This window comes from Malus domestica, chromosome 10, assembly GCF_042453785.1.
Source record: "Malus domestica chromosome 10, GDT2T_hap1".
NCBI classification, from domain to species: Eukaryota; Viridiplantae; Streptophyta; class Magnoliopsida; order Rosales; family Rosaceae; genus Malus; species Malus domestica.
Window position 1 is genome coordinate 37,529,890 of NC_091670.1, and position 136,218 is coordinate 37,666,107.

At 37.8% G+C, this 136,218-nt stretch overlaps 20 protein-coding genes and 1 non-coding gene across 26 annotated transcripts in view; 12 read left to right on the forward strand and 9 right to left on the reverse strand.

Annotated features, from left to right (window-relative positions):
* Positions 1–10,499: 10,499 nt before the first annotated feature.
* LOC103422341 (prefoldin subunit 6-like) lies at positions 10,500–13,120 on the reverse strand. The gene is made up of 5 exons (XM_008385263.4): positions 12,953–13,120; positions 12,792–12,862; positions 12,454–12,578; positions 11,315–11,375; positions 10,500–10,668 (listed from the first exon to the last, which is right to left on the reverse strand). The coding sequence occupies exons 1-5, from the start codon at positions 13,029–13,031 to the stop codon at positions 10,612–10,614; spliced, it is 393 nt and encodes a 130-aa protein (XP_008383485.2). The 5' UTR covers positions 13,032–13,120; the 3' UTR covers positions 10,500–10,611.
* Positions 13,121–14,853: 1,733 nt separating this feature from the next.
* LOC103412401 (protein BIIDXI-like) lies at positions 14,854–19,887 on the forward strand. Its single transcript, XM_029110249.2, has 3 exons — positions 14,854–15,235; positions 18,117–18,614; positions 19,131–19,887. The coding sequence occupies exons 1-3, from the start codon at positions 15,148–15,150 to the stop codon at positions 19,727–19,729; spliced, it is 1,185 nt and encodes a 394-aa protein (XP_028966082.2). The 5' UTR covers positions 14,854–15,147; the 3' UTR covers positions 19,730–19,887.
* Positions 19,888–21,419: 1,532 nt separating this feature from the next.
* LOC103412383 (la-related protein 6A-like) lies at positions 21,420–25,670 on the forward strand. Its single transcript, XM_008350952.4, has 11 exons — positions 21,420–21,813; positions 22,460–22,541; positions 23,778–23,872; positions 23,964–24,035; positions 24,133–24,209; positions 24,298–24,382; positions 24,623–24,670; positions 24,791–24,856; positions 24,945–25,088; positions 25,199–25,292; positions 25,374–25,670. Exons 1-11 carry the CDS (start codon positions 21,532–21,534, stop codon positions 25,499–25,501), a joined length of 1,173 nt encoding a protein of 390 aa, XP_008349174.3. The 5' UTR covers positions 21,420–21,531; the 3' UTR covers positions 25,502–25,670.
* Positions 25,671–25,976: 306 nt separating this feature from the next.
* Positions 25,977–29,474, forward strand: LOC103446193 (phospho-N-acetylmuramoyl-pentapeptide-transferase homolog). Its single transcript, XM_008385264.4, has 8 exons — positions 25,977–26,399; positions 26,542–26,607; positions 26,793–27,010; positions 27,275–27,725; positions 27,848–27,912; positions 28,403–28,593; positions 28,736–28,944; positions 29,092–29,474. The coding sequence occupies exons 1-8, from the start codon at positions 26,238–26,240 to the stop codon at positions 29,272–29,274; spliced, it is 1,545 nt and encodes a 514-aa protein (XP_008383486.3). The 5' UTR covers positions 25,977–26,237; the 3' UTR covers positions 29,275–29,474.
* A 637-nt stretch (positions 29,475–30,111) lies between these two features.
* On the forward strand, positions 30,112–32,645 carry LOC103422344 (small ribosomal subunit protein uS11x). The gene is made up of 6 exons (XM_008360393.4): positions 30,112–30,548; positions 31,281–31,400; positions 31,493–31,538; positions 31,797–31,882; positions 32,074–32,203; positions 32,340–32,645. The coding sequence occupies exons 1-6, from the start codon at positions 30,546–30,548 to the stop codon at positions 32,405–32,407; spliced, it is 453 nt and encodes a 150-aa protein (XP_008358615.1). The 5' UTR covers positions 30,112–30,545; the 3' UTR covers positions 32,408–32,645.
* Positions 32,646–33,483: 838 nt separating this feature from the next.
* Positions 33,484–36,651, forward strand: LOC103422345 (large ribosomal subunit protein eL20z-like). Its single transcript, XM_008360394.4, has 4 exons — positions 33,484–34,116; positions 34,215–34,290; positions 34,964–35,078; positions 36,319–36,651. The coding sequence occupies exons 1-4, from the start codon at positions 33,840–33,842 to the stop codon at positions 36,388–36,390; spliced, it is 540 nt and encodes a 179-aa protein (XP_008358616.2). The 5' UTR covers positions 33,484–33,839; the 3' UTR covers positions 36,391–36,651.
* A 600-nt stretch (positions 36,652–37,251) lies between these two features.
* Positions 37,252–39,054, forward strand: LOC103446196 (large ribosomal subunit protein eL20y). The gene is made up of 4 exons (XM_008385267.4): positions 37,252–37,410; positions 37,510–37,625; positions 37,729–37,792; positions 38,497–39,054. The coding sequence occupies exons 1-4, from the start codon at positions 37,396–37,398 to the stop codon at positions 38,836–38,838; spliced, it is 537 nt and encodes a 178-aa protein (XP_008383489.1). The 5' UTR covers positions 37,252–37,395; the 3' UTR covers positions 38,839–39,054.
* A 2,367-nt stretch (positions 39,055–41,421) lies between these two features.
* Positions 41,422–43,692, forward strand: LOC103446197 (cytochrome b561 domain-containing protein At4g18260). Its single transcript, XM_008385268.4, has 4 exons — positions 41,422–41,823; positions 41,919–42,083; positions 42,645–42,793; positions 43,054–43,692. Exons 1-4 carry the CDS (start codon positions 41,680–41,682, stop codon positions 43,409–43,411), a joined length of 816 nt encoding a protein of 271 aa, XP_008383490.1. The 5' UTR covers positions 41,422–41,679; the 3' UTR covers positions 43,412–43,692.
* Positions 43,693–54,049: 10,357 nt separating this feature from the next.
* On the forward strand, positions 54,050–56,997 carry LOC103446198 (urease accessory protein G). The gene is made up of 6 exons (XM_008385269.4): positions 54,050–54,423; positions 54,913–54,973; positions 55,180–55,381; positions 55,654–55,775; positions 55,911–56,015; positions 56,615–56,997. The coding sequence occupies exons 1-6, from the start codon at positions 54,155–54,157 to the stop codon at positions 56,696–56,698; spliced, it is 843 nt and encodes a 280-aa protein (XP_008383491.3). The 5' UTR covers positions 54,050–54,154; the 3' UTR covers positions 56,699–56,997.
* Positions 56,998–57,361: 364 nt separating this feature from the next.
* Positions 57,362–59,947, forward strand: LOC103446201 (uncharacterized protein At4g18257-like). Its single transcript, XM_008385274.4, has 3 exons — positions 57,362–58,145; positions 58,498–58,818; positions 59,567–59,947. The coding sequence occupies exons 1-3, from the start codon at positions 57,865–57,867 to the stop codon at positions 59,727–59,729; spliced, it is 765 nt and encodes a 254-aa protein (XP_008383496.3). The 5' UTR covers positions 57,362–57,864; the 3' UTR covers positions 59,730–59,947.
* A 299-nt stretch (positions 59,948–60,246) lies between these two features.
* TRNAR-ACG (transfer RNA arginine (anticodon ACG)) lies at positions 60,247–60,319 on the reverse strand. The gene has a single exon. It is a non-coding gene; the product is annotated as a tRNA-Arg (tRNA).
* A 1,142-nt stretch (positions 60,320–61,461) lies between these two features.
* LOC103446200 (uncharacterized protein At2g34460, chloroplastic) lies at positions 61,462–64,573 on the reverse strand. Of its 2 annotated transcripts, XM_008385273.4 has the most exons (6): positions 64,414–64,573; positions 63,155–63,514; positions 62,874–63,086; positions 62,637–62,756; positions 61,835–62,107; positions 61,462–61,723 (listed from the first exon to the last, which is right to left on the reverse strand). In XM_008385273.4, exons 2-6 carry the CDS (start codon positions 63,503–63,505, stop codon positions 61,559–61,561), a joined length of 1,122 nt encoding a protein of 373 aa, XP_008383495.3. In that variant the 5' UTR covers positions 63,506–63,514; positions 64,414–64,573; the 3' UTR covers positions 61,462–61,558. The 2 variants fall into 2 exon arrangements, with proteins under 2 accessions (XP_008383495.3, XP_017190813.3); XM_017335324.3 differs by lacking the exon at positions 64,414–64,573 and having other exon boundaries at positions 63,183–63,419.
* Positions 63,412–74,633, reverse strand: LOC103412403 (DNA replication licensing factor MCM3-like). Of its 3 annotated transcripts, XR_011572022.1 has the most exons (19): positions 74,440–74,633; positions 74,254–74,351; positions 73,924–74,132; positions 73,514–73,644; positions 73,195–73,433; positions 72,859–73,095; positions 72,549–72,703; positions 72,254–72,462; positions 66,564–66,726; positions 66,281–66,483; positions 65,998–66,057; positions 65,823–65,912; positions 65,511–65,659; positions 65,340–65,399; positions 65,100–65,168; positions 64,844–64,985; positions 64,588–64,684; positions 64,414–64,461; positions 63,412–63,514 (listed from the first exon to the last, which is right to left on the reverse strand). XR_011572022.1 is itself a non-coding variant. In XM_029110255.2 (18 exons), exons 1-17 carry the CDS (start codon positions 74,503–74,505, stop codon positions 64,625–64,627), a joined length of 2,340 nt encoding a protein of 779 aa, XP_028966088.2. In that variant the 5' UTR covers positions 74,506–74,633; the 3' UTR covers positions 64,297–64,461; positions 64,588–64,624. The 3 variants fall into 3 exon arrangements, 2 of the variants coding, with proteins under 2 accessions (XP_028966087.2, XP_028966088.2); XM_029110255.2 differs by lacking the exon at positions 63,412–63,514 and having other exon boundaries at positions 64,297–64,461; XM_029110254.2 differs by lacking the exon at positions 63,412–63,514 and having other exon boundaries at positions 64,063–64,684.
* Positions 74,634–75,683: 1,050 nt separating this feature from the next.
* On the reverse strand, positions 75,684–78,598 carry LOC103412384 (3-oxoacyl-[acyl-carrier-protein] synthase I, chloroplastic-like). Its single transcript, XM_008350953.4, has 7 exons — positions 77,998–78,598; positions 77,111–77,542; positions 76,742–76,915; positions 76,542–76,655; positions 76,350–76,451; positions 76,162–76,228; positions 75,684–76,063 (listed from the first exon to the last, which is right to left on the reverse strand). The coding sequence occupies exons 1-7, from the start codon at positions 78,457–78,459 to the stop codon at positions 75,996–75,998; spliced, it is 1,419 nt and encodes a 472-aa protein (XP_008349175.3). The 5' UTR covers positions 78,460–78,598; the 3' UTR covers positions 75,684–75,995.
* A 716-nt stretch (positions 78,599–79,314) lies between these two features.
* Positions 79,315–82,170, forward strand: LOC103412385 (high mobility group B protein 14). 2 transcript variants are annotated; one of them, XM_008350954.4, is made up of 6 exons: positions 79,315–79,678; positions 80,271–80,465; positions 80,821–80,878; positions 80,984–81,028; positions 81,684–81,764; positions 81,875–82,170. In XM_008350954.4, exons 1-6 carry the CDS (start codon positions 79,443–79,445, stop codon positions 81,929–81,931), a joined length of 672 nt encoding a protein of 223 aa, XP_008349176.1. In that variant the 5' UTR covers positions 79,315–79,442; the 3' UTR covers positions 81,932–82,170. The 2 variants fall into 2 exon arrangements, with proteins under 2 accessions (XP_008349176.1, XP_008349177.1); XM_008350955.4 differs by having other exon boundaries at positions 79,391–79,678; positions 80,283–80,465.
* An 8,276-nt stretch (positions 82,171–90,446) lies between these two features.
* On the reverse strand, positions 90,447–91,004 carry LOC103446253 (agamous-like MADS-box protein AGL29). Its single transcript, XM_008385342.4, has one exon. The coding sequence runs from the start codon at positions 90,988–90,990 to the stop codon at positions 90,463–90,465; it is 528 nt and encodes a 175-aa protein (XP_008383564.3). The 5' UTR covers positions 90,991–91,004; the 3' UTR covers positions 90,447–90,462.
* Positions 91,005–93,125: 2,121 nt separating this feature from the next.
* On the reverse strand, positions 93,126–93,722 carry LOC103446252 (agamous-like MADS-box protein AGL62). The gene has a single exon (XM_008385341.3). It carries the CDS (start codon positions 93,720–93,722, stop codon positions 93,126–93,128), a length of 597 nt encoding a protein of 198 aa, XP_008383563.3.
* An 11,701-nt stretch (positions 93,723–105,423) lies between these two features.
* Positions 105,424–111,682, forward strand: LOC114827761 (tobamovirus multiplication protein 1-like). Of its 2 annotated transcripts, XM_029110257.2 has the most exons (13): positions 105,424–105,996; positions 107,170–107,220; positions 107,917–107,950; positions 108,315–108,401; positions 108,488–108,539; positions 109,248–109,422; positions 109,561–109,656; positions 110,001–110,061; positions 110,241–110,305; positions 110,487–110,561; positions 110,637–110,712; positions 110,834–111,000; positions 111,346–111,682. In XM_029110257.2, exons 1-13 carry the CDS (start codon positions 105,892–105,894, stop codon positions 111,373–111,375), a joined length of 1,074 nt encoding a protein of 357 aa, XP_028966090.2. In that variant the 5' UTR covers positions 105,424–105,891; the 3' UTR covers positions 111,376–111,682. The 2 variants fall into 2 exon arrangements, with proteins under 2 accessions (XP_028966090.2, XP_028966091.2); XM_029110258.2 differs by lacking the exon at positions 110,487–110,561 and having other exon boundaries at positions 105,476–105,996.
* A 12,077-nt stretch (positions 111,683–123,759) lies between these two features.
* On the forward strand, positions 123,760–127,131 carry LOC103446254 (beta-xylosidase/alpha-L-arabinofuranosidase 1-like). Its single transcript, XM_008385343.4, has 7 exons — positions 123,760–124,286; positions 124,429–124,734; positions 124,883–125,052; positions 125,139–125,239; positions 125,360–125,701; positions 125,794–126,207; positions 126,348–127,131. Exons 1-7 carry the CDS (start codon positions 123,828–123,830, stop codon positions 126,956–126,958), a joined length of 2,403 nt encoding a protein of 800 aa, XP_008383565.3. The 5' UTR covers positions 123,760–123,827; the 3' UTR covers positions 126,959–127,131.
* A 3,768-nt stretch (positions 127,132–130,899) lies between these two features.
* Positions 130,900–133,937, reverse strand: LOC103446205 (transcription factor bHLH144-like). The gene is made up of 4 exons (XM_070806517.1): positions 133,731–133,937; positions 133,153–133,307; positions 132,590–132,762; positions 130,900–131,884 (listed from the first exon to the last, which is right to left on the reverse strand). The coding sequence occupies exons 3-4, from the start codon at positions 132,695–132,697 to the stop codon at positions 131,159–131,161; spliced, it is 834 nt and encodes a 277-aa protein (XP_070662618.1). The 5' UTR covers positions 132,698–132,762; positions 133,153–133,307; positions 133,731–133,937; the 3' UTR covers positions 130,900–131,158.
* Positions 133,938–135,884: 1,947 nt separating this feature from the next.
* Positions 135,885–136,218, reverse strand: part of LOC103446204 (PLASMODESMATA CALLOSE-BINDING PROTEIN 2-like) — a 3,280-nt gene continuing 2,946 nt past the window's right edge. The window contains exon 8 of the mRNA XM_008385279.4: positions 135,885–136,126. Within this exon, the coding sequence (XP_008383501.3) occupies positions 136,101–136,126 (26 nt within the window). The 3' untranslated portion in view covers positions 135,885–136,100. The remainder of the gene's footprint in view (positions 136,127–136,218) is intronic.

A 136,218-nucleotide genomic window follows, 5' to 3' on the forward strand; every position in this document is an offset into this window, starting at 1 on the left:
CAACATATTTTTCAATCAAAATTATTCCACGCAATTTACTTGGCTGCAATTATTAATAAACTGCTACTGCTAATATGCTTAATTAGCCTTATCTTTTCTCCAAAAAGCTTAGTTACAGAATCGATCTACAAAAAGAAAGTCCGCACATATAGTAAAATAACAGTCTGGAGCAATAACAATCAGTATACATGGGTTATTTTTCTTTAAAATGGGGATTTAACTGTTTTAGGTGTATGTAGGATTTCGGTCTTTTGCAAAGAGTATGTGCGAAGAACCCTAATTTTTTGGATCAAAATAACTATAGAATTGAATATGCAAGATGGGGATGTTTCTCATTTTCAATGAGTTTTGTCATCAGCTTTAGCAGATAAGTAAGCAATAATTAGACGAATACAAAACGAGTATAATCCGTGTCATTGGTTTAGTGATGATGTGATTAATAATTTAATAGGCATGAAAGCCCACCTGGTGTGTTTGCAGTACTAAGCCAACCTTGTAGTTGAAAGGCCAACATCAACATTAAGGCACGTGCACCACGTGCGTGCTTGGGTATGATTAGGCAGAAACCCTAACACTCTTCCATTGTTAGTGACTATGTCGAGCAATTTACTTATATATGCAATTATAGGACTCTCTCTCCTGATTGGACATCCTTATTTCTTGGGAAGGCCTCCATGAAAAGGACTATGTGTGTTTGTATGTGTGTGTGTGTGTGTGTGTGTATGCTTCTTTCCTCATTGAACCTCCTTAATTATTAGGTGGACTGTGCCAAAAATTTCAAAACACCATGTGAGGTATGATGGAGTTAAGGAAGACAATCCTTAACACCCAAATATCATTATATGTTAGATTAAGCTCTAGGGTTAGCTCAAATGAGGGTCGTCAGAAGAAAATAAGTTAGGATCTGGCTAGATTAAGGGTTCATTTTTCTTTCATTGTTGAAGATTTCCACCATATATGAATATGAGTGGTTGTATATGCATGTGAAATGAAAGCTAAAAAGTGTCATGTGACCATATCACATAACAAGTTTGAACATTTTTTTGTACCACTCATGCGCTTCATGGACCATGAAGCACAAATCATAGCGTTGGAAAAAAACTGGAGGAAATAAATAAAAAGAAAGCAAAAGGAGAGAAAGAAGTTGGTTCTTCCCGTGATGGTTAGGAGGCCACGGGCAATGGCCAAAATGGTGGGCAAATTCAGGTGGTCCAATGCATATGTAAAAAGGATGGGTCATCATAAGATTGCTAATACTTCTCCATCATGTGGTCCTTGAAAAAGTAGTGTTATGGGACTTTCCAGCATTATACCCGATTAAGCGCCTAATATACAAACTAATGGTGTTGAATGTTGATTATGATGTTTACACATACATATATGTTGTTTTGCAAGAGTATTGTCTTACAATCTACACATTTTATGTCTTAAGATTTCAGAGAGATACGTGGGCACAATAGTTAAATTCCACATCAATTATTTAAGTAGCACGTGAATACCACGTATTGAAAAACTAAATAGACCCAGTAATTAGAGTTCATGTAAACAACTTGTTCTAACACCATTCCTGTTCATATTTTAGGAAGGGACCATCAGCCCACTACTATTCACATCAATATTTCATGTTCATATTGTAGAAAGTGACCATCAGTCCACTTACTGTTCACTATTTCATGTTCATATTAATCATTCAACTAGTTAACTAAAATCTTAAACCCTAAACCGTAAACTCCAGATTATTTTAATTTTATGATCTCCCCGGCCTTGAAGTTGCTGTGTTTGGATCGTCCAAATCATTAATTAGGAGCTAGCCGCCATCATCATCTACAATAATAGAGAATCTAAGTCTTCAATTTCTGCAGATTGTGGATATGATGATTGCAGTCTTGGAAATGGTCATGCATGTTGACTAGAACACCAATGTTGATTGAATCAAATACCTAAATGTTTGGAACTTATGAAAGATTCTTTGAAAGGAATATTTGCTGGTTTAGTTTGCATGCATAGAGTTGAAATCGTAAAGTTGTCCAGATTAAATTAATTAATTAGGTTAAGATGCCTACGGAATGGATCAAGTTCCTTTCCTAATTAGGCACTTTAAACAAAAGATCATTCAGATAAAAAAATAAAAAAAATAAAAACAAAAACAAAAGATCATAGCTAGCTTTTTGCCTTAGTTTAGAGAATAAAAGAGAGATCCTAAAACCTAACTTGCTTAATTCGTAGAGCACACGAGTTTCCAAATGTGGGTCAAATATCATGCACTCCCTATTAGAAGTTGATAATACCTCTCCCATCCCCAATTTAGTAATTTTTTGGTGTACCAAACCTTAGTCATTAGACTCATTATAGTATCCACCTTCCCCAACGAGACCAAAGGTCAAACCATATTTCTCCTCTTTCAACCTAATTAACTCGTGATCTTTCCATCTTAATATTATATATATATATATATAGACACACACACACACACACACACACACACACACACACACACACACACACACACATATATATATATATATATGTATGTCCTCCATTATTATTTTTTAAGCTCATATACAGAGATGAATTCAACTACAAATTTAAAAGAGTTTATAAATTCATATGTATTCAATTAAGATTTTAAATGAATTCATGGAAGGTCATGGTATTCAATCAAGATTTTAAAAATTAATATTTTAAAAGAGCCTATAAAACTTTATGGAAATCTGAGTGTATTCATTCCGAGTTTTAAAGTAATTCATAAAACTTCATATGTATTCAATTACGATTGGATTTTGAAGTATTTAAAATTTGAAGGATTTTAATGGATTTAGAAAGATTTAATAGTGTTTTTTAGGCTTTAAGAAATCAAGCCCCAACCCTTACGATTTCTAATGATTTCACCCAAAATTTATATGAAGTGTATGGAACTCCATTAAACTCCATAAATTTACGAATCTTCCACAATCTCATTTGAATACAAATTATTCAACCCCCTAAAAGTATGACTTTCATTTTTTTAATTCCAAACATGTGTTTTTTTTATAGGTCTCTTGATATTAAGGACTATTAATTCAATTTCAAACAGTTAACAACATTTAATTCTGCACTTGAAATTATGTGTTAAATTCCACTCTTTCCCTTATTCGCTTGTCAACTTCATTGAATTCACCGCATTGATCACATTAGCTTTATCGTGCAGTCACCTAACTTGGTGATGGGATAAAGTTGTACATAGATGATTGCTATATCCCAAAAGATTAGTTGCAACATTATATATATGTAGGTGATTCATTATGTATGTAGGTGTAAGATTAAGCCAAACAATGAGCATAAGAATACGAACATTCACATACATTTGTATAATCATGTTTATGTTTGCGCATGCGCACATACACACCATATTTATAATATTGTATGAATGTATGCATGCATGCATAAGTTAAGAGTTGTAGAGTTTGTTGGCAGCTACTTGCATCTTGTAGATGTAGTGAAAATGATATAGAAATGTTCCTCACCACTTAAAGTGATTGACCAGCGTATCCCATTAACTAGTTTATTATCAGGACGTACGCTATCGGGGACCAAACAGAAGCAAACTGATCACACTGCCGTGAAGCAGCAGAGCAGAGCAGAGCATGCATGATGGATGATGCTTCAACTTCTAAAAGTTTATGCAAACTCATCGATCACGGACAGTTCTTTTAAATGTGGCTTCTTTGTTACTCAACTAGATTGATCTCCTCTGTGAGAACCTATCATTTCATGGTCCACATTTTGGTTATTAATGGTTGAGATTTCGTACTTATCTACTTATCCCTTTACTATAGGAGTAGGATATGTATCATCAGTGTATATAAATGGACTAGTTACAGTGGATTATATATATATATATATATTCGATTCCCAGAACCCTAATGGAATATGGAATAGTGCCAAATGTACATGATTAGGAAGCTCAACAGATGTTTAGAAGGGAAGAGAATGGCATGTTTGAGGTTGATATGTGTATTAAAAGGGAATGTTTTTGGTAGCATGGACAGATTGGAATGGCAATTTTGAGTTTGAGCTGTTGAAATTGGGTTTTTTTTTACTTTGGAAACCATGCATGTATATATATATGCATGCTTTTGTTAACAAATGAATTGAAGTTGACATATTATATACAGAATAGATGCTTTGGCGCAGTTGTTGTATAGTTGAGTAAGCCAGTTTGCCAGCATGTGTGTGTACACAAAACAAACAAACAAAAACAAAGCAATCAACTATTTGGCATCTCAATTTCTTCACTAAATTGCTATCTTTGATTAAGATGGATTGGGGAAAGCTGAGTGGTCTCACTCACCGAGCAAAAGCAATTTATCATTGGATGTGGTACTTTTAATTAATCACATCATTTCAATTTATTATATATGCACCTTTAAGGTAATGCATGGGTGGGACCTATTTATTCTTGATAGACTAATAGGATTTGGATTTCATGCAGATCCTCTTTGTGAGGATCTTAGGAATTTTCATATCTTGTTCGTTCTTCATATATCATATGATCATAAATTAGGCTGATTTTTTATTTAAAATTAAACACAAATAGTACATAATGATTTATGACCACACGATGTAATCATGTTGAATTTTTTTTTTAAATTAAACATAAATAGTGCCTAATGATTTTTTACCGCACGATGTATGATAAACGGATAGAATGTGAGGATCTCTAAAATTCTCACAAGGATCTCACAAATAAAATCCGGAGAGGATCCTCATCCTACTGATTATTCTTTTTGTAATAGTCAGTATCATAATGAAGCTTAACAATTGGCATCTTCTGTGCAGTACTACTAAATGGCCACGGGTTTAACCATTTGGTATGTATACTCAGTTTTCTATAAGTGGCGCTGCTGCTATAAGACTATATATTATATTACCATGCATTTGTTTCTGTGTTCGTTTGCAGAGAATAATGCATGCAAGCGTTGCTAATTTGTTAAAATTACACTAGAGAACTGGCTTGAAACTGATCATATATACACACACACACACATTAAGGCACTACTTCTTGATCATAATTACATAAAATTAATTAATTAACCAAAAAACTTAATCAGTGAGTTGAGTTTGAGTTCATGCTCATGTGTGGGCTGAGAGAGAGAGAGAGAGAGAGAGAGAGAGAGAGAGAGAGAGATAGAGCGCACTATTCCCCTATATATACACACACACACACATATGTATCATGGACCAAATTAAGAGGGGATAACACAATAGATGACCGTTACAATAGATGACCGTTTGTATAAAAAAATAAGAACGACCATTTGGGCTAGTAGAATCGAGTCTCTAATTAGTTGAATTATGCCCTAAATTCAAATCTCATGTGACAGTTGTTAATGGAAAAAAAAATATAAAGGGGGACAAATACTAGATTGAAAATGTTAGAGAGACAATATTTTTAGACCACATGATGTGGTCTAAAAAATATGGTTATTGGTTGGCCCCTCTAGCATCACCAATAGTAGATATATATACACACAAAGATAACTCATTACATTTCTTGGTCATATAAAGGGACGAATTGGGTAATGCAAAGAAGACTAAATGTGTAGATTAAATTTTGTAAACTAAAAGATTTGGAAGTTGATGATTAAATTATTACTGAAATTTTGATTAACGTGTTTTTTTTTATTATTCACTCATCAGTTAGTTTGCAAATTTAATAAATAAATTTAGTCTTTTTAACATTGCTCGGTATGAATTTATTCAAAGAATAAATCATAAACCTTTTGTATGTTTCCATTAATGTCAAGTAACAGCAATTATCCGGACTTGCTAATTTTGACGATGCACAGAAAAGAATAATACGGAATTGCTTATGCACCTGCTCCAGATACATACATATATGCTGTAAATATGTGTGTGTGTAAGTAATAAGTATATGTGCACTAATCCATCGAATTGGTTGAGAGCAAACTAGCACCTTTGTTAGTGCCTGAAGGATTAATCCAATATCTGTCATATCTGTCATATTCCTTTGATGATGCGTATGATTAGACGTATATATTAATCCCTTGTTACATTTGATTATACATATATAACAATCATCAGTCATTTTACTAACGAAAACCCTAGATAGCTGTTGACTAAAACAACCCAAAAGCGTTTCGAAAAGGAAAAACCACCCTAAAGAATGCATTCCTAACCCTAAACCTTATTTACCAAACAAAGAGAAAAATCCTAAACCCTAGTTGGAAGGTGGCTACATCCACATGTGCTTCATCATCGTGTCTATGCGTCATGCATCCACATGTGCTTCATTGCTATAGTGGGTTTCCATCGTGTCTATGCGTCATGAAAAAAACGCAGTCACTTGTCACTTATACGAAGCATGCGTGCCGTACCTGATGGAGGTCGAGCATGCTCGAGTCGATGCAAATCCTTTTTCTTTTTTTTTTCTTTTCTTTTTTTCTGTCAGAAATTAACAATAATGCCAAACCTTCCAAAAAACTCATGGAGAATAACAATATCGATGACGTACGTGAAGATAATGGAAATAATCACGTGCAATGTATTTTATGTTTCCTGCATATTCTTCGACGTAAAATGCCAAGGAAATCAAAATTTTAAACTATATTTTGTATATGACATGATGTTCCAACCATCAATCGTCAAATCATGTAGTTTACAAAAAATGATTTAAATTTTGGATAATACTAGGAAGATTAAATTTGTAGAAAAAAATTTTAGAAACTAAATTACATGAAAGTTGATGACTTATTTACTACTTAAGCGTTGATTATGCGCTCATTTTTATTGGTGACACATCATTTAGTTTGTAAATTTAGTCTCCAAATTTAATCTTCAGCATTACCCTTAAAATTTTGATCTCTCTAGAATCATCATTCTTCAACACTACTACTCACTATATTTAATGTCACTAAGTCGCATGCATCTTTTCGCACTCTGCTAACTTGCAAACGAACAAATAAAATGGATATTAAACCCAAAGCTATGATATCACGTTGAATATATACCGATTTAAAACATTGAATTGCCAGGAAATATGTTTACAATGTATATTAAGTGATTTACAGATGTTTCTCGACGAGCATCGATAACAAAAAAGACTGAAATGCTTGAGGCTTGAGCACCGATCTTGAAAATTAATGTTGCAAAGATTTGCAGAGTGTGGATGCAAATTTCTTCCTCCTCGATCTTGGACGATTTTGCACCTACAAAACAATTAACATCTTAGGTTAAGGCCAAGAGCCTCACGCGCCCACGATGAATGGGGGGGGGCTTTGGCCGAAGAACCTCCGATGCCAAAGTTAGAATTTAGAGAGAAATAGTGTTTAGAGAATTTTGGGATTTTTGCCAAAGTGTTGGAATCTCCTTTTTGGTGAGAATGAGAGTATATTTATAGAAATAGAAGGTGGCTAGGGTTTTTTGGGTTTAATTTAGGTTTAAGATGATTTTGGGAGTTATGTGATTAATTGACTAATTAATTTGGCAAAATAAAATTATTACCAAATGAATTAGCTAATTAATGGGATGAAATGGGCAAATATCAAGAGATAAACAAAACATGGCCAATTCCTTTTCTAATAATAGGTGGCCGGCCCTTCACTTGTTTTTGGGGTTGAATGGATGTTTTAATTGACAATTAAGGAATTGATTAGGAATTAATCCCTTAATTAGTCAATTATTATGATTTTAAAGGAAGATTTTAGGAAATATGAAAAAATATATTATTTAGCTAATTGATTAGCTAAATGGAATAAATTAGGTTTTGGGAATTACCTTAAATGAGGATGGATGAGATAATTTGGAATTGGTTACCTTTTTGGAGCATTTTTTACTTGGTTAAGGATGATGGCCAGCTACTTGAGCGTAGGAATCCCGTTATACCTCAAGGGTATTTTTGTCCTCTTTTACCCCAAAAACCACGTGTCGCCTTGTGATTATTTTTGGCTCCACACAGAGCACATCCAAAGTGAATGTGTGCGCGTGAGAGAGAGAATTTTTGTACTCTATATTTTAAGGTAACCCTATTCACATAAAAAACGTGAGGGTTCACTATTTGATTGGGAAGTGTGGATCCAATATCTGAAGAAATCATATCTTTTGCTTTCTTATTATCTTCCGTATGTCTTGATTTTTTTTCAACCTCTCCAATAGGGATGTACAAATTTCAATGTTGGGTATGATCAACTGTCATCATACTAATTTGTTTGGGTTCTGGACTATGTGCATGAATGAACATGGAGGTTGGGGGAGGTCCAGACGTACCCTTTAGATTGCCATTAAACTTGAGCATGATAGAAGATGGCCAATTCTGTTATCTTGAATGTGATCATTGTGGCATGGAAACTATGTACATTGCCTCCATTCTTGCTTGTTTTTCTATTTGGTTATTGAAACTTCTAAAAAGTCATAATACACTCTTGCATTATCCGAGTCTACCATCTAATGACTTGTTTTCTAATTAACCTTCACGCACAGCTAGCGCCGACACATTTTTCAAAGATCTAGAAATGCTATACACAATTCAAGGTATAAATTCTGAAATTGCGCATCGGTTAATAAAACTTGAATAAAAGAATTTAAAACAAGAGATTAGTGCAGAATGACTTTTGAGGTGAAGAAGTCCGTCGTCATTAAAAAAAAAAAAGTGGTTCTCAGAAACTTATTTCAACAAGTCCCCCATGGCATTTCCTTTTTCCTCTTTGCTCTTAAGTAACTAATCCTTCGCCTTTGCAACTAGGTTTGAGATGATTTCTTAAAAAAGAAACCCCCTTCAATGCACTCTTTCTCAACATGCTTTATGACAAGACTCCAATCCCATGAAAATGTTAAAAAGCTAGAACCCATGATTAATTTGGGAGTATGATTCTCCCCTCCAGTCCTCTCTTCTCTCACTATCCTTTTTTTTTTCTTCTCTCTTTTGATAAAGAAGTCAACATTAGATGTTAACGTGACTTAATTGTAACCGTTTAAGTGCAAGGTTTTTCTTTTTCTCTTTATAAAGAAGTCAACACTAAATACTGACGTAACTTAATCGTGATCCTTCAAATAGAAGATAACTGAAAATTGGAGAATCCTATTCCAAGTACTAGATCGATAGATTTATTTTTTGGTCGAAGATAGATAGATAGTGTCTCTTGTCCTCTAGAATTAGATATGGCTAGTCTTGTCTTCTTGAATCAATTAAGATAACAGAAGTGACTGGCCCTAGTCTTAATTTCATTTGATTGAGACTTCTTCTGCGGGATAAATTACATCAATCAGAGGCAATCAGCTGCTCCTCCGCTAGTGCTACTGTGATGTGACGAAACCCTATTTCAAAGCAAGATTTTCCACCCCAAGAATCTCTCCATAAGCTAAATTGATGACGATATATATGAAATAATTGACGTCTAATTTACAAACAAGTGTAAACGCCGTTTGATAATAATTTTATTTTTAATTTTCAGTTTTTATTTTATTTTTCGTACTTTTTGGAAAACTGAAAATTAAAAATAATTACCCAACAAATTTTCAATTAACAAATTCTTATTTCAACGTGTAGTTCCGATCCACGGTATACCAAAACCCTAAACGCTAAACCAAGATCCTAGCGATGACCTCATCTTGTTAGGCTTGTTTTATGAAGGCACTAATCGTATTACGATGATGCAGCAGCAGAAATCATTTTGGATATAACTGAAACAGAACGTTTATAAGCGGACCTCATCCTTAAATTGCACAGTTGTAAAAGTGATCTTGTTGCTGCAGTTTGTATTACTGCAAGTAACGGCCATTATGGTTAGTATAAATAAAGTCACAAAGCCGAGGCAACATTAATCAAGCTACAACGGTTGGGCCCCTTTTCTCCATCTCTCTCTGCCGTCCCTCTCTCTCCTATCTCTCAAATATTATTTACAACGACACTTCTCAATCAGAAATTGTTGTATTTTTCATTCCTTCGTACGTTTATGGTCATACCGAAGGAAAAACTAAATCCCCAGTGTACATCTGGCGGATGGACTTAAGGAGCAAGGTGGTTAGCTGACCTCGTAATAATAATCATTTTAGGCCATATAATAATAAAAAAAAAACACCAACAGCCAAAAAAGTAATAATAATCATGTGTATTTGCTAATTACATTGTTTTAGTTTTACCGGTTGATACTGCTTCAGTGAAGAAAGCCATTTCCACTATGAATATTGTGAAGGGTCCATTGCATAACCGAATGAGAGATCAATAATTGAGTAATAACATAGTGATTTATATTGAGAGCAATGTTTTTCTTCTGTTGATAATGAAGCTATGATGGAGCGTTTTCAAAATATGAAAACGCGTCCTTGACCATTGTAAACTGTATTGTCATTTGTTCTATAAGTTATGAATAATTGAACTATGGTTTAATTTTTAAGATTACTATGTGTCTAAGAAATGTTTGTGGACTTTTACATGTGACCCCTGGATCCGCCACTGCATCCATACATGTGTATGACACAGGAAAGCCAATTGAGAACAAACAAGAGCGAAAAAGCGTTTATGATTGGCACTGTATCTTTGAACAAACAGGAACGAAACATCAACAGAAACTCATAGAATACATCTGACGAACGAAACCCAACTACGACAATAGATTATGCCTTTCCTTTTCCAGCCTGGAGTGCTTGAGCCCTCTGCTGTAATTTAAAAATCTGCAAGATAGAAGGTATTATGGAAGCAAGTAATGTTGAATTACGGATAGGATATAGTGATACGATACGACATGTATACTATGAAGCACGGATAGGATACAGTGATACGATACAACATAGTGATACAAAATAAAAATATATGCTTTAAAAAACATATTTAACACAGAAATATATAAATTCAAGTTCATTTGATTTGTTGGGCAGGAAAAGTTGGAAATCCAGTCCTCTTTACATACAAAGAAGAAGCGTGAGAGTTATATTCATTGTTCAATTGGCACTCTTTGTATTCATCAAATTTTAACGAAGGCTTTGTTTCCTATTAATTTTCTCATCTTAATTTATCATGTGAAGGTGTAAAGGGATTCTAAAAGCCGGATACTTGTATTCCAAATGTGGGATACGCCTATCCATTAAGTCAAAGCCATATCAGTTGACCATGATAGGTATCCGAGAGTATCCGACAAGTATCGGATACGCGATAAGCGACCAAACTAAAGTATTTGTGCTTCATAGGCGTATAGCTCTAATAAATTCCTCAAATGCTATAGATATATTATCACGACTGAATCGAAGCCAGAGACCATATGAACAACTCCGGCACTATAAAAGAGCAGTTAAGGTGCCGAGAAAAAGGAAAAATACGAACCGTTTCCTTCTTGCTATTTTGCTTCTCTTCCAAATCTTGAAGAGTAGCATCCAGCCGTTTCCTGTTGCGCAGAATAAATATAGTTATGCCCGAAGTTAAACAAGAGTCCGATCAGTATAAAAACAATGGTAGGAAGAAAAGGGAGAAACTAGACATAATTTTCATATAAGCACCCAAATGTAAAAGTTGGGAAACCATCTATCCAACCCACACATATATCGCTACAAGGTCAATCCCAAACCGGAAAATGTAGTGGACAACTGGTGTAAGATTCATTTAATAGCTCCCACAAAAAAGGTTTCTCATGATAAGCCTAGGCACATAATGCACAGCATCAGATAACATTATTCATTCCTCTCCCCTTTTTTGGGTTCCCAAAAACTCACGTTCCTTCAGTTACAACTTAGGCGTAGAGTTACTCGTATGAAGGCAATGAGCATGAAGACATTGAACAACATTCTCATTATATAATGCACGTCCTTCCCAAGAATTTGGATATCACTTGTCCCAATGGACACAGACTTCATTTTGTGAAAACTAGGCATCCTGTTTTATAGTGAGCCTTTCAGCATCCAGGAAACCGATTTTTTTTTATTGAACCCCAGGTCCTTCCCCATCTAGTGGGGAGAAAATTACCCTTATAGAAATTTGTTTGTTGATGGTTTGGAATTTAGACTAACAATCATAAACCACATATAACCAAACATGGGAAACTCAGAAACATATTCATTTTCCAAAAAGAAAAGGCTTAGGTTAGGTTCATTAGCTTCCATTTCAAAATACCGCTTTCCAGCATTGCGATCAACGATCAAGACCTATCATTCAAAATATAATAGTTGGAATTTTAAATCTAATACCAAAACAGAACCAATTGATTTGACCAAATTCTAACATTCAACCCAAACTCTCCCCCTTTATCATAAAATTCTGAAATCGTTCACAAAACCTATGTTAAATCACATTTTGTGCATTTGATCTTACAAGTTTTCTCGAAATGATTGATTTTGGGGATTATCTAAGAAACCTTACACGAACTTTAAAATCCGAAATGATATCCTAAACTGTGAAAAAAATTGCGATGATAGAACACAAACCATAATACAAATACATAAATAAATGAAACAGATCGAGAAGCATACAGTTCCGCTGAGATGTATTCGATTCTCTTTCGCACATTGGCCCTAGCCTCTGCCAAATCCTGCTTCACAAGAACCGGACCTATCAACTTGAAAACATTGGCGTCTTCGCTGAGGAGATCCAATTCCTACAAACACAAGCAATCACATTACCATCACAACAAAAACTCAATCGTTAACCGATAACCGCGAGCTCAGGAAAACCACAACAAAGCCAATTTGCTTCCAACTAGGCAAAAGTTTACATTTTTCAGATATTGGTAGTCAACAGCGTTAGCTGAACTCGTTTTCCCGGTAACCAAACAGAAAATAGAGAAAACGCAATCGAGAAAGAAGAAGACCTTGAGGACGAGCTCGTTCTCGCCGAGCTGTATAGTGTACTTCTTCCTCACTTGGTGGTTCTTTGAAATATCTGAAGGAGCAAAAATGCCACGCTAGGGTTTTACAGGTTCAAGTGAACTGTATATACATATACATAGATATATATAAGTATACGACTTGCCTTTTTGGATTTTGCTGAGATCGTTAGCTTTGGCCTCCAATTCGCGCTGAAGCTCCCGAATAGCTGACGACGACGCCATTGATTTTGCTGCTATGGCTTTCTTCTTTTTCTTCTTCTTCAGCGCATGAGGTTTTGTCTCTCGCTTTTCCTTCCGGTTTTTTGGTTTTAGATCCGGTTTAGTGTGATATGGGCCTGTGAATTATATTGGGCCATATTTCAATATTTTTTGTAACAAACTTTGGGCCTTTTGGGTCAATAAATGAACTTTGAGCTTGGGCTATTTACCATTGCCGGATACAATAGGCCCAATTGGGAGCATGGTAGCTGAACCAGATAGGCTAGGCTTTTTTTTTTTTTTTTTTTTTGAGTATTTCGATATTTTTACACTAGAGAGAAGGAGTTCGGTTAATCAAAGGAAAACTAATGAAAATGGCTTGAAAACTTTGAGTTTTAATGATAAGGACAAAATAAAGGGTAAAGTGAATAGTATCAGGATTGACTTTTTAGTGTAAAAATGTGGTTTTTCATTAAAGTGAACAGTACTTGGTGCTTTTCGTTAAAGTTCATTTTAATCAATATATTTTAGAATTTAAGATAAAACTCTCTTTATCCCCGATGGTCATAGATAATAGGATTAAAGTCAATGTTAGTGTACCTTAGGAAGAAAATGAGAAACAAACTCCAAATTTGCAATAGTAAAACAAGAAATAAAACTTTGTACGATTTGTGTGTACATAGTACATACTGAATAGTTCATATCAGTTTTTAATTTTGCGTTGGGAGGACAAACAAATAAATAAAATCACGAGTGCTTTGAGCACTGTCAAAACATGAAACGGCGCAAGTTCTCGGGGGCCCGCCGCAAAGACCACGATTCTCAAAACACGGCATTATGTTTTAAAAGTTGATGTTTTAGTTTTATTTTTTAAGAAACGATATCTAAAGAGTTGTGATATCCACACATCCCATTTTACTTCTCACATATTTTTTTAATTTTTAACCATCGAATCGGATGAATTGAAGAAGATCAACGGACATAAATTATTAAGGGGTGTGTGAGAAGTAAAATGTGGTGTGTGGACAGCACACCCCTATCTAAATTAATAGAAAGAGAATGTGCTTAGCCTCAGAATGAGATAGTAATAATGTGATTCAAATTCATATTTGGCGATAATTGAAACTAAGATCTCTCTCCATAAAAAAGAATCTAAGATCTCTTACTTACGGGCAACCGTCCAGGATCCAAAAAAAATTGGGGACACCAAAATTATTAAGGTGGTATATTTATATATGTTTTTATACAAGTATAAATTTATAAAATTTGGTTTAGTGACAAAGAAATTTAACTAAAATTGGTGGCTTATCTACTTGTAAGCCCGAAGTTTTTTTGTTTCCTTATCTCGATAAAAAATAAATTAGTTATTATGTGTTTCTAAATTATTGAGTTTGAAGTGTTTTTCTAAGTATAATTTTATCGATGTCTTATGTGTGAAAACAAATAATTTTTTTTTATCTGAAGTGAGGGCACATTTTTTGGCATCGCCTTAGGCCTCAAAAATCTTTGGACCGGCCCTGTTTACAAATAAAGAGAAATATGTGACAAAAGTTGATGTTATTTGCACCATTTTGAACTCATTTGAAAGTGCTTCCTACTTTAAATGTTTTTATGGGATCCACTTGAATTTTTATTAAGAATTGATTTTAAATTTTTTTTATTTATTAAAAGCGTTTTTAGTCATTTTAATAACATTTCTAAACGAGCACTTTATCGTTTGACACTCTTCTTTATTTTTTATCATCAAATTAAATGAATTGAACAAAATTAATAAATAAAAAATAAAAGGATTCGGTGTGTGTGAATAGTAGTATCTTATAAAAAATTGAAAAACAAATTCAATTGTGGGAACAGCAGGAAGACTTTAGTTTTTGTATTTTCTTTTTATTTTCCCGAAAATTCTGAAACAAAAGAAAGTCGAGGACTGCTGCCGCTTTTGTCAAATAAATGATATTAAAGTGCAAAACTTTGATTAAAAAAAGTAAATCCTACTTACGAACTAAAGAATAAAGACGACTGAAGTCGAATCTTTTGGATAAAAGGACGCTCTCTGAGTCTCTCCCTCCTCACTGCTTACTATAAACTCACTCAGCAACGCGTTGCAGAAGACAGAGAGAGAGAGAGAGTCCAGAGAGAAAAGATGGGTCGGAGCTCCACACTACCCAAATGGGTCTTACCGACTCTGCTTCTTCTCGGTCATTTGGCAGCTCAAATCTCGGCGGAAGACGGTACGTGTTCTGGTTTCTCTCTGTTTCTCGTTTCCTCTCTTAATTTTTCGAAGCATTTTGCAGTTTTCGTTTTTTTTTCCGACTCCTGAGATGTAATGACGGACTGTTTAGTATTATTTAGGCTATAAAATTTCATGGGTTTGTCATGAATCATTGAGTTGCATTTAGTTTAGTTAATGTCGGACTGTTTAGTTTGGTTAATCACCGCTCTTGATTAGAACTTTGAGATGCTGTTTCACTTTTCCGGTTATCTCAGAGCAAATCGAACTCCGGTACTAATCCGAGCTCATTTTTCACTGCTCTGGCTCACCAAAATCACTTTAATTTTCACAAAGTATGACCAATTAGTGTAACTCCCCCGATGCTTCCCGCCAGGAGAAGTAGAGTGAACTCCGGTCACGAAGGTTTTCACCCCCAAAGGTTCTTAGCTTAACTTTTTTCTCAGTTTCTGCTTTTTGCCTGTATTTTCTTTGATGCTTTTCCAAAGTTCAAATCTCCGTTGGCTTATTAGTCTAAATGGTCCGGAGTAGAACTCCTCACTTTTAGTTATGTCAATGAAAATCGATAAAATAGTCTTTGATTTTGTTCACGTAAATTATTTTGATATTTTCGTAAAGTAAATTATTATTGACACTCTAAAAATTTCAATTAGCAGCATTTCAAACTTTCTATAATTAGAAAGCTTGTTAAAAGTGTAGAATTAGATTTTTGGAGTCCTATTAACAATTCAGCTATATCAATATTCTTATTTAAGTGTGACATGAACAATCATATGATAATTTTTATTTAGAAAAATTAATAAAAGTAACTTGAAAACATTAAGTTTTAATGATAAAGATAAAATAAAGGGTAAAATAAATAGTATCAAGATTGGTTTTTTAATATAAAAATGTGATTTTTCTTTAAAATGAATAATATCGTTAACTTTTCGTTAAAATTCTTTATTTTTTAGTAATATTTTTGTCCAACTAACTTCTTAACTTAACAAAGATGTTAACATATTTTCACAAAACGATCAGAATGATTATAAATTAAATGATCACTTCTATTAGTTTTTTAAAGATTTAAAGAAAAAAAATTATGTTAATTTTAAAAACCATTTTAATCAAAAAGCTAATCTCTATTTAAATGTGGTAATGTAGTGTTATTTTTTTATTATATATTTTTGGGTACAGATTGCATTTGGTAATTTACAAGGAAGACAGCTATATTTTGCATCAAAACTTTAGGCCTTGTGAAGATTGGTTAAATTAGTAAAATTACTAGGAGGCTAGTTACGTTTGCTCTACAGCTGGCTACGTTTTTACCCATTTGTCCGTCACGGAGTAGTTGAAAATGTCTAAATTAACCTTAGTAAACCCGGATCCGCGCCCAATTTCTGGCGCATTTTTCCCGTATTTATACAAGGGGACAAAGTGCCTTTCCGTAAAGGTAACTGGCGCTATAAACGAAGTATAGCTGTCCCTTCAGATCACCATCCCAAATCGCCACCACCCCACATGGTGTTTGGTGTCAGTAAAAAGAAGGCCCTTTTGTAGGGTCCACGCGCTCAACCCAAAGTTTTTTCCTTTTTCCCACATTTTTTTTTAAAATATGCTATCGACGTATTTTTATTTTTCATTCTTATTGTTAATTTTTATTATTTGATTTTTTTTAGTTCATCTGATCTGATGGATAAAAGTTTAAAAGTGTTTAAAAAGTAAAAAATAGTGTGCATAGATAGTATACTTTTTTTTAGGAATTTTAACGAAAAGTTCCTGATACTGTGAACTTTAATGAAAAGCTATATTTTTACATTAAAAGTTAATTCTGGTACTATTTATTTTACTCTTTATTTAGTTCTTATCGTTTAAATTCAAAATTTTTAACCTATTTTCATTGGTTTTGTTTTGTTTTGTTTTTTTTTCTTAACCTACGTTTATCCTCATTTATAAAGAAAATTATGTTATTGTGGGCTTCCCCACGTTTGAGGCCCATGTATGGATAAAGCAATCCAGAGTAGTCGCTCAATTGAATTGGGAAATTGTAGCAACACAAAAATTGAAGACAGAAAAGCCTTCAAAAAAACATCAATTTATTTCCGAAAACAATTTAAAGGTTATTGGAATTGAAAACTACACCTTGAGACCGACATATTTTCTCTAAGTTGTGAAATTATTATTTTCTTTTAGTTTTGTCTTGGAGATGGCAGGTTCCTTGCTGTCATGTCACGATAGTACAAAATCTCACTGTTTTTTTGTTGTATTTTGGTTTCACATTTGAGAGTCAGGATTTCGTCGGATCTTCTTTGTAAGAGATTCGTGAATAGTATTGATTTATCGTATATCATGCGATCATAAATTATTTTAAATATTTTTATTTAAAAATAAATATAAAAATTAATTTTGGGGCAAAGACATACTTGGCTTCTTTATTTAACCCAAGATTAGTGTGATCAACACTTTCTTGTAGTGGTTTGAGGTTTAGGGTTTAGGATTTAGGGAAGGAAAATCAATCGATTTAAGGGTCGGATTTCTTATATGGAAAGCACTTTTGTGTGCCTTCTTTAGAAAACCTTATCATTAGAAAACTTTATCACTTGAAGTGCTTCATAAACCAGAAAGCACCCAAAAATGGCATTAAAAATCGAGATTTGCTTTGCTTGTAGTTATTTCTATCAACGTTACTTATGTTGCCTAAATTTGTAGGACATGTCACATGCCTACACTTGGGACGTTACCTGGAGTTGAATCTCAAACTATAAAAATGTTAGCGTCAGTTGTTTGCGTAGTTATGCATAATTCACATTGGCAATCAATTAGCCTCAGTGAGCATATCCATGCATAATTCACATGGTTGATGAATATAGCCTACATTTCTAAATCAACGTCGTTTATTGCAGGGCCAGTGCCAAACGGAGATTTTGAACTGACCCCATTAGGCGGCTTTTCAAACGAGGGCATAGTAGACGGACCCGCCGGCATCCCCAACTGGAAAGCAAACGGCACCGTTGAGCTGGTGGAGTCCGGGCAGAAACAGGGTGGGATGATCCTCATCGTACCGCAAGGTAGACACGCGGTGAGGCTCGGAAACGACGCCGAAATAAGCCAGCAGGTGAAGGTGGAGAAGGGGTCGATATACTCGGTGACTTTCAGCGCGGCTCGCACGTGCGCACAGCTGGAGTCGCTGAACGTGTCCGTGCCACCTGCATCGCAGACGATAGACCTGCAGACCTTGTACAACGTGCAGGGGTGGGACCCCTACGCATGGGCCTTCGCGGCGGAGGAGGACAATGCGATGTTGGTCTTCAGGAATCCCGGCATGGAGGATGACCCCACCTGTGGGCCCATCATTGATGACGTTGCTATCAAGAAGCTCTTTACCCCTGATAGACCCAAAGGTATGAATCTTCCCTCCAAAACCGCTTTATTCTTCAACCCTATTGGCCCACATCATAGGATCCGCTTTGTGGGGGCCTGTTTGATGACTTTCAAAGCTCACGATCCAAAGTTTGACCTAGGTGACAAATCCAAATTTTTTTTTTTTTTTTTTTTTGTAAATTAAGTGAGGGTGGGTTGAACTTAAATAATAGATGCAGCGAGATGATACTGTGACGGTATCTTATATTAATTATGAATTGTCTTGAAATATAACTTTAATTGATTTCTTACTCTGTTGTAGTACGTATTTTTTATTTTTTCTTGTTCATCGCATGATTTGTCACGCGACGAGAAAATAACAGGTAAACAAATTTGATCATGTATGATTGATGGGCCCGAGGTTTGTGTTTGAATAGGGGATTGGGTTAGCGGATGATCATTTGAATGCGTCGTTTAGATTGACAGTCAGAACAATAAATTGCAGTGTGATTCCATCTTACTAAATTAGTGGTCACTATTTGCCATATTTTGTGCAGACAATGCAGTGATCAATGGTGATTTTGAGGAAGGACCATGGATGTTCCCAAACATCTCACTCGGAGTCCTGCTCCCCACCAACCTCGACGAAGAAACTTCGTCCCTACCTGGTTGGATCGTCGAGTCCAACCGGGCTGTTAGGTACATAGACTCGTACCATTACGCAGTGCCACAAGGAAAACGAGCAATTGAATTGCTGTCTGGAAAAGAGGGCATCATTTCCCAAATGGTTGAAACTGCACCAAACAAGCCCTACACCTTGACCTTCTCATTAGGCCATGCTAATGACAAATGCAAGCAGCCTCTTGCCGTCATGGCATTCGCCGGCGACCAAGCGCAAAATGTCCATTACGCCCCTAATTCCAACAGTACATTCCAAGCCGCCGGCGTGAATTTCACGGCCAAGGCTGAGAGGACAAGGATTGCTTTCTACAGTGTGTACTACAATACCAGGACTGATGACATGAGCTCACTTTGTGGGCCTGTGGTGGATGATGTTCGGGTTTGGTTTTCTGGGTCATGGAGAAATGGGTTTGGCGGGTCGGGCCGGCTGGCGGTTGGGCTTGCTTTCTGGTTGTTTGTGTGGGTTTTGGTTTAGTTAGGGTTAGGGTTTGGCAAGATAAGTTTTATCATATGTAACGTTTTGGTTTTAGTACGTCTACCGTGGGAGGGATTTTTGCAAACAATAGTCCCACGTACTAAGTTTACTCTATAGTTTTGTTATTATGAATGTGAAATGTATCTTCCATTATCCAATTTCCGTAATTTCGACCGCATAAGCTTATAGTTTCAGTGGTAGAACACTAGCACTGCTTCGTCTCCGGTCCCTATCGAAACATAAGTTACGAATTCATTCAGTGAATGCAATCAAGTTTAATATAAGAGTGTGCGTAATATTGGGCATAACCTCCAGTTCGTATGAACCATAAGTTACGAATTCATTGAGGTACTGTTTGGTACGTGGGACGGGACGGAACGGAGTGGGACGAGACATTTCGTCTCACATTTGGTGCGCCTAAAACGGATGGAAAGCGTTGTTTCAAGGGACGAATTTTTTGTGAATTTTCGTTCCACCTCATCCTCTGGAACAACTCGTTCCAACAAAATTATAACCTCTCCGTCTCCTTATTCTTCCTCCTTGTTTCCATCCGAAGACATCTTTACTCCCTCTCCGTTCCGTCTCGTCCCGTCTGCATACCAAACGATACCTGATTGAATGCAATCAAGTTCAAAGTACGCATGCGTACTATTGGGTCGATATCTTGTCTCCAAAGTTGACGACGCTTTGCCACTTTTTGTAATCGCACTTCACGGAGGTTACTTTGAATATATGAGATGTGATATGTATCTTAAGTTTTACCTTTATTCTTGAAGATGAGGTATAATGTTGTGGAATACAAGTTTTTAAGGTTCCTTGAGAAGCTCATGGTTGGTTTCTTCAAAATCAAATCGTATGTGATCACGTAGTTTCAAAATGAGTCGAAGATTTTAATTTTCTCACATTGTTGTTTAAGATTTTTAAATTATATCAATTTGTACCTTTTGTCTAGTATGTTATTTGAATTTTTATTTGGCATATTTGTTGATTTGTCCTCTAAACTTTTATAGAGCTGCCAATTCCCTTCATGAACTTTAATTTTAACTGATTACCCCTTGAACTTTTATAATTAGCTATTTCCACCTTGAACTTTAATTTTAGCTGATTACCCCCTTGAATTTTTATAATTAGCCAATTTCCACTTTGAACTTTAATTTTAGCCGATTACCCCCTTGAACTTTTATAAATAGCCAAGTTCCCTCCTGCGTTAGATTTTAAAAGTTTACATTCAATTTTCCATCCATCTTGATCACGGAAACAACACATGAGAACTATATGAGAGCAAAAATGATGAAAAATTGGATGAATGAAAAATCGAATGAAAGTTTTTAAAATTTAATGCCAATGGGGGAATTGGCTATTTATAAAAGTTCAGATGAGTAATTAACTAAAATAAAAGTTCAAGAGGAAATTGACTAATTTAAAAAGTTTAAGGGGGTAATCAGCTAAAATTAAAATTTAGGAGGAATTGGCATACAAGTTCAAGGGGCAAATAAAAAAATACCTCTTTTTATTTAATTAAGGACATATTGAACATGAAACTTGTAGAACTACAAGTACTATTTTTGCCCATTGACCCAAACAAACCATAAGAACAAATGAAAACAAAGGAGGGGATGAAATGACGTTAATGCCCCCGTCACAAGTCATGCGTAGTACTTACGGTGGGTCTATATAAATGTGGAATGGAGAAGAAACTGGAATTTGGAGAAGAAAGAGCGGGGGCCTTCCGTCACATTTGAAACTTTTGAGAGGTTCGCCCCCTCCTCTCTCTCCTCCCCTCCTCCTTCTGCTTTCCCTAAATGGAAGGCGAAGAGGGTCCCACCGTGACCACCGCCGCAACCGCAACCGCCGCGACCGCCACCGACGCAACCGCTACCGCCACCACCACCATCCCCACTGTCACCACATGCGGCACCGATTCCCCCCCACCATCCCCGCCGCACGATTCTGATGTCTCACCCGTTGGATCTCCCGATCGCGCCTCCTCTGAGATTCAACCACAGCCGTCTGATGATGACCCTGATCAATCGTCTGGGGCTGGCGTTCTCTCTGAGGATCTCAAACAGAAGATTATTAAACAGGCAAAAACCCCTCTCTCTCTCTCTCTCTCTCTGTGTATATATATATATGTATATGTATATATCTCTCTATCTCTTTTTTTGGCATGTGGAAAAGTGAACCCTAGGAGCTTATATCTGTTTGATTTTTAAAAGGAATATGATTTGTAGCTGATAATTAGATATTGCATAGACCTTGCAATATGTGTTGTATTGATTATGAACCCTAGAATCGCATATATCATCCCGATTGTTTGAGTAGCTTTACGATTTTTGATATTATGCTCTTAATTCGTACTTGTTGCGGCATAAATTTCAGTAACAACTAAAAAATTGGTAAAATAAATGCAATAAAATTGTTCATAGATTCGATGATTTGATTTCCGTTTTTGGGATATATTATGCATAGGATAAGTTAATTTGAATTGAGTGCGTATTTGGAACCACATTTTGAAGCCACATTAGTGTAGACCATAATGTACTAATTTCTGTGCCCACTTTGCTGACCGTAACCAAATTTTAGTTTCACTGAAGTCGAAATTTTGACTCACATCGAGATTTAATCAAATAGCGAAAATGAAATGTAGATATTTCACGTAGTAACTGTTTTGCCATACTAATTCTAAGTTCTCATGTAAGGATCGTTTGTCAATTCTTTGTGGATTTGCAGGTGGAGTATTATTTCAGCGATGAAAACTTGCCCACTGACAAGTATATGTCGAGTATGATTAAAAAGAACAAAGAAGGTTATGGTGAGTGTTTAGTGTTATTTTTTTATTCAACTTAGTTTTAGGAGTTGAATGCGTTTTTCTACCGAACTGAAACTTGCATATCTTTTCATCTGATTTGATTCACATTAGCCAAATGTCTTTCCCCTGTTGTACCACATATGGCTTCTTATTTCTTCTTCTGTGATTGATTTGCAAATTTGCAATGGCACTTTTTTTAAGACAAATGCAGGAAGAGTCATTCTAAACAAAATCTTATCGTATTATGCTATAGGTGTCTATGAACTTTGTTCACCCGTTGGTTTAATCACTTTACCCATGTAATAGGCTAATAAAACTTGGGACGGGCATTAATTTTTTTCCAAGTGTTTTATTAGAGTAATGACTTTCATAAGGATTCGACGTGATCATGGAGTGCCGGCTGTCGACTACCTGACGCCCTCCCCCTCCTCCTTTATCCGGGCTTGGGACCGGCCATGTAAGACATAGGCGGAGTTATTAGAGTAATGACTCCATTAAGAAAATAAGATAAAGGTTCGTGTGAAGAAACTCATCCTCAATCATCCAAAGTAGAATTAATCTTATGCAGATTCCTCCATTTGGCAATAGAGTATTGAAATTACCAAGTGACAAATTGATTTGCAATTTGTTTGACTACCACGGCTTCATGTGGTTGGATGTGGATCTAAACCAATTTATTCCAAGGTGTTTTATTTGTCATTTTCTAGTACATGCTTTAGGGGTGCTGAAAGTTTATAATGTTAATTATGTTTAGAGGAGATGAAGGTGATGAGTAAAGCAGGTACTTCTGACGGCTTCCCTTGCCTGGATGTTTCCTGGTGCAGCCAAATTTGGCTGTGCCGAGCATCTGGGTTGGTGTTGAATGACCATGTAACTGACTGCTGACTGATTCCTTCTCTATTCATTAAATTCTATTGCTAAAGCAGTTTTCAGAATTAGAAATTTTTTTTGTTCCTTTTGGTTATTCTTGTTTCTAGTTAGTGTAATTGCGGTGATATATCACTTCTGGGAAAGGGGGTGATTACTTCTCTAGTGGCAGGAAGATGAGAACTTTTTTAGACTTTGTTATCTCCTTCTGCTACTTGTGTATATGAGAGTGTTCATCACTAGCTCAAACCCGTGTGGCATTGGTATTTGTTTATACATCAAATTGCTTGCTCTGTGTTGGTAAAAAAATCTTAGTTGTAACAAAAAGAATATTAACAGTTTTCGCTAACTTTTGGCATATTTTTTTTGCAGTTCCTATTTCAGTTGTTGCTTCTTTTAGAAAAATGAAGAAGCTCATTCAAAACAATTCGTCCATAGCGGATGCATTGAGGGAGTCTACCCTCCTTGTAATGTTCTTATTTTGTTATCTTGTGAAAAATTAAGTGCAAGTTGAATCATGAATATGCTAAAAGACAAGCATAAATCTCCTCTTTGTAGGTTGTGAGTTCGAATGGGAAGAAGGTGAAACGTATTCATCCCCTTCCTTCAACTGAAAACAGGGACCCAAAGGTAACCTTTCGAACTTGATTTTTATTTTTTATTTTTTTCCCTGATTTTTGATGTATTATTTTTGGAAAACTTCAAGCATCTAATTTATGTATTATAGTGCACTGTTTTGGTGGAGAACCTACCTGAGGATCATTCAGTGGAGAACCTTAAGACTATATTTGGTGAAGCTGGAAAGTATGTTTTTTTCCTTCTTTTTCTCCCCATGCTGTGACATTTTTGTTCTCTTCATTTTTTTATTGTAGCATGCTTTTCAATTTTTCAGAATAAAAGATTTATGCATACTTGACCCACATGCATTAGAAGCGTCAACAAAAGGTGGCAAGACCGAGAAGCTAATTAGTAACAAGGTATGGTTACTAAACTTTATGTGCATGATTATGCTTGCTAGTTCTCAGAATCTGGTGATTAAGACGAAGCAGTTACTGAGATACACTATCCATGTTCGGGATTTTTTTGGTTGGGGAATGTCTTATGTTTTTTGTGGTCTGAGGCAAATGCTGCCTTTACGCTTATATTTGAGGTCTTTTTGAAGACAATTTTGAGATATTTGGGCAGCCTTTTGTAATGTGTATTGTTTTTGGCTGCAGTTGCATGCCCTTGTGGAGTATGATACCGTGGAGGCTGCTGACAAAGCTGTAAGTGTTTGTTCTTTTCCAACATTATCGTCATCAAAATAATCATCATTTTTCATTGGGCTCAATAGCCTGGATAATCAATCCTTAGCTTACAGTTTCGTTCCTGGTGGTATGGGTCAGGTCACTACTTTAAGAAATGAGGGGGATTGGAGAAATGGCATGCGGGTGAAGCTTCTAAAGCAAGTGGTACTTGATCCTGACTTTTTTCCTTTCTCTTTTTCTATCTTCACTTTTGGCCATAAGAAAGAGTTAATGTTGGTTTTATTTACATCAGGGGAAGTATGGACAGAGAAAACAACCCTGGAGGGGTTTTGATTCTGAGAAGAGTAGCGGCAACAGAAGTAATGATCAAACAGGAGACGAGGAGAATCATACTGTAAGTGAGAAACATAATGATGCACGGACAACTGATGAAGAGGTGAGTGGGGGTATTTTCGCCGGAGTCCTTGATGGATCCAGTTCCATACAAGTCTTTTGTTACACTTGACTGGAATTGAAGTTTTGACCTTTTTCGCTCTGCCATTCTAGGACGGAGAGCGAGTTCCCAAAGAGAAAACTGGGCATAGAGGTCGAAATAGGGGGCAATCAGGAAGGCAAAAATACCGTGGGACCAATGGATTTGGTATGTCGTTGAACCAATTTTTTGAATAGGTTCTTTTCCTTTATACTCTATCCCCTTAATCTAACCTAGATGTTTCCCCAGGTCATGGAACTACATCGGCCAATCACGGCATTGAACCCTCAAAGCCACCACCCGGCCCAAGGATGCCTGATGGAACCAGGGGATTCACAATGGGGCGAGGGCGGACTCCGAGCACCGCCCAGACCTAGCAAGTAGTTTGATCCTTAGTGTTTTTGTGTTTCATAACGTTTCTGTATGTATTGCACCGAGATCTGGTAGATCCGTGGTGTGTGCTCTCATGCTGGCGGACTTGTGTAAATATGCATCTATCAACCGTAATCCGAATTTATGTTGAACTTTTGTTGGGTTTGTGAATCACTACTAGTGTTTAACCCCAGGTGGGCACTGCAGTCTGCATTTCCATGATGGGCGGTGTTATTTGCACCCATTTTTACTTGTTGTATACCTTTCTCAAATTTCAAGCGTCAAACCGAAGATTCATGGTAAAAATTAACAAGGCTATGTGGGAGGTTTTCGGAGAAACGGATTTGATCATCTTTGATCGATATGTTTACCTAATCGACAGGTGAATTAGGTAAAACCTAACACTAGGAAGCAACATATCGATCTTTCAGGTGCCACAGAAATTCAACATCTTCCTAGTGTTAGGTTTCTGAGTGGCATAGACGTTGAATTTCAACATGATCGGTATTGTCAACTAACTGAGTGGCAAAGACGTTGAATTTCATTTCTTCACGACAAAAATCAACTAAAAAAAACCCTTCCCAAATCCTTCTTTCAGGTGCCACCTCACCCCAAACCAGGACAAACTGCCGTCTCATCCACGCGCGCCATTTGGCGCGTCAAGAACTCGATTAAAAACATGCGGTGCGAGAATTTCAAAGTTTCCTCTTTCGCATTCCCTCCGTCTTCTTCCGCCGAGACATGACGTCGTCATCAGCTTATTCTTTCACTCTCCTCCGCCATCTCTCTCCTCTCCAACTCTCTCGCTCCCGCCACTGCTCCTCCTCACTTTGCACACCCGTTCGCCGCCGATCCGTTTCGGCCTTTTCGTTTCGGAGTTCCGGTATCCGATTCGATCTTCAGGTTTGTTTTCTGGCATCTCCGGTTCGTTTCTTATTTTCTGTTTGGTTGCCGAGAAAGTCAACTGTGACGAAAAGCCCTCTCACAGGCCCGTAGTGAAAGGCTTGTTCTAATTTGTTCTGATTTCATACGTTATCAATTGCAGTTGATAGGGCGGAGAAATGGGCGCCGCTTTTGCTACAGTTCTGTCGATTTCGGGTCTTTTGATTCGGTAAGCCTCATAGTTTTTGTTTGGTTCATATAAGGGGGTTTGTAATTTAGCTAGATTTCGGTTCCGAATTTGCTTTGGTGCCCTTCTCAAGTTTTGGGTTTGAAGTGTTTTGTTCTTATTTCGATTTTTTAAACTGAATTGCTATCAAGGGCGCATATATGAATTGCGTTTTTTTTTTTCCTCAGGAATCAGCTGATATAACACCACTTGATAATTGGGGGGCCGGACGTGAAGGGTCTACAGGGTACATGATTTATTCCAGCGGCGAAGATAGTGACGGAGAGTTTGTAGTAACCCCCGTTGCTGATATCGATTTGCCTGCCATCACCGTATCAGCTGATGATGCTAGGGCTGTCACTGCTCACCGGCTTGCAATGCTTGGACGTCAGCGTAAGAAGCACAGGCAAGTATGCCATCTGTTTATCGCGCATTGCTCAGAGACTCGAAGGAATATAAACTTTTACATATTTAGCTGAAGCGGTTGTGTTTCATAGTTTGAGAGATACTCAAAATCACTTATTTACGTAATTTTATTTCGCCATGAGTTATGATAGATTTCAACAAGTGATTTTAAACATACAAAATTTTACGCTACGATGAGAAGTAGGTTGAACTACCAATGTATGTGGGTCTTAGTCTTATTGTCGTTTACACTTAATATTTGCAGGATCAGACATGGAGTATTACTCAACATGGGATTGATACTGTTCCTAGTGGTGTTACTTTTATATGTGGATTCATGTGCATGGAGGATTGTTAGACTACCCTTGGCACCGTTTCACTTGACCTGCCCCTTTTTCGTTTCAGCCATTTTAGCCTCTTGTGCGGGATATGTGTGTGTTCCTCTACTCTATGTCTTGAAGATTCGTCAAATTATCAGAAAAGAAGGGCCTGCAAGGCACTCCTTGAAGAAAAGAACTCCCACGATGGGTGGACTATTTTTTATACCAATTGGTGTAATTGTTGCGAAATTTATTGCCGGTTTTTCTTCCGTTGAAGTTTCTGGAGCTGCTGCAGCAACTCTTGCATTTGCTGCAATTGGGCTACTTGATGATATCTTAAGCCTCGTCAAGAAACATAACACGGGTTTATCTGCATGGACAAAAATAATTTTGGAGGTGAATTTACTAATTAGTTTTTCTTTCTCAAACTTTATTCGTGGATTGCTGTTTAATCTTAAGAGTTGATTCAAAGATCTATCAAACTTTCTAGTGATATTTATGTTATGCTTATTTTGCAGGTAGCTGTTGGAACCTGGTTTTCGTATTGGTTGCATACTGCAAGTCTATCATCACCCTATGGCATGTATATCTTCTTCTAACTATTTTTCTCATGGTAACTCACATTTCTGTTCTTATGATGTTGAATTTAAAAGAAAATAGCAAGTAGTGTTTGGTTCTTATTTGTTATCTGTCTTCCACAAAATAGGTCTCTTGTAATTTCTCTCTTTTTTGGTTGTTTTTCTTGTACTGTTAAACCTTCCCGTTTTCCAGGGGTCATATATTTGTAGCTAATTCTGGATTAAGGTTTTCCTGAATACCCATTAGTACCTCTTCTCTTCCCATTCCAAAATCATCAACTTTCAGATTGCTGAAATATGTCCGACAAGGGCTGTGTGATATTCTTAACTGTGAAAGTTGCACTGAGATTGATACCATACACACTAAATTTAGCTTGTCGATTGTGGGACATTTTTTTTAGTATTGTCATTACTAAGTTACACTCCTGCTTCTATGTAATAAATGCTTTACTCATGGTGCTTCTACTCAAGTTGATCTTTTATTTCTCAATGCAGGAAACTGTTGGTTCCTCTACCTGGACTGGGACTTGTGTTCCTGGGAAAATGTTATCTACTGTTGGCTTCATTCTGTTTCGTATCTATGGGAAATGGGGTTAACTTAACAGATGGTCTTGATGGTCTGGCTGGAGGGTCAGCTGCATTGGCTTTTGTAGGAATGTCGATTGCAGTTCTTCCAATATGTTCTGGTCAGTGTAATTGTCATTGTGATGTCAGTTTTATGTTGATGTTTAGCTTTTCCAGTTTCGTTGAACCTGTACTAGCGCAATTTCACCAAGGGGTTGGATATTCTGACTTGAGTACTAAATTTTTGACTGCCTTATGAAACAGACCTTGCTATATTTGGAGCATCAATGGCAGGAGCTTGTGTTGGTTTTCTTTTGCACAACCGATACAAGGCATCTGTATTCATGGGTGATTCCGGATCCCTGGCACTTGGGGGAGGGTTAGCTGCAATGGCTTGTTGCACAGGGATGTTTTTCCCCTTATTTATTTCATCTGGAATCTTTGTCATCGAAGCCTCGTCAGTTATTTTGCAGGTTTGTTACCTATGCGAATAAACATGTCATGCATTCCTTTGTTCGTTTGATTATGTTTTGTGATTCAGGCAAATGGATGGATTTCACTCTCGTAATTGGTTTTAGAGTTCAGTTTTTCTCTGAACTGATATCTTAGAGCTCTTTTAGGTACTATACTTCAAGACAACCAATCGTTTACATGGAGCTGGGCGCCGTCTCTTCCGAATGGCACCCTTTCATCACCACCTTGAACTATGTGGATTAAAAGAACCGGTTATTGTTGCTGGTGCATACGCTATATCATCCATACTCGCGTTATGTGCAGGCTATCTCGGCCTTATTTCTGCATAGCATTTCGACGTTGTTACCATTCTTTGTAGCTACTAGCTAGGATTGACTTTTTAGTGTAAAAATGTGGTTTTTCGTTAAAATGAACAGTACCAGAAGCTTTTCGTTAAAGTTCCCTTACTATAATTAATTTTTGTATGTTTTTTAGTCTTTATTCTGTAATTGTTGGTTGCTGAGAAAATAGAGTAAATGTACAATTCAAACTTGTGTGCCAAAATTTGCTAACGAAAGTGAAAGTATAGAATGGGCCATGCTTTAACGATTTAGCCCACTTAAGCTGGACTTCCAACTTCAACGCTAGTAACACAATACAAATGGTGCGTTGAACATTGCGATCTGAATCGTTTATTTTTTCGATTTTCTTACAAAAGATCTTGGATCATCTTACAAATTTTACTAATGCCTGAATTTGTTTGTACACTTTGCAGTTACGAACTTAAACGGTTTTTCATTTGGTTGAATTTTTTGAGAGATAATCTTTGAATGAAGACTTGAAAATCTAAGGTTCAAATCTTGAACTTTGTAAAGTAGGATCAAATGAGTGATTAACACTGTATAACTCACTAACTATCTAGTGTTTGAATGCTACCATATATATATATATGGGGTAGTGTTACATCCGTTTTTACTTTTCACTTACTCCTTTTAATTTTCTGTTGTCAGATCGACTGAATTAAAGAAGATCGATGGTCAAAAATTATCTTGGGTGTGCGAGGGGTGGAAATGAGTTTGTGAATAGCGCTGTCCTACAAATGTGTACAAATTAACTCATTAAATATAAACATTTAAATACTTTATGTTAGCCACTTAGTACTACGGTCTAATAGTATTCCTCTTTACTTGTAAGTGAGAGGTTTTAGGTTCAATTCTCGCCAAAGGCGAATTTGAACCATATTATTGCTAGTCCATTGTAAGGCTAAGCCCATCCCCTCCTCTTATTGTAAATCATATCGTTTGTTAAAAAAATACTTTATTGCTAAATTCCTAAGAAAAGAAAATTGAAAATGAAGTAAAAGATAAGGGTGGAAGGTTATTAGGAAAAGCAAAACCCAAAACTGAAGGTGAGTAATCACAATATTTGATAAATCAAGGGACATTTTTGCAAATTCAAAGTCTTTACTCTCATCGCACAAAACCCTAGTTTGTTCTCTGATATAAAACCGAAAGCGCCTACTCACGCCCCTCAGTCTTCTCTGCTTAGGGTTTTTACAGTCGGCCAAAGCAACCAGCAGCCACCTCCAAACCCTAGCACTCAATCTCTCCGTTTCGCAACCATGGTAAGCAAATCTTAAATCCTATCTCTTCTCTCTCACGTATTTCGTCTCCGATTTCATCTGCATTTGTGTTCAGAATTCAATCCGCGAGCTTTTTTTGGTGTGTCTTTAAATTCCCAATCTTCCATTTTTATCTAGCTATGTTTCAGATCAAGAACCCTCCTAGATATTCGTTTCGTGCACATGTTGGGTTTTTGAATTGTCTTTCGATTTTCGAATGCTTAACACTTGGTGCGAACGCCGCAAATGGAAAATTGTATTCTGGTTTTTGGTTTCTTTTTTTCTGAATTTTAGTTGGTTGTTGGGTTATGATGCAGATGATGTGGTGTTTTAATTGGGTTTTAGTCAATTTTGTAGCTTGATTTGATTTCGGTTTTTATCTATTAGTTCTGTATATACTAATCATGTTGTGATAAGTTCATTTTTTGTTGATAGGAATGATTCGAATGAAAGTAATTTATGAAAATCAAAACTTGTCGATTCTACTTCGATTGTCTTATACTCTTATGTTTCAGTTTTCGAAAATATTGTTATTTGGAGTGGATGTTTCAAATGTTTGTTTTTCAATCGGAGGACATTGGCACTAAAGACAGAAAATTCAATTGGAGGAGTGGGTCTGATCTAAAGATCTCTGCATTGAATATTTCTGATCATTTTTGTTTGTGTTTGTTGCGTATCATTGTTGGCGCTATATCTTCCTGTTTTGACGTGTTCCCTTTTTTATGTGTTCCGCAGTCGAAGAAGAAGGTTAGAGAGCCAAAGGAAGACAATGTCACCCTTGGTCCCATCCTCAAGGATGGAGAACATGCCTTTGGTGTTGCACACATTTATGCGTCATTCAATGACACATTCATTGTAAGTAAACTTATCTGTTTTTCATCATGTTATGCATGATTCATTCTGTCTATGTTTCTGGTCGTAATTTTGACTCCTGCTTTATGTTTCAGCACGTGACTGATCTGTCAGGAAGAGAAACCCTTGTGCGTATCACTGGTAAGGAAATTCTCTCTTCTATAATTAAGTTCAGCTAGATAGACTTTTCTATTTCAGACACCATTGGCTCATGTTGGGGTTTCGTTTAGTGAACGCTTTGGTGTATTTGTAAGTTGTATTTCAAAGAATGTGTTGTAGATAATGTTGTAGAATAATACTAACTGTAGTGTGATGAATTTAGCCACCTATATGTTAAGATGTTTTGCTACGAATTGTAATTTGTTATGTTTCATAAAGTATGCATTTCTTCAAATGCAGGTGGTATGAAGGTGAAGGCTGACAGGGATGAGTCTTCCCCATATGCTGCTATGCTTGCAGCGCAGGATGTTGCGCAGAGATGCAAGGTCTTGATCTATTTTCATTACACGTTGTCTATTTTTGTTTCTGTTCTTGAGTTAATCGTATTTCTTGTAAAGGTCATCTGGACCATTTTGTTCGATTGTGCCCATTATCTAAACCTTGGTGCACTATTCCTAGTATTATAATATTTTTCTTTCTGCTTCCATTTAATGTGTTTTAACTTTTACGAATGCAGGAATTGGGCATTACTGCACTTCATATTAAGCTCCGTGCCACTGGCGGGAACAAAACAAAAACACCTGGTCCAGGTGCCCAGTCTGCCCTCCGTGCTCTTGCTCGTTCTGGAATGAGAATTGGTCGTATAGGTATGCCCTTATTTTCTTTAAGCAAGGTGTCTTGATGAGTGGGCAAATTTTGTGCCTGGCGTACATGTTTTCGATATTCTTTTTGCAGCTGTCTGTATGAGTATGGAATGTTGACCTTTTTAATATCGTTTTTCAGAGGATGTGACTCCAATTCCAACTGACAGCACCCGTAGAAAGGGTGGAAGGAGAGGAAGGAGGCTGTAAGCTTTGCACCTCTTATCTGGTCAGAACTGCTTGTCAGGGTGGTCGCTGTGCCTCAGTTGGATTATGTTACTTCGAAATTAGGCGCTGTTACTTTCGGTTTCGAAACTCTCTAGTTTTTTACTATGTTTTTCGAAAGTTTTATTTCCAATTAATTCGGAAAGAGTTCTGCTACTCTTTTAAGTTTTGTTTTGTTATTTATACTGTTATTCTGGTCTGCAATGAAGTATCTTTTGGTCTATTTCCTTCTTGCTGTTAGTACAATGTCCTTCTTACTTACTGCTATTCTGGTCCGCAATGGATTCTGCTAATTTATATTACTATTACTTATGCGACTCATCAAGTGCGAAACGGAGATACATGGGTAACAAGCCTTATACTGCGCTCGGTTTTGCGCTAAATCCTGCACGACGTTAACCCGATTTGGTTTTCGTTGCTACGAAATCAACCGCTGTATTATTTTCCTTCTATATAAACATATAAGCAAAGCATCAAATCATATCCAGAGTGAGAGTAGAAGCTAGCTGACAAGATGAAAGGGGTTACTTTCTGCTATCTTCTGCTACTCGTTGCCTTGGCCATCGGCCAATATCGCACCTGCAGCTCTGGTTATATTATCGGGACCATGTACATCGTGCGCATTGTCAACAATGGTGACGACAAACCAGTCGACTTCACTTGCAAATCTGAGGATGATGAAATTAGCCGGAATCTTACTAGTACCGGAACACAGTTTGAATTCGGATTCCGGCTCGATCTCGACCCATATTTCAACTGCAACATACGGTACGACAGTTTTCATGCGGACATTCAAGGGATATACTTGTACATGATCAAATTTGATGACTATGTCAAAAAGTATGAGTGGATTAATAATTAAATTCAACATGAAAATGACATATTGTTACCCAAAAGAAATAATAAAAGAAAAGAAAAGCTAATGAAAAGGGTTTGAAAACTTTGAGTTTTAACGATAAGGGCATAATAAAGGGTAAAGTGAATAGTATCATGATTGACTTTTTAGTGTAAAAATATAATTTTGTATTAAAATAAATAGTACCGGAAGTTTTTCGTTAAAGTTCTCTAAAAGAAATTAGTTTTGTGACATTGTTGTTAAATTCGTTCCGCTTAGATATGTCAAACTATAATTTACGACAGGAAAAACTCGAACATGGACACAATGGACAATTCCAACTAACTAGTAGCTATCACCAAGAGCCAACACTTCCTTGAAATATACTTGGGCCCATATGAAGGCCCAAAGGAGAGAAGCCCAAAATAGATAATAAAAATGGACCCCAAGTCTAGAAAAATTACGATCCCGCCCGGCTGCCAAAGCTGCCAGCTGAGTTAATTCAGAAATGGAAAGCATCAAACCACCGCCCGTTGCTGATCGAAACCATCCACCCGAAATTCTCAATTCGGGATCGAAAGAATGAGCGACGACTCCAAGACCAGAGGCCTTTCCGGCGACCAGCAGGGGCAGAGCCAGAGCCAGAGCCAGCAGCAGTACTACGGCACCTTCCAAGGCGTCGCCAACTACTACCCTCCGCCTCCGCAGCCACCGCCTGAGCCGGTTGTCGGGTTTCCTCAGCCGGTCCCACCTCCCCGTTCTTCCGGCCGTCCTCCCTTGCCTCCCTTGCCTCCCTTGCCTCCCCATCATCACCACCACCACCACCACCATCACCAACATGGATACCAAACGGTTACGGGTATGATCGATACCCAATTTCTTTTCCGTGCTCATGAATTTTTTAATTTCCTTCTAATTTTTGTTCGTTTTATTAAATCGGGTTTTTGGGGTTTGAAGGTTATGCTGTTGTGGAAGGAAGACCTGTAAGGGAACGACGCCTTCCTTGCTGTGGCATCGGCATAGGCTGGTTATTGTAAGTTGATTCATTGCCGTTCCATCTTTTTTTGAAGTTTTGTTTTACGGTCCTTTGTTTTTGTGTTGTAAGCGTTGAAACCTTCTAAAAACTCATAAATTTCCCACAAAACATATTGGTTATGGAAGATTTAGTCAAGAATTAGAATGGAGAGCTACCGGATCGATACAAAACATGTTGGTTTTGTGGGTTGATCATCATTTGTCCTAACATAATTAACTAATGTATCGAATGAATACCATCGTGGAATTCTTTCCTTTCCCGAACAAACCATGGACTTTTCTACCCGTTAAGTCGCTGCATTCTGTTTTTTAGTTCTGCTTATGTATCAGTGGCTTCCCATCGTCAGTTGTGGGACAACACCAACCTGTGCCGTCTTGGCTAAGGCAGCTCGATTCTTGCCGCTGGTTAGTAGTTACGTGGTTGGACCCAGTATGTTCTCACAGGAAGCAGTTTACAATGGGATGATCATTTGTTGGACAAGTTTTGATCTTTAAAATTTAGGGAGTTCTGCTAGTTCCGGACTTCATTATAGAATCATGATAAGAAAAAGTCTTCTTGATGCTTACCTATGAAATTTTTAAACTTTCGACTAACAAGAATTGTTCCGTTATCATTCTTCTGGCCGGCTGTTACTAAATACTGACAGATTACACTTTGACCCTTTCTGAAGGTTTATAGCAGGTTTCTTTCTTGGAGGCATCCCCTGGTATGTTGGAACTTTCATCTTACTTTGTGTGCAGGTGGACTACAGAGAAAAACCTGGATATGTAGCATGCACAATAGCTGTAAGTGTTCCTTCCTTATGTTTCGTATCATAAAATCTAGACGTGCAAGTAATTCTTTTTCATTGTAGAACTCCCACAGACATAGTAACAGTTTGAGGATTCACAAAATAGTGATCACTTGATGTTCATAAAATCTAGACGTGCAAGTAATTCTTTTCAGACTTGTCTTATTTAGCATATTATTTGAAAGTTGAAATTTTGTATAAGTGCGTGATGTTGGTTATGAACTTTATAATGTGACTAATTTGGCAATATTAGTGCTTCAAAAGAATTAGAAAAGTGAAAATCCGAAAGACTCTGATTTCTACAGTTTTAGTTATGCAAGAGCCCCACTTTGGAATCTGCAAAAGGTCTTATCGTTATGGATTTCCTTAATGATTTAGAGAATTTGCCTCATCCACCATTAGTTCATGCATCATTGACTTGATAGGTGATGGTTGTGGTTGTTACTTTAATTGCTTGTTTGTTAGTCTTATAGCAAGGCCTGCAATCTTGGGTAACCTCGCCTTTGTTATGAGGGGAGGCTGGTTGCCCCTAGTTAAGTATGTATTAGTGTTGGAGCGGGAAAATTGGGGTGGTCCAATTCTTAAACAAGTAATTGTAACCATGTTGGGAAGCACACATGGCACCATCTTCGCTTGCCATCACTGAGGGAGGAGGGGGTACCTGCAAAAAACACTCCGACTCCTCAAGTCAGTGTTTGTTCAAATTGCCGTACATTATACCTAATACCATTTCTCTCACCTCCCTATGCTGGTGTGATTATTGGCCTTTATAGGCATAAAATGCATGGGCTCCAAGACCTACTTTATAGGCATATGGATCACGTTCCTTAATTATATCCCCAGTCCCCCAAGTTTATAATTCGTGGGAAGTGGCACATTGCTTGAGCCTTAATTTCTGCACCCAAAGTTAGTAATTTCCTTGCTGCCTGTCCTAAGTCTACGTACCATTCCACGAATTTAGCGATTGTTTCAAGCCACCATATTCTAATTCTAAGGTGTGGTCCAGTTGTTATAAACATTTTATGCTTTGAGGACATCGAGTGTTCTTCGTCATTGGGGTAGTGCTGTTTACTTGATGTTCATTCCTGCCATACTTGAGTTCGTTTAGAAAATATAAATAGAAGCTGTACCCTTGTGTTTTTTTGGGTTCATTGTTTTGACTGCCTAGTTGATAGAAGCAAGGTATATACATGGCCTTGCTTTCATTTTGAATTATGTTTTTGCATTTTTTTCAGGCGATTCTTGCTGTGATTGCTATTACTCTGGGCGTAACGAATGGAGCTGAAAACCTGATGAGGTTTAATTAAGGACTGCGAACGATGATCTGATCCTGCTTCTGTACCTAGCCTTCACTCGAAGGAGCTGTGGGGGGGATGGCTAGTGCCGATGATCCATATGTTGGTTTGTCTTGCACATGTACTTGACCGGAGAGCAGCGGGTGTTTGTTGTATCTATTCAATATGGTGTTCTACTTTCTCAGAATTTGCAAGCATTCATTACTCAAAACTACATACATACAATTATCTTGTGATTATATCCAGATGGCCAATGCCGTACACCTTTCTAGATTTCTTTCTCAATGAAAATCCGTTAAAACATGGACTTTGTCGATACAACATACCATTCAAAAGCGGCATTCGTCGCTCATTAGGCTATGCAAATGGCAATCCATCCATCCAGAAATTGTTCGGCGCGACTCTCAAACTGCCTATTAGTAATATCACGTGACAGTATAACTGTTACGTTGCAACTTTTGGTTTCATCGGTCCCATTTGTTGGCATCAAATCCAAGTTTCTTCAATTAGCACCCCTTTCAATTTAGTTTCAGTCACAATAATTACAACTTTTCTAATTTTTACTTGAAAATCCGATTCATAAGAGGATCCTCGTTGGATCCTTTTTGTGAGGTTGCCGGATCCTCTTTGTGAGGATTCTGAGAATCCTCTAGTCACATCTGTTTATCGTACATCGTGCGGTTAGAAATTATTGTAATTTTTTATTTAAAATTGAATATAATCAATACTTGACAAAAAATATGAACGGATGTGATTAGAGGATCTCCAGATCCTCAAAAAAGGGATCCGGCGAGGATCCTCTCTCCAAAACTAGAAAGATTTATTTTTGGGTTTGCCTAACAAGCCTACTTGTAAAAAGCCCAACTGATGGCCTTTAAAAAAAGCTCATATTCATCCCATCAATGGAAGTAGGGTTTCGTCCTGATATATAAACAAAACAAAAACCCTAACCTGCGCTTCTCACACCAGAGAGGGAGGCCTCAGAGATCGTAGCCGCGTCTTCTCCGATTCTCCGACATGGGTGTTTTCAAGGTAAGCCCGCGTGTCTTCTTCTCCGATGTCCCCTTCTTCCCAGAAATGGAGGTTTCAGGGTTTTGAGCTGCAACTAACGGCGTCGTTTTTGTGTCACAGTTCCACCAGTACCAGGTCGTCGGGAGGAAGCTCCCTACCGAGACCGATGAGCAGCCGAAGATATACAGAATGAAGCTGTGGGCCACCAACGAGGTTCGCGCCAAGTCCAAGTTCTGGTATAAAACCTTGGCCTGAGCTCGGATTATCTGATCCCGAATTTGCATGGTCGAATTCTGGGTTGTTTCTGATATATTTAACTGTTGATTTTGTTTGGATTAGGTATTTTCTGAGGAAGCTGAAGAAGGTGAAGAAGAGCAATGGCCAAGTTCTTGCCATCAATGAGGTTTGTTCTACTTTCCATTTGTGTTTAATTTGATCTGATCCATTATTTTCTCTTTCGTCCTAAATGCGGTTTTCGATGGCGAAATGTGGGTTCATAATACGTACAACATAGCTGCTGTGATTGTTCTTTCTTTAGTTTTATAAAACATAATTTGATAATTCAAAGTCAAACTAATCTCAATGTTTTTGGTGTATTTCAAAATTACTTTCACAATGACGAATAACTGTATTAACAATGAAGTAAAACAGCGTTGACAATGACGAAGGGCACCGAAATGAAGTTAATCCCAATGACGACGAATACATCATTTTGGCTTTGTTGTCATTTTTATGCCGTTTACTTATTTTGGTATTTAGCCTGAAATTTAGATAGCATGGCTTCGCAATTTCACAGATCCGTATGCATAATGCAGCATTCTTACATGTCTTTAGGAACGCGGACGTGTTGATTGCTATAGCTCTTGGATTACATTTTCGATTCCATTTTTGTCTTTTATGGTCTAGCACTTCAATGTGAGAATGGCAACTGTTATATCTATGCAAGGTGCTTCCGTAAGCGCGTTGGTTTTTTGTTCAAGTCTACGAGTATTCATCATTTGTTCTGTTTTCATAATTATTGACGTGATGTTTCAACTGCCAGATTTAAGATTATTCTTGATGTTGTCGGAGATAGTATTTATCTATTTGTTTGGAATCTGCTTGCAGATCTTTGAGAAGAACCCAACAACCATCAAGAACTATGGTATCTGGTTGAGGTATCAAAGCAGGACGGGTTACCACAACATGTACAAAGAGTACCGTGACACCACTCTAAATGGTGCCGTGGAGCAGATGTACATTGAGATGGCATCTCGCCACAGGGTCAGGTTTCCTTGTATCCAGATCATCAAGACTGCCACCATCCCCGCTAAGCTTTGCAAGAGGGAAAGCACCAAGCAATTCCACAACTCCAAGATCAAGTTCCCGTTGGTGTTCAGGAAGGTTAGACCACCATCCAGGAAGTTGAAGACTACATACAAGGCATCGAGGCCCAACTTGTTTATGTAATTTGGTCACTCGACCAACAAAGCTTAAACAGGGGTTAGTGTCAGATAAGTCTCTGAATCGTTCTGGTAGAACTCTCGGTTACTGTTTTTTTTCTTTTTCGGTATTTGTTTTGACTATCTTAGAAAGACAAACAATTGGAGTACCTTTAGGGGTTCTAAATCCCATTTTTGTTCACTTCAAAATTTGCAATTGATTATGTTTGTTGCTCGATTTTTACTAATATTGTTGAATGTTACCGTCGATTTTCTATTTGATTTATTTTTCCTTGCTCAAATGGTTGTTTGTCTATGAATGTTACGTGCTGTTTTGTACTTTTTTTTTCATTTGCTAATGTCAAGGGATTGTGTTATTCACACACTTTTACCTCCTAGGCTCCTACACACCCTAGTTATTTTGCTTATTGATCTTCAATTCATTCGATCTGACAGTCAAAAGATGTGTGTGAGAAGTAAAAATAAGTGTGTGGATAGCACTACCGATATTAAATCTACCAGGCGTGGCGGATGTGTGTTGAAACATGGTAGTTTTTATGGTTCGTTAAGTTATGATTTAGCAAGTGTAGCTAATGGGATGTGGAGATTCAATTTTTGTTCAAGACTGTAAATTTTTTAGTTAGTCAGGAATTCAAGTGGGAGATTAAGGGCTGGTTTGGTATTGCTGTGCTTTGAAAAAAAGCTACTGTGAGAAGAAGCGGCTGTGCTGTGAGAATAAGCGGCTGTGAAATAAATCAGCAGAGTGTTTGGTAAACTTTTTTGTAAAAGTGCTTTTGGAACAAATAGCAGTCTCATAGTGGGTCTTTTCATTAAAGGAGTATTGTAGTTCCGTGTGCTTTGAAAAAAAGCCAGTTTTCCAAAGCTGCAAATAGCAGCTTCAACTTTTTTCTTTGATTTCAGCTTATTCTCATAACAGCTTCCAAAATAAGTTTTTTTTTTTTTTTCAGTTTATCAAACACATAAAACTTTCACAGCTTTTTTTCATGGGTATTTTTTTTTTATGCACCCACTCCCAAACCATCCCTAAATACTCACTTTAAACAAAGGGTTTACTCATTACCTAATCAAAATCATTATTAACACCTTTGACAAATCATACCAGATATTCCTGCTTTTGATGAGAGATATGACATCCAAATTAGTATGCCATTCATATATTTTGTGCTTGAAATGAAAAAGTTTAAAGTACTTGTGCGAGTAAGTGCTTTTTTAGAGAACTTGTAATATAATTATAAAAAAATTCAATGTGCTTTAAAGAAGCGCCTTTACTAAACCTTCTTGGAAGCAAAAGTGCTTCTTGAAGAAACAGTTTCAAACGAACGTGATTACGAAGAAAAAAGCACTTAATATATGCCATTCTCCATAAAATCACTTGGAAAATCGCTTTCAGTTACAGCTTTTATCCTGTAGACTTGTTTACTCATATTATCACTTAAGGAAAAAAGCACACATTGACCACCAGCCGACCTTTTTTACCATCCTTGTTGAGCTCTTACAAAAGGATTTAAAGTTAATAGTAATAATTAAGCACTGAAGAATTACTACTGGGAATAATATGTCATTCTCCACAATGAAAAAGAAACTATAAAAGGTCAAGAAAAAGCTTGCGTACGCCCGTTTCATGCAACGGGTTGGTACTTTGAATTTAAGTTTATATGTCGCTTACATGATATAACAAATATGAGAGACGCGTCTCACAAAAATATACGCATGAGTTTTTCTCATCTTAAGTTCAAGTAAACCGCAAGAAGATCAAAGGACACACGATACTATATACATGTGAAGCTAACGAACAAGCTATAAAAATCTAAACTCTCCACCGACCTTAAAGTTTGGCCTTTTTTTCTTTACACCATTTGTGATTTGGCGTTAATCATCATTTGTATGTAAGACCAGAAAGCCCGGCAATTTCCTACCCACTTTCAACTTTGATCTGAGTTTTTGAAATTATCCACCTAACATTCATCTCATGACTCTCTCAAAGACCATCCTTCTTGTTTTTTTCCCCTTAATTCTTTATCTTTATCTTCTCTCTCACACTAACCACCATCCATGAATTGCCCCATGCTACAAAGCCTATAGCTGTTATAGCTTAAACGGTAATACTTTTATTTTTGAGTTTTTCATGTCTGTGAATTCGTGATAACGTTATATTTTATAAAACTAACATTCGAGTTTTGTACTTCAGAAACAAACCATGTTGACAACTAAAAATTATTTAGAACATGACAAGTGATTAGCTTAGAGGTTTTTCTTTTCCAATTCTCTAAAGTTTTAAGGTGTTTTTCCTTCTGATGGGCTAATTTGGGGTTGCTTAATTAATTTTTTTAAAACAGTTTTTAAAAAAGTTGAAGCTAAAATTGTATTTTGTATAAGAAAAAAAAAGTGTTTTTTTTCTTCTTGAAATTATGGGTCTAAAACAGCGGAAAACAGAAGCAACTAACCATGCTTCTCAAAAACGTGTTTTTTTAATTCTTCATGTGAGGCAGGTGAACAATAACTTTTAATGAAACTTTCATGTTGACAATACTATCCCATCTTTTATTTTTGCTAGAAGCACTATAGTTTACCAAACACTTACCTTTTTTTCACCAATGTTTATTCTCATAGCAGAAGCAATATACAAACAAAAAATACAGCATCCCAAACCAGCCTTGAGAAGTTAAAACACATATCCAACTTTTCTTTCTCCAAATTATCCCAAAACCCATCCAAATCAGATCAACAGTACTACACATCCTAAAAGTGCTTTCATATATGATGAAAAACTGAAATCAGAGAGAGAGAGAGAGAGGTAAAGGCTTTGGTTCTTCTCTTCCTTGGAATTGTTTCACTCAGAAATTGAAGAATGCAGACTTCCCTCAAGCTAGCATCTTTCACTATTTCTACATATTATCTTCTTCTTCTTCTTCTACCATTAGTTAGTTGCTCATTGCATGCAGATGTCAACCAACACAGCAGTCACGAGAACATAAAAGAAAATATTCACAAGGTAATGTTCTTAATTAATCGGTTTTGTTTTCCTTTTCCGGCTTTTCGGATGAATTTTTTCTTCTTATTCTCCTTCTCGGCTTGTTATTTTCGCAGATGAGTCCCCGGATGACGTTTAACGTTACAGTTCATGGGCTCCTCTCATGGTTTTCAATGGGGTTTTTGATGCCCCTTGGAATACTTGTAATTAGAATGTCTGCTAGAGAGGAACGTGGGGCAACAAGAGCCAAAGTTCTCTTCTATCTCCATATTGTTTTGCAGGCAAGTTCTTAATTTCTTCTCTTTTCTCCTTCGAATTCGAGTTGTTTTCCGAAATTATCTAATTATAACCAAGAACACTAATTGTCCAATTATCATTAATTGTATTATCCGGATTGATTAAGATTATACGTTACACCATCAGTAATCTTTCGAGTTTTGATCTTTCTTCTCAGTAATCATGAGAAGCCACTTTAACTTTAATCATGCTGTCCACTGTTTCTTTTTTGTTTATAAACCTATCTGCACCCTTATTTAATTATTTTAATGTTGAAAATAATGCAACAATATTTGTCAATAACCATTTAATTACTTGAACATCAAGAAAAAGCAGGTTTTTTTCTTGTCTTTCTACTTAACTCATGAATTTGTCTCCTCCAACTCACTAAGTTCCTGCACTAATCAATTTTACAAACTAATGTCACCATCATTTCAGATCATCACTCTCTGATACACCATGCATATACTGGCATAATTACTCCGTCGCCCCAATAATTCAGGCCTGTTAAATACATCTGTTATCGTATATGATGTCATCTGATTAAACTTTAATCTATAACACAGGTGCTGTCGGTGCTTCTTGCCACCGCTGGTGCTGCGATGTCCCTAAGAAACTTTGAGAACTCCTTCAACAACAACCACCAAAGATTAGGTCTAGCACTGTATGCTGCCATATGGATACAAACCCTAATAGGATTTTTCAGGCCTCGCAGGTAATCCATATTCAGTGACAGTTTGGTCCACGTCTTAAAAATCGACAAAAGCAACCCTAAAGTTATGAACCCTTACACCATTGGCCGGCCCCTCTTCAATCTAAAACTTTTGTTCTCTAAACGGAAGAAGAAGTCAACAGTGTAACACTTGTAATTCTAAAAGTTGTTTTAGTCAAAATTTAAAAGGCACGCACCAAACTGATTAACCATTGATCCCTCGTTATTGTCGCATTTGGGATGAGGGTTTTTGTTTCTTGTAGGGGAAAGAAAGAAAGAAGTGTATGGTACTTGGCACATTGGATGCTTGGGACAGTGATATCCTTGGTAGGGATAATCAACATCTACACTGGATTAGAAGCCTACCATAAGAGAACACAGAGAAGCTCAGGACTTTGGACTGTTCTTTTCACAGCTGAGGTTTCCTTCATTGCTGCGTATTATCTCTTCCAAGACAAAAGAGATTATATACAAAAACAAGGAGTGCTTTTAGGCACAACCAGGCAGCAACAGCAAGAAGATGAAGAAATTGCTCAAAGGCAGCACCAAAATCAAAAGGAGATGTTGCCAGCTCAGCAGCCTAGTGGCAAAGTCAATGCACTCAAGAACTTGTTTGACTAAAACAACATGGGTTTTGCTTTTTATTTTTGGCTTTTGTTTGTGTGTGCTCATTTGTTTTTAATTTTTTTTTTATGCATGTACTGTATGCAATTGTGGGTGATTTTAACGGCAGAGACAGCGATAGAGTGCATGCATTAAAAAGTGGATGATGGAGAGGGTACTCAATAGTTGTATAGTGCTTTGTATCAGAATGTCAAATACATATAATTTGGTTGCATGTTTATTGACACTAATAAGAAGGAAACTCTGTGGATTTTTTAATATAGTGAAAAGTCTTATATAAGTTAAGTCTCTCTATCAAACGAGATCTCAGAGTAATTTTCAGTGTGATTATAAGTGATGTAGAACTTTCATTTGGTAAAAATTAGTACATTTGAGTCAAAGTTCACAATTCACATCATCAATGTTACAACGAATACATTCCCCTAATGGCTTTCCAACAATTCTAAACACTACCTAAGGGTGTTTTGGTGAACTAGATTACTAGTTTATCCTATACTGTATCGAAAATTTTACTCGGACCCAACATTTCTCATTCTAAACCTACTTTATAATTTTTTATTTTCAAATTCCTGTTTTACCTATACACTAAATGACTTTAGAAAGAAAATGCCAAAACAAGCCCACTAGTGAAAATATCTCTGATTAACCACGAGCAGGTGGCTCAGTGGTAAATAATGAATTACGAGACTTCCTTAAAACTAAAAACTGGAGATCTTGGGTTCGAAACTCGCTGCTGGTGTGGAAGCCAAACTTGTGGCCAAAGGGAGGCTGAAATGCCTTTGTGAGTCTTCTTGGCCCCCGAAAGATATGGATAATTGTGGCTTGTCACTAGTTGTCCCTCTTTTTAAGAACAAAAAGAAGAGAGAATATCTCTTATTACCCACCCCACCCCTCCACGAAAACACCATCTCTCTCCAACCTCCGACCGCCGAAACCCTTTGTCATTCACATTGAATGATTTAAATTCACTGAGTTTCAACCTCAAATTGGTTTATCACCAAATAGTTGAATTTTTTTGTGAGAAGGAAGAATGAAAAACTAGGAGTCTACATTGGACTAGTTTTTAATGGTTGAGATTAAACAAATTGGTTTAATTAGATGATATCTCTTAATTGATTTATCATTAGGGTGTTGAAGTATTGCTTCTAAACCATGGTGGGATGAGATTTGAATCTTTGATTGTCGGTGGTAGGGAGGGTGCATGTGGCATGGGTGGTTGGTTGGTGAGGGGGTGAAGAACATTGGGTGTCTTTAGGTTTTGAGAGGTGGGGATGGATGTCGGAGGTGCCCCACGATGAGTTTCTTTTTTTTTTTTGGTTTTTTTTTTAAACCCATTTTGTATGTGAGATAAAATAGAATTGTCAAAGTAAAAAAATTATAAGTTTCAATTAGAAAAAGGAATGAGAATTTTTATTTGGACCCAACTATCCTATCTCTACACCTAATTAAAAAAATTTCTCTACTAAACTTTCAAGTTTGTCCTTAAATAAATAAGAATAAGAAAATAAAAGAAAATAAATATTGGTGTTTTTATCTCTATACCCAATACAACAACAACAACAACAAAGCCTTTTCCCACTAAGTGGGGTCGGCTATATGAATCCTAGAACGCCATTGCGCTCGGTTTTGTGTCATGTCCTCCGTTAGATCCAAGTACTCTACGTCTTTTCTTAGAGTCTCTTCCAAAGTTGTCCTAGGTCTTCCTCTACCCCTTCGGCCCTGAACCTCTGTCCCGTAGTCACATCTTCGAACCGGAGCGTCAGTCGGCCTTCTTTGCACATGTTCAAAATCACCGGAGCCGATTTTCTCTCATATTTCCTACAATTTCGGTTACTCCTACTTTACCTCGGATATCCTCATTCCCAATCTTATCCTTTCTCGTGTGCCCACACATCCCACGAAGCATCCTCATCTCCGCTACACCCATTTTGTGTACGTGTTGATGTTTCACCACCCAACATTCTGTGCCATACAACATCGCTAGCCTTATTGCCGTCCTATAAAATTTTCCCTTGAGCTTCAGTGGCCTACGACGGTCACACAACACGCCGGATGCACTCTTTCCATCCAGCTCGTATTCTATGGTTGAGATCTCCATCTAATTCTCCGTTCTCTTGCAAGATAGATCCTAGGTAGCGAAAACGATCGCTTTTTGTGAGCTTCGCTAGATTGCTCCGGTCATTAGTGTGGATAAGTATATAAATGGATAGAGATAGGAAAGCAAACACAAGATGTACGTGGTTCACCCAGATTGGCTACGTCCACGGAATAGAAGAGTTCTCATTAATTGTGAAGGGTTTACACAAGTACATAGGTTCAAGCTCTCATTTAGTGAGTACAAGTGAATGATTTAGTACAAATGCCATTAGGAAATATTGTGGGAGAATGATCTCGTAATCACGAAACTTCTAAGTATCGGAGTGTGGTGTCGTCTTGACTTGCCTTATCTGTCTCATAGGTAGATGTGGCATCTTCTCTGGAAGTACTCTTCCTCCATCCAGGGGTGGTATCTTTAACTGGTGGAGATGCACAAGGTAATGTATCAATTTCACTTGAAGCTTACTTGTAGTTTCAGGCTTGGTCAAGCGCGATACAAACCAGGTAGTAGGAGTCCCCCAAGTCGCCGAGCTAGGGGGTCTGCTGAAAGAGGTGACAAACAAGGTAAGCAATCAGAGCTCCGACTGATTGTTCACCTTCTCCCCATCTTGCAGCAGCATGAAGGATAAAGAGAAGAAAAATGAGAAGAGATGATATGAGATACTTTTGCTTTTGAAGAAGTAACTTTCCACAGGCTTATTCTTGAACTGAGCTGGAGGGTTTTCTGGTTTCCTCCAGAGTATAAGGCCGACTGAAGAATTTGAGGGTCAAAACAAGTCCATCAAATCTAGAGTACGTTCCACCCTGCTGATATGGGATACTTTTGCTTTTGACAGAGTAATGAATGTATCGGCACGTGTGCTGTTACGCTTGTCTCCACATGCTTCCTTGTATCCTTCGCACTTGCCCTATCTGTTCCTCAAGCAGATGCGGAATCTTCCCTGGAAACATAAGATGTTGAAGATGAGTACTCGAGAGCAATGCCAGGTAAGTAATCAGGTAAGGGGTTCCAGGCAGTCAGTTCCTGGCTGGAAGCTTGATTCCAAGTGCTGACTGATTGCTCTCTTTCTCCTTGTCTTGCAGGTAAAAACAAGGCCAAAAGAAAAGACAGGGAAAAAGCATGATATGGGATACTCTTGCTTTTAACCCTGATGATATGAGATATTCTTGCTCTAGTATAGCTTGTTTGCAGAGGTATTATCGGGGGGAAAGAAAGCTGAATATTTCGAAAGGCTTCGTTGGGAGTGCCCTCTCAGATATGATGAAGGGTTGAGCATTTTTGCAGGTCTGCCTGTCCGTTGGGGATGGAGGTCGACATATATAGGAGTCTCCCTAACAACAAGTAGTAATGCTATTCCTTTACCCTGCTTGGTCATAGCACGGTAGTGGGAGCTGCCAGTTTCACATGTTTTAACTCTGTCAGAGCACTTTGAAAAAGTGGTCTGTGGTATCTGGCTCTCGAGATTCGGAGAACGATGCCTCTTCGATTTTTGAGAAAGCAATCATGCTGGGGGTATGACTCTCGAGATTCGGAGAGCAGTGTCTCTTCGATTTTTGAGGAAGTAATCATGTTGGGAGTCTGGCTCTCGAGATTCGGAGGGCGGTGCCTCTTCGATTTTGGAGCAAGCAATCTTGTTGGGAGTGTTGTCTCGAATGTGAGTAAAGGTTGGGCATGTTTGCTAGTCTACCTTGCCACGAAGCACAAAGGTTGACACACAGGGACTTTCCAATTATCCAGCAATGGTACTGTTCCTTTACCCTCTCTTCGATTTTGAGAAAGTAGTCATGTTGGGAGTCTGGCTCTCGAGATTCGGAGGACGGTGCCTCTTCGATTTTGAAGCAAGCAATCTTATTGGGAGTGTTTTCTCGAATGTGAGTAAAGGTTGGGCATGTTTGCTAGTCTACCTTGCCACGAAGCACAGAGGTTGACACACAGGGACTTTCCAATTATCCAGCAGTGGTACTGTTCCTTTACAGTTGTGGGTAATAATATGGTAGCTAGACCTTCAAAATTTATGTGTCTAAACTTTTGTTAGTGCTGTTTCTTTGCTATTCTTTTACCTTTCTTGGTCAGAGCGATGTAGTGGGAGCTGCAAGCTTCACGTGCTCAACTTTGGCAGAGAACTTTGGCAAAGTTATTTGTGGTACCCATGAGCTATTGTTGCGTGTGGGAAGTGGGTGATTGAACAGTAAGATTCATGTGCTTTCTACTTCACCAGAAGTCTTCGACAGAATGCCCATAATTTCTGCAAAGCTGAGTGTGCGTGTGACAGGTGCTGACAAGGCTAGAAAAGTAGGTGCCTCTTCGATTTCTGAGATCGGCCCTCGTGGTCTCTGAGCAGCCCATCTTTTGAGAAAGCGAGCGCCTCTTCGATTGATTCGGAGAACGATGCCTCATCGATTTTTGAGAAAGCAATCATGCTGGGGGTCTGGCTCTCGAGATTCGGGGAGCAGTGTCTCTTCGATTTTTGAGAAAGTAATCATGTTGGGAGTCTGGCTCTCGAGATTCGGAGGGCGGTGCCTCTTCGATTTTGGAGCAAGCAATCTTGTTGGGAGTGTTTTCTCGAATGTGAGTAAAGGTTTGGCATGTTTGCTAGTCTACCTTGCCACGAAGCACAGAGGTTGACACACAGGGACTTTCCAATTATCCAGCAATGGTACTGTTCCTTTACCCTCTCTTCGATTTTTAAGAAAGTAGTCATGTTGGGAGTCTGGCTCTCGAGATTCGGAGGACGGTGCCTCTTCGATTTTGGAGCAAGCAATCTTATTGGGAGTGTTTTCTCAAATGTGAGTAAAGGTTGGGCATGTTTGCTAGTCTACCTTGCCACGAAGCACAGAGGTTGACACACAGGGACTTTCCAATTATCCAGCAGTGGTACTGTTCCTTTACCCTTGTGGGTAATAATATGGTAGCTAGACCTTCAAAATTTATGGGTCTAAACTTTGTTAGTGCTGTTTCTTTGCTATTCTTTTACCCTTCTTGGTCAGAGCGATGTAGTGGGAGCTGCAAGCTTCACGTGCTCAACTTTGGCAGAGAACTTTGGCAAAGTTATCTGTGGTACCCATGAGCTATTGTTGCGTGTGAGAAGTGGGTGATTGAACAGTAAGATTCATGTGTTTTCTACTTCCCCAGAAGTCTTTGACAGAATGCCCATAATTTCCGCAAAACTGAGTGTGCGTGTGACAGGTGCTGACAAGGCTGGAAAAGGCTGGAAAAGTAGGTGCCTCTTCGATTTCTGAGATCGGCCCTCGTGGTCTCTGGGGAGCCCAGCTTTTGAGAAAGCGAGCGCCTCTTCGATTTTTGAGATCGGCCTTCGTGGTCTTTGAGCAGCCCAACTTTTGAGAAAGCAAACGCCTCTTCGATTTCTGAGATCAACCCTCGTGATCTCTAAGCTGCCCAGCTTTTGAGAAAGCAAACGCCTCTTCGATTTCTGAGCAGGCGCCTCTTCGATTTCTGAAGCTTCGTCGAGTGCAGATTTTTATAGGGGCTGGCATTAAGTTCCAAAGCACACTTGAATCTCCACCAGTAGAAGCTTCATTCTTGCACTTCTAAGATCTTGATTTGTCCGACCTCTTCTCTCTTCAACACCTTTGAAAATGTCTGGCCCCTCCGACCGTCGTTTTGACTTGAACCTTGTTGAAGAGGCAGCCCCGCCTTCTCCAGACAACATATGGCGCCCATCCTTCGTCTCCCCTACTGGTCCTCTTACCGTTGGGGATTCCGTGATGAAGAATGATATGACCGCTGCGGTGGTGGCCAGGAACCTTCTCACTCCCAAAGATAACAGACTACTTTCCAAACGGTCTGATGAGTTAGCTGTTAAGGATTCGCTGGCTCTCAGTGTTCAGTGTGCAGGTTCTGTGTCTAATATGGCCCAACGCCTATTTGCTCGAACCCGCCAAGTTGAATCATTGGCGGCTGAAGTGATGAGTCTCAAACAGGAGATTAGAGGGCTCAAGCATGAGAATAAACAGTTGCACCGGCTCGCACATGACTATGCTACAAACATGAAGAGGAAGCTTGACCAGATGAAGGAAACTGATGGTCAGGTTTTACTTGATCATCAGAGATTTGTGGGTTTGTTCCAAAGGCATTTATTGCCTTCGTCTTCTGGGGCTGTACCGCGTAATGAAGCTCCAAATGATCAACCTCTGATGCCTCCTCCTTCTAGGGTTCTGTCCAGTACTGAGGCTCCAAATGATCCCCCTCCGGTGCCTTCTCTTTCTGGGGCTCTACCGACTGCTGAGACTTCTCCTAAGCAACCTTTGTGAAGGCTCCCTCTTGTGTGCTTATTTTGACTCATGTATATGTACATATTTGTAGCTTATCGGGGATATCAATAAATAAGCTTTCCTTCATTTCAACGTATTGTGTTAAATACACCAAAGCCTTCTTCGCTAAGTTCTTTGAATTTTCTTTTGTTAAAGCTTGTATGTTGAAGCTTTCTGAGTGGAGCATGTAGGTTGGGGTAGTGTTCCCTTAATTTCCCGAGTGAGGAAAACTTCTCGGTTGGAGACTTGGAAAATCCAAGTCACTGAGTGGGATCGGCTATATAAATCTTAGAACGCCATTGTGCTCGATCCTGTGTCATGTCCTTCGTTAGATCTAAGTACTCTAAGTCTTTTCTTAGAGTCTCTTCCAAAGTTTTCCTAGGTCTTCCTCTACCCCTTCGGCCCTGAACCTCTGTCCCATAGTCGCATCTTCTAATCGGAACGTCAGTAGGCCTTCTTTGCACATGTCCAAACCACCGTAACCGATTTTCTCTCATCTTTCCTTCAATTTCGGCTACTCCTACTTTACCCCGGATATCCTCATTCCTAATCTTATCATTTCTCGTGTGCCCACACATCCAACGAAGCATCCTCATCTCCGCTACACTCATTTTGTGTACGTGTTGATGTTTCACCGCCCAACATTCTGTGCCATACAGCATCGCCGGCCTTATTGCCGTCCTATAAAATTTTCCCTTGAGCTTCAGTGGCATACGGCGGTCACACAACACGCCGGATGCACTCTTCCACTTCATCCATCCAGCTTGTATTCTATGGTTGAGATCTCCATCTAATTCTCCGTTCTTTTGCAAGATAGATCCTAGGTAACGAAAACGGTCGCTCTTTGGTATTTCTTGATCTCCGATCCTCACCCCTAACTCGTTTTGGCCTCCATTTGCACTGAACTTGCACTCCATATATTCTGTCTTTGATCGGCTTAGGCGAAGACCTTTAGATTCCAACACTTCTCTCCAAAGGTTAAGCTTTGCATTTACCCCTTCCTGAGTTTCATCTATCAACACTATATCGTCTGCGAAAAGCATACACCAAGGAATATCATCTTGAATATGTCGTGTTAACTCATCCATTACCAACGCAAAAAGGTAAGGACTTAAGGATGAGCCTTGATGTAATCCTACAGTTATGGGAAAGCTTTCGGTTTGTCCTTCATGAGTTCTTACGGCAGTCTTTGCTCCTTCATACATATCCTTTATAGCTTGGATATATGCTACTCGTACTCCTTTCTTCTCTAAAATCCTCCAAAGAATGTCTCTTGGGACCCTATCATACGCTTTTTCCAAATCTATAAAGACCATGTGTAAATCCTTTTTCCCATCTCTATATCTTTCCATCAATCTTCGTAAGAGATAGATTGCCTCCATGGTTGAGCGCCCTGGCATGAACCCAAATTGGTTGTCCGAAACCCGTGTCTCTTGCCTCAATCTATGCTCAATGACTCTCTCCCAGAGCTTCATTGTATGACTCATTAGCTTAATACCCCTATAGTTCATGCAATTTTGTACGTCGCCCTTATTCTTGTAGATAGGCACCAAAGTGCTCATTCGCCACTCATTTGGCATCTTCTTCGTTTTCAAAATCCTATTGAAAAGGTCAGTGAGCCATGTTATACCTGTCTCTCCCAAAAGTTTCCACACTTCGATTGGTATATCGTCTGGGCCTATTGCTTTTTTATGCTTCATCTTCTTCAAAGCTACAACCACTTCTTCCTTCCGGATTCGACGATAAAAAGAGTAGTTTCTACACTCTTCTGAGTTACTCAACTCCCCTAAAGAAGCACTCATTTCATGTCCTTCATTGAAAAGATTATGAAAATAACCTCTCCATCTGTCTTTAACCGCGTTCTCTGTAGCAAGAACATTTCCATCCTCATCCTTGATGCACCTCACTTGGTTTAGGTCCCTTGTCTTCTTTTCCCTTGCTCTAGATAGTTTATAGATATCCAACTCTCCTTCTTTGGTATCTAGTCGTTTATACATATCGTCGTAAGCCGCTAACTTAGCTTCTCTGACAGCTTTCTTCGCCTCTTGCTTCGCTTTTCTATACCTTTCACCATTTTCATCAGTCCTCTCCTTGTATAAGGCTTTACAACATTCCTTCTTAGCCTTCACCTTTGTTTGTACCTCCTCATTCCACCACCAAGATTCCTTTTGGTGTGGGGCAAAGCCCTTGGACTCTCCTAATACCTCTTTTGCTACTTTTCGGATACAACTAGCCATGGAATCCCACATTTGGCTAGCTTCCCCCTCTCTATCCCACACACATTGGGTGATTACCTTCTCTTTGAAAATGGCTTGTTTTTCTTCTTTTAGATTCCACCATCTAGTCCTTGGGCACTTCCAAGTCTTGTTCTTTTGTCTTACTCTTTTGATATGTACATCCATCACCAACAAGCGATGTTGATTAGCCACGCTCTCTCCTGGTATAACTTTGCAATCCTTACAAGTTATACGATCCCCTTTCCTCATTAGAAGAAAATCTATTTGTGTTTTTGACGACCCACTCTTGTAGGTGATCACATGTTCTTCTCTCTTCTTAAAGAAGGTGTTGGCTAAGAAGAGATCATATGCCATTGCAAAATCCAAGATAGCTTCCCCATCCTCGTTTCTCTCCCCAAAACCATGGCCACCATGAAAACCTCCATAGTTGCCTGTCTCCCTGCCCACGTGTCCATTTAAATCTCCTCCTATAAATAACTTCTCCGTCTGAGCAATTCCTTGCACCAAGTCTCCAAGATCTTCCCAAAATTTCTCCTTCGAACTCGTATCCAACCCTACTTGAGGTGCGTACGCACTAATCACATTGATAAGTTCTTGTCCTATTACAATCTTGATTGCCATGATTCTATCTCCTACCCTCTTGACATCTACAACATCTTGTACCAAGGTCTTGTCCACGATGATGCCAACACCGTTTCTCGTTCTATTTGTGCCCGAATACCAAAGTTTAAACCCTGAGTTTTCTAGATCCTTTGCCTTACTACCAACCCACTTAGTTTCTTGTAGGCACATAATATTTATCCTTCTCCTCACCATAACTTCCACTACTTCCATAGATTTTCCCGTTAAGGTTCCTATATTCCACGTTCCTAAACGCATTTTGCTCTCTTGAACTCTACCCTTCTGTCCTAGCTTCTTCACCCTCCCCCGTCTAATAGGATCAAAGTACTTCTTTTGTGTGTCCCGGGTAAAGTTGATAGGAGCATATGCTCCCAAACAACTTTGAGTGGAGTCGTTCGAAAAGAAGTTTCTATGGCCCCCTTGCTCATTTAACACTGCATCCGGGTGCCGATGGAGATACAGCGACCCTTGCTCACTTATCACTGTGCTCAGGCCACACAGCGCGCCACTTACGGGTGACGCCCTAGCTTTAGCGCGATTTTGTTCTGGATTCATTTTCATAAGGATTCGACGTGATCATGGAGTGCCGGCTGTCGACTACCTGACGCCCTCCCCCTCCTCCTTTATCCGGGCTCCTCCATTATTTCCTGCGAAACACACCCAAATGACAACAAAATATGCTCCTAAGTTCATCAACAAGTAAGCTTTCTAGAAACCCGTGTTGCATGAAACCCTTAGCGGCCCTTATTTATAATTTCAGTGGAGAAAACTTATTACTAATTCGTTGGACATGAAACAAATTCCTGCAATATGAGACAAAAAGCTTCCATATCAGTGTCTATTTAGAAGAGATAGCAATAAGGGTTTCTAGCAAGCTGACTTGTTAGTTTTAATAATTTCTGCAAGTAGCCAACTCTCAGATAATGGTTCAAACAAGCAAACATATAAGCCGAAAACCTATGCTGAAATTATAAGTGAGGGCTGATAAGGGTTTCTAGCAAGCTAACTCGTTGATGAACTCGAGAGAATATTTTGCTGTTATTTGGGTGGGTTTTGTTGGAAATAATGGAGAAGTGCATTGGTGTGCCAGTTTTGGAGTTATGGGGTGTAGAGATAAAAACACTAATGTGTATTTTATTTTCTTTTCTTATTCTTATTTATTTAAGGGTAAACTTGGAAGTTTGGTAAATAAAACTTGTTAGTTGGGTGTAGAGATAAGATAACTGGGAAAAAATAAAATTTTATGAGAGGAATTTTGATTTCAATAAAATTTAGAAAAATGAACGAAAAGTCCAAAAAAACTTTAATTTTAATGAAAAATGACAAATAAATAGTATCAAATAAGATAAAAATGTAATTTTTCGTTAGAAGTAATATTTACTTAAAAGTTAAAACTCCCATAAAATTCCCCAAACTGTGTGTACCCACCCAAACCAACCAGATTCCCCATCCTTTCTCCCTCCTCTCTTGACACACAGGGGCACAGTAGAACTTCTGCAGACTGTAGTGATCGATGGCTGACCACCACCATGATCATCATGACCATGACCATGACCATCATCACCACCATGATCATGATCATAGCCATGGGAGTTCAGCTGCAACGAATTCATGGGTGGGCGCAGATGGGAAGGTGTACCATAGCCACGATGGGTTGGCGCCACACTCACACGAACCCATATACTCTCCTGGCTACTTCAGCAGAAGAGCTCCACCTCTCCTCTCCAGGAATTTCAATGAAAGGGCTTTCACCATTGGCATTGGTGGACCTGTTGGTACTGGGTAAGTTGGGTAATTTTTGACATTTTTGAAAATATTTTCACATTCATCAATTGCATCGTTAGATTAAAAAGACTAGAAATGATGTAAAGATTGGCACTTTGTTTTTAGGGAAGTGAATTCCGCGCTCCCCCTTTCGCCTTTTGCATTTCGCTATGTTTTTCTAGCCATTGGATTGAATAAATTGAAGGAGAATCTAAATGATAGCACGAAAGGAGGATTGCGGGAGGTGAAAAGGGGAGCGCGGAAATCCCTCTTCGTTGGGGGAAGTGAAGAGTGACACAATTTAACTTTGGATAACTTTGTGATACAATCGAAATGATAGAAAATTGTTGCAGCATAACTATTTATAAATTTGTTTGATTTCTTCTGAATGATTTCGGATTTTTTGTGATTTGCCTGGTTTAGTTTTCGTAGTTTTGAATACCAATTTGCTAGCATAAGTCTTACTGGTTACTGAGAGTTGATGAAATGCTGCTTCACGACATACAGGAAAACTGCTTTGATGCTCGCTCTGTGTACACTTTTGCGTGACAAGTACAGTCTTGCTGCAGTAAGTAACTTTTCTTGCGACGAACAATTCAAAAGATTCAATCTTTTGTCTTTATGATGTCCTAAATACTTCAAAAAACTGTTTAGCTTTCTACTAAATTGCGTTGAGCTTCACATAGTAACTGTTAAAGTCTACGAAAGACCTTTAACACCCGTGTTTCAAGTTGATTGAGGCAAGTCTAAAGATATTAAGCGTAACAATTGCAGGTGACAAATGATATATTCACAAAAGAGGATGGTGAGTTCTTGGTGAAGCATGGAGCACTTCCTGAAGAAAGAATACGTGCTGTGGAAACTGGGGGCTGCCCACATGCTGCAATTCGTGAAGACATCAGTATTAACCTTGGCCCTCTTGAGGAGCTTTCTAACTTGTACAAGACCGACATACTGCTTTGTGAATCAGGCGGAGGTATTTTCTAGAAACAGTTAAATGACTATTACAGATGATTGATACTCATGTTGGAATTGCACTTGAGCTTGAATGAATTTATGGAGCCATCTGGAGTTTGGTATTGATTTGAGAAAATGTAGCTTGATCAATGGAAAATGTTCAAAATTTTAGTTCGGACGAAAATGCTCATTGTAAAGTTTGCATAAATGGAGGAATTTGTATGTCAATGATAACAAGTGGTTGAATTGAGCTTTTATTAACATTATCCAATCGAATTTGTGTGAATGCAGATAATTTAGCCGCGAACTTCAGCAGGGAACTGGCCGACTATATTATTTACATTATAGATGTCTCTGCTGGTGATAAAATTCCACGAAAAGGTGGCCCTGGAATCACTCAGGCTGACCTTCTGGTATATTCTTATTCGTTGCTGATTTTGAGGATACCATTTCTATCTAGTGTCTACCCATCAATCGTGTCATTCCAATTTCAGAAATGAAATCATCAGGGATCGATATGTGAATGACTTGATAACATTTGATTGTAGGTGATAAACAAGACTGATCTTGCAGCAGCGGTTGGAGCTGATTTGGCAGTGATGGAGCGTGATGCACTTCGAATGCGAGATGGAGGGCCTTTTGTCTTTGCTCAGGTTGGTTGCTCGTATCATCACATGCGTTCACTACTGTTTTTGCATTGTAAACATGTTGTGAGCTTGGTATTTGGGATTCTCATGTTAGGAAATGCACAACTGCACTAATTTGTTTTATTAACATTAAAATTGGTCAACACAAAATAAAAAACCTGTATTTTCTCAATTTTGGAAGGACCATAATCTGTGATTACATATCCTCGACACTATTAACCCTGTCCCCGTTCCCCAATCATGTCAAGAATGTTTTGTTGTGCCAGGAAGGTGATTCTTGAATGATTTGTCATTAACATGCAGTGAGCTGATATTTTTGCTTCTCATATTTGGAGATGCACAACTGCACCAACATGTTTTGTTAACATAAAATTGGCTCAACATGAAATCAAAAAGCTGTATCTGCTTATTTTTGGAATGAACATAATCTATGATTACATATTCTCGTCACAAGCAAGACACTATTAACCATGTCTCCATTCCCCAATCATGTCAGGAATGTTTCGTTGTGCCAGGAAGGCGATTCTTGAATGATTTGTCGTTATAGGCACGATATTGAACTTTCATGTACATGACTTACATGCCTGTGAACCCTATATATGCAGGTGAAGCACGGAAAAGGAGTAGAGGAAATCGTGAACCACATATTACAGGCTTGGGAAGTAGCAACGGGGAAGAAGCGCCACTGAATCCGTCTTCGATGAGGTTCTGCGTCTTTTTTTGGTATTTCCCCGCTACATCTAAACCTCGACGAACAAATGTGACTTGAATTTTCGGTCTCTTTTCATCGGACGTAGATGTTTTGACCCTTCGTTGCCTTCATCTCTTCAGTCCAGTTATAAATGGAACAAGAAAGCTCCTTTGCTACCATGTCTCTCAGTTGAACTGTATGTCTTCAAGGCAGTCACTTTATTGAGCTGTTTTTGTCTAATAGGGGTGATTTTCGGACTAATCGGATAAATAAAACAAAGTTTCACATCCCTCTTAATTTTCGGCCGTTGGATCAACGAATTGAAGAAACTTAATGGCCAAAAACTAACACAGGTACTTGTAGGAGGCAAAAAAGCGTATGCGAATAGTGCTATTTTTTTATTTAAAATAAATTGTAAGAAATTTTTTACAAGTAAACTTTTTGGCCAAAATGGTCTCTAAGATTTGCATAACTCTTTACTTTGCTCTCTAAGATTTGAAATCAATAGAAATGGTCATTGAGATTGTCCATCATCAATCATTTTGGTCATTTCATAAAAAATCTCCATTAAATAAGATTAAATGACAAAAATACCCTTAGTTTTTTGTCAAATCATTTTGGCTTATTGTTTGTTAAATTGAGGGTAGTTTTATCATTTTAATCCTTATTTAACATAATTTTTGTGGAATGACCAAAATGATTGATGGTAAACAATCTCAAGGACTACTCCTATTGATTTCAAATCTCAGAGACCAAAGTGAGGAGTTATGCAAATCTCAAGGATCATTTTGGTTAAAAAAAAAAAAAAAAAAAAAACTAATGAAAATGGTTTGAAAATTTTGAGTTTTAATCAAAATGACAAAAAATGTTGTAAGTAAATAGTATCATGAGTGATTTTTTAGACTAAAAATATCCATTTCGTTACGATTGTTTCGTTAAAACTCTAAAAAAAAATTGTGAGAAAGGAAAAGAAATAAGAACAAATAGGTCCTGAATGGGCCGGGCCACACCGTCGCGGTGGAGTCCATTACCAATTTACTACTGCCCGCCCGAGTGAAGAAACGAAATTCTGCGAAGCCGATCAAATCAAATTCAAACAGAGGAGGAAGAAAACAGAAATCTCCAGTTTACCACCAACAATTTCGATCCTGAAATTGCAGAAAAATGGCGGAGGAGGAGGAGCCGAAGAAGAGAAGGGTGGTGGTGGAATCCCTCGGATGGCTGACGGAGTCCTCAATTATGCCGAAGAAGCACCGCGCCATCGGCGGCGTCGGAGCCTCCTCAATCATGGAGCTCAAGGCCCAACTCTATCAGTCCCAAGAAGAATCCAAGAAGTCCAAAGAACTCGCCGGCTCAGACATCGAGTTCCATCGGGCCAAGAAGAGAATTACCGCACACGACGCCTTCTCCGCCAAGAACTCCGGCGTCGACGCCCGGGCCCACAAGTACGTATTTTCTTTCTTTTTCCCCAATTTTCTTCTGGGTTTAATTTCAATTTACTTAATTGTGTTGTTTTGTTGGATTGGTGTAATTTATGGGTTAGGTTTCCTTTTGGTAATTTAGGGTTCTTGGTGTTCTCTAATTCCAAATTAAGAGTATTTTAGATGCTGTTTAGTGATATGATGAGATTTTTGAGCTCTCTGTTTTGGGAAGTTTGCGGATTTGTTTTTATTAAACACTTTGACTTGCCCATCTCATCATTGATCTAGGAAACATTTCAATTGATGTTCAATTATCTCTAGGGCTTAGTTAGGATTTCTGCTAAATTCAATTGTGTTTTTGTTGATTTAAATTCAGGGACAAGCTTGAGCTAAAAGCAGTGAAGGATGGATCGGCAAGCTATGCAGCGTTGGAGAAGAAGGCCGCATTGTACGATAAGCTAGCGAGGGGTGAGCTATCGGATGAAGAAGATAAAGAAAAGTATTGTGTGGATTTTTACGGCAAGAGAGTTGAGCATGACGAACCGCAGCAGACTCAGCACCATGATTCACCTGCTGTAATATCTCCGGAGAATCAAGATGGAGAGAACAATGCTTCTACGCTGTTTAGCACGAAACCTTTGGGGCTTGGGCGAGCGGATGCGACAGTGGACAATGATATTCACAAGCGTTTTGTGAGGTAAAAGTTTCAAATTATTTCGGTATAAGTTATAAGTATACATGCTGTACAGACCGTTTAGTTAACTAATCACAATCAGATAATGATAAAGCGTTTATCTCGAGTGAACTTTTGTTAGTGTTATTCTTTCAGTGTTACCATATTCTATGCAAGTCTGGGTACTTAACATTTAGCCACAGTGATTTCGTGTTGCCGCTGTTACTCTTCTAAGCCTCTAAGGTGAAGTAGTTGAGCTGAGACTCATATTTGGGCTGGGGGTTGGTAGTAGAGCTATGGATGAGTTGCTTAAGCTTTTTGACCTATTCTTGATTTGCAATCCTGCTTTTAAATTTCCGTTTGCTCTATATAGGACTGCCGATCTATTCTGTTAATTTTCGACTAAGTCCTGTACAACGTCTTGAGTGCCGGACTATAGATAGGAAGATGCTCTTACGGGAAATGAGCTAAATAAAGCATAAAAAGAATAAATGACTAAACGAGTGTATTTTTAGAACTATGCTTTCGTGACAAAAACTAGTAATCTATTTCATCAATAAATGAAAAAAGGGTTTGGATTCGGGTTTTTCTTCTTCTCCTCTTTCTATATTATTTGTTTGGTTATAGTTTCTCCATTTACGCAGGATGTTTCTTATTACTTGATTCTAGTCTTTCGTCGTCCTGGCCCCAGATACTTATTGCTCGAGTGAAATCTCTATGCTCCTGGCAGCAGTCATCTCATGATTTCTGGTCTTGTGTTCCTTTTCTTCAGGGAAGTACACGAAGAAGCAAATCAAGCGAGAGAGAAGGCATCTGAGCTCAAACTGCGCAGGGAAGAGCAAGCAGCTGCTCGTCGTGAGAAGTTAAAACAGGCTTATATACGGAAACAGTTAGAGAGACTTAAAGCAGCATCAAGTAATAAGGAACAGACATGATAAACAGCAGGAGGCAATGACCGCAATAGCCATCACGAATCCTGCTGTTCGCTTCAGGGTTCATTTTTGAAGTAAAGAAACAAGTTCAGCCGATTGACGCTAACCAAGTGGCTCCGTTTGCAGTTTCTTCATGTTTGTATTGTCCATGGAGGCACAGAACAATAGCATTTGACATGTATTCCTTGCTTGAGCAATCAAAAAAGTGTATTTATTAGTCTTTTTCCGACGTTTCGTATGTTTGTGAAAATTATTGGTTGGAGTCGAACATTTAATATGATCGTGTAAGAAATTGCAAAATTACAAAAAACAGAAGTTAATAGTAAAAAGTCAGAAGCGGGATTCGAACCCACACCCTCTTTCGAAAACCAGAACTTGAGTCTGGCGATCGAACCCAAAATGTCAGAAGTGAATTTAGAACACTTGGCCATCCTGACTGATTGTTACGACATTCCAAACTTAGCTATAAGGCAGTGCATTCAAAATAACAATTAAACGAAAGGAAAAAGAAAAGAAAGATCGACTCTGCTGGGGATCGAACCCAGAATCTCTGGTTTCGTAGACCAGCGCCTTATCCATTGGGCCACAGAGTCGTTTGTTGGTGCTTGGGGTTTGTTTTCATACTTACGCTTGTACATCATAAAAGCCCAATGTCAAGTATCATCCAAGGTGGGCTTGAAAGATTCGACTCTCCAGCCTCTGGGACAGCATTGTGAGCGAATCATGAATTTTAACGAGAATATAATTGTGGCCGTATCCTGAACTTATCACTCACTGCTATGACACTACTACGTAATTTATTTCTTTGGCTCCTCTCACTCATGTGGGTCTCAATTTTGAAAGGCCCAAGTTCTAGTGGGCTTCAATTCTGAAAGGCCCAACTTGGAGAGCAATCCAACGACCTCAAAATATTGAACAATACGTGGACAGCACATGGAGCACAAAGCTCAAACTCTCACATGTATGCCACTAAAATTAATGCAAATATTCCAAGCAATTGTCTGGAAAGAGATTATATTCCCCTAATCTTGCATTTTTAAACACAGCCCACACCACTCCCAAATCATTTTGCTTGCTGTTAAAGCAACATAATCCGACACGTGTCGGGCTCCCATTCGCTCAATTCCTTAATCCCCTCCCTATAAAACCCACTTAAGCTTCTTCATTTTCCTCAAACCAAAAACATTAGCACACTTTCTTCTACTTGTGACTTGAGAAGTAGTGTTCAGATTCAGAAGAAGAAGAAAAAACAATATGGAGGTTTGCAAATTGGCCATGGTTTTCACCATCTGCACGATTGTTCTTGTGAGCTTCTCGTCGTTCGGAGCTGCTGAAGATGTTGGTGTTCCTGCACCTGCACCGATGGAGAGCGCGGCGGCCCCTCTAGGTGCTCCTGCTGCTGCACTAGGGGCCATGGCTTCTTTGCTGGCTTTCTTCTTTTAAACTTGTTCATTTATATTCCCCATCTTATTCTTTTCTTGCTTATTTTCTTTTGGAAGTGATGTTCAATATCTTTATTAATAGCTAAATTTGATTTCATGTTGAAAATGTTGTATGCGTAGTTGCGCAGTCTGCAAGACAAATATCTTCGCCATTTCTCATGTTTTGAGAATGACCATAGTTTTTATCTATGCTCTTCGAAGTGAACGCCACATCCTCTGGTGGCGATAATCATAAACGGAGGACGTGGTCACAAGCGAGGTTGATGGAACAGGAAAGGCAAGAACCATGGTGGTCAGTTTCAAGAATTATTTATAATTTAGTGAAAATTGGAATAGTGCTATTGCTCTTGACAACAATGTAATCTGATACGAAATTCAGTGAGTGAACGATCACCGTTGCTTGATGGAACCGAAAAGATCCTCAAACGAACGCTTGGGTGCATCAGGCCGCGAAACTATCTCCACAACCTTGTAGGACGCTTCAGGATTCGCTAATGCCTCTACAGCTACTTCTGCTACCAGATCTCTAGAGATGCTGCCTTCCGAAAGTGTGTCCTATCAAGAGAGATAAAGAGAACAACAATTAGGTTAAAGCAACTCAGGTTTTTGCGCTTAACACGATTAAATGGGGAAAAATTTCACAAAGTGTGACATGAATTGTGTTACCTCTGGCTCCATTACAAGGTTTCCGGTTGGAGGGTCGTTTTTCAACCCACCGGGCCTTATAATCGTGTAGTTTATACCAGACTTCCTGATATAGTTCTCTGCCTGAAGCTTTGCTATTAAGGTGAGTCCAAAAACATTAAGAAATATGTAAGCTGGGTTGAGAATCTGCCCCATTGCTGCTCCATTGACCAAGATGGAACTCACAAGAATAAACCGGTTCACACCAAGTTTACGGCATGCTTCAACGAGATTCACTGTGCCAAAATTATCGACCTGCACTGAAATCAACCTTTTTTAGACACAAAAGCATGTTCGAATTACGAATGTCCCTTCCATTACAACCTACACTAAAAGTATCCTTTTCTAGACAGCAAAACCTGCACTAAAAGTATGATTTCGTTTCCTAATCAATGACCGGATAAGGGATGTTTCTCCTTCCGTTGATAGCCAGAGGCTAAGCTCCAGGATTTTAAACCATCAGTCATTTGCTAGAGTAAAGCTTAAACAAGAAGCAACCTAAAGATCGAACTTAATCAAACACCAGTCGAAAATCAACAATATAGAAGTAGAAGTGGCGTTAATATGTCAGAGAAACGGACTATTAATCAACATTCAACACCAATACCTTCTCCAACTTAATCACCTTCACAGCTTGCAGGTGTAGGGTTCTATACAAAAGGCCTCGATGCAATTTTTTGTTTTCCAGGTTTCCCATGTGGGACTTTTACAAATTTTTCAAGAAGTTGCTCCACTAAGTAATGAACAAAGATGTTAATTGCACAGATAAAAGAATCAAATTGACCTTCCATGGAGCAAACACATCCCATCCAAAGCTAAATCCAGTGGCACAAATCACAGCATCTGAATCATCGCATATCGCTTCTGCTAACTTAGCAGAACCATCTGTCACATCTGCCTTCACCTGCAAACAAACACAAGAGATTGTTTCATCGAAAACCCAACAAATTAAACATTCCCCAAAACAAAACAAAACAAACCCAATTGAGTAACCAGCACTTGAAATTCCGAAGAAACTCACAATTTGAAGAGCTGCGTTGTCTGAGGGAAGGCTAGCTTTCGCTTTCTCCAAGTTCCGAACTCCGGCTTTAACTGAGAAACCCTTGGCCAGCAGCTGCTCAACAATCCGTTTACCTGTATTTCCAGTGGCACCAGCCACAAATACTTTCTTCTTCCCAATCACATTGGTTTCAGTTGTCTCTGTAACTTCCTCGGTAATTTCACCCCCTTCCATCTAAATAGAGATTAACATGTTAATAGTTAAAAACTAATATTAACGGCATTTGAGAGAGAGAAAGAGACCTGGGTGGACTTCAGGATGGGGAAGGACCTGGCGTTGTAGGAAGAGAAGGAAATCAGAGAGAAGGGTTCGGCGGTGGTTGTTGCGGTGGTGGTGGTGTGGGAAAGAGGAGGGAGTAGGTGGTGAGTGCAGAGACGTAGAGGAGGGTTTCTGAGAATGAGAGGCAGAGGAGCTGCCATTTGCTTTATCTTGCTCCCTTTCTTGTCCTCCAAGTCCAACCAACACAGTCCCTCTCCTGTCTTGACTTCCCATTTGCTGTTGTGGGACTGTGGGGTCGGGTGCTTCCACATCATTGTTTTTCTACGAATCCGGATCCTCGCCGGATTCTCTTTGTGAGGATTCCGAGAATTCATCAATTATGTCTGTTCATCGTACATTGTGTGATTAGAAATTATTTTAAATTTTTTTATTTAAAATTAAATACAAACAGTACTTAATAAAAACTGACTGCACAATATACAATGAACGAATATATTTCCAAATCCCCAAGATCTTTACCAAAAGGATCCGGAGAGGATCCTGTTGGTTTTTCTACGGCCCTTTCCTATCTTGTTGGGGTTTTTCTTTTGGAGGGGTTTTTCTTTTCTTTCCTAACTAGAATGGTAATAATCATGTTTTCATCACTAAATTAATATATAAAAAATTATGAGACGAGAAAGGGAATTCAAATTTGGATGAGATGCTTCGATTGATGTTCATTATATTGTTGAACAATTAGAGAGCAACTTATATAGTACAATATAATGCCTTGTGCTATTATACAACGTCATATGTATAAAGTTTACAAAGATCATTAGCATGGAGAACCATGTCAGCTAATACACCCGTGTCATGTAAATTCTTCTCCAGATTTGTAGTGTTTTTCTATGCTCCTTGCACCAATGCAGTCAGCGCTTACATGCAATATAAATTTTCCAATCTTTTCCATAATTTTTATAAAAAATGTCATACAAATGACGTAATCAGTATCTCTACCCAAGCTTCTCCCACGCGATAGCCAAGTTTTTCTTTTTGTTTGAGTTTGGTAAGGCATGAATGGGTTACTAAGGACGTGTTTTTTTTCCTGGGCCCTGAGAGGCTAAGCCCATGTTTTCAGTTTCAGTGGTACGATCCGACGTGAGCTTTTAACCACAGTTCTTAAAAATAGACTACGCAAATAACACACATGACATTAATGAAAATCTGCTTCTTAATTCCAGGTCTAAGAACCACAGACAAGAAGAACCACGAGGCCACCACCGGAAGTAAATTCAGTATTCACCTCCATCGATGCGTGACGGGTCCGATCTGTTGCCAAATTCTGCTCTCCCTGAAATTCAAGACTTGGCTATAATCGTATAAAACTGTCCTGTTTTTTGAAGAACTAAAGCTGGCCAAGTAGCTTGGATGTGAAGCAAATCCGTCTCCGCTGTGAAGCTATAGCAACATACATTACCTTGCATTACAAGTTGCCGGCGATCCTTTACAAACTCTCACGATATTATGAACACTGTTCCACCATCTACCATCACTATGTTTCTCCTTCGGAGTTCCTGAAGATTATCAAGTTCGCTGTTATTATTTACCCTTCATGCGCAAAGATACTAGCTCGAAAATTTATGAAGGAAGCAACTAAAAAGTCGATGATTCTAGCACAGATGATTGGTAGATGCTCGTACAGTATGTCTTCCGTGAATTTAACGAAAATTTACCTCTAATAGGAAGGTTATCTCTGTCCTTGAGTAAGGAACACTTGCTCCGTCGTTGACAGCATTCTCTAAGGCCTCAACGGATATGCTTTCCGAGCGCTGTACTGTCCGTACTTGATTTAAAACATCAGTAAGTGCTTTTAACCTGTAGGTGCAGAAGGAAAAAAGAAATTGAATTGGCATTAGAAACAAATGGCTCAGATGTGAATTTAACAAAATAGAAAACAGGAGCACATTGGGTTGGTGATCTATGCAGAACCTTTCGGAAGAGTTATTAGTAGCAGCAGATTCAGTGCGAGGGTCAACATCCATGGGTTCAGTTGTTGAACTAGCACATGAAAAACACAGGAAGAAGTTAAATGAATGTTTTGAATTTGACCGCACTACCAATACTATAAGTAAGGGAAAAGTGAAGGACTCATAGATTTTATGGGGTCTAGTTATCGACGGAGATTACATCAATTAGTACATGTAGGCAATTTCTGAAAAGTGAACTTACTCTTGATTATTAGTAGTACCATTGCCAGACCCATCATGTTGACCCGCGGAATGGTCAGCTCTGCGAAAATGAACACTATGATAAGAGAAAAGTGAAGGAAGAACTTTACAGTTTTTACAACATTGATAACATCAATTTATGTATACAGGCAATTTCTGGAAATACGCTTACCCTTCCTGACCTGCGGAATGGTTAGGTCTGCCATTCCTCTCCAATTCTCGCTCTCTTTCTTGCTCCCGCTCCTCCATGTCAGTCAACTCTTTGTGATATATTGCAAAATTTAAAACTTTAAGAGCAGCGTCAACATCAGACTTTGAAACCTGTGAAGGCAGATTTATCATTACTTTGAGGTTGATGAACGTTGCGATTGACAGAACACTTAAGCTGATGAAGCAACCATAGTTTTGATTTCCGCAATAAATGAAAGAGCAGAATGAACTAGTCCCGTCAGATCTTTATTAATCATTACAGTTAACAAGGTACCTTTCTGCTCAACTTTAATTTTGCATGAGCAGTTGAGAGACGAATGATGGTTTCTAAAGTTCTGGCTGTAATTGGAAGTGTTCCTCCAGTCTGAATAGCAAAAATAATATCAGATGATAATCAGAAAGTCATTGCATTGACCATGCCTAAATATACAATGATGACAAATGATGACCTTTGCATTTGAACTGGCATTTCTTAGTTCTGCATATGCTGTTGCAATTTGTTCAGAGGCCTGTTGGAAAAAAAACAGTTATTAGCTGTCAAACAGCCTCATAATGCAACGATGAGGTTAAGAAGACAAGTTCATAAAACTAACTGAAAAGGCTCTCCACAAGAAAGAGATTATATGGCAGATTGCAAAATAGGATTCGAAGGATAAGCAACCCAAATGACGTGACCAAGGGAAAACGCACATATTCATTGAGTAAATAAATGAACAAATAAAGCACCAGTACCTCATCAGTCAGATCAGGCTCAATCCTATTCTTTGCATAATGAATATACTTTTTAAGAAACTTGATTGTGAGCGTATCACGCTTCCGACCCCTATCGGTTTTTTTCCCATGTAGCATTCGGTTATACTTAACAAATACAGATGAGTCGTTATTAGTTTCATCTTCTCTTCCAAATGCCGAGCTCCCATCAAGCATTGCCTCACCTACACTTATAAGTTAATCAAACTTATTTTGTACTTCTCCAAGATAGTAAAACATAAACAGAAGATTACTGCTTTAGTACCTCCAGTTGCAGAACGATACCGATGCATGCGCAACACATGCTCTGAGACATGACGGTCAATGTCAGGATCCATTTGATCCAATACGATAAACAGTAAATCAAAACGAGAAAGCAGAGAGTCTGGAAGTCCAATATTCTTTGTTGGTGTCAACGAGCGATCATACTGCATGATTCATGCAAAACCAGCGTTACAAAAAATAATATTAATTACAACAACAACAACAACAAAGCCTTTTCCCACTAAGTGGGGTCGGCTATATGAATCCTAGAACGCCATTGCGCTCGGTTTTGTGTCATGTCCTCCGTTAGATCCAAGTACTCAAGTCTTTTCTTAGGGTCTCTTCCAAAGTTTTCCTAGGTCTTCCTCTACCCCTTCAGCCCTAAACCTCTGTCCCGTAGTCACATTTTCGAACCGGAGCGTCAGTAGGCCTTCTTTGCACATGTCCAAACCACCGGAACCGATTTTCTCTCATATTTCCTTCAATTTTGGCTACTCCTACTTTACCTCGGATATCCTCATTCCCAATCTTATCCTTTCTCGTGTGCCCATACATCCCATGAAGCATCCTCATCTCCGCTACACCCATTTTGTGTACGTGTTGATGCTTCACCGCCCAACATTCTGTGCCATACAACATCGCTGGCCTTATTGCCGTCCTATAAAATTTTCCCTTGAGCTTCAGTGGCCTACGACGGTCACACAACACGCCGGATGCACTCTTACACTTCATCCATCCAGCTTGTATTCTATGGTTGAGATCTCCATCTAATTCTCCGTTCTCTTGCAAGATAGATCCTAGGTAGCGAAAACGGTCACTTTTTGTGATCTTCGCTAGATTGCTCCGGTCATTAGTGTGGATAAGTATATAAATGGATAGAGATAGGAAAGCAATCACAAGATGTACGTGGTTCACCCAGATTGGCTACGTCCACGGAATAGCGGAGTTCTCATTAATTGTGAAGGGTTTACACAAGTACATAGGTTCAAGCTCTCCTTTAGTGAGTACAAGTGAATGATTTAGTACAAATGACATTAGGAAATATTGTGGGAGAATGATCTCGTAACCACGAAACTTCTAAGTACTGGAGTGTGGTATCGTCTTGACTTTCCTTATCTGTCTCATAGGTAGATGTGGCATCTTCTCTGGAAGTACTCTTCCTCCATCCAGGGGTGGTATCTGTAACTGGTGGAGATGCACAAGGTAATGTATCAATGTCACTTGAAGCTTACTTGTAGTTTCAGGCTTGGTCAAGCGCGATACAAACCATGTAGTAGGAGTCCCCCAAGTCGCCGAGCTAGGGGATCTGCTGAAAGGGGTGACAGACAAGGTAAGCAATCAGAGCTCCGGCTGATTGTTCACATTCTCCCTATCTTGCAGGCAGCATGAAGGATAAAGAGAAGAAAAATGAGAAGAGATGATATGGGATACTTTTGCTTTTGAAGAAGTAACTTTCCACAGGCTTATTCTTGAACTGGGCTGGAGGGTTTTCTGGTTTCCTCCAAAGATAAGGCCGACTGAAGAATTTGAGGGTCAAAACAAGTCCATCAAATCTAGAGTACGTTCGACCCTGCTGATATGGGATACTTTTGCTTTTGACAGAGTAATGGATGTATCGGTACGTGTGCTGTTACGCTTGTCTCCACATGCTTCCTTGTATCCTTCTCACTTGCCCTATCTGTTCCTCAGGTAGATGCGAGATCTTCCCTGGAAGCATAAGATGTTGAAGATGAGTACTCGAGAGCAATGCCAGGTAAGTAATCAGGTAAGGGGTTCCAGGCAGTCAGTTCCTGGCTGGAAGCTTGATTCCAAGTGCTGACTGATTGCTCTCTTTCTCCTTGTCTTGCAGGTAAGAACAAGGCCAAAGGAAAAGACAGGGAAAAAGCATGATATGGGATACTCTTGCTTTTAACCCTGATGATATGAGATATTCTTGCTCTAGTATAGCTTGTTTACAGAGGTATTATCGGGGGGAAAGAAAGCTGAATATTTCGAAAGGCTTCGTTGGGAGTGCCCTCTCAGATAAGAGGAAGGGTTGAGCATTTTTGCAGGTCTGCATGTCCGTTGGGGATGGAGGTCGACATATATAGGAGTCTCCCTAACATCAAGTAATAATGCTATTCCTTTACCCTGCTTGGTCATAGCACGGTAGTGGGAGCTGCCAGCTTCACAAGTTTTAACTCTGTCAGAGCACTTTGAAAAAGTGGTCTGTGGTATCTGGAAAGCTAATGTTGCGTGTGAAGATTACAGACAAGCTTTATCCAAGGAGATCCAGCTCTTGAAGTTGGGAAAGTGGTGCCTCTTCGGTTTTCGAACAAGCAATCCTGTCGGGGATCTGGCTCTCGAGATTCGGAGAACGATGCCTCTTCGATTTTTGAGAAAGCAATCCTACTGGGGGTCTGGCTCTCGAGATTCGGAGAGCGGTGTCTTCGATTTTTGAGAAAGTAATCATGTTGGGAGTCTGGCTCTCGAGATTCGGAGGGCGGTGCCTCTTCGATTTTGGAGCAAGCAATCTTGTTGGGAGTGTTTTCTCGAATGTGAGTAAAGGTTGGGCATGTTTGCTAGTCTACCTTGCCACGAAACACAGAGGTTGACACACAGGGACTTTCCAATTATCCAGCAGTGGTACTGTTCCTTTACCCTCTCTTCGATTTTTGAGAAAGTAATCATGTTAGGAGTTTGGCTCTCGAGATTCGGAGGGCGGTGCCTCTTCGATTTTGGAGCAAGCAATCTTGTTGGGAGTGTTTTCTCGAATGTGAGTAAAGGTTGGGCATGTTTGCTAGTCTACCTTGCCACGAAGCACAGAGGTTGACACACAGGGACTTTCCAATTATCCAGCCGTGGTACTGTTCCTTTACCCTCTCTTCGATTTTTGAGAAAGTAATCATGTTGGGAGTTTGGCTCTCGAGATTCGGAGGGCGGTGCCTCTTCGATTTTGGAGCAAGCAATCTTGTTGGGAGTGTTTTCTCGAATGTGAGTAAAGGTTGGGCATGTTTGCTAGTCTACCTTGCCACGAAGCACAGAGGTTGACACACCGGGACTTTCCAATTATCCAACAGTGGTACTGTTCCTTTACCCTTGTGGGTAATAATATAGTAGCTAGACCTTCAAAATTTATGTGTCTAAACTTTGTTAGTGTTGTTTCTTTGCTAATCTTTTACCCTTCTTGGTTAGAGCGATGTAGTGGGAGTTGCAAGCTTCACGTGTCTCAACTTTGTCAGAGAACTTTGGCAGAGTTATATGTGGTACCCATGAGCTACTGTTGCGTGTGGGAAGTGGGTGATTGAACAGTACGATTCATGTGCTTTCTACTTCGCCAGAAATCTTCGACAGAATGCCCATAATTTCCGCAAAGCTGAGTGTGCGTGTGACAGGTGCTGACAGGGCTGGAAAAGTAGGTGCCTCTTCGATTTCTGAGATCGGCCCTCGTGGTCTCTGAGCAGCTCAGCTTTTGAGAAAGCAAGCCTCTTCGATTTCTGAGATCGGCCTTCGTGGTCTTTGAGCAGCCCAGCTTTTGAAAAAGCACACGCCTCTTCGATTTCTGAGATCGACCCTCGTGGTCTCTGAGCAGCCCAGCTTTTGAGAAAACAAACGCCTCTTCGATTTCTGAGCAGGCGCCTCTTCGATTTCTGAAGCTTCATCGAGTGCAGATTTTTATAGGGGCTGACATTAAGTTCCAAAGCACACTTGAATATCCACCAGTAGAAGCTCCATTCTTGCACTTCTAAGATCTTGATTTGTCCGACCTCTTCTCTCTTCAACACCTTTGAAAATGTCTGGCCCCTCCGACCGTCGTTTTGACTTGAACCTTGTTGAAGAGGCAGCCCCGCCTTCTCCAGACAACATATGGCGCCCATCCTTCGTCTCCCCTACTGGTCCTCTTACCGTTGGGGATTCCGTGATGAAGAATGATATGACCGCTGCGGTAGTGGCCAGGAACCTTATCACTCCCAAAGATAACAGACTACTTTCCAAACGGTCTGATGAGTTGGCTGTTAAGGATTCTCTGGCTCTTAGTGTTCAGTGTGCAGGTTCTGTGTCTAATATGGCACAACGCCTATTTGCTCGAACCCGCCAAGTTGAATCATTGGCGGCTGAAGTGATGAGTCTCAAACAGGAGATTAGAGGGCTCAAGCATGAGAATAAACAGTTGCACCGGCTCGCACATGACTATGCTACAAACATGAAGAGGAAGCTTGACCAGATGAAGGAATCTGATGGTCAGGTTTTACTTGATCATCAGAGATTTGTGGGTTTGTTCCAAAGGCATTTATTGCCTTCGTCTTCTGGGGCTGTACCGCGTAATGAAGCTCCAAATGATCAACCTCCGATGCCTCCTCCTTCTAGGGTTCTGTCCAGTACTGAGGCTCCGAATGATCCCCCTCCGGTGCCTTCTCTTTCTGGGGCTCTACCGACTGCTGAGACTTCTCCTAAGCAACATTTGTGAAGGCTCCCTCTTGTTTGTTTATTTTGACTCAAGTATATGTACATATTTGTAACTTATCGGGGATATCAATAAATAAGCTTTGCTTCATTTCAACGTATTGTGTTAAATACACCAAAGCCTTCTTCGCTAAGTTCTTTGAATTTTCTTTTGTTGAAGCTTGTATATTGAAGCTTTGTGAGTGGAGCATGTAGGTTGAGGTAGTGTTCCCTTAATTTCCCGAGTGAGGAAAACTTCTCGGTTGGAGACTTGGAAAATCCAAGTCACTGAGTGGGATCGGCTATATGAATCTTAGAACGCCATTGTGTTCTGTCCTGTGTCATGTCCTCCGTTAGATCCAAGTACTCTAAGTCTTTTCTTAGGGTCTCTTCCAAAGTTTTCCTAGGTCTTCCTCTACCCCTTCGGCCCTGAACCTCTGTCCCATAGTCGCATCTTCTAATCGGAGCGTCAGTAGGCCTTCTTTGCACATGTCCAAACCACCGTAACTGATTTTCTCTCATCTTTCCTTCAATTTCGGCTACTCCTACTTTACCCCGGATATCCTCATTCCTAATCTTATCTTTTCTCGTGTGCCCACACATCCAACGAAGCATCCTCATCTCCGCTACACCCATTTTGTGTACGTGTTGATGCTTCACCGCCCAACATTCTGTGCCATACAACATTGCTGGCCTTATTGCCGTCCTATAAAATTTTCCCTTGAGCTTCAGTGGCATACGGCGGTCACACAACACGCCGGATGCACTCTTCCACTTCATCCATCCAGCTTGTATTCTATGGTTGAGATCTCCATCTAATTCTCCGTTCTTTTGCAAGATAGATCCTAGGTAACGAAAACGGTCGCTCTTTGGTATTTCTTGATCTCCGATCCTCACCCCTAACTTGTTTTGGCCTCCATTTGCACTGAACTTGCACTCCATATATTCTGTCTTTGATCGGCTTAGGCGAAGACCTTTAGATTCCAACACTTCTCTCCAAAGGTTAAGCTTTGCATTTACCCCTTCCTGAGTTTCATCTATCAACACTATATCGTCTGCGAAAAGCATACACCAAGGAATATCATCTTGAATATGTCCTGTTAACTCATCCATTACCAACGAAAAAAGGTAAGGACTTAAGGATGAGCCTTGATGTAATCCTACAGTTATGGGGAAGCTTTCGGTTTAAATAAATAAAACACGACAGTAAGAACAACAAACTGCGAATATGTAATTAAATGGTCGATGACCATTAGCTGTGTCACTTACAGAACCATATATGGGATTTGCAGCAGCCACCACACTGCACCGTGCATTGAGGGATGCATGGATACCAGCTTTGGCAATAGTTACAGTCTGCTGCTCCATAACTTCATGTATGGCAACACGATCTTGATCATTCATTTTGTCAAATTCATCAATACAGACAACACCACGATCAGCAAGAACCATCGCACCAGCTTCTAGCCTTCTCTCCCCTGATAACAGACAGATTAGTATCTTCCTGGTAATAACATCATATAATGCTAAAGTTGAACTGCATGAGATAGGAATACGTTATTACCTGTCTCTTGATCCGAAGTAACAGCAGCTGTCAAGCCAACACCAGAAGAACCCCGGCCTGTAGTTGATATTGCCAAGGGAGCAATGTTCATAATTGCTCTTAGAAGTTGAGATTTTGCAACAGACGGATCACCAACCATCATCATGTTAATGTCACTAAAAGAAAAGAAAAAGACATTGTTTGGTCAAGATTCTTTTTATGCTAGAGGACCACTTAGGCAGGGCCTTAGAGAACAATAAGGGCCAGATAGGTAAGCACAATTAGGACAGCAAAATATCCATCAAACAGAAAATGTTGAATCATAACTTACCCTCGTAAGTGAGTACCATTCTTTAAGTTCTTTTCCATTCCACCAAGCATTAGTAATATTACTGCTTTCTTTATCCATGAATGTCCATAAATAGAGGGTGCAATTGAATTCCCAAGCAGGTCAAACGTATCACTTCTTTCTGCTATCTTTTTTATGTTCTTTATGTCATCAGGACTGTAAATTGGTGCATTTGCTTCTTTGTTGAGCAGCGAAACATTGTTCGCTATGAGAACAGTCCTACACAACAAGGCCATTATGTCTAAGTATGAAACTAGAACAGATTATTGACAAGATAAACAAGGTAATAATTTATGCAGTTCTCATGGTTGAAGCTACCTGAATACTCCATTTACGCTTCCCTTGCTTTTACCAGGAAGAGCTTTGTATATCCCTACAATCGCAACACGGTCTCCTGGTTTGCATGAATCAACAAGGTCATCCTCAACTATGACATCCACTGTCCGCGGAAGCTGACCAGGAGCAGAGTTCTCAGGAACTTCTTGCATGGATAAAGTTTGATGGTCTTTGTATTTGCACAGTCCGTACTCAGTCACCAACAAGTTACCATTTTCATCCTGTGGCAATATATTTTCGTAAAAAATCCCTTCCCTGACAATATAAAAAGATACAATTAAAGTAAAAAACTTGAGATTACCCTTGTAGGATAAACTGATCCTGTAGGCAAACCCATGTTGGATGTAATGTCTCGGTATTCTCGAGAGGTGAAGTTTCCAGTAGTAGGGCAGAAGTGAACACTCTTAACAACTTTTGGCCTCACAAGTGAACCTACAAATGAGTCAGTTACCGGGTTAGACTCATCCACGACTAACATTTTCAACAAAACCAAACATTGATGCAGTTCATTAGCTGAATTGAAAACTAAGCAAAGGAAGAATCTTAGGGTTTAAGATTTTCTAGTCCAAATCAACAAACTAACCTCGAATTTCATAAAATCTTTCCTTTTTTTATAACATTTTTCTCAAATTTTAATCAAGAATGATCATTTCCGAGACGTGAATCGAGCATGAAATTAAAGCAGAAGAAGGCAGGGGAGGAAGAATGTACATTTGGTGACAATGCCTTGGACGCAGACCATGGAACCAATGTACTCGGAGAGGAGATCTCTCGGTGTGACACGGCGCGAGACAAAAGCGCCTTCAAACCCCACCAGAAGTTGTTCTCCTTGCTTCAGGTACCTCGGGTCGATCCTGTTGGCGATTTCAGTGGCCGCGTCGTTGAAGGATTGCATATAATCACTTGGATTTCTCAGGATCCTGCAAATTGAAAATCGAAGTCGAAACTAAACTAGGATTCTTCCGAAATTAATTTGGGGATAGTAGAAATTGAGCAAAGCTAGGGAAGTGAGTGTTTGGTTGCTGAGAAAAGTGGATGAACCTGGAACCAATGTCACCGTAGGAGTGGAGATCGGAGATGTCGACAATGAGGCGGCGGCGGTTGTGGTTGAGGACGGCCTTGATTTCGTCCATGTATATCTGCGCAACACTTTAGCTAGTTAGAGAGAGAAAGCGAGAGAGTTAAAGTGAGAGAGAGAGAGAGAGAGAGAGAGAGAGGAGGCCATACGCCATCTTCCAAGAAAGCAAGGAGATCTCGCCGGTGAACTGCCCTAACTTCTTCGCTGACGTCCATTTTGTATTCTGCAAGAAGAGAAGAGAAGGTCGGAGACGACGGCAACTGAGAGTTCGAGAGAGTGAGCAACTGCTCAGTGCTATCGCATCCCCTTTGTTCTGTCTAGGGTTGGCGGGAAAATGGGGGACCTTTCTCCTTCCTTCGGCGCCAATATCATCCTATCCCCTGCGACGCTGTCGTTTCCTTTTTCTTTTGAAATATTTTTTATTTATAATATACCTGGAATATAAAGTTTAATTAAAAGTAATAGCACTTTAATCAAAAGTTGAAAAGTAACAGATGTTTAATTTAGAAATATTTAAAATGAGGCATCTAATTCTAATTAACTGTAAAAAATATTTTGTCAACTCTTAATAATTAATTATTGGAATAAGGACTCATTTTAAATAAAAATAAAAATGTGAAAACTCTTAGTTCACGTTTCTACTATAAGTAGTTGTTAAAAAATTCAAATTTATTTTCAGTTGCATAAAATTAGGCCGTCTAATCTACATCTCAATTTTAATTATAAACGAACTCTTGTTTTTTTTATAATCTATATAAAATGTTGAGTTGGAAATTGGAAAAACTATATTTCATCGAATTAATCTTGAACCGCAGTAGATATAATTGAATCCTTAAATTGAGGAAGGGATGAGATTCCATAAAAATAGCAATAAATTAATTAATACTATTGAGTGCATTTTTTTTACATAGAAATGGATTTAAAAGAATTTATAAAATACTTAAATTAAGAATATACCTGAAATATAAAGTTTAATTAAAGTAAAAGCACTTTAATCACAAATTGAAAAGTAACAGATGTTTAATTTAGAAAAATCTAAAATGAGGCATCTAATTCTAATTAACTGTTTATTTATTTAGCCTAACTAGAATTACCGAGGAATGAAAAAGATTTTTCATAGGTCTCGAGTTCTTAGAAGTGCATGATAAATGTGGTAAAGAAAATTGATAATGAAGTAGACCCGTCTACTTAAGGCTCGTTTCAAACTGTTTTTTGAAATAACTGAAAACGATTTTAGTAAACAAGAAATTCTGTTAGGGGAAGAGGATTCAAATTTTGAATTTGGATATATAGAAGAGAGCGAAGGGTGAAACTTGGCTACGTCAAGGTATGCGTTTCCTCTGCCTCTCTAGATTAGTCACACTTTATAAGAGGATCTTCAACTGTCACAACATGCAAAATTGGTGATCCATACTCAAGAGTTCAAAGAATATACCAAAACAACCTTTCCATTTAATACAACAATTTCATACTAACCACCTCATAATTTAAAAGAAGAACAAAACATTGGTTCTCCTACTAGTTTCCTCACAGAACTCGGTATCGAACGACGACTAGCGTCCATAAAATAGAGAACAACCTTTCTGAATTATTACAAAGCTACAGATGGCCTCAAATGTAAAAGGATGAAGCTTGCCTCCGAATAAATTAAGATCTTCTCTAAGCATCGTTGGTATACTACAAAACTTGAACACAAGTCGGATGATCAGGGCTTGAACGGAGAGAAGGCGACGACAGAGTTGTGTCCGCCAAATCCAAATGAATTCGATATGGCTGGAAAAACATACGAAAGCTTAGTAAGTCTACTTGAACGGTGTTTGAGCAGTTGAAAATGAAAAAGCACTGGGAGTTTCAAGGTTTGGTCTTCTTACCAACATTCACTTCATGCTGCTGCTTTACATTGGGAACAGTGTCAAACTCCACTGAAGGCTCTGGGTTCTGTTTCACAAGGGACATGCCACACGTCGGAAACCATTTACTATAGTGTTTCAAATAAGAGAAATCAAACTAACACTATGCTGTAGAAACCGCGTCCAAAATCATAGAAACAATAACATACAAATTGGTTTATGGAAGGATGCAGCCATCCAGTTGTTATGGCTTTGATGACGGCAATAGCTTCCAAACCCCCCGAAGCACCAAGACAGTGTCCGATCATAGACTGAAACAAAGTAAAGGCAAGAAATACGTAGTCAGAAAAGAAACATCATATGAATTATAAAGAGACAGAGGATTGGAGAAGAGAGATTGCCTTAGTTGCATTGATCTTGATATCTTTAGTGTTCGTGAACACCTTCTTTATAGCATTTATCTCGGCGAGGTCACCAGCAAGGGTAGAAGTTGCATGCGCATTGATGTAGTTAACCTGATAAAGTGAGGGAGTAGTGCACTAAATGATGCTGAGGAACAATCACAAGAACATAAGATAAGTTTACCGAAAAGAGAGAGTACCTCCTCGGGTGATACACCAGCATCTTCGAGGCATTTCTGTATGCATGTAGATACACCAAGCCCATCAGCTCTAGGATCAGTCATATGATAAGCATCACAGTTAATACCACCTCCCAAGTACTCGGCAATAATTGTAGCACCTCGTTTTGTTGCATGTTCCAAGCTCTCCATTACCTGTCAAATCAAAACTCTTCACATGTCATGATTAAAATCTAAGACAAAAACAGGGGTCAACTTCAGTGTATACACTCGACACTTCAGTCATCGTGAATTCATGATAGCTGAGATAGAATTTTGTAGGGGTCCGTCTACTAATATTAGATTATATGATCTTTTTTTGTTTCAAAATAAAAATCTATTCAGGCTTACCAATACTCCAGCACCTTCGCCAATAACAAAGCCATCTCTATCTCTGTCCCATGGCCTCGAAGCCGTTTTTGGATCATCATTTCTCTGAGACAAGGCCCTGCATGCAATAAACCCTCCCACCCCAACAGGAATTATGGCAGCTTCAGTTCCGCCAGCAATCATCAAATCAGCTTCACCCCGACGAATGTGATTTGCAGCAGAATAGAAACAATAATTTGAAGTAGCACAAGCAGTCGAAATGGAATAATTCGGTCCCATAAAACCCAGATCGATAGCAAGCAACGCAGACCCCATGTTGGTAATAGCATAAGGAATGAAAAAGGGGGTAATTTTCCTGTGACCTTTCTCTATCAGTGCATGAACACCGTCCGAAAAGACAGTAAGACCACCCATTCCCGATCCAACAAGCACCCCAGCCCGTGATTTATCAAGCTGAAAGTGAAGCAAAACCAACCATTTTAGAGACTCATCTCACTGTTCAAAAAACAAAAACAAAAAGCCAACAAACGTTTTTCAACTGGATGATAATCGAATAGATGCACACAAATATTCTCCATACACATCAACAACTCCATGCATGTCGTACAATTAGCACTGAATTTACACCAAGATCCATAGTTTTTTAACAGAACCCATTACTCTTAACACACAAAATTAAGCTAATCAATCTCATAAACAACCAAATGCTCCAAATTAGCACGTTCTACCGGAAACCTATCACTTTAATGAGCATAATTAAATAATAAAACAAATAAATCAAAGAAAGCAATGACCTACCAATCTCCGAAGAACCAAATCGGCAAATTAGCACATATTGCAAAACCCCCCATTAAGCTAATGAACATACAGAAACAAATGAATACATGCAAATGAAATAAAGCAATGACCTTTGATCGGTTATCGGCGCCAAGACCAGCATCCTCGAGAGCTTTCTTCCCAGCAACAAGGGAGTACCGAAGGCAATCGTCAAGCCGTCGATCGTTCTTCCCATCAATGTAGCCCTCCGATGAGAAACCGCGGATCTGGCCCCCGAACCGGGTCGAAAACTTAGACGCATCAAACCGGTCGAGCGGCCCGACGCCGCTCTCCCCGGCGAGGAGCTTGTCGTAGAAAGTATTGACGTCGTTGCCGAAGACGGAGACGAGGCCCATTCCGGTAATGACGACTCGCTTCTTCGGGTCCGTCTCACGTTTAGGGGCGGACACGGCAGGGGCGGAAGAGGCGGAGATGAATGAGATTCGCCCGGAGGATGTGGCGGTTTTGGTAGTGACACTAGGGAAATGGGGGGTCCGTTTCCGAATCGGGTCTAGTGGAGCAGGCCGGAGAGTGGAGGATTGGAGGGACTGCATGGCGATGAGAGAGAAAGTGAGTGATACGAGAGAGAGAGAGAGAGAGAGTGGGGGGCGACGCCAACGATGTGAGTGAGAAGGGCGGAAGAATATGGTATTTATTTGGAGGATACCACTTGTTTTTAATCACTTGTTTTTAATTGTGACGGGACCCAATTTGGAGGATAAATTTTTAAGGAGGCAGATTTGGTACTTTATTCAACAACTCTGTTTGCTTAGTCTTGTTTTTAATCACATAAAGTACCAAATTTGCTTAGTCTTTTAATTGTGACGGACCCAATTGAAATGAAGGCGAAAACATACAGAGTTCTTGAATAAAAGACTAAGCAAATTTGGTACTTTATGCGATTATTTTAGAATTTTTTTTAATGGATTATTCTTTTTGTTTTGTTTTTCATAATAAGGATATTCTGTTAAAATTAAGCCAATCCTATTCCTAAACTTGATTATTTCTTTTAATATTACATCTTTTTACATATGGTTAAGAAGTAATTGGCTTGTTTTGTTCGTTGGGCCAACCAATTTTTTTTTTCTAAAACAAATTAAATTATGGTTTTACCTATAAAATCAAAGACAAAAGAACAAAACTACTACATTTTCTTGCTAGTGAATAAACAATTACTAATTAATATTCCATTTGCTAATTGCCGTGGCGTCACAGTTTCCTTTCTCTATTTTTTCAAATTTTTTGTCACAATTTTCTTCACATCCCATTTATCATGGAAAATGGGTCTCCCTGAAAATTACACCGCCCAATGGTTGTCTCCTAATTCTGAGAGGTATTCAATCTAACCCGGAACGCAAGACAGCACGTCACATGTTAATTAAAAGAAAGATTTTTATCTTTCAAATTATATAATGATATGTGGCATACAATTTCGTTTACCGGTCACATTTTTCATGTCCCTAACTCCCATACTGGTGTTGTTGCAAAACATTAAACAAAACTGATAAATATATTTAAGGTGGAAACTGGGCTCGGCATGGTCACCTTGGGCTTGATCAAGCAACCGCACAGCCCAACTCCGTCGCATCACCCACAGTACTCGCCAAAACGGCGGCGTCATCGCAGAGTGCACGCCACTGTCTTATCATCAATCGTCACTGTGCCCACCTCCCACTCACCCCACCGACGCCGTAAGGCCCGAAGCGAAGAAACACGGCAAAGAAAACTAACAACTCTCAGCAGTCTCTCTCGTTTTCTTCCTCCGCCAACTGGGTAATTTCCCCTACCTTCTCCACCTTTTTTTCCTCACCACATGTTCAATGCTGTCTGAATTTTTGCTGGGTTTTTTTTTGAAGAATACCCAAGAAATGATAATAAAAAAATTTGGAAAAGAAAGCAAAGAATCGTAATTTCTGTTATTTTGTTTGATGGGTTGTGTTGTTATGTGTTAGATAATGTGGAGAACACACTTGTTCTTGCCCAAGAAGTTAGGTTAAGCTCAGTTGGGTGGTGGGGTTTTTCATTAGCTTAAATTTGAGATATTGGAAACTGATAGTCTTGTTTCTTTTAGACTAGGATGTTCTGTAGAGTTGTACCCTTTCGAATCGAAAGCAATGCTTACTGTACGCTTACTCTCTGCCGGGTTGCTGATGAATTGGGTTGATAGAAAAGGAAAGTGGAAACAAATGTCTAGGAGGGGGAAGAAATATGTGAAATATTATGTGGTTATGGATTTATGTTGCTTTGAGTTCATAGTAATGGTTTAGTTCTTGTGTGAGTGACAACGTGCCGGCTGAATGTGTTGTTTTGTTCTTTTATCTTTTGCCCGCTTTAATAAACTGATGGTAATCGAAAGAAATTCTAGAAATTCTTTTAGGGAAATGGTGTTGAAGGTCCAACAAAGTGAGGGGAAAAGGAGGTCAGCAAGGTTAAGCAGCATAAACTCGGAGGGAAAGAGAATCGTTTCAGTAAAGAAGACTAAAACCAAGCAGAAGAAGAAAAGTGCAAGACTTGATTCCAAGATACCGAAGAAACCGCCAACTGCTTTCTTCTATTTCTTGTATGTTTCTCCTTCCATTCCTGTTTAGCTTTTCATTTATGTTAGTAGACAGGTTTCACTTTCTAAATTTAATTGCATATATGTGCTGTAATTGATTAAATTTCCAACAGGCTCGATGATTTTGTTGTTTGATTGTCTTAGTCCTATAAGAACACATCATCTTTTTGCTTGGCTGAAGTCGAGTTCATCATCATTCGTTGTGCTTATGGTTCTGGCTTTTAGTATTCATATCATGGCTAGTTGAGAGAATCTTCTGCTTCTTTATCTTTCGTTATTAGAGGGGGCAATTTCCAAATTTAAGGCCATTGGGTGATTGAGGTTTTACTGTCCTAAACTGGATTTTCGTGTGTTTAAGGGAGGATTATCGTAAGGATTTTCAAGAGCAAAATCCAGGTGTCAAGCAAATGCGTGAAGTAAGTTTATGATGCGGTAATTCGTTTAACTGCTTGCATGTTTTTCATTTGTTACTCATCCCATCAGTTCTATTGTATATGAACATACACCACTTTCATATTCAGATTGGAAAGGCGGGTGGAGAGAAGTGGAATACAATGGCATATGAGGTTTGTGGTCTCTGTATACTTTAGTTGACTTCTTATGTTTTCGTTAGATTTTTGCTTCACTTTCTCTAAAGTTCTGTATTGAAGACCCAATGAAATATGACTTTTTTCAACTGTGGGTTCTATTTAACTTTATGTTCTGACTAGTTTTGGTTAAAATATAAGGAAAACTAATGAAAAAGGCTTGACAACTCTGAGTTTTAACGATAAGGACAACATAAAGGGTAAAGTGAATAGTACCAAGATTGACTTTTTAGTGTAGAAATGTGGTTTTTCGTTAAAATGAACAGTACCGAAAGCTTTTCGTTAAAGTTCCCTAAAATATATGACCCGTTCACCAGTGTAGACTTGTTTGATGTGCTTATAGTTGTCTTTTTTCACTTAAGCTATTTATAACAGTGGATCTCATTTCGCTTGAATTCCTGCCAGCTTATGTAATACTGGCTGAATCATGCAAATGGTTCTTTCTTAATAACTGTCTGTGGTTCTCACCATTTGGACTATCTTACTTGTTGCTCATCCAGTGGCATGAAGCATCAAGCAATATTTTAACTTTTTTGACTGTTTACAAGTGTTCCTAACAATGGTGATTTGGCCAAAAATAGCTCATAGAATTTGTTTCTTTGTTCTATTTCCTTTCATTTTTTTCTTATATTAGGAAAAGGTTCAATATTATGATATAGCCACGGAGAAACGAGCTGAGTTTGAGAAGGCCATGGCAGAATATGCACAAAGAAAGGTAAACTTGCTTTACATGATCTTTGTGGTTAATAAGCCGAACCTTATCTTGCAAGCGATGCCGAGTGGTGATCAATTGCAATTTACTAAGTAGATTTCTAACATTTGCAGGATAGTGGGGAGGATGAAGAAACCGAGGATGATGAAGAGGAAGATTGGTCTGACTAAGAAATCATGTTTTCGTATGGTGGATGTAGTTGTATACAATTCATAGGTCCTGGTCGTGTGTCTTTGTAAAACCGCCCATGCCTGTATCATTCTTGTCTATATCTGTTCACAATTCGATTTTAGTAGCGAGAATTCAGATTTTAACAGTTGGGTTTGTACTTTATTTAATGGAAGATGACAAGTCTAAACCTTATTAACTGTCCCCAGGAATTTGTATCGAATAACTCATTTTCGACTCATGTTCTTGATTCATAACATTTTTCGGTCAATTGTCTTGCCCAGATTCAAGAATATATCTTCTTTTCCTCCCTTTCTTTTGATTTGGTTTTGTAGTCGGCAAGAAACTTCTTCAATTCTTGCACTGAATAAGATGTGTTGAGGGAAATCTGGTTGAATGTAAAATGTTCTTGCACCCGATGCTCGGGTCCAAATTGTTCTTGTTCTGTGAAGTTCAGTTTATGTGGCCAAGGAATCAAAATCCAGAAATCTAGAAGAAAACCGCTTCTCTTATGAGCTGTTTGATAACCATTTCGTTATTGGTTTCCCAGTTGACAAATCCCACAACATATAGTTACTGGATTACGATTTCAAAGCTTTTTCTTCAGCTCTCGGGAGCCTACCAGATGATGCTCCTAATGAATCGGAACTGCGCTTATCAGGGGCAAAGTATTTCAAATTCAGTTTGTTGGAGGGTTAAGTGAGATTCGCGTTGAGTTTCAGGGGGTATTTTCAATAAACAAAAGCTTTAATGAAATGCGCATGTTATTAAAGCAGGTTCATGGTTTATACATACCACACCAGCAGCTCCTGCTGCTATTGCCATTGGAGCTGTGACTGCACTCAGTCCAGATGAACACATGACCGGAATCTTGACTGCTTGGGATATCGAATATGCTGCTGCTAATGTTGGTGTTGCCTAAAATATGAAATATCGTCATCAAATTTGTTTGTTGAAATAAAACATGCATCTATGTTCACTTGCTTCTTCTGACCTGATCTGGGAGGCTTAGTGTAGGAGGTACTGTGACTGATAAGGTCACAGATGGAAGAATCCTCTTGGTCTCCTTTGTTAGATTCAATATCTGCAAAGGAATTCAACAGAATACAAAAAGAGAATCCGATTGGTATTCGTGCTCAGTATATTTTTCGTTTTACCTTGAGAGCTCTGCGTTCATGAAAGTCCCTGAGGACTGATTCCTTGGTAGCTGATAGGAGTGCTTTTGTGCTTAAAGTGGCTCTTTTTTTCATAGCCAAACATGGCCTTGAAGGCAGAGAGTTACCCAGAAGAGGGTTGTGGGTAGGTCTCAAACGGGAGAGAGAGGACGGTGAGGTTTGTAGGCGGACTGAGGCCTGCATCTCTACTCCAGCCGTAGGTTTTCAGGGTTAGAAGTTGGAGGGAGAGAGATAAGAGAGCTTTGGCAGTGGCAGCTAAAATGTTTCAGAAGAAGATAATTTGGCTGCCACCTGAACATAAATACTACCATATGTAATTTGTTATACTTATTTTAGGGATTGTATTGGCACAAAGGTACTACTAATGAACAAAAACTTGGGTCCGACTTCAATGCTATGAAACACTAAGTGCTACGATTTTAGTTGTTAAATTTGATTTTCACAACTGTTATAGATATTTCAGTGCTACGTACCATTGAAGATAATTCCTAAAAATCTTTTCTTTCAAGTCTGATTTCTTCTTTTGAAACATTTCGGACCAATCACGTGAAAATATAACTAGATAAAGTAACTATACAAGTAAACTCAAGAGTTGTAAACCCAAACTTAAGCCCTCCCAAACTCATGAAGATCAAAATCCCCTCCCAAGATAACCTTGGAATTCAAGAGATTTTTCAATGTGATTGGAACGCGGGGCGGGTACGTCGCATATCATTATATAATCTGGAGGGATGTTTTTTTTCTATTGTCTCTCAAATTGTACAATGACATATAATGTATCATCCTGTGTTTACATCTTACCGAAAAATCTCTCCAAGACTTCTATCCACTCTTGTAACACTCACCCCAGAGATATGTCATCTCATGCATATGATGCACTCAGCTAATTCTAGAGTCGGACCAAAAGCAACCTCCACGGCACCACCATATCCATGTATATATCACTTACTCATTCGTCACTAATTCTCTATAGTCTTGGTTGTCTAAAAGAAGGGGGACAGCCTACAAAGCTCATGTGGGAAATATAAGTAGGAAAGGTCATGGGAGCCGAAGGATTATTTGTCTTGTTTGTACATGTCTTCTTCAATGTGAAAGATTGATCAGATGAAAAGGATCGAGATCATACAGTTATCCAAAATTCAAAACATGCATGCGAAGCAATGATAGTATCGGTAGGGGAATTCTAATTTGCCCTTGGTAGATTCCTTGCGTTCCAAACTAGAAGGAGGCAAGCGGCTTGAAGTTCAAGGAGTCGACAGTGTTTAATCTTACGTTTGAAATCTTGTGTTTAATCTTCCCTCTATAATATAAGGAAAATTCTAACATGCAACAATGTTACTCGAGTGACGTCTTATACCAATAATAACAACCAATAATGAAAATATGCGTGGATGGATGAGGTGGCACCGCCATCCGCAGTCAAGAATTTCTCCATTAATAGAGGCAATGCCATTAGATTTGTACAATCCAAAGTAATTTGCTGAATTAAATTGCAGAAAATTCAGAATTTGTGAAGACCAAAAAAAGTTAACTGATGATTAACTCTCTACATAACCAACATAATAAGCATATTAATTAGCAACTTGATCTGTCAATTATACCCTTCTTGAAGCAGTACAGAGAAAACCAAGTACGTAAAAAGAGAGTCGGAAGACGAAAACAGAGACACCAAAAGCCTCTCAAAAATGGCATCCGCAAAACAAGTAGAAGAAACAGAAGCTGAGCAGCAAAACCACCGCCTCAAACGCCGCCACGATCTTGAAAACCACATCATCGTAAAAAGAAAGCTGCAGATTCAGCGGCCGGAACTTAAAGGCAGACTCCAAATACTTCCACCTCAAACTCCACGACTCTTTCTTCATCCTCTTAAAGAACAACCACCTCTTCTTTCCCCCACCCACTGTCTTCTGCTCACTTTCTCTCTCTAGTTTTCCCATCTCTCTCTCTCTCTCTCTCTCTCTCTCTCTCTCTCTCTCTCTCGATTTCAGCCCGTTTGGTTTATGGGATTGGGGGATGTGGTGGTTTTATCTGGGGTGGGGAAAGAAGAGGTTTCTTAGGAGGCAAGTACGCTAGAATGTAGGGAGATTGAGGGGATTTTGGCGGCGGGTTAAGGGTGTTTTGGGAATTTTGTGGGGACCAAACCGCTCCGCGTTTAGATGGAGTCAATGGGTTGTATGGGCGCCTCTAGAAGAAAATTATACAATCAGACCTATCCCAGGAATCATCTTCCTTCGTTCCACTCCATCGAATTATATATAGACTCATATCATAAGCTGTTTCTTGGTGTCTTATTCCCCTTTCTTTAATAAAATTGTAAAAATATGAAAAATACTAACAAAAATAAACGATACCTTCTATTTCTCGGATTTGTTAGCTAAAAACAACTTAGATGACACGAATACACCGTTACATAACATCATACCGACGAAATGAAGACATATAAACATAAACTTATGCATGTATTTATTTCATTGACACACAAGGTCATCATAGTAGTATCGTACATATGTCATATAAGTCTTTCTCCCTTTCTAAAAATTGCTAGAGCATCACAATTTTTTCTCGCATTACTATTTTGATGATTTCGTGAATGAAGAAAAAGAAACAAACGATAGATAAGTAAGGACCGTGTTAACAGAGATGAAACAAACATGATTGGGGACGGAAAATTTGAGTGCATAAATAAAAATTGGCAAATTCTGGATTTAGTAAAGTGTCTAAAAAAGGTGTGATCTACTTTTTGCATCCAAGTTTGAATTTTCCTTTAAATAATTTAGGTAAATTTATATCATTTGTCAAAAGAGAAAATGCAATTGAAGAATAATTTCTGTCAATTCATTTAATTCAAAATTTTTGATGGCGATATTTTATGGGAAAGGAAGAGAAAAGCAGATAGAATGTTGTACGTACACAGTTGACAATTACATGCATGCAACTCCATTCTGTTCGTTCTAAAGTAATTGGGAAACGAATTACTTGGACGACACATGCATGTGGTAGCTATCTATAGTTCATATCATTCTCTTGGGATCTCACCGAAAGTGAAAAAGCAAGGGAACTTCACAACCATGGTACCTCAAATTCCTTTCTAGGTTTTTTTTGGCGTGTGATCTGATTCTTATTTCGCTTTAATTTTTTTTAAACCTAATCGATAGCATGATTCCATTGATTTCTCATAAAACAAATCCATTGATTCTTATTTCGCTTTATTCTTTAATTAAACTAAACACAAAGATATCTTTCAGACAAATTAAAATACTTAAATTCGAGATTTGTTGTAAATTAATTCAATAGTTAGCCAGTCGTAAATTAATTCAATAGTTAGCCAGTCGAGGAGATCAGCAACACAGTGACTAGCAAGCGGTAATTAGTTTATATATTATTTAGATGCTCTAATTTAAACAAATGAACAATTTGGTCCAAAGTACGTATAAAAGTGTAGGTCATGCATGCGTACACCTGTATACGAGTTGCTCGCTCTGTTTTGCCGACAGTTTCAACAACAAAAGAAGTTCAAGCATGCGCACGCCTGCAATTCATTTTATATTTTTGAATTATTCGTTCTGGTTTCCACAATATAGGTAGCTCCACATATACATTTCATTTGCCTTTGCCGGCTTTGGTTTTGGTCTTCCTGCAGTGCCTAAGACACCAAATCATCATCCATGCCATGTGTTTTTCTACATTAAGTTATTAATTAAGAGTTTATTGAATTTGATCATTTTCATTTACACTTCATTCTGTATACTTGCTTTTCAAGGCACAAAAGCTACTAGCTATCTTTTTGTTGTTCAATATATGTTTTTCCACCATTTTATAGATGATTTATATATAATGTTGTTCTATATACATTAAGTCTTTTGTTTCTTGATATTCTAACTACGCGGATCTATAGATAGAAAGATTGACACTTGAATGCAAATTGATGAATACTTATATCGTTGTATCATAAAAAAAATTCTAAAAAAAAGAAAGTGATTTGTCAATCAGTATTATAATCTAATAATATTCTTCTCACTTGTAACTGAGACATCGTTTAAAGTTTGAATTTTGTAAATGACATGTTTGATATTAATTTATTCTCACACCTCTTATTTTAAATATATCGTAATATCAAAAAGTAAAATAAAAGTAATTCTAATGGTGATATTTGGGCGCATATATGGTTAATTTAAAATTTAGAAGATGTTAGAAAATTTTGACTTCAACCATGCTCCTTGTAATGCTTCTAAACTAGAGATCACGATTGAAGTACAATTTTATAAGGAGCATCTTAATTAACTGTTTCTATACAGTGATATTGGGCGAGGGTTTTTGAGCTAAGACACAATTATTTGGATAAAGCACAATTTGATATTGAGGAAGTAAATGAAATGAACACACCCACAACTTTAAGGAAGTAAATGAAATGAATAAATGTCTTAATTTGGATGCGATGGGTTAACTGACAAGTAAGAGCATGTCGATTTAGTGGTGAGGTTAGGGATTATGGGAGGTATGTCTCCCAAGACTAGGGATGGACAAATACCCATTGGTTATGGGTAACCGCGGTTACCCTTCCATTTAAATTAAACGGTTACGGTTATGGGTAACCGTTTAGATAAATAAACGGTTATGGGTATAACCGTTTACTCGCGAAATTTAAATGGGCGGTTATGGGTATTAACCTCGGTTATAAACGGGTAACCGTTTACCCATTTATTTTATATATATAAAACTAACACAAACCATGTTCTCGATCCAATAATACTTAGCACCCAATAAATTAGCAAGGAATTCATCGGTCATTCTCTTAATAACACAACTACAGGAATGATGATTCTCATCATCATGTAATTCGTCAAATTAATTTAAATTCCTTACGGGTAACCGTGAAATTGACAGAAATGCTTTGACAGAAATGTCTTCTAAACAATTTTTGTAACCCAATAATACTTAGCAAATATGATATTTACCTTCATTGGTAACAGTTAAAAATATCGTCCGTAAACTATTGTTTCAATTATTGGAATGATATAAGGACTTAAAAAATTAAAATACAGAAATGTATGATGAATGTACTTATAACGGTGTTTAATTGTCAAAAAAAAAAATTATGACAATTTTTTTTTAATTTTCAAGTTGTTAAAAAACATGTAGACGAGTGAAAAGGGTGAAAAGGGGGTAATGGTAAAAAAAAATAAAATAAACGGGTTAAAAAGGGTAAATGGGTAAACGGGTATTAAACGGTTACGGTTAAATGGATATGCGATTATGGGTATGGTTAACCATTTATAAACGATTATGGGTATGGGTATAACCGTTTAGGCAATTACCCAACGAGTAAACGGTTATGCGGATATGAGCATATACGGTTATGGGTAAATAACCGCGGTTACCCGCCCACCATAACCGTTGCCCATCCCTACCCAAGACTCATTTTCTGAGAAAAAATGACGCTATTAATCATACCACCATTTCCATATTTTTGTTGTTATTTTAATGATGAGGGGGAAGAGGATAAAGAATCGATCAAGTATGAATTTTGTAGAAATGAAGAAATTTGGGGTGTGGAAACAAAAGGATTAATTGGGTATTGAGAGCGAAAAGAAGGTGGGAGGCTTTGGATTGTTTTAGAAACACAAAATTTCACGTATATTACACCCGCACATATGAATTGGCATTTGTGTTTTCACAAAGTTTGGTTTATAGGGTGTTTCAATTTAGATATCTTAATGTGAGGTTTAGCCTACTTCTCACCTTTTTAGTGTAGATACTAACGTTTGTTAAAAAAAAAAAAATTAGGTATCTTAATTGAGGCATGTTAGGCAACAAACTAATAGTAAAAAGTTATAATAATTTTTTTGCAACGATTATATGTGGAAGACCTAAAAAACAAATGGTTCAGATAATTAAAATACATTACGAAATGGAGCATACAAAAGTATCTCTCTTCTTTTGGATGGATTACAAGGATATTAAGAATTTGTATTATATATGTTCGAATGTATTACTAAAAGAGCTTATTTGAAGAATCCATCGATTGAATAGCTCTCTCTATATAAAAAGATTAATGCTAAGGAGACTAACTATTTAGATTAAATTTTGTAAATCATATGATTTAGTTTGTTGATTATTAGATTATTACTTAAGTGTTGATTAATGTGCTTATTTTTTATTAGTGACACATCACATGATAAGCAAATTTGGTTTAAAAAGTTAGTCTACGTAGTATTATTCTATGGACTCGTTTGGATGTGCTTTTAAAATAACCGAAAACGCTTTTAGAAAAAAATATTTTTGGATTCCAAAAGCATTTTAAGTGTTTTATACAAGAAGTACCAGTTATGTGCTTCTTTCAAGAAACACTTTAAGTGATTTTCCATGATTTATTAACATTTTTACTAAAGATTGTTTCCAAAAAATATTTTCATCAAAATTGCTTTCAATCATTTTAAAAGTATATCAAAACGAGCTCTATATAAATATAGGAAAATGTCAGGGAGACAATTTTTTAGAACATATTTTGTAAATCAAATGATGTAGCAGTTGATGGTTGAATTTCATTTGTAATGATCTAAGGAATGAATTCAACTATCAACCGCCACATCATTATCTATAAATATGGTCTCTCTAATATCATCCATAAATGTATATGTCCAAAAATCCATTACTAAAAGAGCATTTAACGCCATCAATCACCGATAAGTGTAAAATTACGTACAACGGGGCTTATGAGCCTTATAATAGAATTCATTTACAAGACATGAGCCACTTAATACTATGATCTAGTGATATTCATCTTCACTTGTAAGTGAGAGGTTTTAGGTTCGATTATCGCCAAAAACGAATTTGAACCACATTATTGTTAGCCTATTGTGATACTAAATTGACATCCTCAATTATTCACGCACATGAGCGCAATTGATCATGGCACAACTCTACAATAAAAGCACACAAAACATTTCTACCAACAAAAATTAAAAATAAAAACGAAGCAACCACATATTTTTATCCTTTAACACATTTCACAAATTAGGAAATTTCATCTCAGGTACAAGCAAAAGAATGAGGATCCTCTCCGGGACCTCTTTGTGAGGATCCCGAGATACTTAAATCGTGTATGTTCATCATACATCATGAAGCTAATTTTCGTTTTGTATTGTTCATGTATAATTTTAAATAAAAATATTTAAAATAAGTTATGACCGCTTGATATACGATGAACGAATATGATTTAAGGATCCAAGGGATCCTCGATCCGGAAAGATCCTCATGACAAGGAAAATTACCTAACACCAACATCACAAGCGCAGAAAGACATTCATTCCCTATAAATTACCTAATTAAGGTCTCAGTCACTTTTAGCAACAGTCATATCAGTCTCTCCTGCCATTTGCCAGGAGGAGCAGCGAAGACGATGCCTCCATCTCACTGGCTTTTTCTTTCACGTTCTCGCGCAGCGCCTCCAGCGACGCCTTCATTTTTCGAAGATCTGCCCGGCTGAGCTCACGAAAGCTCGGCGGTTTGCCTTTGAGAGGCAAACCCTTTGCTTTCAGTACAGCCTTGTCAAGCACAAGTCCCCTTTTCTTCTCAGCCTCCAACTGGCTTTCCATGTCCTCCAGTTGCTGGTTAAGCCTCCCCGCTTTTTCATCATTCTTTGAAACCCTAAATTTTGATTTAGGGCACTCCTGATTTAGAAACCTATCTGCGATAGACTCCATATTCGGATGCCCGAACGAGAAGGGCTTCCCTCCCGGAGAGAAAACAAGGACGGCAATCTCAGCGCCGCACAGGGTGGCAAGCTCGTTTGCTTTCTTGAACAGGCCAGTCCTGCGCTTGGAGAAAGTCACCTGCCTAGAGCTGCTATCCTCCACCACTTTCATCTCAATTTTTCTCCTCCCCATGGCTAAATGGGGGAGTTCTGATTGGAAAATGTATGGGGAAGTTGGTGGAAGTGAAGGAGTTTATATAGGGCTAGAGATATAAGGACCCCAAGTAAAGGTTCAATGTTTCTAATATTGGTTTTTAGCCCTTAATTCTATGAGAAAATTGCTGATATACACAGCTTTTAATTATCTTTCCTTTTTGTTATTGAAAATTTCCAAATTGCATTAAAGTTGGCCACTTTCGGATTGCCATCATTGAATTCAAATTTTGCACCCCAGATTTTAAAATTGAATGAGCAAAAGAAAATTTGGATTACAAATTGGGTAACGCTTGGGAAGCTAAATTTTTTATAAAAAAAATTGTAAACTAAATAATGTGTTACCAATAGAAATAAGCACGTTTATCAACGCTTAAGTAATAATTCAATCATCAACTTTCATGTCATTTAATTTACAAAAATTTGTCTACAAATTTAATCTCTCTTTTTGTAGTTATCTAATTGTTTGAGTTTTCCTATAAAAAAAGGCAGTATGTTATAACTTAAAAAGAAAATAGCATTTTTCTCAATCCTCTAAAGTGAGGGTCATGCTCACCCTATTTGATTGTCGTTAGATTAATTTAAATGTTGATATTCTTGTCTCAACTAAAACAAACTAATCTAATCACGATCAATATGAGGTGTTGAGCATCACCCCTTCTTTGGCTGGTGGGGGTTGATCAAAGTTTCACTCGAAACAAAATGAGAGGTGAATTCTTTCAATTAGGGAAACGATAAACGTATACTTTTTTTACTTCTCACACCTTTTTGTTAAGTCGTGTTTGTTGTTTATGTTTTATTTATCTAACCCAAGAGTCAAAAATTAAAAAAAAAATGTAAGAAGTTAAAATGAGATGTGAATTCTTTCAATTAGGGAAACGATAAACATATACTTTTTTTTTACTTCTCACACATTTTTGTTAAGTCATGTTTGTTGTTTCCGTTTTATTTATCTAATTCAAAAGCCATAAATAAATAAAATACAAAAAGTTTTTTTTTTTTAAAAGTGTGAAAATCATCAAAAAGGTAATAAATTTGTTAGGTCCAAGGAAAATGTGATAATGCATGGCCCTCTAAACTGGCAAGTGGAAAATCCAATGAATATGGTTGCCAGTTGCATATTAACTTACCATTCTTTAATTGCCAACGAAGTTTTTTCCTTAAATGATATTTCCTTGAATGTACTATAGTTTCTGGCAGGAGTTTTATTTTATTTTTTAAAATGAACATCTCATGTTTAATCTTTTAATGTTATTTTTATACAATGATATAACAAGGTTCTAAAAGGCACTAGGTGTTAGTTGGGTGGGTTGGGGCCTAGTGCCTAGGAGGGGCCTAAACGGGGGCCTACGTGGATTTAAGTAAATTTAATATATATCGTAATAAATAAGTGTTTGCTTATACTTAAAAAAATACATAATTATTTTTGGATACATAAACTGTAAAATATAATGACATATAGATTATAAAGTATTTAGACATAATGAAAATATGGGAACAAGCATATAATGTAACTTCATCTAAATATTTAACGAGTCTCATACAATTTAATAAAAAAATAAAATGAAAAAATGAAAAATATATATTTCTTATCTAAGTGAGAGTCGTGACCTAAATGTGAGTTTGGACGGACTAGGTGGGCGCCTAAGCAAGTCCATGTGCCCCTTCTTAATTTTTAAACATCTAGAGATTAATCGGGCGGTGAAATAGACCCTGAAGTTGACTCACAAGTCGATTTTCAATTTCAATGACCATCTTGATTGTATAGGTCAATTTTAGAAACCATTTGTGATAAAAATCCTTAAATCTTGTGGGCCGCATTTAATTGCCATGTCAGCACATAACAGAATTTTAACAGAATTATGACGGAAGTACCATATAGATTTGTGACACCTATTTTCAGGGACTACATTGATCGATTTTCAATTTTAAGGACCATCTTAATGATGTTTTAAGGACCATTTGTGATAAAAACCTAGTTATAATTAAACAAAATGTAAATCTACATAAGTTCATGTGGGCGCAACAATTGAAATTACTAATTAATAAAATAACTCATGGGTCCTACTTAGCTTTAAGGTGGGTTCTTTTTTTTTTTTCTTTTTTTTCCCAAAATTAATGGCCGTAGCCATAAGGAAAAGCATAAGAACCAGTTCCACTTTGATCAGCATCAAAGTTGGGATTGGTTTGTTGGACAGATCCAGAAGAGGAGGCACCAAAAATATTAGAACTACTGCTCCTCTCCTTAAGATGGTTGGAGATAGTCATGTGCAGCTCCGCCATGGATACATGGATTTGTTTGAGCTCATCCACCCTAAGCTCTTCAATAGGTACACTCCACCACAGGTGCTCTTGAGTTGTCCTTGTCCTGGCTTTCCTTAGGAGCGACAGAAGTCGCTCCTTCACAGCTTCTAATGGGTCAAGAAGCTCGTTGTATTGTTCCATGGCCTCGGAAATTTTCATCTGTTGATGAGTCTTCATGAATTGATGAGTGTAGTCGTTGTTTTCGGGTGAATTTTGGTTCATAAACCGATTGATGACATAGTCGACAGATGGATGGCCATATGAGAAAGGCTTACCAGAAGGTGAGAAGATCACAATACCCACCTCACCGCCAGATAGTGCTATCATATCGGTAGCTTTCTTGTAAACGCCGGACCTTCGTTTCGAGAAAGAAACGAGAAGATCCTCTTCATTTTCGATCTTCTTCATCTCAATCTTTTGTAAGAATTCATGTGATTTCATCATTCATGAATTCATATATGTGAGTTCATCAAACTGCCGATTGCAACTGAACTTGGTAAATGAGCTGTATATATAGTTAGACTTCTTAAGGTTTTATATTCGAATGAAGTAAAACATACTGGAGGGAAAATGTGATTAAGCCATGTTTGAATTAATGAAGAACAGTTGGCTTAATAATAACTGAAGATAACTGCATTATTAATGGGATAAGGCAGTTATCAGAAATAGAATGGGATTGGTCCCTCTTCTCGGTATAAATATGGATGATTCACAGTTAAGTAAGGTTGCCCCATTTGAAACCTAATACATCCATTGTAGTCGTACAAGAGAAGGGAAGATACATCCTAAAACAGATCATGGCTTCAAGTTCAGGTTTGCATGCTTATTCATGTATATCAGTCCATGCATAGATTTGGTATAACTGGGTTCTGCCGCTCAAGCTGTAGTATGACTGAGTTCTGCCGCTCAAGCGATAGTCTATGCCGCTCAAGCGGTTATCTATTGCAGTAAATCTTAGTGTTTATCAAATATGCCATTTGTGTTGATTTACATGTAGTTTAGTAACTTGATTGATTGGATCCTAAATTATATTAATTCTAATATCTTTTGCCTTCCTCTTGTTTGCTTGCCCTCCATGGCCATTTGTTTGTTTTGGTAAAGGACAAGAAGGAAATCTGGAAAATGATGAAATGATTGTATTTCTTGGTTAATAGGCTTGGAAAAAGAAGTCTTGCTTGGTTTGGTTTTCTCCTTACATTTCATGTGCTTATATAGGATGAAAAAACGCATCTTTGGTCATTCAATGATGTTGACCGAGTATATATGTTTTTCAAATGGGTAATGTTATAGAGACCATCAATTTTAATTACATTTTATAAATCATATGACGTCGTGGTTGACGATTAAATTATTACTTAAGTGTTAATTAACTTGCTAGCTTATTTTCAATTATGTTTTCACCTTGAGTATTTGACTTATTGTTTGTATACTGGCCCATGCATGACACTTCACATTGACCTCTGTTTACAATTACTTATAACATCATCTTCACATTATTCACCATATTGTAACTTGAGGCTTTAAGCATTGTTCTAACCAAAAAATTGAATGTTTATTATGCTGAGACATTTTAAATTATAAATTAATGTGTTGTTTGGTAATGTATATATGTTGGTGCAATCGTAATATATATGTTGGTGCAATCATAATTTTAAATTATTAATTAACTCCTATATTAAAAGTTGGAATTTTCATATTTACAAAAGGGATACATACAAATACAATTATAATATTGACGCGCGTTATACATGCATGCACTTTTATTTTATTTTATCAAAGTTAATTAAGTCTACATAGATGAAATATGACAAACTTTTCATACAAATAATAGCGTGATAGCCAGATAGACAAGTGGTGAATTGTTTTTTGTAGTTAAGATTATTCTCTTCAACTTACCGCATTCCAAGTTTAAACCCTCCCCTCTTTTCTTAGTGTAATTTATATTAATAAAATTGCTTGTATTAAAAAAAGAATAGCCTGATAAGAACGTAACATACTCTTGTTAAATTAGTGCTAGAGTCACTAAATCTGTTTACTAAATTTGTTTGTCAATTTGGAAAATCAAAGAGACAATGCCAATCATTTGATAACAAAATTTGACTTTGGTCTAATAAATAACTGACCATATATAAGATGTAGTCAATATTATTAATGATAAGAAACTAACTTGTAACCACAAAACTAACTTCTCTAATATAAGTGGACTCTAAAACCATTTCATTTCTATTAACAAGGCGGTCAACAATATAGTCAATTTGTAACTAAATAACATTCCTAAAAAAAAAAAAAACCTGAATTGTATAAAATGATAAAAAAGTAAAAACTGTATCTAATCAAATATGGGAGTTCTCAATATCTTCAATATATGGATGGTTACTTATTAAAATATCAATTATACCTCAAAACAATGAAAGATTGAACTACTATTATGGTCTAATAATATTTTTCTTCATTTATAAATGAGAAGTTTCAAGATTGAATAACACGAATGATGAGGATGTATAATATTTGTGTTGACTTCAACATGATTGGCTCATCGTGCAACTTAGCCTCATTCTTTTTACATAGTAGATGCTCCCTTTAAAAAAAAATAGAATATCATTATATAAAAATAATTAAGAAACACAATGGGAGATCTATGCACATTCCCTACCTTGTGTTAATTAATGCAAGAAAAAAAATTATAAGCATGATCACAAAATCTCATTACCTTTTCATTTCTGGCGGAAATGGAATAACAAATTAATCTGTATTATTTAGTATACAATACTTTATTAGTGGAAAAGAATAATATTGAAGAATAATTAATCTAATTAGTTAAATATGATCAATAACACATTCCAACTTGTATCATTGATAAGTCCCTTCGATATGCATCTAAAAACAGTCCCTTCGATATGATTGTGGAGATGATGAGATTCCTATGGTCTGCTATCTATTTGGTAGAGTCTATAAACTGCTTTCTATTATTTAACTGACTGTGAAAGGATAAATTTGCCGTTTAATACTATAATTTAATGATATTTTTTTTCACATGTAAGTAAGAGGTCTTCTCAAATATCATGAATGACGATTTTCATGATCAATTTATTTCCCCACTCATTAGTTTAGTGTACTAAATATATATAAAAAAAAAAGTTGGACTACCACTTGATGATAAAGAAAACATAATAAAAGTCTCATCCGATAAAATTGGTACGATAAAGAAAACATAATAGAAAATTTATTGTCCACCTCCTGTACATAAACTCATACATAAAATCCCTCATCCCAAGTGCAATTAATATAGCACTTGATAAGAGGATAAAATAAGAAACTTATTTTCAACTAGCTAGCAGGTAATGATTTTCACATTTCTTCTTTTGCACTTCTTTGTACTCATATTTTTCTTTTTCAACCAGCATAATCATTCGACATGTCTGATGTCTCTCTTCTGTACAATTTAACTTCCAACGCACATGCATAGCGTTTGTCATCCTTCTAGTACTACAAGAAGAGAACTCTTGCCACCCAAAAAACTTCACATATGTGTCTTCAACCAGTAAATGTTGCTTATTTCTGGATGTGCATAACAACAGGGCTTGTCTGCTATTTGGTGTCATGAAATGATCAATATGTGCTCCCGTTTTCGTTTCAATCTTCTGGCTGTCCTTCGTTCGTATGGCTTTCATGATTCACTCACTAACTCATGAGAGACCATTTGAAGCGGACAACTAAACATAAAAAAGAGAGGCTCAATTTTACAAGGGAAAAGGAAAAATATTGTATTGTTGTGGTCCTTGGTTTGGCTATGTTAGCTATACATAAGATGTTCGGGATTCATTTCCAAATTTAGCACTTAAAAATGATTACGTTTTTAAAGTATAGATAAATGATCTAGTATGACGACGCTTGTGAATAATTTCAACCGTGCATAACTAGTAAAAGATAAATAAAGTACTTCAACTTAAGAGAATTAAACCCTAGGTATTTTAGAGAAGATTAGTGTTGTTAAGGATAGTATTAATGGTTATATAATAAGCCACTTGTCAAGAGATTAGCAAGGTTGTTAGAGTTAGTTATAGTGTGACTTAGACATCAAGTTTTATAAAGAGAATATATAGTCTTAGATGAGATAAGATTGTATTCATTCAGAAATATACAATATATGAAAGTTTTAACTTCTCTCTCTATCTTCTCTTCTCTCTCGACTCACCTCTCTTCTATCTCTCAAGTGTAATACTGCATATTCTTCTTTGTGGTTATAGCTTGGTTTACATGGTATCTTCGCCGGATTAGCTAATCGCTCGGGTGAAAATCTTCGATCTTGGACTGCTTCCGCTCATCAGTTCTGATTTCTGTAATGTTTCTGATATTTGTGTGCTCTGTCTAAATCTTTCTGGAGCTCATCTTCTTCTGTATATTACTCTTCTTGGCGTTTGTCTTCTGTGCACACGAAGTGTTCGATACAAGTTCTCAATCATCGTTCTTGAACAAGTTTTCTGAATTCTTGCATCAATGATTACTCCTTCTCAATTACAGATTCTTCAGTCTCCCATTACTTCTCTCATCTCCACTGTTTCAACATCTGTGACAGTGAAGCTTGATGAATCAAACTATCTGGTTTGGCATTTTCAGATGCAGCTTCTTCTCGAAGGGCATGGTATTTTGGGTTTTGTGGATGGTTCTACCCCCTGTCCTATTCGATTTACAAGGTCTACTTCTAGTGGGTCTGAGGTTGATTATCAAGGAACTACTTCTCAAACAGAATCTGATGATTACAAGATTTGGAAGATGCATGATCGTGCCTTAATGCAGTTGATTACTGCAACTCTTTCTCCGTCTGCCGTTTCTTGCGTGATAGGAAGTACTAGTGCTCAGGATCTCTGGACAAGACTTAAGGAACAATTTTCAATTGTTACACGAGCTAGTATCTTCCAAATGAAGTCAGCGTTGCAGAATATCAAAAAGGGTAATGATTCTATTTCCTTGTATTTACAACGCATTAAGGAGGCTCGGGATTATCTTTCTGCAGCTGGGGTTCCATTTGATGATGATGATATAGTTATACTTACCCTTAATGGCTTATCATCTGAGTATAACACGATTAGATCAATCATTAGAGGCAGGGATCATGTTATTTCAATTAAAGATTTGCGTTCTCAGTTGCTTGCTGAAGAAGCAATGCTTGAAAATGTGTCTGCAACTCCTTTTCTTACTGCAATGGTTGCGGATACTGGTGGGTCTCAGCCACACTTTAAGGGAACATTTGATCAATCGCATCTTTACAATAATCAACCTGCTGCTTCTTCATATCGTCCTTCTTACAACAAGAACAAAGGCAAAGGAAAGTTTCAATATGGTTCTAAATTTGGGACTAATAAGCCATTTTACCCGCCTCAAGGTCGTGGGATTCTTGGAACTTCTCCACAACAGCAGTTGTCTTCTTCTGGCACTTCCTGTCAAATCTGTGGCAAATATGGACATCTTGCTGATACTTGTCGATTTCGGAATCTTGATTCTGCAGTTGGTGATGGGTGTCAAATCTGTGGAAAAAGGAATCATAGTGCAAAGTTCTGTCACTTTAGGAATGCAAATTTACCATCTACTGCTGGATCTATGAATGCTATGCATGTCAATGCTTCTGCTCCACCCCTGGAATCCAATCTTTCTCAGCAAGTATGGCTTACAGATTCGGGTGCAACAAATCATATGACTGCAGATCTGAATAATTTGTCATTGGCAACTCCTTTTCCTTCAACAGAGATGATTCAAACTGCAAGTGGTGAAGGTTTGAATGTATCCCACAGAGGATCTTCTATATTGCAGACTCCATTTCATGATTTGAAGTTAAATTCGGTCCTATATGTACCTAGAATATCTCAGAATTTACTCTCTGTACATAGAATCTGTCTTGACAATCATTGTTGGCTGATCTTTGATGCTTGGTGTTTTTGGATTCAGGACAAAGCCACAGGGAGAATACTGTTCAAAGGTCTCTGCAGTAATGGCTTGTATCCCATTCCTTTCACACCATCCTCATCTCCTATACAAAAAGCTCATCCAGTGGCTGCGTACATTGGCAAACAAGTAACCTCTAGCTTATGGCATCATCGATTAGGTCATCCATCAAACAAAGTTGCTTCTCTCATGCTTAAGAAATCCAATCTTCCTAGTATTGCTGATTCTATACCTAGGTTGTGTTCCAATTGTATAGAGGGCAAGATTAGCAAGCTACCCTTTCATTCTGCTCCACATACGATTGTTAATCCTTTTGATGTTGTTCACAGCGATGTATGGGGCCCTGCTCCGTGTCTGTCTCTAGAAGGGTTTAAGTACTATGTTACCTTCATAGACCAGTGTACCCGATTCTGTTGGATTTTTCCGATTATCAATAAAACTGATGTTTGTGCCACATTTATGACTTTCTATCAGTTTATACTTAATCAATTTTCAGTTTCAATCAAAACACTTCAAAGTGATGGCGGGGGTGAATATATAGGGAAACAATTCCAAACCTTTCTTACTTCTAAAGGTATCCGTCATCAGTTGTCTTGTCCTTATACACCGGAACAAAACGGTTTGGCTGAAAGGAAACATCGCCATATTATTGAAACTACCATTACTCTTCTTCAAACCTCTCACCTACCTGCACCATTTTGGTCATTTGCTTGTCAGACTTCAGTGTATCTTATTAATCGAATGCCCTCACAAACACTTAATCTGCAGTCCCCATTTGAAATTCTTTATGGTTCGGTTCCTGATGTCAGTCACCTTAGAGTTTTTGGTTGTTCTTGTTACCCTCTTTTAAGACCCTTTAACACCACAAAGTTACAACCTAGGACATCCAAGTGTATTTTTCTGGGATATGCATCAAAGTACAAGGGTTATTTGTGTTATGAAGTCATCAAAAAGAAAGTTTTTGTTTCTAGGCATGTGTTATTTGATGAATCTGAATTTCCTTATCCTGGTCTTGTTTCATCACATTCTCCTAGTCTTCATCCATCCCATGTAACCTCTCAACCCATCCTACCTCACCATCAACCATCTTCCCCGCAACCATCCATGCCTAACCTTGATAATGTGTTAGTTTCACCAGTCTCTCCGGTTCCTCAGAATTCCTATTCCCCCACTTCTTCATCATCCTTATCTCCAGTATCTAATGGATCTGCAAATGAACAGTATTCATCTCCACCAATCCCTGTGGCATCTGAGGTCCATCCTGAGAATCCTGTGGTTCCACTTCCGAATCCTGACAGTTTTGAGTTTCAACCTGAGAGACTTCAGGTTGTTCTCTCCATTCCTCCGTTGAATTTGCATCCAATGCAAACCAGGTCCAAGAGTGGTATTTCCAAAAAGATGGCCTTCCTTACTGCCACTTATGACAATGGGGCAGTGGATTTGTCTACAGTCGAACCTGCAACCTATAAATCTGCCTTAAAGTGTCCGGTATGGGTTGATGCAATGCAAGAAGAGTTATCTGCCTTACACACTCAGTCTACATGGAGTTTAGTTCCTCTTCCAGCACAGAAAAACCTGGTTGGGTGCAAATGGGTGTTTAAGATAAAAAGGAATGCTGATGGTTCTATAGGGAGATATAAGGCTCGCCTTGTGGCAAAGGGTTTCAATCAAGAGGAAGGCATTGATTATGGGGAAACATTTAGTCCAGTTGTTAAACCTACCACTGTGAGACTTGTATTGGCCATGGCTGCTCATTTTGGGTGGAATTTGAGACAACTTGATGTTAAGAATGCGTTTCTCCATGGGGTATTGCAGGAAGAGGTGTATATGTCACAACCTCCAGGTTTCATTGATCCTCAATACTCTGATTATGTCTGCAAACTTCACAAGTCCTTATATGGCTTAAAACAGGCTCATAGAGCCTGGAATGACAAGTTCACCAGTTTTTTTCCATCACTTGGATTTACTTCCACTTATGCTGATTCCTCTTTGTTTGTGAAACAAATTGATTCGTCTGTCGTAGTCTTACTTCTCTATGTGGATGACATTATCATTACTGGTAATGCTCCCACTTTGATCTCTGATGTGATTTCTGCTTTGACAAAGGAATTTGACATAAAAGACTTGGGTCCTTTGCATTTTTTCCTGGGAATTCAGATTATTTCTCAGACTGATGGTTTGGTTCTTTCTCAAGCTAAGTATGTTAAGGATCTCCTTACCAAGACTGCAATGTTAGATTCCAAGCCTTGTTCCACACCATGTCTGCCTTATAATCGGTTAGTTCTTGATGATGGTACACCCTACAACAATCCTGCTCTCTACAGAAGTGTGGTTGGTGCTTTACAGTACCTCACATTTACCAGGCCAGATATCGCGTTTGCTGTGCATCAGGTATGTCAATTTATGCAGCGTCCCATGGAGTCTCACTTCAGTGCTGTCAAGCGGATCCTAAGATACCTTAAAGGCACTTTGAACTTGGGTATTCATTATGTTAGAGGTGGTTTGGAGGTTAATTCTGATACTATACGTGCCTTTTCTGATGCGGATTGGGCTGGAGATCCGAATGACAGACGGTCTACAACTGGATTTGTGGTCTTTTTGGGGTCAAATCCCATTTCTTGGTCTTCCAAGAAGCAACAAACAGTGTCTCGATCCTCCACTGAGGCTGAGTATCGCGCTCTTGCTACAGCTGCTGCTGAATTGGATTGGATCAAGCAATTATTGACAGTTTTGCATCTTGCTATTCCCAGTTCACCGGTTCTCTTTTGTGATAATATGTCTGCTATTGCTTTATCATCAAATCCAGTGTTACATCAGCGTACCAAACACATTGAAGTTGATATTTATTTTGTTCGAGAACGAGTTGCAAAGAAGCACCTGGAGGTTCAGTTTGTATCTTCCAGTGAGCAGTATGCTAACATCTTCACCAAGGGTTTATCTACTCCACTCTTTCAAACTCATTGTCGCAATCTCAGTCTTGGTTTCACCTCCTGAGCTTGAGGGGGGATGTTAAGGATAGTATTAATGGTGATATAATAAGCCACTTGTCAAGAGATTAGCAAGGTTGTTAGAGTTAGTTATAGTGTGACTTAGACAGCAAGTTTTATAAAGAGAATATATAGTCTTAGATGAGATAAGATTGTATTCATTCAGAAATATACAATATATGAAAGTTTTAACTTCTCTCTCTATCTTCTCTTCTCTCTCGACTCACCTCTCTTCTATCTCTCAAGTGTAATACTGCATATTCTTCTTTGTGGTTATAGCTTGGTTTACAAGTGTGCCATTATTTTTGCTGGTAAATATTTGACATTTTGATTTTGCACCTAAGAGCAAGTCCATCACTAAAGACTTTGTGCCAGCACTCAACGCATTTATCCACTGATCAAGTGAACAGTAATATACTCCAGTGAACAGTAATAAGCCAAAGCATCTCCATTCCTAAAAAAACTAGCCTAGTCAATTTATTAAAATATTATTATTTTTATTATAAAATAATAAAAAAAATTATTTTTAATTTTTTGACTTTATAAAAAAATAAAAAATTATTATTATTATTAAAATATTTTTATTTTCTCATCTTCCACACTTCCCTTCCCTTCCATTCCTGCACGCCATCCACCCCAACACAGATAATCCATTCCCACCGCCGCCTCCAAACCTCCTCATCCCATCCTTGGACGTCGTTGCCCTCCTGTCCTTCAAATCCCAAGCCGACCTCAACAACAAGCTCCTCTACACCTCCTGTCCTTAAAAACCGTCGCTTCATCCTCCTGCATCTCCACACCTCCGACGCCGTCGATTCGTCCTCCCGTCCTTCTCTCTCCGTGGTTCCTTCCCTCCCGACACCCTCTCCCGCCCCAACCAGCTCCGCTCCTTAGCATCCACAACAACTCCCTCTCTGGCGCAAAAAAAAAAAAAAAAAAGGCTAACGTCATATGCCTTCTGACGCCACTCTGACGTCAGATGGACCGGTCCCAAGGTCTGTAAATTTTGGGCTAGCCTGGAGACTAGCTTGGGCTGGGTACCAGGTAATGGAACGGGCTGGAGTGGATTGGCTGAGTGCTAGCCTTGGTTTTTGGCTAAGTGCCGGCCTAACCACCTCCCGGTGGAACTGCTCTAAATGACAATATCTTATTACAGTGTTGGAATCTATTTATAATACTACTGTGGTCTGAGACTCTTAATCTCATTTTAGGTGGCTTAACTTGTCGAGTAATGCTAGGTAAATCAATTTTATAGACTACGGACTTATTTGAATGTGCTTTTAAATGACTGAAAGTGTTTTTAGAGAAAATGTTTTTTAGTTTCAAAAGCACTTAAAGTGCTTTCTGCAAGAAGCACCAGTTATGTGTTTTTTCCAGGAAGCACTTTAAGTGCTTTTCCATAATTTACTTGCATTTTTACTAAGGATTGGTTCCAAAAATATTTTGACCAAAAATGTTTTCAGTCATTCTCAAAACACATCCAAACGAGCACTACATTTGCAAATCATGTGATGTGTCACTAATAGAAAATATGCACGTTAATCATTACTTAATAATAATTCAATTTACAGAATATAATTTAAATAAATGGTCTTCCTAGCATTACCCTAAGTTGATAGAGCAGTAATGACTTATGAACTTGTAATTGGTGCTTACCATGCTTTGAATAAACTCCATAATGTAACCAGTTATTGTGGATGCAAATTTCTTCCTCCTCGATCTTGGACGATTTTGCACCTACAAAACAATTAACACCTTAGGTTAAGGCCAAGAGCCTCACGCGCCCACGATGAATGGGGGGGCTTTGGCCAAAGAACCTTCGATGCCAAAGTTAGAATTTAGAGAGAAAGAGTGTTTAGAGAATTTTGGGATTTTTGCCAAAGTGTTGGAATTAGCTTTTTGGTGAGAATGGGAGTATATTTATAGGGATAGGAGGTGGCTAGGGTTTTTAGGTTTAATTTAGGTTTAATTAGCCAATTTATTTGGCTATTAAACATAAGATGAATGTTTTGGTGGTTTTTGAATTTATTGGGTAATAAAAAGGAAGAAATGGTGAAAAATGTAGAAAAAAGTGATGGATTAGGTTTTGAAATGGGGATAGCCGGCCATGTGGTGTTTTAGGGTTGAATTGGATGTATTTTGTAGTTATTTGGATATAATGGATGGTTTAATTGACAATTAATGGGTTAATTAGGCAATAAACCCATTAATTAGCCAATTAACATAATTTAAAAGGAATGTGTTTGGGAATTACCTTGTAGAAAGGATTTGATGAGATGGACTTTGAATTGTTACATATTTTGGGCACTTCTGTCTTGGTTGAAAGAGGGTTGCCCGCTGCTTGCGCGTAGGAACCTCGTTGTACTGCAAGGGTATTTTTGTCATTTTTGTCCAAAAATCCACGTGTCGCCCTGTGAATATTTTTGGCTCCACAGTTATGTATTTGAATAAACTCCATAATGTAATAAGTTATAATTTTTCTTGGTCCCATTTTAAAGAAACACGTCTCCACATAATTATAATGGTCAATGAGTACAAAAATATGCAAGAAATAAAATATTTGACGCCTAAAAAATCCTATTTAAGAAATACAACATCCATTAAGCATCGTATTTAATGAACTATTTTTACATAAACGGTAGATAAAAAAGGAAATGAATAACTTATAAACATATAAGTACACATAAAATTAAAGTATAAAGTCTACCGACATAAATTTATACAAATGGGAAGATCCTCAGTATCAAATCTTCATCTTACCTGCTCTAAAAGTTGGGACAAAGATTTTTTGTAGTGTCGCATCTTATTTGTTAAAAAATAAATCTTAGGAAACTTCCAAACACCAACATAAAACAATAAAGTAAATAACAAAAGTAATTATCAGTACTCAAGAAAACTATATTTTAAAAGAAAAAGAAAATGGAAGACGAAGACGAAGACCTTTTTTTTCGTCAATACTTATACAAAACTTTACGTACAAAGAAAATAAAAAAATAATTAAATTAAAAAAGAATAAAAAGGAATAATAGCCTTTTGAGAAATGTCAAAGACTCATTTAAAAGTGGAACTGACTATCAGCCAGCTCATGTATTTTTACAGTATTTATAATATTTGTACAATAATTAACGTTAAATTATAAATTAACAAAAAATTAATATAAATCACACTTTAAGATAGTCTCGTTAACGTTTCTTGTGCTTTTGTTTTATTGGTTAAAATACCAAGTCAAACCCGTGGGAGTGAAATTATGTTTTGTGATATTGTCGATATTGATACATTTCATGGGAGAATCAAAGCCACCCGCGTGCGAGAGAATCAGACAAAAGAGAGAGTGTGCATTCAAATGACCAATTTACTCTCGATTTTGTAAGGATTCTTACCCCAAATAAATACCACCAGAATTTTGGTCTCTGGAATTCGAAGATTGCGTTGTTGGGTTGTGGGGGCAAAACTGCAAAAAGATGAAATCAAAGCAGCAGCAGAAGCAAGCAGATTTGTCATGAAAGGTACCATCAAAGGCACAAAGGGTCCGTACGCTTCTCAGTCTCCAGACCAAAAGCTTTTTTTGCTAAACTCTCTAATTTATAATTAATCTAGAGAGAGAAAGTGGGTTATTGAGGGGGGAGAGAGAGATAAGAGTTTGGAAGAGGATGTTTGGATTGAGAGAAGGGTCTTGCTTTCCGAGGGTGTTGGTGGGAGTGAATGTGGGTCTTGCTCTGGTTGATGGCATTATAGCATTTCTTGCATTTTATCAGGTTTGCTTTCTTCTTCCTTCTTATTTATTTAAAATTGGTTCTTGAGTTCAATTTTTGTGCTTTTGCATTTTCCCAATTGGGTTTTGTTTGGTGAGATTATATTGTGGGGAAGATGGCCATTGTGGGTTTTAAAGGAATGTTCTTTTGCGTGAAATTACTTGAGGCATGGGAATGGTTGCACTTTGTGGGGTTGAATGTTTTTGGATAATTTGAAATGGGCATTTTGTTTTATTTGAAAATTTTCGATATGGAGAATTTGCTTGTCATTTGATTTTCTTGTTGGACAGGTAATTGGGTTCTCTTTTTCTTAGTTAATGGTGAGTTTGGAAAGGGTACTGTGTTATGCTAGTTTAAGTGCCAATGGCATCTAAAAGTTATAGGATTGGCATTAAACTGAGAAAGTTAAAGAATTGGACTCTTCCATTTTAATGAATGGTTCAACTGTGTCAGTGACTGGGTACAATTGGAAAGCTTAGTAATTCTGAGCTGAATGAATGTCATTCAAAATTTTCGTTAATTTTGTGAATGGATAGATTTGAGACCAACCAGTAACCATTTTTGTTAGAAGGAATGTATGCTACAGAGGAGGCAGGTGACCCTTTTTGTTTCTTAGGTTCTTTACAAGGCACGACCGTAGTTATATAACTCTTCCTCTCAATATATATGAATCAATTACTACGGGGAAACTAGTGTCCAGGAATTATTTTGAAATTCAACAAATAAAATATATAATTAACTATTCATCAACGAAATCTTATGGGATTGTTAAATTGTTTGAGATCATGTTTTGAACACCTAGTGTAATGAATACGAATTACATGGTGCTCAATACTTGAGCAAAGGCTTTTAGCACAGGTTTGTTAGTAGTTATACCTATAAATGTTTAGTGTTTTTAGCTTAAATTTGTGTTCAGGATACTTGAAAGATCACATCATATAGCCTTACTAGTCCTCACTTTCAAGAATAGCCAGGGTATGAGACTCGGGCGTGACTTTAAGATTACTGCTAAATCCCCATTCTCAAAGTCTGTAACTTATTATCCTCAAGATACATTCTTATGTTTATGTAAATAATATGGATGTGACATCAACCTTTGGAAACTGGGGAAGCCCATGATTGATATCTATGAAGTTCTTTTCTTGAAATCTGAGTTTCTTTTACTTGCTGTTTCAGTTAATTAGAATTCACTTGAGGAATTCACAACTGGGTTGGACTCGGCAAAAAGTAAGTGACGAGTCATGCTTTACTATTCCTTATTGAAATTCAGATTGTATTTGTGTTTCTTCTTGTTTTTGTGTGTGTTTTTGCCTATATGCATGCGAATATGTACATAAATACATGCATATGTATATGCATACATACATACCAAGTTACCAACACATATTTATATGTGTGTGCAACTATGCATGCATGATGAAGCTAAATTATAAAAGAAATTGTTAGCTGGCTGGATTAACCTATTGTTCTGGACATTTTGTTGTGAAGTATTTTGACATCGTAATCGTATGGCTTCCTGGGGATCAGTCAATGTGAAGAATGTATGACTCTGTTAAACAAATAGTGCTGTAGCTTAATTAGTTAGTCATAGAATCGGCAACCCCGAGGTTGAGTCCCATAAATTGCATGAACAGATATGGTTCCTAAGAATTTGGTAAAAAATTTAATTAGCTATCACAAGATCAAATAACTTATGCTTAAATATCTCACAGAAAGATGGGAGGAAAATGATGAATGGGTACATCATACATGTGCATGATGGCTATATAGTATTAATTTAGTATTTGTTGCTGCATGTACGCATGAGCTGCTCAATCATACGCATGTGAATATGTATATGCATTTATGGTACAACTAATTTCTATATTGAAGCTCACTAAAGCATGCTGGCATTGTCTTAATACATACTTTTGCCTCGCGCAGGTTTTTCATCTGTTGATTGGCTCTTCTAATTTGGGTAAGAATTGCTTATTCCTGATCCCGATACACTATTGCCTTCTATTCTTTGTGTGAGATCTGATATTCTCGTTCAAGAATATTTGGCCTTAATTATGTTGCTTATCAAGAACCTTGATATTTTGGCCTTCTTTTCCTGGCTTTTGAATTACCTGGATTCTATATATAACTGATTTTGCAACAACCTGTTGGTTATTTATGAGTTTGGACTCACGAAAGTAGCCTCTTGTCGCATAATCAAGATACAGAACTGATGATACCATCTAACCTAATGATTTTTTCCATTAACTTATGACTTCGACAAACATATTTCATTTCATCCTTCATTCAATCTGAATTAATTTATTTGATCTTGTCCATGACAGGTTGCTTAATTTATTTTGTATTAACTCTTTTTGCTGCTTGCAAGGGGTGGCAATGTTGGTCTAACTCTTGTGGTTTTAGCCTCATGGGTATGCTTTCTCTTCCAAATACAGACTGTATATCTATCTTCTGTGCTTGATCAGAGTATCTGAATCGTACAAATTTTGCTTTGCAGCATTGCCCGAAATTCTGTTTTTTGCTGCATTTCTTCTACTTTTATCTTTCTGGTAAGTTTTCTATTTCCTTTTTTTTTCTTTTTGATTTTAAATAATCCAAAACTTAGCTTAAATACTTTCAAGAAAATGTCGAAAAAGTGTAGTGAGTGATCTTAGCTTTGAGGGACGAGCGAGTATGATGGATGAGATGGAAAAGTGCACTGCGGGTATTGTGTGACCATAGAATACCTTTCAAGTAAAAAGTATAATACTAACATCAAACATTGTGTTGGGCAACTAGGCAAAAACACACCCACAGGATGAGGATAACGGAAATATGGATGTTAAGATGAATAACCAGCATTCCTTGAGAAGTATATATATAACAAATCAGCATTTATTGAGACGTATACTGCTTCCATATACTTGTATATTATGAATCAGCAATTCAGCATATAGATGATATTACCCTTTACTTTTGTTTTTTTTTTCCCACTTTTGTTAAAAGTGTTTCGGTATTCATTGCTTATGGATTTTGAAAATGCATGTGGCTTTCATGGATCTTTGCCTGGCCTGTTTTCTTTTCAGGCCATTCTATTGTAGTATTATTTTTTTTGCCATCTGAAAATAGAGACTGGAAATGCACTTTTATATGAATGAAGATACATTGACCTGTCTTTATCTGAATATTTCCTTTCTCAAGTTGATACTCCTATTGAAAAGATTGTTTCTCTTGAGCTATATTTGACATTTATCTGGGGGCTTTTATTTTACCTTTAGGGTTGACCTGTGCCATCAGGCAGATGATGAGGATGAGGAGGATGAAGGGAGTTTTCGGGAAGCTTTGTTGGAGAAGACTTTTAGCAAACCGAATTCATTGGACCGAGATAGTTATCGAAACTGTTTTCCTCTGCGATTTGTTCATATTGGAAGCCGCCAGAGAATTGTAATTATGGTATTGCCACAGTTCAGAGTTTCCTGTTGTCTACTCGAATATGATATCATGTTATTCCTTGGCGTTGCATTTTTTCTCTTATGTCATGTTTTGCGCAAATTATTGTTAAAGTTGATTAACTTCATAGTTGTCTACCAGGTGACCGTGCTAGTTTTCGTTATAATGATAGCAAGTGCAGTGATAATTTGGATCGGGATGGGAAAAAAATCTATTGATTCTGCACTGGTGGCTCGGGTATGGAAACGTTGCCTAATTCTTGATTCTTAGATTCCTTTTTTCATGTGTAATCACCTTCTATCGTTGGTATGCTGTAGTTCCAGTTTTGCTATATATAGATGCTAAAATAAATAAGGTTTTGCTGCCTCAGTTTTGTGTTCAGACCATAAAATAATTCTTTGCCTTAGAACTTGAATGCAAACTAGTATTATTGTAGTATAAGTATCTAAAGTGTGTATACCTAGTTTTTGACGATTTGAAGAAGGTTATCACTGTTGTGACCAAATATGCAGCTTTCTTTTTACTTATTTCTTATTAACGAGTCCTTAACCCATGGTGCAATGAATTTTTTCATTATCCAGGTATATGTGGATCTCTTTGCAATAGCTATACTAGTATTGGGAGGAGCATTAGCATGTTATGGCGAGTAACTATCCTTCACACTCTTGTACTTTCTTGCATTTTTTTATGTGCAAGTGCAACTCCTCCCTAAATTTTTAATAAGGGAGGAGCACATGATGACTATTTTGGAGTGTCAATAACACCTCTACAGACTTATCCTTCAATCTGAGGTGACATTTTGCTCTGTCTTGGATTTTCAGGGCTCCTATTATGCCTAAGGATGAGAAATGTTAGATCAGAGAGAGCTTCTTCTGAGATGTGGAAGGTATTTAATCTGTTGATGTTATATAATATGTTTATTTTGTTCTTTGTTTTCTTGATTTCTACAAATTCATGTTGTATATAATTTCATTTGTCTGTCCATTAAAGTATCAGATCGTTGGGCAATCATTGACGAACATATCAGTGGCTCTATGTTTTATCACTTGCTTCCATTTTTTTTACAGGTTGCATGTTTAGCTGTTGTTTCCATACTATGTTTCACCTCAAGTTCTTTCGTGGCTCTGTTAACTGATATTCCTGTACGTACTCAATTGTTGTTAGCTTGAATTTTCTTTTTCTTTTTCACTTACCTAATTCACCATATCGTTTTGCAGATGCTTTACGATTGGCATCAACTGCATATGAATGATGTTTATACTTCTCTTTTACTGATTTTATACTACTTTGTAGGTAGGTAATTCTAAATTTCGCTTATTGTTTCACGCTCAAACAAATCCTGTTTCTTTTTATCTAATGCCAATCGACAATACGACAGTGCTTTCAGTTTATAATGTTTAAATTGTTTTTTCAGGTTCATCAATACCCTCAGCCTTGGTCTTATGGGTCGTGAGAGAATTACCACCCTCAATAGCAGCTAACATACGAGAAGAACCATCAACAATAACCTTTGTCAGTGGCGGTTCCACAACATTACAACATCCTCAAAGCTGGACAGCTGCAATGAGCTTGCGGAACCAGGTTCGATTTCTTCTCCATAAACATGCTATTCATTAGTGTTTAACGACCGTTAACCGAGGGTAAAAACCAACAATTTATGTCCTATTTACCAATGCTTAACCATATATGAATCAGATTACAGACTAATCTCAGTCTTTAATCAGTAGTGTACTGAATAGAGTTAGGGTTGCATTCTTTTTCGCTTTTGAAGAAAGTAATTCTTAACTTCTTACGGAAGTATAGTCCGACTTTACACTGAATTCGCCATGGTAGCTAGATTTTACAGTAGCAGACCTGTTTGAAATCTTGGTTTGTTTCGTAGATAGTCATTCAGGTTTATGCTCACTAATTAAGTTTGGTTTTCAGGTGCAGATATCAAGAGCAAGTCCCATATAACACTTGCCCCGAATGGAAAGAGAAGAGTCTTACTAACGTTCCTGAGTGCGAAGCATGTCCTTGCTCTCGAAATTTATGAAGTGAGCTGGAATCAGTGAACAACAGACCAGATAACGACTGTGACATCCTTGACCGCAGTTTTGTCCGGAAATTTGTGTACAGCCTGAAGTCGCCGTTGCGATGGTTTTTTGACAATTCAGGGATGTAAATAGCAACAATATGCTAATTAAGGGATGCTTTTTGCTACAAAAGTATTTTGATGTGCTTCATTAAATTTTCATTGAAGTTGAAAGAAAAAGATTACGCCCTTGTGTTTGTAGCGTAAAAGTGGAAGTTGAATCACCATCAGAGGAGAGATAATTGAAACGTAAGTTGATGGCGAATTTACAGATTGGACAACAGAAATCTAGAGTTGGACTACAACAGAAATCCAGTAAGAGTGATCGGCTGTATGAATCTTAGATTGCCATTTTGCTCGATTTTGCGTCAAGTTTTATGTAACTCCAAGTACGCCACTGTCAGTAAACATATCTTTCCAAAATCTTAACGCTGAAAAACATAACGACAGTCACTTAAGCGCCGAAACCAATCTAAACAATGTATATGTACATAATTCAAATCAAGCTAAAGGGAACCGGCCCGAAACTCCTCGAATCATGCGAGTCATAGATGTTGTTTCCCTCCACCCAAACATGTCCCTGAGGAACTTATTACCACCTCCACCCAAACATGTCCCTGAGGAACTTATTACCAACACCAACAACGTTATAATCTCCAAAATCCTTAAAAAAACGAAAAACAAAAACAAAAATGTTGAAAACCAAAAAAATCCAGAACAAAACTGTTGAAAGTGTTGAGTATATTTTGGCCTCTAGAGTCAGCTACCATGTTCTCTAGGGTTAGTCTTCTCCTTGATTTAAGGGAGATGATTGATTGGTGAAAATTGTTGTTGTAAGGCTTAGACTAGGCTACTTTGTTGTAAGGCTTAGACTAGGCTACTTTCTTTTCCTTGATTTAAGGGAGATGATTGATTGATGAAAGTTGTTGTTGTAAGGCTTAGACTAGGCTAGTTAGCTTTGCTTTTTTCTTTGTCACTTTTCTTTCTTCTTTCTTTCTTTCTTCCTCCTTCCTTATATATACCTGAACCATTGTACATTAAACTTATGAAATACATTACAAATTAAAGCCATAATTTCTATATGGTATCAGAGCATGTACTTTTGTAACCTGTCTTTGCCATTCTTGCTGCTGCAAATTTTTTCTTTCAAAGTCTAAGTCATGGCTGAAGAAAGTTCTGTGAACCATGATGAGGAAACCCAACATAGTCTTTCTCCAAACTTCTCAGACGTTGAGGTTAACACCCATCAACGTATATGTTCAGTTCTCTTAAACGAGTTCAATTATCTTCCTTGGTCCTGAGCTGTTTCACTAGCTCTTGGAGGCAAAGGGAAGTTAGGGTTTGTAAATGGAAGCATGGAAGCTCCAGACCGTTCTTCCTCTACATGCGATGCATGGCTCTGCAAAGATCAACTTGTCATGTCCTTGCTGCTCAACACCATGGAGAAACATGTTGCTGAAATTTTTAGCTATTCTAATTCCCGCACATGATCTTTGGAAAACTTTGCAGGATATGTATGGAAATCAAAACAACTATGTGCGGGTCTTCCAATTAAATAAAGACATTACTGGTGCTCAACAAGAAGGGAAAACGTTTGTTCAACACCTTGGGAGTCTCAAAGCCATGTGGAATGAGTTGGATGTATATCTCCCACATACCACAGATCCTACCATTCTCTTAAAACGAGCTGAGGAAGACAAAATTTATCAGCTGTTAGAGAGTTTGAGCTCTAAGTACGAGGACCTAAGGAGTCACATCTTGATGAGTCAAGACCTACCTACCTTCAATAATGTTTGTGCAACTATCCAACGAGAAGAAGCAAGGAAGAAGATTATGAATGCTGATCACAGCCCCAGATTGACTGAGACTCGGGCATATGCATCAAATTACAAGAATTCAGAAGCCAAAGTATACAAGGGAAGAAACACACATCTAAAATGCAAATATTGCAATGGTGTTGGTCATGTGGAAGACAAGTGTTGGGAACTTCATCCTGAACTTAAGCCTAAGTTCAGCAAAGATGGAAAGATAATACCAAGGTCCTCACAACAATTTCAACCTCATTTCAAGCACAACTTGCTAATGCTCACCCTCCTACCATTTCACAAGGATCCATGGAGTTCATTGCCAATCCATTGTCATTGATAAATGAATTTGTAGCTTACCTACAAAGTAAGGGACACGGAGGAGGCTCACATGGTCAAGGCAATGAAGAGGGTAGTCACACAGCTATGTTGGGACAATTTGCCAGCTTTCTTGCTAGAAATGAGAAAGTTCCAAAGGGAGAAGCATCAGGTATACTCAAAGCCTTCACTACTGCCCTATTAACTAGTACTAAAACTGATTGTTGGATAATTGATTCAGGCGCCACAGATCATATGACAAACAAAGTTACAAATTTACATCATTTTTAACTAGTACTAAAACTGATATGTTGCAAATGGAAAAAATGTCTTAGTTTTGAGAAAAGGAGAAATAAACTTACTCTCTCAAAAAATACCTTCCACTGCCCTCTATGTACCAACCTTTCCTTTCCAACTTTTGTCAATTGGAAAGATTACCAACACTCTAAAGTGCCGTGCTATTTTCTCACCAAATAATGTGATGTTTCAGGATGTTCTCACCATGAAGATGATTGGTGAAGGGGTCTTCATAAATGGACTTTACTACCTGTGCAAGAATGCATGTTTCACTCAGGCTTTTAAGCTCAATCGAAATCCATAGATGAAAACCAACTTTGGCATAGGAGTTAGTTCACCCCTTTGAAGTTGTCTTGTCTAAACTGTTTCCAAATTTTTTTAACCCCTATCCTATTTGTGATACTTGTCAATTTTCTAAGTTTACTAGGCTACCCTTTGGTAATTCAATGTCTAGGACAAGTAAACCTTTTGAAATGGTACACACCGATGTATGGGGACCTACAACTGAATCAATGGAAGGGTTTAAGTACTTTATTCTATTTGTTGATGATTTCTCTCGAACAAGTTTTCTATATCTTATGAAATCAAATAGTGAAGCCCCAACCATTTTTAAAGACTTTCACATGCATGTTAAAACATAATTTCAATCAAACATTAAGGTTTTAAGGTCAGATAATGGCACTGAATTTCTATCCAACAACATGCTTCAATACATAAGTTATCAGGGTATCATACATCAAAACAGCCGTGTAGGGACTCCTCAACAAAATGGAGTAGCCTAGAGGAAAAATAGAGATCTCTTGGAGAAGACTCGTGCTCTCATGATTCACATGCATGTTCTAAAGAAATCTTGGTCGTTTGCCATCCTTACTGCCACTTATCTTATTAATCGACTTCCAAGTCGTGTGCTAGGGTTTAAATCTCCCTATGAAGTTCTCAAGGGGAGGAAAATAGATTTGACACACCGCAAGGTGTTTGGTTGTGTTTGTTTTGTTCACATCCAAACCTTGAACCGTGACAAACTAGATGCTAGGGCAACCAAGTGTGTGTTTATGGGATACTCGGCCACCCAAAAGAGATACAAGTGCTTCAATCCAGTCACTAAGAAGTGCACAGTTTCAAGAGATGTGAAGTTTGAAGAAGACTGTCCCTATTTTACAAGTCAGGAGGAGGATTTAGTTGACATGTTCCCACTCCCTCAAAACTTTAATCATCCGATGTTGGAAGAAAGATCAGTCACTGTGAGTCCAGTAAGAGTGAAGAAATGACATACTCTGATCATTCTCAGTCCACTACAGAGTCTCAAGTGATTAAGAGAAACCCTCATCGAATTAGAAAACCTCCAGCTAGGTTGCAAGACTATGTTACATATGCCTTACGGCATCCTATCACTGAATGTATCAGCTTTAGTAAGTTCTCAACATCTCATGCTGCATTTCTCAGTGAAATTGATAAGCACTGTGAACTAAGAAGCTTTCAAGAAGCTTCTATTCTCCCACAATGGAACCAAGCCATGACAGAAGAGCTTCGTGCATTGGAAGAGAATCACACCTGGAGTCTAGTTCAACTACAACCAGGAAAAAAGGTTGTTGGAAGTCGTTGGATCTACAAGACAAAATTCAAAGCTGATGGATCTATCGAGAGACATAAGGCTAGACTTGTCGCTCGAAGTTTCACCCAAACCTTTGGAGTAGATTATAAGGAAACATTTGCACTGGTGGCCAAGATGAACTCAGTCAGGGTTTTACTTTCAGTTGCAATCAATTGTGGGTGGTCACTCTACCAAATGAACGTGAAGAATGCTTTCCTTCACGGAGAGTTGCTGGAAAAAGTGTATATATAACCTCCTCCAGGCTATGATGGTATCAAAGGCAACATGGTTTGTAAATTGCACAAGATAATATACGGATTGAAACAATCACCAAGAGCTTGGTATGCCAAGCTAAGTTATGTTCTGGAAAAGGCTGGATTCGTGCGAAGTAATGTTTATTCTTCATTATTTGTGAGAACTGGCACCAGTGGGAAGTTGGTGGTCCTCATCTACGTTGATGATCTTATCATCATTGGAGATAATATCGTGGAGATTGAGGCACTAAAACTCTCACTACGTCAAACTTTCGTTATCAAAGATTTGGGGAGGTTAAAGTATTTTTTGGGGATCGAAATGGCAACATCTTCAAAATGACTGTTTCTACATCAACAGAAATATGTATTGAACCTTCTTCAAGAAGCAAAAATGCTTGACTGCAAGCCTGCTATCACTCCCGTTGACTGTAAACTGAACCTCAGCATAGATGGAGAAGCCATGCATAATGTAACCTACTATCAACGATTAGTAGGCAAGCTCATATACCTCACCATCACTCGTCCAGATATCACTTATGCAGTGAGCTTGGCTAGTCAGTTTATGCACTCTCCCACTGTTGATCACCTTAACATTGTTAAGAGAATCCTTCGTTATCTCAAGGGTTCAATAGGGCAAGGAATCATAATGCACAACAATCAATCAACTGTCATTAGTGGCTACACAAATGCAGACTGGGCATGTAATGTAATTGATAGGAAATCAACCACAAGCTATTGTACATTTGTTGGTGGAAACCTTGTCACATGGAAGAGTAAGAAGCAACAGATAATTGCTCGTTCCAGCGCAGAGGCTGAGTATCGATCCATGGCAGCCACTGCTTGTGAACTCATTTGGCTTAAAGAGCTTCTTTCAGATTTAGGGTTTCCTAGTTCTACTCATATGTTGCTTATGTGTGATAATCAGGCAGCCATGCACATTGCTGCCAACCCTGTGTTCCATGAAAGAACCAAACATATTGAAGTGGACTGTCATTTCATTAGAGCTCAAGTTTAAACTCAAATTATCCAGACCGTGTTCACACGAAGCCATGATCAACTGGCAGATCTCTTTACAAAGGCATTGGCATCCGCTCAGTTTCATCGATTATTGGGCAAGCTGGGTTCAGTGAACCTTCTTGATCCATCTTGAGGGGGAGTGTTGAAAGTGTTGAGTATATTTTGGCCTCTAGAGTAAGCTACCATGTTCTCTAGGGGTAATCTTTTCCTTGATTTAAGTGAGATGATTGATTGGTGAAAATTGATGTTGTAAGGTTTAGACTAGGCTACTTTGTTGTAAGGCTTAGACTAGGCTAGCTTAGACTAGGCTACTTTCTTTTCCTTGATTTAAGGGAGATGATTGATTGATGAAAGTTGTTGTTGTTGTAAGGCTTAGACTAGGCTAGTTAGCTTTGCTTTTTTCTTTGTCTTTGTCGGCTGCTTGCAGCAACCATTTCACCTTTCTTTCTTATTCTTTCTTTCTTCCTCCTTCCTCGTATATACCTGAACCATTGTACATTAAACTTATGAAATACATTACAATTTAAAGCCATAATTTCTATAAAAATGAACATTGCAAAGTTGTAAGTAAAAAACATGAACATACCACACTAGTCTCCGACCGATCGCTGTTCTTAGGGTCGACAACATAAGCAACAGACAGACCATCCATTGCTATCAAACTCTTGGTGATGGCCTTCCAAGGAACCTCAGGGGACCGTACCATGACAATATCTTCGACACCGATTCTGTCGAACCGGCGCGTTCAGCCAAGCACCGGCAAGGCCGATGGTCAGGAGCATGCTGGGACCGTAGCACTGCACACACGGAATCACAACCCCTTTCGTGGTTTTGGTCATTTTTTTCCCTCGGCTCATTGAGTTTAAATCATTGAGTTTAAAGTCCCAAAAAATAATCAGTTAACAGTTACTAGAGCGACGGTGAGGAGGTGTGTGTTGGTGACTTGGAATGACGTCGCTTACTTCTCTCCCTGCATTTTCGAATGCCTCCGAAGCCAGAAACTGCCTCATGTATCCCAGCGCCATGAGAGAGCAGTTCAGAGAGAGAGAGATGTTGAACGTTTTGGATAAATTTCTAAGGGCCACCATTTTGTACAAATGAGTTTGGAACAGTGAAAATGCAAACGGAGTATCGAATTCAGGACTTTGAATGTTGAATGTTTTTAACTAACTGAGCTAGAAGATCAAATGGAGCTCCTAATGTGCTCATTTCGATGGGCCACCGTTTTGTTCCAAAGGGTTTGGAAGTAGTGTAAATCCAGTCATGCTGTTATGTTTTTTTATATTTCGAAAGAGGAACAAGTCTAGAAACGCGTTCAATTGATGCAATATCAATGTACCTAGAAAAGTGCTAAATGTTTCGCGACAACATGAATTATTAATAACTAATTCTTCAAATAATTACCTCTCATTTTTAATTTCAATGCAAAACTCCTTTCATGATGTTGCGGTCACATTTATTTGATGCCAATACAAGTATTGTAACATTCCCCATCGCTTAAGGGAGTGGATCTTGTAAGTTTTATATGTATATTCTTATCTCTACCTAGCACGAGACCTTTTGGGAGCTCACTGGCTTCGGGTTCCGCAGGACCTCCGAAGTTAAGTGAGAAAGGGGCCAGAGCATTTCTAGGATGGGTGACCCATTGGGAAGTTCTGCTCCCTTAAGTTCCCAGAAACAAAACCGTGAGGGCGTGGTCATGGCCAAAAGCGGACAATATCGTGTTACGGCGGAGTCGAGCCCGGGATGTGATGGATCGCGTGAGTTCCTAGAAACAAAACCGTGAGGGCGTGGTCGGGATCCAAAGCAGACAATATCGTGCTACGGCATAATCAAGCCTGGAATGTGATGGAACACGGGTCGGGATGTGACAAGTATCATTTGCAGTTATTAGATAAATAGGATCTTAAAACTACCACAAATTCTTTTAACAATTTGCAATAATAATAAAAAATTGCAACAATTGCAACTATACATAAGACATTGGAATAAGCTAAAGGGAAATTTTAATTGAACCCATATAACCTTTTTCTACACCCAACTTAAACTTTAAATGTGAATTGTCTCTTTTATCCTATTACATAATTACCATCAAGTACAAAATGAAACAACAATAAAACTAAAATTTATCAATAAACTCACACCCAATAATCAAATCTTACCATCATGCAATCTTTATCCTACGTTAATTATGGCTAAAAGTTTAAGAGCTCTCATAGGCTAAATTCGTTTTAGGCATTAGAGATTCTTTGGTCCTATCTTGATTAGCTTGTGCAAATCATTAATCTTCCTTGAATTTTGGTGGTTGATTTCGAGGATGTAAAGTTCAATCTTCAAGCTTGACAAAAGAAGAATTCCAATAGATGCCAAAAGCCTTGGATCCAACTCCAAAACAAGGAACATTGATGAATCGATCTATAAACACTATAACTACCTAAAAAATAATGGGAACTAGAGGCTAGCAAGATGATTGATGCTTTTGAAGGCCCGTCTCAAATGCAAGTTGAGCAACACAGCCAACTAGAAAGGGAATGACATAAACCAAGGGCGGAAGGGAATGACAAAAACCAAGGGCGGAAAGCCAAGTATTGGCCAGGTTACATACACAGCAAACATAAGAGCCATGACCTTGAATCTCGTGGTAAAGAAATCAGATGTCAAGTATCCTCTTATGCCGGTAATGAGACCCCATCTATTTGGACTGAACTGCAGATATGGTTTTTGCACTCTATCAGTTACAAGCAGGAATGTTGCAAGACCCATATAAAATATGAAAGCAGGCATATGAAAGCACGGAACTTTATGTTTATGAAACTAAAATTGTGGGGACATGGATATCAAGAAAACAAGATATCGAAGTGTTATGTATATGGAATATTCATAAACAAGTAGAAACTTCACCAAATTATTCAACTTGTCCATAAAATTCGAACTCCAGAAAGCTTTTATTCTCATAAACAAGTACAACCTTTACCAAATTATTCATTTGGGATTTTATTTTCTAAATGGCGTAAAGATAATTTACATTTTAAATTGGGTTTGTTAGGGTAATTTAGGTAGTAAATTTGGGTTTAAAGAGATATTAGTTCTTTAATTAAAAATACTATGGGTATAAAGAGTAAGTTGGGTATAGAAAGAGGTTAGATGAGTTCAAATAAAATTTCCCTAAACTAAAATACCAGGTAATGAAATTGTTTTTGTTTTCTTAAATTATTTGCAAAACCAATAACTGGATCTAAAATTTTAAAATGAACTAACTACTAATCTATGATTAGCTCGGGATCTCCATCGTTTTGGTTGACTTAAACACAAATGAAAGAAGAATGTACACAAAAAATGCACAAAACAAAATATTTTAAGTGAAATTGAATTTTGTTTTTCTGTTTTTGTTTTGGAGGTGAAATATGTTGATCGGAGAATTATAGCTAGAATCTCTTGGAATTTCATAAACCAAAGTAACAAATTTGAATAAGAGGTTTTGGTTGATTTTTGACATATCTTACGAAATAGTAGTAAGCCTTATGTGTGCCGGCTGGTTCCCATCTTAATCTGCCCCAAGCCAGAAGGTTTGGGACTGGGTCCCCATCTTTATCTGCACCAAGCTAGATAATAACCATGTATGCAATTATTATATTTTTGCTCACCACTCTAGTTATCATTGTTGTATAAATTTAAATTTCGTGATATGTGTAGTGGATAGATAAAAATCTAAAAATATAAACTAATTCACTGATGATAAATTGGGTGGTAAACTTATTATATATATGACGGTTGTTTCCGTTGTTATTCTTCCTTCGTCATCTTTTCCACTAACAAAAGGGTCCTAGACTCGAAACATGAAGCTTGCAGCAATGGTGGTAGCTACTTACTCATGTCTGTGGTAGATAGGATGTTGACGTAAAAGTTTACAAAGGATGCCAATTCAAAAAAATATAAAAAAAGTAGAAAACAACGTATATTAACATGGTGCATGTGGGTTAATGTCTTAGTGGATAGGGTATTGAGTTTCTGTCGATGCGTCTCGGATTTGAAACTCTCCATCTCCTAAATTATTATAAAAGTTTCAAACTCTCTCATTTTCCTAATAGTAAATTTATAAAACAAAATACATTGACATGGCTGAGATTTCATAAAACTAGAACATGGAAGGAAATTTCATGACCAAGTTAGCTGCTAATTATACCATATATATGGGTCAGAGTCTGGATTTAATTAACTGACTAATTTGTTTGCATGTATATATTTTGTAATTTCATCTATTTTCACTATATTAAATAAAAATAAACAAAAGAAATATAGAGATAATATACTCATTTCTGTTCATTTTATGAGCTTAAAAAAATATATCCAAAAGAATTTGAAGAACATATAAGATCTCAACACAATGATATACGTATCTATAAACACATTTTTTTAGAAAATGAGAAGGAGAGAGGGAGAGAGAACGTGAGGGGGTGGGAGGTTTTTTATTTTTTATTTTTTTTATTTTTTAATATTAAAGATATTTTAACATCACCAGTAGGTGAGGTTTCAATAAAAAACAGTAAAATTTAGATATGTGAAATTACATTGTTGCCCATCTTCTTTTTTTTTTGTGATAGATGATTAAGTTGTCTTTTCATCTTTATTTTTATTGACAAAAAGGAATTCATTAATTAATAGAGAAGAGATAAAAGAAAATAAGATCAGAAATCCCAATTCAAAAGAACAAGGAGATAAGATGTGTAGGTAAGATAAATTCTTATTAGTTTCTTTCTCATAACTATTATTTGAATTCACATCGAAAAGGTTAATCATGGTTTCCCTATATATGTATACACACACATTCTAGTATTCGACAAGGTGGGTAATTCTGCACCTTTTTTTTTTTTTTTAATGAAAAATGCACCAAAGTTAAGGGGGTGATGAAAAACACTTCTATGAGAATTTGTTGATCCCCACTACGGCACTACCACAATATTACTGGGTTATTGTAATTTTTGATGCATTGTGGATGCTTGTAGTTTAGTTTGCCTTCACAACATGCAGACAAATCTTAAGGATGACTACATTAATTTTTTTTCAAAGATATACATGTTTGTTTAAAAGTGTTTTTAAAATGACTGAAAGTGTTTTTGTGAAATTTATTTTGAAAGAAGCACCATGTACATACTTTTTGTAAAAACCACTTTTAAGGGATTTTCTAAGATCAACTTGAATTTTTAAAAGGGAACTTTAACGAAAAGTTTCCGGTACTGTTCATTTTAATGAAAAACCACATTTTTACACTAAAAAGTCAATCTTGGTACTATTCGTCCCTTTATTTTGTCCTTATTTTTAAAACTCAAAGTTTTCAAACCATTTTCATTAATTTTTTTTTAATAAGGATTATTTCAAAAACACTTTCAAACTAGTTTATAATAAAAGAAGGCCACGTCCGATGACCAAACCAAATAAAACTTTTCAAGAGTCAAATAGTTTTGGTCAAATCCATATCATATATCTCCAGGACAGATAGCATTGACTTTATCTAGTAATTGTTGGGAAATATAGAGGAAAATATTTTAGAGATTTGATATGATTTAATTAGGGATTTGATATGATATGATTTGATTTGGTATAGGTTTTCTTGTCTTGTGGACAAATGATCGTTTTGATTTATTTTCTAGTATTGCTGCTTTATAATCTTATAAATACTTTCTTATAGAGAATAATAAAGTAATGAAATTGTATTTGAAAATTGTGAGATTGTAGAGAATTCTAAATGTTTCCTAAACTTTTATTTTTAACTTGGTATCAAAACAGAGTTAGATTTTTAGTTGAACTTTGTTGTAAGTGCTTTCCTGTTGATGCATGAAGCTGACTTTCTTCGTGCACCCACAAGCTATGAACTTGAGAGTGAAGATTATTTATGAATGTTAGAAGAGAAATAGAAGTTAAAGTATTGTTGTTGCCATGAAGAAGGAAAAAAATTGTTTTCTAGCTTCCTTAAGGAAGGAAAAAAAAAACAAGAATAATGAAAAAATTGCAGGAAAAAGATATTTGGTGGTTGGGGCTTCTAAAAAGAGGCATTAATTTCAGTTGGGTTTTTGAAAAGATTATCGTTTATTCCAACTGGACTTTCGAAAAGAGAAGTTTGTTCTAACATATCAAAAGATTTATTTACTGCTTTTTTGTAAAAAGACGTTGGTTCTAATTGGGTTTTTGAAAAGATTAGCGTTAGTTCCACGGATTACGATTTGTTAGTTGGGCTTTCGAAAATAATTGTTTGTTCTAGTTGGGTTTTCCAAAAGATTGGCGCTAGTTATAGCTGGGCATTCGAGCAGAGGTGTTAGTTTAGATAGATTGTGATAAGCTGAGCTTTCAAAAAGATTGGCGCTAGTTCCACCTGGGTATTAAAAAGAGATGTTGGTTCCAATAGATTGTGATTAGCTGAGCTTACAAAAAAACTTGTGTTAGTTTCAGCATATCATTGAAGATTTTATGCACGTGTGGCTCACTTAATGCGTGATTCCACGTGAAGGGGGTGTTGAATTTACTAAGTTTCAAATTAGATCTTTTTTTCTTCTTGGCAAACTCATGATTCCTAGTCATGAGTTTGAGTGGGGGTGTTGAAAAATAATAAAATATAAAGGAAAGTATGTTAGAGATTTAATATGATTTAATTAGGAATTTGATATGATATGATTTGACTTGATTGGGTATAAGGATTGTTTTGATTTATTCTCCTTTATAATTTTATAAATACGTTCTTATAGAGAATAATAAAATAATGAAGTTGTATTTAAAAATTGTGAGATTGTAGAGAATTCTAAATTTATCCTAAGCTTTTATTTTCAACTGTAATATCCGAAATGTGTAAGTGAATTCAAGTTGAATTGAATTTGACTGAACAAACTATCTTAATTCTCGGGAAAAACAAACAAACTATCTTATTAGGTAAGCTTTCGTGAGATTTAAAAAACAGAAAGTAACCATCTGGATAAGGGGAGCTTCTTTACGAAATAGTAGTTTGCGTCTATATACATATAAATATATGCCCGTCAATCATCATCATCAATCAGATAGTAACCATGGCTATCAATATTTTTAATTTTCTTGTTTGTTTCTCTATTGCTTCCTTTGTCATTTCTTCCAATGCCAGAAGAGTTCTAGACTCGAAAAATGTAGACGGTAACAATGGCGGTAGCAATTTCACTCATGTATGTGATCCTTCAAGGTTTTCCGACCTTGGCTTGGATGTGTCAACCTTTGGCTTCTGCGACTCCAAATTGTCGTATGACGATAGGGCCAAGGATCTGGTAGATAGGATGACATTGGCAGAGAAAGTGAGGCAACTAGGAAATAGTGCAAAGGGGGTTCCGAGGTTGGGGTTGCCTAAGTATGAGTGGTGGTCTGAGGCACTCCATGGTGTGTCGAATGTTGGTCCCGGGACTTATTTCGATGATCTTATTCCGGGTGCAACAAGCTTTCCCACTGTTATTCTTACAACCGCAGCATTCAATGAGTCATTGTGGAAGCAAATTGGTCAGGTATACATTATCATCACTACATTTTTGGTTGTAAAAGATGACATGAAAAGCCATGGAAGTTACTTTTCACTAACAAAAAAATGCTCAAAGTTACTTTTCGTTTGCTTGTACTAAATGGTTTTTGTTCCTTATGAATATTTAGGCTGTTTCAACAGAAGCAAGAGCCATGTACAATCTAGGAAGAGCCGGATTGACATATTGGAGTCCCAACGTTAATGTCGTGAGGGATCCAAGGTGGGGAAGAGCCACGGAAACACCCGGTGAAGACCCTTACGTTGTTGGCGTTTATGCCTCTAACTACGTCAGAGGCTTGCAGGATGTTAAGGGCACAGAGAATGCCACAGATTTGAACTCTAGACCTCTAAAAGTTTCCTCATGCTGCAAGCATTATGCCGCCTACGATGTAGACAACTGGCTCGGTGTCGATCGTTACCATTTTGATGCGAGGGTAAGTCTATAATATATGTTAGATAATAAACCACATGAGTTTGTTAACACATTAATAACTCATGTGTCTTCTAGCATTTTTCATTTAAAACGAAGTTTCATCATGTCAAATTAAGTTCATTTTCCTATTTTCCTTTTTGTTATGAAAGGTGACAGAGCAAGATATGGCGGAAACTTTCCTAAAACCATTCGAGATGTGTATTAAGGATGGTGATGTAAGCAGTGTAATGTGCTCTTATAACCGTGTTAACGGCATCCCCACTTGTGCTGATCCGAAGCTCTTGAAAGAAACCATTAGAGGAGATTGGGATCTTCATGGGTACGTATACTAATCACCTTTAAATTTTTCCGCTAGTCTTCATGCAGGAATTTAATTTTTTTATTTTTTATTTTTATGTCTTGCAGATATATAGTCTCGGATTGTGACTCTCTTGAAGTTATGGTGAACGGCCACAAATGGCTCGGCGACACCAAGGAGGATGCTGCTGCACAAGCTTTGAAAGCAGGCTAGTACTCCTTACAAAATTAACTTATTGAACCGTTTCTGTTTGGGAATACTTATGTTCTTGCTATTTCGTCCTTAATTACTAGGTTTGATTAATTAAGTTCCATGTTAATTACTTTAGGGATGGATTTGGACTGTGGAGTCTACTACACAAACTTCACTCAGAATTCGGTGAGGCAAGGGAAAGTGAAGGAGGTAGAAATCGACCGGTCACTCAAGAACCTTTATGTGGTGCTTATGAGGCTAGGTTTCTTCGATGGGAATCCCACTTTCAAGTCTCTCGGCAAGAAGGATGTGTGCTCGAAACAACATATTGAATTAGCAACAGAAGCGGCAAGAGAAGGAATCGTTTTATTGAAGAATGTCAATGAAACTTTGCCGTTGAAATCTAAGAAAATAAAAAAACTAGCCGTCGTTGGGCCTCATGCCAATGCTACAGCAGCAATGATTGGAAACTATGCAGGTATTGAATCTAAACATACGATTTCAATTAAGTTGTACATCTTTAACATGATATGCTCTTCAACTAAACATACCGTTCAATTTTGTGTTAAGGTATTCCTTGTCAATTCACTTCACCTCTCGATGCATTTTCATCCTACGGAGAAGTCAAGTATGAAATGGGATGTGATGGAGTTGCATGTGCAAATGATAGTCTGATATTCCCTGCCATGAAAGCCGCAAAGCATGCAGATGCAACCATAATTTTTGCTGGTTTGGACTTATCAGTTGAGGCAGAGAGCTTGGATAGGGTGGATCTGCTTCTTCCTGGCTACCAAACCCTGTTTATCAATCAGGTCGCTCAAGTCTCCAAGGGTCCGGTAATTCTTGTAATTATGTCTGCTGGTGGTGTTGATATCAGTTTTGCCAAACAAAATGATAACATCAATGCAATATTGTGGGCTGGGTACCCGGGGGAGGAAGGCGGCCATGCCATTGCAGATGTTGTTTTTGGACATTACAATCCTGGTACGTAACGCTAAAAGAATCACATTTTTAGTCCAATTTGATGATAATGTTGCATCATTTAGCATAATTTTTGCCTAAATGTATATCTTAGCTTTTAACTTGCTCACTACGATATAATGTAAATGTTTACTATGTTACAGGAGGAAGATTGCCTCTTACATGGTACGAAGCTGGTTATGTGGATATGCTACCCATGACATCCATGAAATTGAGGCCAATCGATAGCCTAGGCTATCCCGGTCGTACATACAAATTCTACAATGGCTCCACAGTTTACCCATTTGGATATGGCCTTAGCTACACCCAGTTCAACTACACCCTGCGATCTGCAGAGAGATCTCTGGATATAAAGTTGAGAAAGTCCCAACACTGCCGTGACATAGAGTACAAGGATAATGAATACAAGCCACCTTGCCCTTCAATCCTTATCGACGACTTGGAATGCAACCATGAATTTGGGTTCGGGATTGAAGTAAAAAATGTGGGTAAGAGAGATGGAAGTGAAGTCATCATCGTTTACTCAAAACCACCTATTGGCATCGCCGCTACGCATACCAAGCAGGTGATTGGGTTTAAGAGGGTCTTTGTGAAAGCCGGAAAGAGCGAAACTGTTAACTTTGTGTTCAATGCCTGCAAGAGCTTGGGAGTTGTCAACTACAATGCTTACAATCTTCTAACATCAGGCAGACACACTATTATGCTTGGAGATGATGTCGTCTCCTTCCCCATTCAACTCAACATTAAAGAGTGAATTGTTATTGTAATGAACTCGGACTGGTCTTAGGCTCATTGTGAGTAAATAATTATTTAGTGGAATAACCAGTAGGCTTGCTGCTGATGCACCTCCTTTCCCTCTTCAGATCAGTTTGTAAACAGTAGCCAGTTGAGTTTCTTGATTTCTGATTTTCATCCACTTCATGTCTATTTGATCTTCTATTGACGCTACACGATTTCTAAACAATTCCTCTTACCACTCGTATATTTTCTACTGAACTCTATTACCGGAGGGGTGATTTGAACTCAGGTGCAAGGAGGTGGGCACACATCTGCTTACCACTCATAAATTCAAAAGCATATTTTGTGCTAAGAAAATCAATCTAAACCAATGCAAAATGCATATATATATATATATATATATATATAATTCCAAACGAGGTAGAAGTAGAACAGAACTCCAAATTAAACAGTTCCAAAATTTCTTATATGTACAAAATCGACAATTTTGATGACTAACTATGAAACCAATGTTTGTGAAATAAAAGTTTGGACCAAATTAAGAAATGTGGCCAGCAATGACACAATAGCAATGTCTTTGATCAAGTCAATCTAGGTTCAATTAACAGAGCCAAAGAATTTGGTAAATTATATGCAGTCTTGTCCAACTGCTATTTGTTTTACTCCTGTTTCTTGGCATCAAACGCGCGTTTCCATAGTTTTTTCAGTTTCCAAGCTATTTCCTCGGCCATTCAAATATTTCTTTTACAATATACTGACTGCTACTAGTCCAGATTATATCTGAACTGGTAAGATTTTGGGCGAGATTTAATGGCTGAGTCGCTGAAGGTATCCATATATCCAAATTAAATTTTAAATGTGGATTGTCTTCTTAATCCTATTGCATAATCACCATTAAGTACAATTAACAATAAAACTAAAATTTATCAATAAACTCACACCCAATAATTTAAACGAAAGAGCAAATAATAACAGAAATCGAAAAGGAAGTGAAGCTTACACTTCGGTTTGGAAGGGTAATAAAGTGAAGGTGATGTAGGGCCGGATGATTTTCAACGTGTTTTGGATGGACCAAAATAGAAGAATTTTTTAAGATTATGCAGGAACTGGTTTTGAAGAGCTTTGGGACATAATTAGGTTTCTGTCAGCCCTCTAGGCTTCTGTTTCTCACGAGTTCACGTGAATTTCCATCTCCTTAATTAATTTGGGTGGATTGGAAGGCAACTTCCTTTTAGTTTGTGACTTTGTGTTTGATTTCTATTAAATCATAAAGGATTGAACGGAAAGACGACAGACCTAGCGGAAGGAGGGAACGTCAGAGGAGAGAACATATGCTTTGAGTTTGGTTTTTTATATTTTAAATGGGTGTAAAGATAAAATTACATATTAAATTGAGTTTGTGATGATAGTAAACTTTATGTTTTGCTTATGAGGGTAGGCTACTTCGACGGAAACCCTACTTTCAAATCTCTTGGCAATAAGGATATATGCAACAAAGAACATATTGAGTTAGCCACAGAAGCAGCAAGAGAAGGAAATGTTTTGTTAAAGAATGCCAATGAAACTGCCTCTGAACTCTGCTAAGTTTAAAACCCAGCTGTCGTCGGGCCTCATGACAATGATACCAAGGTCATGATCGGAAACATGGCTTAAGAATGGATCTCCTAGGAAGCTGATGCAACCATAGTTTGGTGGGTTGGACTTATCAGTTGAGGCAGAGGGCTTGGACACAGTGGACCTCCTGCTTCCTGGTTTCCAAACTCAACTTATCAACCAAGTCGCTAGAGTCTATAAGGGTCCAGTAATTCTTGTAGTCATGTCTGCCGGTTGTGTTGACCTCAATTTCGCCAAACAAAATGATTAAGTCAGAGACATCTTGTGGGCAGGGTACCGGGGGAGGAAGGTTTCCTTGTCATTGCAGATATTAACGGATTAGGCAGGTGGTAATTACAACTTAAGGACAGTGTCAGTGTCGTTTGAGTGGGGCTCCCTCAGGTCAGTCTATCTAAAATTCCAACATCTACGTTTACCCATTTGGTTATGGCCTTAGCTACGCTTAATTCAACTACACCCTAACAACTGCAGATAAATTGATGAATATTTTGTTGAACAAGACCCAAAACTTGCCACGAAATTAAGTACGACGATGAAGCACACAGACCAGCTTGCCCTGCAGTCCTCGTAGATGACTTGTATCACAACTGTACAAATACCAATCTCTACCAGAAAGTATGGTTAAAATCCTGCATATTTTCTAAGTAAATCGTTATTAGCACTTTAAAAAAGTTATCATGCATTTATTTAGTCGTTCCTCTTTTATTGTTCTATTATATAATTGTGTACTGATAACTTTTTTAGAGTGTGCGTTGCATCTCCCTTTCTATATAATAGTAATAACACACCAGGTATGCAAGAATCGATCTCCACGAGACAGAATCTTGTTGCTATGATGAAAATCAATTTCTTCCAATATAACCAAAGAAAAGACTTTACCTTACAACTAATAAGTAATAGTTCCCATGATTACATCCAACTGAGGATGGCTTCCATCCAAATGTAAGAGCCAAGGAAACATGAACACAAAATTTAAGTAAAAATTACATTTTTTTTTCTTTCCTTTGTTTCAAAATATTGAAGGGCGAGATTGGGCGGAACAGAAAGTTTACTCCTTTGTGACTGAAAGGTCACGAATTCAAATCGTGAAAAACATCTTTGCAAAACAAGAGTACAACTACACAGTCCCCCGACAATCTCGTAAAACAGTAAGCCTTATTAACTTAAAGTCGCCCTTCCTTTCAAAACCTTCAAAAGTAAATAAAGTAGAATATGGATGAGCAAAAAGCCACCATAACAGACGGACCAAAAAATAAAGTGAACTGCAAGAGATGATGGGCAGGGGAGTCCCAACTTGACCAAAAATGATCCCAAAGAGTGGGGCCAAAAAGGCACAAAAATTAGAGAGCAAGAAGTATGGGGGTAAGTGGGAAAAAAGTCTTCAATGGTGCGCCACCATCCCCAAATCTTATTGGAACTTCAAACAAATGTACAGGGATGGGAGGAGGCAATACCTCCGTCCATCCTTGTCCCAACTATTTCCAGCACCTTAAAAAGTTAATAAAAAACCGAATTGGATCCTCTCCTGAGCCTAAAGAGAGGATCTTCCTGATCAAGAAATGTGGATCGTTAGATTTTCATTCAACGATTATAATTATTATAACTTTAAAAGAACCTTTATTTGTTGTAGCCGTTGAATAAAAATCCAATGGCTCACGTTCCTTGGTCAGGAGGATCCTCTCCTTGGACTCAGGAGAGGGTCCAATTCCATAAAAAAAACCATACAAATTAAAGAGTATTTGAAAAAATTAAAAAAAGAAAAGAAAAAAAAAGACAGTGACACGGAATTGAACAAGTCATGCTCACATAAAGCAACCAGTGATCATCAGAATCTTGTATAAAAAAGAGAGGAGTTTTTAACCGAATCCAGCACCAAATACAAACACGAAAGCTTATTGGTTATGAGGGAAGACGCAAGAATTCACCTTACATGCATGATCGTGATGTTCGTGTTCCGGGATTTCGAATCGTTGAGTGTGAGAGCTATGGAAAGGAGACATAGCAGCGACATCACTGACACGTCTTTGTGATTCATTCGACAGGGATTAAACAGAGATCGTTATGGCTCGTTTGGTGCTCGAATTGGATTGAACTGGATAACTAACAAAATTTGAACCACGTTGAAAAAATTTTGTCCGACTTGAAGGTAGACTATTAATTTTACAGACCAAAGAAGCTCATCATTTTCAATCCCCACAAGATTTTCGGATTCCTTCATTAATCCCTTCTGATCACCTCAAAATAAAAAATCAATTCATCTCCGCTTTCAATATACGTTGAATTTTTTTAATTATCTAATTCAATTCAATTGCAAGACGAATATAAGCAAAAATGGAACATCAATTATAACTAACAGAAGCAAACTGATTTATTAACCAAGCGAGGGTGGCGAAAATAGTGCATAGTTACATAGCAGTCGATAGCTGCAACTTACCATACGAAATTAACTGAAAAGAAGAAAATGAGCATCCATACTACAAATCAGAGAGCTCCGAAATCAGATTCGAGTGACAACATGAGGGATAATCGCCTTCGTTCAAAAGAGAGGGGAGTGAAAAAAACAAGAGAGTACGTTCTTACCACCGTAGCTTCAAGTGCACATTTAGTCGTTCAAATTCTCAACTCCAAGCTTCTGCAGCTCAACCTTGAGAGATTTCAAGTACTGAACAGCTTCGTCTAGAACGGCGACAGTGTTCATTTCATTCGCACCAGGAACAATCCCTCTCAGCGTCCTCACCATCTTCTTCATTTTTTGGCGTTTCCTTTCACTATTGCAGCTGCTACTGCTACCAATGGCAGTAGATTTTTCAAGTGAAGAACACAGCCTTTCCTTCTTGGTTTTCAAACCATAACTGGAGCAAGAATCAGAGAATGAGCTCCCATAATTTCCACGAGTTCGTGCTGTACTGACCTCTTCCTCATCATAATCTTCCAGCTCTTCCTCTTCCAGGCTCAACAATGCATCAATATCATCGGAGTCCTCCTTCAGAGTAGACGATGCTTCTCTATTGTCAATATTTCCCTCGTTCAATCCCAGATTGTCTTGGATGTAAGCTGCACAGAGGTTAAAGGCAGGACCAGTAATTTTGTGGGAAATTTCAGGATTGAACATAATCTGACTTCGATGATCAGTCTGGTCGAAGATAATGAAATTCTTCGGGCAGATGCTAGAGGTTTGAAATTCAACACCATGGAAAGGTCTAAAGTGATTTGCGTCATTAGGTAAAACTGCCCCACACCCAGAAGCAACTGGAATATGCATGTAATTATTACCCACTTGATTTGAAAACGGCGGAGCTGCCTTGTTGGGGTCAAATTGCTGGTCACTCTGCATCAGAAATTCTAAGTAATTAAAGCTTAACAGACGGCGTTTCAACTGAAGTGTCAGATTCTTTGACTTCTAACTGGATGAAGGTTCGCAAAGATAATACGAGAACTGTTTACAAATCAAGTTATTTCCATTTTGGTCACGAGAGCCACCTATTCCCAACCAAAAGCAACCACAACAACTACAACTGCCTTCTTATGTATAAATACCGCAAGAGTGCCAGTTTATACCAAATCCCCGAGTCCAGAGGGCTTTTGATATAATACTACGTAACAGGTTTAAGCAACTGACGGAAATATTCAGCCTGTGAGAGCAAAGAAAGAGGATATCAAAAAATTTGTTTTAACATCTTGATAGTGGTACAATCAAGCATGCAAGTCAAGAACAATCATTTGAATGCATATCAATACGTAGTCCTGGTAAAGACAGCAAACATGTTTTTCCATTGAATTTAATAACTACTTAATTACTGCTTGGGAAATGGGAATAATAGTTAAATAAACTAGTATCCTGCCCGCAGCTCACCCAAATTTGTAAAGTATGCCAATAACTATGGAATTCCAAATGAAATCGAACTGACAATCTTATTTCATGCTTAATGTAAGTGAATTCCGCGGAAAGAAGTATTATTGCAATCAATCGAAGCTGAAAGAAGATGAACAACAACATAATGCCACGGCAGGGAAATAAGAATATCAGATGTACCTGACAAACTTGCATCTGGTGAGAGTAGGCAATTACCCCAACACTCATTAAAATCTTCCCAACTTCCTTTATAGCTCGATATTTCTTTACGTTTACCCCAATGTTCATTCTCACTCTTCCAACCAGCCCTAAAAATCACCAAATAAAAGGATCCTTCCAAAACAGAGTTTCACCTGCAGCAGTCGATCCACAAAGCCGCATTGTTAGAATGAGACTGAAAGAGCAATTAGAAACCGAACTACAATGCCACATTTGATAAGAAGTACAGACACATCAACTTGTCCCCAATAACTTAAAGCACAAAGGAATCAACGAACTGACGTTTTTGTTCTACAACAATCAAACAATTAAAATAAACATATAAGAAATCATTCGGTTTCCTCTAAAAAATCGGTAGCAAGCCCGTAGGGGAAATCGGATACACTGGAGGTAAATGCGTAATCAAGTTTCGATTTTTACACAAAATAACTTGATCCTGTCAGCCGAATCAACAACACAAAACTATCTTGAACAAAGCAAATGAAGGCACAATAAACTGCAATACAGAATGTGTGTAATCTCACCAAAGTGAAGCAATTTACAGTATGACACGGAAGAACACCACCAAGCGAACGCAGTTCCTGTTGTAATTCACAAAAGAAGACGTCCACGGCATCTTGATTTTATTTCTTCAATGCCAAATTAATAGTAAGTCCTCTCAATCTTCCACTGGGAAAAACTAAATGGAAACAAAATCCCAAAGTTAATCAAATATTATCCAACATTTATGCCTTCACACCAGTCACTTAACACAATAAACACACAAATAAAGATAAATTTGCCTAATCAGAAAACTGCAAAGAAAAAAAAAATCAAATTAAAATAATTTATTAATTTGAGCAGTTTCCTAGCAACATAAACAGAAGCTAATTACACAGAAACACTCAGAAAATAAAAAATTACTTAAACAATTAATCCCAATTCAAAACCCTAGATTATGGATCCAAAACAAACCAAATCATTCATTTATATTATATCATCCAGTGAATCAACAGGAACGACCTCAAAAGCAAACAAATCAACCTTCAAGTCCCTCAAAAACCACAACCCACAAAAAATTACAGCAGAAAAAATGTAAAGGTGAAAACTTTCAGAGCAAAACCTAGGTTTTAAGAAGAAGACAGAAGATTTGAACCAGATTATCGATTGCAGAAGATCAGATTTCGGATTTGGGAAATGAGTACTTTTCTCTGAGCAAAAATTTCCCTGGATACGCGCTGCTGAACAAGATCTACCACTACTGGCTCTGAGAGAGAGAGAGAGAGAGTGTGTGTGTGTGAGAGAGGAGAGAGAGAGAGATAAATGGGAGGGCGTGTTTGGGGAGTGGTGGGTATTTAATTTTGGGGTTTTCGTTGGGATGTGTGAAGGGACCGAGACAGAGAGGAGTCAAACACGGAGCGTGTGAGCCGTCGGATTGGGGGCCTTGGAAATGCTTTCCGTCTATTGCGGATGCAATGATGCCCGTCGGATGGAGCACGCGTGCAGGGGCAATGTGGGGCCCCTTCTCGAGGTTTGACGAATGCGTACGTATCGTGGAAAAATGACTCCTCTACTCTTTGCCCGTGTGAATGCTCCATTTGCCTTTATTTATTACCCCCTACTCTCTTCAATTATGCTTTCCATAATTTTGCTTTTGCTTTAGTTAGCTCAAAAAAATTTGGGCAAAAATAATATTAAGAAATTAAACGATAAACTAACAAGTTTTCATTTATAATTTTTATGCAAACAATATTATAAGTCATTAAGATTAAATTTGTCCACGACGAGATTTTATATTATGAAAATGTGTCAAGATAGTTTAATTGTTAATACAGGAAAAAACGTATGTTTCAGTAAAAAATACTAAACTATCATTTAACCATTCCGAATTAGAGTGGAACTATTCAAAATAGGATTTCCGAACTATTAGGTGATTTTCGTTTGTACTATTGTTCCATACTTGTAATTTCAACACATCAATTAATGAAAACAAAAATCATATTCACGAAGCTAAAATAATATAAACTAATCAACATACCATAAAATCAATGTCAGAAAACTTATAAAATTGCATCCCAATAATCATACTATAATATATTATGAATCTAAAATATTCAACAAATACACATCAACTTTTATGTTTAACATCCTATATTATTAATTTAAATTAATATTAGAAAAATTACTTTAAATTTGAAATTAGAGAATTAGGTGATGTTGGAAAGAAGTGGACCAGGTGGTCGTGGTCTGGTGGGTGGCGAAGTTGAGAGAGGTGGAGCAAGTGGTGGTGGCTACCTGGTGGGGATGAATAGGGAATCAATGGAAAAAGAGAATAGGGTTGGGGAATTTTCAATTAGGGGTCTGTAAAAAAATTGGGATTCGTTGGGATTTATTTATGACTTGTTAATAATTAAATTATATTGTTGTTTATAAATTTAACTCCTATCTGTGTCTGTGTGTTTTCTTTTTTCGTTTTTGTGTTGCATGTGATATTTTTGACGAATTTATTCATACGTGAATACGACCCCTCAAGCTCAAGGTGCATGAATGACGAGGGAAGATGGCGATGTGTGTGTCAAATTGTTAATTCGTGGCAATATAATTGGCTGCCAAGTGGCAATAAACTTCTAGTTCTAAACCACATACCAAACTTTGAATTGACAGAAGTGGAATAAAATTCATGTACTATTATATGTCACGCTTTATCTACGTAAACAATGGTCGGATCGGATGGATGATATTAATAAGTGGTTTTACAAGTAAAAACAAAATTCAAGTTACTTCTGAGTTTGTGTTTCTTGTAAGGTGGTGATGTTAGAGAGATTATCTGCTTGAATAATATAAAAAATGGGTTTAAAAAGAAAATTAAACACAAAACTTCAAGTGCATGAATGAATTAATACTTTCAACATATGAGTTGAGGTACAAGCTGCTTGATCTCAATACTAGACTTTAAAATTAATACAAGTATTTTCTTCATTTAATTATGTATTTTGATTTTATCTTACTTTTTCTTTATAAACTATGGTGTTAATTAGTTAAATTGTTAGTTGGTAGGGAATAAGAGGATAGGTGGGGATCGAACTCACGCCAGACTATATAGACATAATTACTTTCCATCAATGCAATAAAACGCGATATGCTTGATTTTATGTTACTTATTTCCCTGTTTGTTTTTCAATGTGTATCACTAAGTTAAGTCCAACCGAATCTTGTTACATAAATATCAAGCTAAGTCAAGCAACTCATCCCAAATACAAGCCGAGTTGAGACACAGTGACAAACTCATCATACTCATACGTTCTAGCAAAGTTTAAGCAGTACTAATCAATCTCTGCCTCTGGATTTCAACACTTCAACTAAGCTCAAGCTTCGGAGATTAACAGTCGAATCAAATTATAGCTAAGGTACAGTCCACAGTCCCCACAATTGGGACAAATTTATTAGACTACAAAAGAAGCAAACACGATAACAGAAAAACGCTTTGATAGTCTCAGACATAGACGCAATCACCCAAACCTGCAGTATATAACAAGCACGTTTTGTTAGAATCATAGCAATGAGGTAAAGGAAAAAATAAAAATACAAGATATGCAGTGTGTTATGCTAAA

Excerpts from the sequence above, each read along its gene's own strand:
- LOC103412403 (XM_029110254.2), bottom strand. The coding sequence starts at position 74,505 with ATGGACGTCAGCGAAGAAGTTAGGGCAGTTCACCGGCGAGATCTCCTT. Across the intron at positions 64,986-65,099 it reads ACTAATAACTCTTCCGAAAG|GTTAAAAGCACTTACTGATG; the intron begins GTTCTGCATAGA and ends CTGCACCTACAG. Across the intron at positions 64,685-64,843 it reads AGATAACCTTCCTATTAGAG|GAACTCCGAAGGAGAAACAT; the intron begins GTAAATTTTCGT and ends GATAATCTTCAG.
- LOC103422341 (XM_008385263.4), bottom strand. The coding sequence starts at position 13,031 with ATGGCGTCGTCGTCAGCTATTCGGGAGCTTCAGCGCGAATTGGAGGCC. Across the intron at positions 11,376-12,453 it reads GAATACATCTCAGCGGAACT|GAAACGGCTGGATGCTACTC; the intron begins GTATGCTTCTCG and ends TCTGCGCAACAG. Across the intron at positions 10,669-11,314 it reads AAAATAGCAAGAAGGAAACG|ATTTTTAAATTACAGCAGAG; the intron begins GTTCGTATTTTT and ends TCTATCTTGCAG.
- LOC103422345 (XM_008360394.4), top strand. The coding sequence starts at position 33,840 with ATGAGCGACGACTCCAAGACCAGAGGCCTTTCCGGCGACCAGCAGGGG. Across the intron at positions 34,117-34,214 it reads TGGATACCAAACGGTTACGG|GTTATGCTGTTGTGGAAGGA; the intron begins GTATGATCGATA and ends TGGGGTTTGAAG. Across the intron at positions 35,079-36,318 it reads ATGTAGCATGCACAATAGCT|GCGATTCTTGCTGTGATTGC; the intron begins GTAAGTGTTCCT and ends CATTTTTTTCAG.
- LOC103446253 (XM_008385342.4), bottom strand. The coding sequence starts at position 90,990 with ATGGGGAGGAGAAAAATTGAGATGAAAGTGGTGGAGGATAGCAGCTCT.
- LOC103446197 (XM_008385268.4), top strand. The coding sequence starts at position 41,680 with ATGCAGACTTCCCTCAAGCTAGCATCTTTCACTATTTCTACATATTAT. Across the intron at positions 42,084-42,644 it reads ATCTCCATATTGTTTTGCAG|GTGCTGTCGGTGCTTCTTGC; the intron begins GCAAGTTCTTAA and ends TCTATAACACAG. Across the intron at positions 42,794-43,053 it reads GGATTTTTCAGGCCTCGCAG|GGGAAAGAAAGAAAGAAGTG; the intron begins GTAATCCATATT and ends TGTTTCTTGTAG.
- LOC103446205 (XM_070806517.1), bottom strand. The coding sequence starts at position 132,697 with ATGAACATTGGGGTAAACGTAAAGAAATATCGAGCTATAAAGGAAGTT. Across the intron at positions 131,885-132,589 it reads ACCAGATGCAAGTTTGTCAG|AGTGACCAGCAATTTGACCC; the intron begins GTACATCTGATA and ends TTTCTGATGCAG.
- LOC103446254 (XM_008385343.4), top strand. The coding sequence starts at position 123,828 with ATGGCTATCAATATTTTTAATTTTCTTGTTTGTTTCTCTATTGCTTCC. Across the intron at positions 125,240-125,359 it reads TGCACAAGCTTTGAAAGCAG|GGATGGATTTGGACTGTGGA; the intron begins GCTAGTACTCCT and ends TAATTACTTTAG. Across the intron at positions 125,702-125,793 it reads AATGATTGGAAACTATGCAG|GTATTCCTTGTCAATTCACT; the intron begins GTATTGAATCTA and ends TTTTGTGTTAAG.
- LOC114827761 (XM_029110257.2), top strand. The coding sequence starts at position 105,892 with ATGTTTGGATTGAGAGAAGGGTCTTGCTTTCCGAGGGTGTTGGTGGGA. Across the intron at positions 108,402-108,487 it reads TTGTGGTTTTAGCCTCATGG|CATTGCCCGAAATTCTGTTT; the intron begins GTATGCTTTCTC and ends TTTGCTTTGCAG. Across the intron at positions 110,306-110,486 it reads CTTCTTCTGAGATGTGGAAG|GTTGCATGTTTAGCTGTTGT; the intron begins GTATTTAATCTG and ends TTTTTTTTACAG.
- LOC103422344 (XM_008360393.4), top strand. Across the intron at positions 31,401-31,492 it reads CATTCAATGACACATTCATT|CACGTGACTGATCTGTCAGG; the intron begins GTAAGTAAACTT and ends TTTATGTTTCAG. Across the intron at positions 31,883-32,073 it reads ATGTTGCGCAGAGATGCAAG|GAATTGGGCATTACTGCACT; the intron begins GTCTTGATCTAT and ends TTACGAATGCAG.
- LOC103446252 (XM_008385341.3), bottom strand. The coding sequence starts at position 93,722 with ATGAAGAAGATCGAAAATGAAGAGGATCTTCTCGTTTCTTTCTCGAAA.
- LOC103446193 (XM_008385264.4), top strand. The coding sequence starts at position 26,238 with ATGACGTCGTCATCAGCTTATTCTTTCACTCTCCTCCGCCATCTCTCT. Across the intron at positions 26,608-26,792 it reads ATTTCGGGTCTTTTGATTCG|GAATCAGCTGATATAACACC; the intron begins GTAAGCCTCATA and ends TTTTTTCCTCAG. Across the intron at positions 27,913-28,402 it reads CTATCATCACCCTATGGCAT|GAAACTGTTGGTTCCTCTAC; the intron begins GTATATCTTCTT and ends TTCTCAATGCAG.
- LOC103412401 (XM_029110249.2), top strand. The coding sequence starts at position 15,148 with ATGGGTCGGAGCTCCACACTACCCAAATGGGTCTTACCGACTCTGCTT. Across the intron at positions 15,236-18,116 it reads TCAAATCTCGGCGGAAGACG|GGCCAGTGCCAAACGGAGAT; the intron begins GTACGTGTTCTG and ends CGTTTATTGCAG. Across the intron at positions 18,615-19,130 it reads TACCCCTGATAGACCCAAAG|ACAATGCAGTGATCAATGGT; the intron begins GTATGAATCTTC and ends TATTTTGTGCAG.
- LOC103412385 (XM_008350954.4), top strand. The coding sequence starts at position 79,443 with ATGGTCACCTTGGGCTTGATCAAGCAACCGCACAGCCCAACTCCGTCG. Across the intron at positions 80,879-80,983 it reads GTGTCAAGCAAATGCGTGAA|ATTGGAAAGGCGGGTGGAGA; the intron begins GTAAGTTTATGA and ends TTTCATATTCAG. Across the intron at positions 81,029-81,683 it reads GGAATACAATGGCATATGAG|GAAAAGGTTCAATATTATGA; the intron begins GTTTGTGGTCTC and ends TTCTTATATTAG.
- LOC103446201 (XM_008385274.4), top strand. The coding sequence starts at position 57,865 with ATGGCGGAGGAGGAGGAGCCGAAGAAGAGAAGGGTGGTGGTGGAATCC. Across the intron at positions 58,146-58,497 it reads GTCGACGCCCGGGCCCACAA|GGACAAGCTTGAGCTAAAAG; the intron begins GTACGTATTTTC and ends ATTTAAATTCAG. Across the intron at positions 58,819-59,566 it reads ATTCACAAGCGTTTTGTGAG|GGAAGTACACGAAGAAGCAA; the intron begins GTAAAAGTTTCA and ends CCTTTTCTTCAG.
- LOC103446196 (XM_008385267.4), top strand. Across the intron at positions 37,626-37,728 it reads CGCGCCAAGTCCAAGTTCTG|GTATTTTCTGAGGAAGCTGA; the intron begins GTATAAAACCTT and ends TGTTTGGATTAG. Across the intron at positions 37,793-38,496 it reads AAGTTCTTGCCATCAATGAG|ATCTTTGAGAAGAACCCAAC; the intron begins GTTTGTTCTACT and ends ATCTGCTTGCAG.
- LOC103412384 (XM_008350953.4), bottom strand. The coding sequence starts at position 78,459 with ATGCAGTCCCTCCAATCCTCCACTCTCCGGCCTGCTCCACTAGACCCG. Across the intron at positions 77,543-77,997 it reads GCGCCGATAACCGATCAAAG|CTTGATAAATCACGGGCTGG; the intron begins GTCATTGCTTTA and ends CTTCACTTTCAG. Across the intron at positions 76,916-77,110 it reads GCGAAGGTGCTGGAGTATTG|GTAATGGAGAGCTTGGAACA; the intron begins GTAAGCCTGAAT and ends TTGATTTGACAG.
- LOC103412383 (XM_008350952.4), top strand. The coding sequence starts at position 21,532 with ATGGAAGGCGAAGAGGGTCCCACCGTGACCACCGCCGCAACCGCAACC. Across the intron at positions 24,671-24,790 it reads TGGAGGCTGCTGACAAAGCT|GTCACTACTTTAAGAAATGA; the intron begins GTAAGTGTTTGT and ends GGTATGGGTCAG. Across the intron at positions 25,089-25,198 it reads CACGGACAACTGATGAAGAG|GACGGAGAGCGAGTTCCCAA; the intron begins GTGAGTGGGGGT and ends CTGCCATTCTAG.
- LOC103446198 (XM_008385269.4), top strand. The coding sequence starts at position 54,155 with ATGGCTGACCACCACCATGATCATCATGACCATGACCATGACCATCAT. Across the intron at positions 55,776-55,910 it reads TCACTCAGGCTGACCTTCTG|GTGATAAACAAGACTGATCT; the intron begins GTATATTCTTAT and ends ATTTGATTGTAG. Across the intron at positions 56,016-56,614 it reads GGCCTTTTGTCTTTGCTCAG|GTGAAGCACGGAAAAGGAGT; the intron begins GTTGGTTGCTCG and ends CTATATATGCAG.
- LOC103446200 (XM_008385273.4), bottom strand. The coding sequence starts at position 63,505 with ATGAATTCTCGGAATCCTCACAAAGAGAATCCGGCGAGGATCCGGATT. Across the intron at positions 62,757-62,873 it reads ACAACGCAGCTCTTCAAATT|GTGAAGGCAGATGTGACAGA; the intron begins GTGAGTTTCTTC and ends GTTTGTTTGCAG. Across the intron at positions 62,108-62,636 it reads ATGTGTTTGCTCCATGGAAG|GTCGATAATTTTGGCACAGT; the intron begins GTCAATTTGATT and ends ATTTCAGTGCAG.